The sequence below is a fragment of the Papaver somniferum genome, chromosome 1 (assembly GCF_003573695.1).
Source record: "Papaver somniferum cultivar HN1 chromosome 1, ASM357369v1, whole genome shotgun sequence".
Classification (NCBI taxonomy): Eukaryota; Viridiplantae; Streptophyta; class Magnoliopsida; order Ranunculales; family Papaveraceae; genus Papaver; species Papaver somniferum.
In genome coordinates this window covers 197110826-197230537 of record NC_039358.1, presented here as the reverse complement: position 1 = coordinate 197230537, position 119712 = coordinate 197110826, and the positions used below count along the sequence as shown (strand labels likewise).

The following is a 119712-nucleotide window of genomic DNA, read 5'->3' as shown; positions in this document are numbered from 1 at the left end:
CTTTCATAAATCAAAAGAGTATTTTAGGTACCATAATACTCTACTCAGTGCATCTGAATTCTCTTGCTCTGGACTACAATTATATCCACTTAACTTACTCACATATAGGCAATGTCTGGACTCTTACAGTTCATTAAATTCATCAGACATCCTATAACTTTTGAGTATTCAAGTTAAGATACTCCACTACCCTTATTTTTCTTGAGACTACAAGAATAATCGTACGAAGTACAAGCAGGTTTACAATCAGACTGATTGTATCTCTTAAGCACAACTCAACATAATGAGAACGACTAAGACTTATAAATGTTTGATTATCTTCTAATCCTCATCCCTAAGATTACATCAAAAGGGCCCAAGTCTTTCAAGTCAATGTTCTCATTCAGTGCATGTTTTTAGTGGAATTGATCACATCTATGTTTGTATCAAGCATATCATCAACATACAAGCATACAATTACACAGACATCCTTAACAAGTTACTTGTAGACATACTTGTCAGATTCATTAATTTAAATCCACTATCCATTATCACATGATTAAATTTTCCATGTCACTGTTTACGTGCTTATTTGAAAACCATACAAAGATTTTTCAAATTACAAACTTTGTATTCACAACCTTTCACTACAAAGTCTTCAGGTTGATCTATGTAAATTTCTTTACCTAATTCACGGTTTTAGAAAAAGCTGTCTTAACATCCATCTGATGTATCTCTACGTTCTTTATGGCAGCAATAACAATTAGTATCTCAACGGAAGTAATTTCCGTCACAATTGAATTAGAATCAAGGAAATCTACACCTTCTTTTAGTTTATAGCCTTTAGCTACCAACTTAGCTTAATATTTTTCCACAGTTTCATCTACCTATCGTTTCCTCTTAAAGACTCATTTACATCCCATGGTCTTACAACCTGGAGGTAAACTAGCAAGCTCCCAAGTCTGGTTCCAACGGACTGAGTCCATTTCACTAAATGAAGCTTCTTACCAGAATGGGGTTTCAGTAGATATTAAGGCTTCTTTACAAGTCTGTGGCTCAGACTAAGCTAGGCATGTTATGAAGTCGGTTTCATAAGAAGTCTCAAGTCTAATTATTTTACTTCTCTTAGGCTCAACATCAACTTCATCTTCCTTTAAAATAAGTTCTGACTATTTGAAGATAAATCTAGGGGATCAACAACACATCTCTAATGAGGTACAGGTTTAGAATAAACATGTTCAAAGAACTCAGCATCCCTAGATTCCGTAATAATATTCACACCAATGTCAGAAAAAATCAGAACACACAACCAAAAATCTATTTGTAGAAGTATACTCAATATACCCTATACGAAAACACAATCAACATTTTTGGTTTCAATCTAGTTCTTTTAGGAAGAGGAATTACAATCTTAGTCAAACGCCCCCACACTTTGACACATTCATAAGAAGGTCATCTACCGTTCCATAAACCATATGGAGTTTCATCTGATTCTTAAAAGGGTACTTTATTCAGGATATACTAGTTAAGAGGACTGCCTCCCCCCACAAGGCCGCAGGTAATCCTGAACTAATCAACATGGAAATTATCATCTCCTTAAGGATACGGTTGTTATGTTCAAGGCTTCTAATTGGTTTCCAACTTCAAGTTTATACATCTTAAGGCTTCTAAGGCGTCATCCTTATCCTAAGCAAGTATACAAGATAGTACCTCGTACAATCATCTACGGAAGTTATAACCATCTTTTACCACAGTGGTTTTGGGTTGAACTCATGTCAACTAGGCCTAACTGAATTAATTCTAAAGGCTTAGAATTACTCTGAACATTTGTGCTAAAAGATTTTATAGCATATTTTGATTCTTCACAGATTTCACTTTTGTGTTCAAAATCCAAACTAAATTTGGGTACGAAGCCTATGCTAGCCAGTTAAGCATTGACTTATAAGTTTACGGTTCCAAGTCTACCACGTAAAACAATCAATCACACAAAGATATCACAAGAATCAACTACGTTCACATCATCAGTTTTTCCGTTAAGCTTATATAGACCCAAAGTCCTATAACTCTTGCTTAAAAAATCACTGCCTAGTTACAACAAGTTTTCCAGATTCAATTAAGATCTTAAATATTTTTCCATCTACAACAGAACAAGATACAAGATTTTCGCATATGCTCGGAACATGAAAACTTCATTCAATGTGAGAATATTACAGATATGAGCTTCTGCTCGACCTTTTCCTTTTATGCAACCTCTATTGCATATGAGTTACTCAATAAGAGTTTCTCGACATCCCCTATCCTATGATAGGAGGTGAACATGTCTCTGTTTCAACAAACATTCTTGGTGGCTCCAGAGTCCACCTACTGGTCTCTCACATTGGTTATTAAAATAACTTCCGACATCATGCCACCAAACTCGTTCTAGTTTGTTTCAACTAAATTAGCATTAACTTTCTACTTATTAAGGTTTTTATGTTGTCTACAATTTACTGCCGCGTGGCCAGAAATTTTACAAACATAACACTCACCCTTAACTAAAGTAATTCCAGGTTCAGGTTTACGAAATATACCGTTATCATGAAGACCATGCTTAGAGTTGCGTTCAATGTTCTCACCTTTGCCATCTTTGGAAGATTTGTTTCCAACCACATGCGGCTATTAGCCATGTCCCTCGGAGATGACACCTTTATTCACAAATCACAATTCCAAATCAGAAAGTAAAATATGAGTTTTGAAGATAACATCTATATATACAAACTTCGTTTGAATCAGCGTTTCAAAAAACTCATGGTTACCCCACAAAAATTAATTTAGTTAACAAAAATTTTCTGCTCGTCAGAATTTTTCAGAAACATTTTTCTGTTTTTTAAAATATAAAAAAAATACTGTTACAACTCCAAAAATTCTGAAATTTTACGCGGGTAACTATCAGGATGTCTAATACGTTTTGTCAAAAGGGTTCATCGAAATTCCTTTTAGATTAAAAGATAAAATTGAAACTCTACAGCTGACCAGAAATTCGTTTTTGTTTTTTCACTCCACAATTAACATCCATGATTCACAAACCAATCAATCGTTTTCGATTATTACAAATGATAATGTCTTAAGATTGTTGGGTGCAATAATCAAAAACAAAGAAAAATCAAATAAGCAAAAGTTATTGATACTTAGCTCCTTTATAATGGAAATGATTGCTTTGACGAAACGAACAAGCTCCCCGTATCTCCGCAACAGCAACAAGGCAAAACTTTTGGAAAATAGAGTGAGTCACGTGTTCAACACGCTGTCCTTAAGACATTAGCGCCCGGCTACACTCAAGAGTGATGCTATATCCCTCACAGGACGGATATCTCCAGGATAAAACACCCTAATACACCTACTACAAGCATATGTAGTAGATGCTCAACTTGAGCTTGGCAACTCCGAAAAAACCGTTAAGGAAAATCGCGAATGCTTAAAAACCGCTATAAAATATTTTCCCTTAGGGGTCCCTCTAAAATATAGAGCAACCCCTTTCCCATAGATTTTACAAAAGTAGTGAATTTCTTTATATAATTGACAAATACAACTTAAGAAGAAAAACTCCCCTATGTGGGACTAAAAGGTTTATATAGTTTCTTAAAACTACTAAAAATTGGAAACTCCACGACGTGGGATTAAAAAGTTTCATTCACAAAATAAAACAATAAATTATAATTTTTTATTAAAACTTTAAAAAATTATTTTTTTATTAATCGTTTTTCCAACATCATATCCTTTAAAATTGGATATTTTGGTATACATAAGAAGCATATTAATTCCATATTGCATGAGAATAAGGTTCACATGTTGGCCCCATAAACCAAAGCACACAAAGTAAGAGCTTATTCTTTATCGGCTAACTCTGGTGCAGTAAACAATATCAATCATAACCACTTTCCTGTTGATACAAAATTACTCTAAAACTAACTAAAATCATCAATGTTTTTTAAATACAATATGAAAAAAATAGCTAACGGGATAGTATTTACCAAACAGAATCGGGCTGGAGTTTTTACTTAGCGTCTACATTGTTGGTTTTCCTCTCCAGACCACAAAAGAGTTAAACCCTCACTGCAAAAGCCAAAGATAAACCAAATCAGTACAAAAAATAGAACAGGATCAAACAAAGAAACATCCATGAGAAAATATCTATGTTGAAACCTTTATATTTTATCTTTGATTCAATCTCCATAATTTTATCCATGTTATGCTCATCTGTAATATCAGAATTTTTTATTTCATAATTGGGAATTCAAAAATCCTAACTGAAATTGAATTAAAGCTTCGCAAATAGGGATCACAATATTAAACAAAACAAATTGAACATATTATTTTTTTTGGTAACAGATCAATAATATCTATACCAAAATCTCAAACCTTAAAAGCTCTATATTTAACTTGAGCAAAAAGAACGATAAAAACAAAGAAGAAATACCGTAACACAGCACCATCACCAGTCAGTCGTTTTGAATCTTGGTACTCTGTTAGCTTTCGGTGCGTGGTGTTGAAGATGGAAACGTAAAAGAGGAGTTGAAAGTGGAGAACTGAGAAGAAAACTGAGGAGCTAGGACCGATCCAGTTAGTATTAGCTAGGATCAGTAACTTCCGTGTTGTATGCCTAACGGACGTGAATAACGTCGAGTTAAATATTGGGTGTAAACCAAGTGTAAATAATTAGTTAGCTGAAAATTAACACATAAGTGTTGTATACCCACGTTTTTCTAACAGAGTTATAAACGAACAGTTAAATATAAGGTGTAAACAGAGTGTTATTCAAATTATAAAGCCCCGACCAATAGAGTCCCGCCACCGTCACTTGTCCTCTCCAGAATTGCTCTAGTCCAAAGTTTTTATCTAATTTAATTTGAGAGGGGTGTCACACTCACCAAGTATAAATAATTAGTTAGCTGAAAATTTACACATAAGTGTTGTATACCCACGTTTTTTCTAACAGAGTTATAAACGAACAGTTAAATATAGGGTGTAAACAGAGTGTTATTCAAATTATAAAGCCCAGGCCAATAGAGTCCCGCCACTTGTCCTCTTCAGAATTGCTCTACTTCAAAGCTTTTATCTAATTTAATTTGAGAGGAGTGTCACACTCACCGTGCAACGTGGGAGCTCATATGACTTAGTGTTTTAAAGGAGGGGAGATACCTGTGAATTCTCAAATATTTATCCAAACATTGGTATTCTCTCATCACTGATTCATATTTCATGCAAAAACACTATGCGCTTAATAACAATAATATTTCAATATCTGGATTGTTTTTTCCCAAATACGATGAGAGACACTATGATATACTTTTGCTTGATCATAGAGCCAAAGTCAGTAACAATAATACAATATCAGTTTTGAAATCCAAGTCAATGAACAGCGACCAGTAGATTTGCATATTGAACAGTCTTGTAATGATCTTCTTTTGTGCTGCCGGCCTTACCCTAGTTCTCATACCGGAACTCGCTATATTTACAATCCTTCCACAAGACATTACAGAACCATTCCTCTACCACCTCAATACCAAAAAGAAATCCACTGGAGGGATTGTTTTTATTTCCAATTCTATTTAGCTTTCAGTCCACAAAAATCACCTAACTATGAAATTGTATATATGTATCTGGAGTACTGATCATACAACTCATATGTATAAGATAGCAATTTATTCTTCAGAAACATGTTCATGGAGACTTGTTTATCATATCTTTCATCTCCCTAGCTATCGTGGTTTTTATTGGAATGGCTGTCTGAATTGGATCAAGTCGAGCATCCATACTCTAGTTTACTTTGATATTGCTCAGCAAGTACTAAAAAGTTCTCCCTTTAGTGATGAAATGAATAGATATAGCTCTACCCGAGAGTATTATGGAGAGTGCATGGTCATTTGTATCTTATTTTACGTGACAAGGCCTCAACCTCCAATTGCTTCAATGTCTTTGAGATGGAGATAGATTACAGTGGGTGGAAACCTATATCTCGAGTCGAACTTGGAGAATTAGCAAATCAGTATGGGAGTGGTGTTTCCATTAATCTTTTATATTACCGTGTATTAAAGGTATTTGTTGAAGGAGATGGTGATGAAGATGAGTTGAAGGCGTTCATACTTTTACCTTACGAGATTATCTCTTACAATCTCAAGAAAGAGAGCTTCAACAAGATTTGTGATTATCCAGTGGATCAGTATGTTCACTATTCACAACATGATTATATTGGATCATTTGCTAATGTTTGATGATATTACTTCGCATTCAAATGTTCTTCTGCATTTTTTTTCTTTCAGGTTTATCTTAATCACTCCATGTTTTATCAGACACCTACGAAACATCATGTTGCTTGAGAGGGATACACCTAATGTTCTTCTGCATTCAAATGTTCTTGCGTTTTATTTACGCATCTATTTCTTAATCTTGGTTTGTTATGATCTTTATGTTGTCTAGCTAATTAATCTATGTGTTTCGAAATTTAACCAGGATTTTGTTTTGAAGATTTGGTATTCCTCTTTATAAATCCTGCAATATTGATCGCAATTTAGAATGGCGCAACACAATTCGGTTTAGCGTTTTAACGCAGAAGTTTCTTTCTATTCGGTCGGTTTTACCACTATATACCCAACAATTTGGTCGGTCATGATAAAATAGGAATTAGCTCGACTTCAACAATATTAGGATCAAAGACAAAATACAATTAAAAGTACAAATAGTAATCCATGAAGAGAAGTAACGTAATACCAACATGATGAAAGTATGGGTTTCGAATTATAATCCAACCATTCTGAATTTTTTTTTTCTTCCAGAAAATAGGATTTTATTTTTTCTTCTAGAAAATAGGATTTTATCATAAACAAGGAAGTAATATACCCAAAGTCTTGAATCTTGATAGCAATTAAAATTCCACCCAAAATTTCCATTAAAACCACTATAAAATGCCATGAGAGCACATTGAGAACTTCCATAAAGGATAAGACAAAAACAAAAAGGGCACAACACAAGCAAAAACATGAAAATTTCCTAAAAGGTCAGGGTTTCGAATCCCACTTATACCACGTCTGGCAGATGGGTTGGCAAATTCAAACATATCAAGAGAAATGGATTCATTTTAGTTCAATGAAATAATAATGTATTATTCATCACCAGAAAATTTGACGCTTAGTTCTTCTTCATATGGATCCAGGGACTGGTGTAATCGTAGTGTATAAATAATCTCAGTTCCACTTGGACAATAATTGCAACCGTTTCAAGTTTTCTATACCCAAGCATGCATGAAATTTGGGGATAAGGAGCATGACATCCACGCTCTGACTTTATTCGCCACCATGAGGGTTTTGCCATTGCATGTCTCATAATCATCTTCAACTTTTTATGAACACAAGGAAATTCTTCATCTTCTAAACCATTAAAACATTTTAGCATTTTCATCACTATGAGCAACTTAGTTGTGAAAACAGAGAAACATCCACATAAAAATATTTCAATAACACCATCAAAAGAAAAACTTTTGATATATTTCCTATGCATTTTTGTAGTCATTTTGATTGTTTTCCAAGTTCAACTTCTTGTAACTCCATCTTCAATTACTTCTTATTTCTCTTTATCCCATCAATGGGGTAAACTAGCTAACAGTGATTTGTACTTAAACTGTTCGGAAGAACTCAAATCAATGGCGTCTAGAATACGTCAATCCATAACGTTTCTTCCGTTGAAGGATTTGAGATATTCTCAAACAGCTCATCAAGGTCATACTTGGTTCATGTCTTCCATGTATGATACACATGAAGAAGGTGAAGTTCAGTACCAGAAATTCCCATCAAATGCATCAAAAGGAAAATTACTTTGTATAATGGGACGTGATGGTCACGACGGATCATGGAATTCTTACGCCTTAGCTTTTCCTGATGCGTTTCCAGAAAATGCTACATTTTTTAAGGGACTAACATTTGTTTCATATAATCATTATAATTATGGTAATATTTGGCATGGGTTATCAGCCCTTTTTCCATTTGTAGCTTGGCATAGAAGAGTCGGTGAGTGCTCGTTACCCGCACGATGGATTTTGTATCATTGGGGTGAACTTAGGAGGGATATGAGTGTTTGGTTAAAAACATTGCTGAAAGCTAGTTTTAATGGTGAAGTTCATATTGAGGCATTTGACGGGTTGAAGAATGACGAACCGGCTTGTTTCGAAGAAGCTGTTGTTATGAGACATAATGAAGGTGGAATGTCTAGGGAGAGAAGAATTGAAGTTTATGATTTGTTGAGGTGCAAAGCTAGGGTGCACTGTAATGTGAGTTTGGAACGAACGGATTCACAAATCCGGTTAACGATGTTTATGAGAACCGGAGCAAGATCGTTTAGAAATCAGTCTGTGGTTATTGAGATATTTGAAAGAGAATGTGCAAAGATTGAAGGTTGCAGAATAAAAGTTGCTCACTCCAATAACCTTACCTTTTGTGAGCAGGTAAATTTGCATCAGTACTAATTCCGTTTCGACTCTTCTGTTCATTCATTCCTTCGTACATTTGAATCCTGCCATATAATATTGCCTGTTTGAGGAATGCATGATTAATAGATTTTTGATGCAGGTAAGTTTGATGAGTTCCACGGATATCTTGGTATCTCCGCACGGTGCACAGCTAACAAACATGTTCTTCATGGACAAGAATAGCAGCGTAATGGAATTCTTCCCGAAGGGTTGGCTCAAACTAGCTGGTGTTGGGCAATACGTTTATCGCTGGATAGCTAGTTGGTCCGGAATGAAACATCAAGGTGCATGGAGAGATCCTTATCCGGACCCTGATCAGCCAAAATGTGAATTCCAAGAAGATGACCCCCGATGTATGAAGATCTACAAAGGTGCAAAGATCGGTTACAACGAGACATTTTTCGCTGAATGGGCTACGAATGTACTTAATGAAGTGAAGAAAAACAAACAAGATCATTCCTCAAATAAAATTCATTTGGGGATGGATAATAAGCTGCAACAACTTCATGCAAGCGGATGTGCATGTGGTTAAAATAACCCGGAGACGTTCTTTCATATATATATATATATATTCTAGATCTAGTTGCATGCAAATTAGTTGGGCCCTGCACGGAATTGTTTGTACCCATAAAATTTGCTTATATACCGAAAAGTTATGATAACTCAAAATTTTCAGCAAAACAGTTGACATTTTGATTACTGATAATTATGTCTAAATGCATCAAAGTTTAAGTCACGGCCAAGAACTTGACAGAAGCACTCAAAGAATCACAAAGCCGCGTGATATAATCCGAATATAAATTGACTAACACCATATGAAGTTATGTTGACTTGCAGTTGAAGCATTTTCCTTTTCCTTTTCATATGTGGTTCATTTCCACTATGGACTCCTGATTAGCAAACATTACAAAATTCTATCCGTGCACGCAATGTGCAAGCTTTTGTAGTGCTCAATGGCCTGGCCATGTTAAGAGAAGAGAAAACTGAAATTATACATTATTGTCGGTACATTCATCAGATATATTCTACGTAAAGTGGATTGTATAGCTAGATTTCTATTTAGAAACGTAAAGTGAATTTTGATTCACTATATATTAATCCAATTTTTGAAAAGAAAAAGATAATCCACAAATGGCACAAACACATAATATCTTGCCCAAACCATCAAAAAGATCTTCAACACCTACTCGTTATATGTTTCGCGAAAGACTTTTATTTTTTCTTCTTGGAATAGCTATTGCTGTGGTAATATTCGTTGCAATTGCTTCGTCTTCGTTGTCTTCCCGATTTACTCAAAGTTATGTGTTGATTCTCAAACAATCAAATTCATCAGAGCTTATCAGTTCAATGACTACTAAACTACGTCAATCCGTTTCGTTTCTTCCATTAAAAGATTTGAGATACTCTCAAACAAACCAAGACGGTCATACTTGGTTTATGTCTTCGATGTATGATACACATGAAGAAGGTGAAGTTCAGTACCAACAGTTCCCATCAAATGCATCAAAAGGAAGATTACTTTGTATAATGGGACGTGATGGTCATGACGGCTCATGGAATTCTTATGCCTTAGCATTTCCTGATGCACTGCCAGAAAATGCTACATTTTATCCAGGTTTAACATTTATTTCCAACAATCACTACAACTATGGTAATATTTGGCATGGGTTATCAGCCCTTTTTCCATTTGTAGCTTGGCATAGAAGAGTCGGTAAGTGCGCGTTACCTGCACGGTGGATTTTGTTTCACTGGGGTGAACTTAGGAGGGAAATGAGTGTTTGGTTAGAAACATTATTGAAAGCTAGCTTTAATGGTCAAGTTCATATTGAGACATTTGATGGGTTGAGAAATGATGAACCAGCTTGTTTCGAAGAAGCTGTTGTGATGAGACATAATGAAGGTGGAATGTCTAGGGAGAGAAGGATTGAAACTTATGATTTGTTAAGGTGCAAAGCTAGAGTTCACTGTAACGTGCCTTTGGAGCGAAACGACACGCAGATTGGGTTGACGATGTTCATGAGGACCGGAACAAGATCGTTTAAGAACCAGTCTGCGGTTACTCAGATATTTCAAAGAGAATGTGTGAAAGCCGGAGGTTGCAAGTTACAAGTTGCCGACTCCGGTAATCTTACCTTTTGTGAGCAGGTAAAGATAGCTTAATACTAATTTCATTTCCATTTTTTATTTTTATGCACCTCTGATCGTAAAAGGAATTTGTCATTAGCTGACTCAGGTGGAGTCAGATTTCAGCTCAGCTGTTCTTTTGACTCAAAGATTGTCCATTTTTTTACCGACTCAGACATCTTACATCTGACTCAGGTGGAGTCTGACTGAATCAGTCGGTCCCAGGTTATGAAAACCCAGGTCTAGGACTCTAGCTTTTTTCCGCTCATCTAAATAGGATAAATTCATGTTACAGATGTTAGGCTGTTCTTGTAATTTTCAGTAGTCTACACAAGCTCCAACGAGTCAGATTTTAAATTAGTCTGATTCAAGGTCCAACGAATCAGATTTTAATCGAGTCAGATATCAGATGAAAAGATGTGTCTGACTCGATGGGCATCAATCAGACAAAATGGTACAGTTTTTCAATCAGCAATACTGAAGTGCGGGGTTGATTGATTTTTGTTTTTGTTTTTTGCAGGTAAGTTTGATGAGTTCTACAGATATCTTAGTATCTCCACATGGGGCACAGCTAACAAATATGTTCTTCATGGACAAGAACAGCAGCGTAATGGAATTCTATCCTAAAGGATGGCTCAAATTAGCAGGTATAGGGCAATATGTTTATAAATGGATAGCTAGTTGGTCCGGAATGAAACATCAAGGTGCATGGAGAGATCCTAATCCGGATCCTGATCTGCGAAAATGCGAATTCCCAGAAGATGATCGTCGTTGTATGACAATTTACAAGGACGGAAAGATCGGTCACAATGAGACATATTTCACTGAATGGGCTAGAAGTGTACTTTCTGAGGTGAAGATAAACAAACAAGAGCAATCCTTGAATAGAATTCAGACTGGAAACAAAAATAAGCTTCAACAACTGCAAGCAAGTGGATGTGCCTGTGGTTAAATAATGAATATATAGCCGTAGGGAATAGTAGTAAACTTCAAAATAGCAAACAGAGATCCTTTAGATGCGTTACTCCTTCACATGCACAGTTAATACTTAATTTGGAAGTGAAGTTGAAAACTATTTCTCGGTAATAATCAATGTTTTTGTTCATTGCATTGGTGCATATAAAATTAGATATAGCATCCTCATAAAACTTGTTTATTAATCACTTGCTCAAAAATTAATTAAGAACGGCCCGGTTCCACGGGTTCTCTATCTTAAATCTCACATCAGAGTTCGTCAACCATCAACTCAATCTTGAAAGATTCACAGAAACCATTTATAAATACAAACGTGAACGTCGTGAAGTGGATTTGATTCGGTGAAGAGATATTTACAGAAAAAATAAATGTTACAATAATTGTACGCAAGCCTCATTGGATAATAAGAAACCCCCGCTTGAACCCACTGATATATTTATATATCAGTCCGTTTCCGTTTTGAGAAAAGAAAAAACCAAACAGAAATTGCTCAATCACATAACTACTTTCCCAAACCAGCAAAACGGTTTTCAAAAACAAGTAACCATTATAGTTATGCTAATATTTGGCATGGGTTATCTGCCATTTTTCCATTTGTAGCTTGGCATAGGAGAGTCGGTGAAAGCTAGTTTCAATGGTGATGTCCACATCGAAACATTTGACAGGTTGAAAGATGGCGAACCAGCTTGTTTCGAAAAAGCTATTGTTATGAGACACAACGAAGGCGGAATGGCTAGGGAGAAAAGGATTGAAACCTATGATTTATTGAGGTGCAAAGCTAGAGTTTACTGTAACGTGCCTTTGGAGCGAAACGATATGCAGATTGGGTTGACGATGTTCATGAGAACCGGAACAAGATCGTTTAAGAAACAGTCTGTGGTTACTCAGATATTTGAAAGAGAATGTGTGAAAGCTGGAGGTTGCTAGTTACAAGTTGCCGACTCCGTTAGTCTTACCTTCTGTGAGCAGGTAAATATTGTTTAATACTACTAATTTTCAGTTTTTAAGAAGGAATTTGTCATTTGCTGACTCAGGTGGAGTCAGATTTTCAGCTCAGCTATTCTTTCGATGAAATACCTCGTCTCTTCTGAATCTACTGACTCGACATCTAACATCCGACATAGGTCTGACTTTCATAGTCAGACTAGTATCTTCCCCGTGCGTTGCACGGGATTAAGTTAAATCAATCATTATTCATGCTGAAAATGTAGAGACGGGTCTCTCCTATAGTGTCAAAGTATAGTATCCAATCACATACAACATTTCTAAGAGAGGAAGAGTGCTCGCTAGTTTCCGTAAAACTGTACCATTTCTAGTGCTTATCTACTTAATTTTAGTTGGTATGGGCTTTTAAGTTCAACATTCCAGAGGATTAAATTATTGGAGGTAAATATGTGAAATTCTTTCTTAATCAAGCATTGTTAATAACATCTTCTCAGCTAAAATCATATGATTGGTATATGTTGAAGCTGTGAAAAAACATGATTCACATTCATTATGACCATTTTTATGTAATACCATTATATAGGTAAGAAAACTCATTTAAGAATCAAAGAAAACAGTAAAAAAAGCTTAATAATACTAAGCAGGAAAATATTCAGCCATTATCTTCACAATCATAGGGTCCTGTAAGAAAGTTTCCTCCATTTCTACACCGATTGCTTAATAGTAAATCTTGAATGAAATTCATGGTGTGTAAACAACATTTCCAACTTCTTCTCCATTTTGTATTTCTTTTTTAATTAGCTTATTAGAAAATGCTTTTACCAAAAGTGGGATTCTATTAGGCACATTGACAGTTATCCTTCTAACAACTACAATTGTGCGTTATCATTTTTAAACACTGCTGGATTAATTATCCCGAAAAGAATAACTACGAAAGTAGTGGAATGAGCCAAAGAGATCTCACTTAACTAAAGCAAATTTTTGAATACTTTCCCGTATACCACTTACTAAGTATATCCTTCGCACCATATCCTTTGTTTTCAATTGAAATTTTCAATCCACTTGGCGTTGTCGTCTCCGAGACTGCGACATAAAGCTGTCCATGAAAGAAAATTGGGTTCGGTAGATAGATTCCCAATATTATTGGTACTCTGACCCTGACTTTTGTTTATCGTCATTAAAAATCATACCTAAATACGAAACTGCATTCTTCTTAGGATAAAAGGTAAGTGTGTTTCTGTGATAAAAGGCAGCACAGCACAGCACTTGGATTTATTTTTCTGGTAAACATTATTGGTCCATGAAGCTTCAATCGTAGCACATGATTAGGTACTCCTGATACTTTTTGAGTATTTAGTATATTCTTTATTGTATAATAATGCCTCCGCATTCTCAAAGTCATAAAACCAAGGACTTATTGATCGCGAACTTAGAAAAATGTGTTTTTATTTCGAAGCATAGACACCAAGTAATCCCTTTATCTACTAAACAGTTCCCTTAGTTGGTGATAAGATGCATCTTTCCCTCGGGTAATTCTTAACCTTAAATATATGAATCAGTTCATGCTAAATGGCCCCAACCATCTTTTTGATGAGATTCTCATCACTCTTAATCAAGTCATCGGGTATCTTAATCCAATTTGCCCCTTCGTCTTCTCCCTGTATTGCTTTTGCTGGTAGTTCCCGTCTCCAAGATCCAAAATCCACCTGCTGAAGTCAGACATTGATTTTTTTTCTTCGGGAACGACGATTTCCACTCAACAACCTCATGCTCTCCGACAACTCAAATACATGGAAATGCTTCCATAGTTTTCGACATACTAATAAAAGCATCAATAATACTTTTACGGCTTCCACCTCGAATAACTGGTAATAATTACCCTAATATTTATCTAAAATCACCTCCTAACAGGAGAGCTTTTGCTCTTTCCTCTAAACAATTTTCTTTGCTTGGATTCAGGAGATCTCTCATTGTTCGCTCTAGAGATTCAAAAGCATGTATGTAAATCATCAGTGCTTCATCCAAAAATTCTTATTCCATCCTTGCATATCAACTCTTCCAACTGAGTTTCATGACTAACATTGCACGTGGAATTGCTTCAAAGTTATTGGAATTTTGAACCAAGAATATACATTCATTTCTCGGGGAAACAACAATGACGCTATACCGGATGATGCAACAGCCAAAAAAATCTTGGATCGCAGTTTTCTGCAGATAAGTTTTTCGAGTGCCACATATGCTAAACTCGCAACCGATACTTCTTGATCTTTTAGTCCAATCTATTGCACCTTATATTTTTTGAAGTCTTGTGCCGCAAATAGGAAAAGTACTAGAGGAATAATGAGTAACATATGCTATTCTTAAGTATACACCTAATGATTCATACAGGTTACATTATATTTCAGTTTAGTATACCTATATGAATTTGCGATATACCTAAGTTTCAATAATATATATATTGATGCAAGTGAGTATATGATCAAGTACAGGGAATATGAATATAAAAAATTGAATCAAATGAGAAAACTAAAGTTTGGATTCTTAACCACAATCTAGAAAGAAAGTCCATAAAAATCTACCACAACACAACGAAGAGAAAAAAATCCCAATTATAAATTGCCTTGAGAGCCTTGGGAGTTGGCTTTTGGTTCTGATTGTTTGTAAATAAGATTTTTCCTTTGTTAGTTATGGTGTAGGAGCAGGCCGTATATACCATTTTCTTGAGGGTTTCTGTAGATCTTTTCAGAGATATATAGGAGCGAAGAAAGAAAGGAAGGGATGAGAAGAAAATTAGGGTTAGATACTGTTTTGTTTCATACGTTTAGTGGTGATTAATCTCCTGCCCATGTACATCGGAAACTCTCTATTCTTATTGGTAGGGGGCCACGAGCTCTAGGTGCTTAGCCCGTGCGCTGCACGAGCCTGAGTTTATACTTTTGGGATATTAAGTGCTCTTTGGTGTACTATATTTACGGCTTTACATCTTAGTTCATGAATTTGTTGGCAAGGTCCTTCTGCCAATTAATATAACTTCCAAATGAAAAGCAATAATGATAGGCATAAAGTTAAAGATAAGTATGTTGTTGCTAAACAAATTCTACTGCACCTGTCACTTGTGCAAACGATGGGAATTACTATAACCTTTCAAGGATGCCACATAAAAGAATTTACTAATTAAGACTCAACATGTTCACGGAGAAGGATCTACAAACTAAAAATTTCATCGAGTAGTTTAATGTAGAAGTAAATTGAATTCTTACAGGAACTCTAGTTAATTGCATCTCAAATTACCGGAGTTTGAGATATGTGTGTATGATTTTAGTCGTAGCTTCTTCATCTTCACAGCTGGATCCTCCTCAAGTATGTTAACCGGAACACCTTCCATCTCACAACCTCCAGCTCCTTCTTCTAAGACAGTCTCTTTAACTCCTTTACTCAGAAGCATTATGTCCTGGTTGTTTATAGAGTTCATAGTCCATAACATATCAATCTTATTCCATATAAAATACCATAAGAGTCAGTTCCTAACATACAAATAACTGGTCGTGTCGTCTTTCTTCTTTCAACTGAAAATGGATTAGTATTAACATATCTTATCATAGATGCTTCAAAAAGCAGTAAATATTAGATGTCGAAACAGTAACCCAATTCAGTTAGGTGTCATAACTAATGTTGCATCAGAAGCCACCACTCCATTTATCTCTGCCATTTTCCTATAGAGTTTATTACATGAATCTAATTGTCAACCAAATAAATAATTCAGAAGAGATCATTATTTTTGTTCCACTTTCCAAAATACCAAAAAATAATCCGTGAACATTTCAGTATAGTTAATAATGTATATTCTCTGGACATTTCCAAGGATGATCAACTGGGAATAGGTCTAAACATACATTGAACTAAATTCTCTTTAACCCTGTACAAACATTGAAGTGGAAATAGAAATAAAGGGTTCGAGATGTATTTGGGGACTTAGATATTTGTAATTTTTCCTTGCATTAGGATGAGGTCTAACGACTATGGGTTTACATGTCGGGGAACATAAATTTCAATAACAACAATTATGTTGAACATGTAAGTCGGTTGGTATTGAGGAAATTTCAATTACAACCGTACCAAATTAGCAGGTCTGTGAGTTGAATACTTATATAATTTTTTTTATCTAATTGATATCTTGAAATTTAAAGCTGGTTCTCGTTAACAATGAGTCCATCATCAATATCTTGATGAGAAAAGCATCTTTTAAAGCTGATTCCTTATGTATTGCTGATTCCTTATGTTTTTTCCTAAATGACATGATCCCAAAATCGTGCAACCTATTTGCCGCTTCCAACACACCAATCAGAAAAACGTGTAAGAGTGCACAATTTTTTTAACGAATCCACGGATATACCATAGGTCAGCGATGCATGTTTGAAATGTTTACAAAAAATCACTATCCACTATCAAGGACACTAAAAGGCCTTGTCTTGTGCAGAACTCAAAGAATATAGTACTTGTAGTAACAATGGAAAACAACTACACTTATTTGTCATCATGACCAAGCTGCTAAGTGAAAAAATGCACAAAGAACGGAAAATTGCTTCACTCTCTTGAGATTTATTAGATGTAATTTGGTAGTTTAACATATCGTATTTGAAGTTTTCTTAAGGAATTAATAAGCATAGCACCAATATCATGGTAGTACCGAAGCTGCTAGGGAGACCCCGGCTCCATACCCCATCATCTTACCCCTCTATATGTCAATAATCTCCACCGTAGATTTCCACTTCACCCTACCCCACCCGAAAAAAACAGGGAGTCCGCTTTAAAAGTGAGCTAATAAGAAGTTGACACATAGTGGGATATATTTTTTGGGGTATGAATCTGGGGTCTCCCAAGCATTTTCGTGGTAGTACTATCTCCAAAAATATTTTACATGTGCAGACTTCTTAAGTCTGAAACTTGATCCATAGATCTAAAGCCTACATTGGTGAAGTTTAAGAAATGTTCCTATAACTTATCAAAGTAAAACCCAACCATTACTTAGATAGCTTCCACAATTTAGGAAATCTAAGTCTTCATAACAACCAGTACTTAGATTAGCTTCCTCAAGAAAATATTTAGATATAATTATATTTCCAGGGTATGTTCCATTCAGAGAAGAGAGCTACATCTTCCTGGCTACGGATCACATTTACCAAAATAAGACAACAAAGAAACCAATCAAAATAGATCCATGCCTTCCAAAACCCTGTAAACACTAACTAAGAAACCCATACTAAAAACCAGTACTTAGATTAGCTTCCTCAAGAAAATATTTAGATATAGCTATATTTCCAAGGTATGTTCCGTTCAGAGAAGAGAGCTACATCTTCCTGGCTACGGATCACATTTATTAAAATAAGACAACAAAGAAACCAATCAAATTAGATCCATGCCTCCCAAAAACCTGTAAACACTAACTAAGAAACCCATACTAAAAAAAAAATATGAAAACAACAACCCATAATCATGTTGTGGTTAGAGAGGCGTGTGGTGGACGAAAATCAAATTCTACATGCAGAAGTAAAAATTAAAAATTAGGTTTATGATAACTATAACTATTGTATATATAATAGAAACTTCAAGTGATCGATTCCAGAATCAATAATAACCTCAAAACGAACTGATATAATAAACTAAATTGTATAATAAACTAAATTGAACTGAGCGAAGAAACAAACCGTGTTTGCTATCAAGTACATATCTATTATGATGCGCTTCGTCTCTCGAAGTTTATTCATCATTGAGAGAAGAGAATAAAATTAGGGTTCGGAGCCACTTTTTTTTCCTTCAGTAAATGTAACGAAAGAGAAGAGAATTAGGGCTTGGTTATGTGTAGTGAGTGTTGTTCACCGTATGGGTTGATGTGTAGTTGAAATCGCTAAATATAAGGAAACCTAGGATTCCTATTGGTTGGGGGCCAGGAGCTCTAGAATTCAAGTTTTTGGCCTAACTTTCAATGTGAGACCAGCAATTCGTACTCAAATTATATATACAATGTTAGGCTTAGACTCATTTTTCATATGCTGTTTTTGCAGTATTTGCAATTTTCGATAGTCTGACTCGTCATGAGGTGAGTTCTGACTGAAGCTCAAACGAGTCAGATGTGTCTGACTCGCTGGGCATCCATCAGACAAAATACTAATGCGACAGTTGTTGAATCAGTAATAATGAATGCAGGTTGATTGATGTTTTTTGCAGGTAAGTTTGATGAGTTCAACAGGTAACAAATATGTTCCTCATGGACAAGAATAGCAGCGTACTGGAATTCTTCCCCAAAGGATGGCTCAAAATAGCTGGTGTAGGACAATTTGTTTATCACTGGTTAGCAAGTTGGTCAGCAATGAAACATCAAGGTGCATGGAGAGATCCTTTTCCAGATGTTGATCTGCGAAAATGCGAATTCCCAGAAGATGATCGTCGTTGTATGACTATTTACAAGGATGGAAAGATTGGTGAAAACGAGACATATTTCACCGAATGGGTTAGAAATGTACTTGCTGAAGTGAAGATAAACAAACAAGAACAATCCCGAAACAGAATCCTAACTGGAAACAAAATAAGCTACAACAACTTCAAGCGAGTGGATGTGCCTGTGGTTAAATCACATTCAGATTACTGTTCTATAAATGCATAATTCTCCTGCAATCAGAAACCAACCCCTTGAGATGGTTTATGTTCTGCAAATTTCCATGTGCACACACCACACAGAATTCTATCATTTCTTTCTTTTGTTTGTATAGAGTTGACTATGGCACAAAAATTAAGAACTGATGCGGACACTGGTGTAGATCCCGGTTCCGCGGTTCTCTATCTTAAATCACACAACAGAGTTCATAAATGCAACATAAAGAGAGGAAGCATTAAACAAATGAAAATGCTTTGAATTCCATATGTGCTGACAAACTATTTCCTCCAAACCATGAAAGAAAATATTTAACTAATCCAACAGATAAGAAAAGATAATTATGTTGATTAACAAAACCAAAAGGTCAACACTCATTTACGAGCACTCAGAAAAGTTGGGTTCAGTAATTGAAGTACATGATAAAGCATACAGTTTTCAAGATTTATACTAATATTATAGGGTCATCTTTCAGACTCCCAAGGAACCATTCACTCAACCTTGAAACATTCACAGAAACCATTTCATGATCATCTTCTTCTTATGGGTGTTCCTCAAAAACAAACAATGAATGAGATAGCAGTTGTGGAAATGGAGAGGCAAGAAAAGACCAATGACGTGCACAGCAAATCTAAGGGTTTCGATATCTATAGCAACACAACAATTATAATCTTTCTCGCTCTATCACTAGTTACACTTCTGATTCTTTTTGATTTTCAAGCTCTACATACACCAACCTCTTCTACTTCCCTCAAGTCATGGACATTCCAAAAGTGGGAGAAATTATGCAAGACTAACTATGATTCAGGCAACTACTCAAGCAAGCTCAATGAAATGACATCTAAGTTACGCGACTCGGTCACTTTTCTCCCTCTCAAGGACTGGAGGTTTAAACCCAGGGAAGGACACACCTGGTTCATGAGCACAATCGAAGATACAATAGAGGATGATGAAGTAGAGTACCTTTACTTCCCATCAGAGGTATCTAAAAGAAGGATACTCTGTTTATCAGCACGTGATCGCCGTGATGGAGGAAATAACTTCTATGGTTTAGCATGGCCGGAGAGTCTCCCTACCAATGCCACTTTCATGGAAGGGCTGACCTATGTATCAGATACATACTATGATTATAACAATCTGTTTCACGCAGTGACGGCCATGCTGCCTTTTGTGGGGTGGTATAAAAGGAAAGGCTGTGAAAAGCCTTCAAGATGGGTCCTTTTCCACTGGGGTGAACTCAGGACTGGGATGGTAACATGGCTTCAGAAACTCATGGAAGCGACTTATGAGGATGATTTAAAACTAGAAACATTTGAAAGAGGGAATGGATTGCTCTGTTTCGAGAAAGCTGTGGTGATGAGGCATAACATGGGGAGGATGGGGCAGGAGAAGAAGCGTGAAGCATATGATCTGATGAGGTGCAAGGCTAGGGCTTTCTGTAATGTAAGCCAACCAGAGAAGGTATTGAACATTAATGGAAATAGGATACCAGTTATTCGGCTGACACTGTTGATGAGGAAGGGTCCGAGGTCTTTCAAAAATGAATCAGTTGTGATCCAGATATTCCAAAGAGAATGTGAGAAGGTAGAAGGATGCAAGCTAACAGCAGTCCACTCAGAGGATCTCAGCTTTTGTGATCAGGTTGGTGGATCTAATTCTTGGCTTTTGAAACATATAAGTAGAATAAGTACATATCTAAAAACTTGAATGATCCTTCCTACAAATGACATGATCTATTATAGTTGTAAACTAAAAGGTTCGGAAACAAACACACAGACACACCCACAAAAGAATTTCACATTTAGCAAAAGCTATCAATCAGTTAAATATGCCCTAAAGGGTTCATGGGAAAAACATAGAAAACACTCGATGCTTCCAACAATCCAGTCCACTATTCTTTGCGTATCTAGTGAAAATTCTACAAGTCACAATCAATCAAATATCTGCTAGTTGAGAAGTTAAGATTATCTAAATTGTTTCTGCACAATAATTTGGTTATCATCTGTATATAAGTGATTATGAATTTCTGAATTTCCTTTCAACCTAATTCTTTCTTTTGTATGTGTGTTGTACATAATCAGGTCAGTTTAATGAGTTCTACTGATATCGTGGCGTCACCACATGGGGCTCAATTGACGAACCAGGTGCTAATGGATAGGGGTAGTAGTGTGATGGAATTCTTTCCCAGAGGATGGAAAGAACTCGCAGGTGTGGGCCAATTTGCTCATCACTGGGTAGCAAGTGCCTCTGGGATGAGACACGAAGGTGCTTGGTGGGACCAACAAGGTGACAACATATGCCCTCCTGCAGAAAGTGATCGATGTTTCAAATACTTCAAGGGTGCGCAGGTTGGCCACAATGAGACTTACTTTGCTGAATGGTCCAGAAGAGTTATTAACCAGGTGAAGACAGACAAGCTAGACCAAGGCTCTATAGAATCACCCATAAACTCAAATATCTGCTCATGTGGGTAACATACATCCAGCTCATGTATGTTTCAGTAATCTACAAGTAAATTTTCCAAGGGAAGACTACACAGCTTAGATATTGTAAGAGACAGGCTCTGATATGAAGTTCTATGGCTACCTCTAAGTGTCACAGGAGAGGGTATCACAAGCCAACTGAAAGTCATTAAATATTTTTAGCATTTTAATTTGATTTATACACATCGAAAACTCGTGATTGATTATAAGGCTTTAACAAGTGTAGTTCCCCTATGTAAAACTTTTCTGCATATTCTAAATAAAATTTGAAGGCACTACATTTCATTTCAGAGATAAAGCTATGTATTCATATATGTACAAATTCATCATATGTTTAGTCTATAAGACACCAAAAAAGAACTGTTGGATTCAAGTCTAGAAAAAAGAAAAAGATCACATAAAACATTTAGAGTTGCTGCAGTTAAAAAGAAAGGTTTCACAGTGGAACCTGTATTGACGTTGCTCGTTTTGCATCTGGATAATTTGAATGACCTTGAAAACTTCTTTGATCAGCTATTTCCTTGAGCCAAATACTCATCATCCTCTAGAAAATTTGGACAAGAAGTAGACCACGAAGAAACATAATAACACAAACAACAGTACATGGAATACGTGGTTCGAACCATTTTGAATAATCTTTTTATTTATCCACCTCATATTGTTCTTCACTCCTGCTTGCGCTTTAATCACCGTCATTTGCTGTTTTCTCAAAAAGCAAAAAGAGCGGACAAAACCAATCAGAGGGCAATCTATCACATAGTCACAATGTGTAACGAGTATTCATGTGCAGCATCTGCTAACACGCAGTATTCAATTTTAATATTTTATGAAAAATCAATGCAAGTTTGCGAAGGAATGAAACAAGTAGGGAATCAGTTTTCTCATTATCTACTGCAAATTCGGCAACTGTGTCCTTTATAGGCATCGTTTGTGCAAGGAATTATGTATTTAGCTGTATCTATCTACCTACCCAAAGCATACAACAATTGAGAATTGAGCTAACACTCTGGCTAATATAGAGCTCATCAAAATGATCTTAGAGTTTATCCACAAAACATGAATTTTTTTTGCTTCCACGATGTCCAGTCCCACATGAATTGGACAACGGCGGCAACTGGCGAAGCACGAATTATTGAAAATTACAAGCAATCGTCACGATCCAACAATATGTGATAAATTGCCATAAGACGTAGAAGCATTTTTTAGCAACATACAAGTCAAGGAACAACCAAATAAGATTTCCTAAACACTAAGAGTGCTATTCTAAGCCGGGCGAGTAGTGAAAATTCTGAAAGGTAAATCAAAAAACAGATAAACAAATTCTGAAAGGCAAGAAGATTATTACCAGTTGAGAAATCAAATCATTCTGATATCTAGCTTCATTCCCAATCTCTTGTGCTACCTGCAACATACACAACCACCTAATTAGATTAACCAAAAAAATACAACATCATCCTCGCCCAAAAATTCACAGACATAATCGAAGAAAATGTCTCATATCTCAAATTATCAATATCCATCACTATAAACCACATTCAAACGTTTCAAAATTTGCAGAAAAATTCCAGAAATCTGAAATAAAAATCAAAAAGTTAGACCTAGAATTGTTAAACTTACGTTTTTGAGCAGGGAAATTTTACTTCTGAGACCATTAACTTCTTCGTCTAAATCAGCATTCATCGGATCGATTCGAAGCTGAATTTCATCTGGATTGTTATTATACCCCGATCTTGCACTGCAACAACAACAACAACAAACAAATTATACAAAAAGAATTAGAAATCGAGATACTCTTCAAATTTCTAGGGTTTGTGGTTTTCTTCTTTGTGTAAAGGGATGAAATCAAGTGATGATACCTTGATCTGTGAGAAACAGCACCGTAGGATGGAAGTCCGCCTGAATTCGCCATTACAGAGAAAAAACGAGACCAGAATTTGGTAATAGTTTATGACTTTTCGACACCGGCGTGGTTTCTACTAATTCAACCCATTATTTATGGGTTCATCCGAAGTCCGAAAGAGTAAAAGAATGGTATTTTGTCGGTTACACATATCCGACCGTTGAAGTTTTGGTTGTTACTCAGAGCTGGCGATCATCGCACCTTCGAACGAATCACTTTTGGAGCATCTGCGGCCAAGAATCTATCTGGTGACGCGTACTGCTTACCCAAATTTTTTTCTTGGGATCCAAAAAAGAGGGATGCTAGACTCACCGAAATATCCATCGAAATTTCTCAGGAAAAAAATCGTGTGGCGGTTATCCTATGACTCACTGAGATTATTATAAAGGTGGAAAATGAGTCCTATCATTTGGTATACTGTAGTTTGTATTGTCATTCTAAATTTGACTTGTGGTAGGAATTTTATTTGTGACTATGTTATCTTCTTAACAAGAATCATAACAAATAGCACAGTTGATTTAATTTATAAGGGAAGTCAATCCTGTTTATAAGAAAATAATCCAAAAAAGAATAACTCTCAAATATAATATCTTCACTGATTAGTCTAAATGATTACAATACGACCTTTTTATAAGGTTTTATTCTTACAATAACTGACAAACAGTTTCAATAACCGATAATAATCTTAACTACATTATATGATAATCATAAACAACAATCGTACGTGCTACAACATCAGATACATAACATTACTCCCGTCCTAAAATCAACTTTGTCCTCAAGGTTGTAAGCACAAAACCTGGTCTACTAAAGCCTTTGTCGTATCTGCATTTTCTTTTTAGACTTGATAACTTCAATAAATAATGAAATGTTCTTAAATAATGAAAATTACACCATGTTCCAAGTATTGCAACAACATAGGCATATATGCAACGCTGAGATGTTACACACTTTGTTGTTATTGCTCGGACATAGTAATTTTCGTCAGAATTTTGTTGTTGTGAAACATCTGATTCACCTTTTGTTTCAACACATTCATCAAATATTGGAAAGAAATCACCAATTTCGAACAACGAGGTACTCTTAAACTTGGAAACGTGTTACTTCACTATTTTCTTGAAGATATCAAAGAAATCAGTTACATAACAACACCCTTGTCTTCCGAATCCACCATTAAACGATCATAAGCACGTCAGGCTCTTGTCAGGTCGGCTATATCATGAAGTTCCTCTTTGAGTTCTACCAAAATATCATAAACTTGCTACATAACATCTTTAGAAGTTGTTGATACATCACTTGTTCTTCTGGTTAGAGAAAGTAAAACGATAGTTTTATTTTTATAAACTCTTTAAAAAAGAACAAGATAAATCTCAATTTAAACCAAATCTTTGAACTCCAAATCTTTCCTTGATTTCCGAATAAAAATTTGACAATCCTGATTTCCTGAACGAACAAAATATGGGTAGTATAAATCTTATGAATATTCTCCTTTGTTAACCAGAAAGAAAATATTCCAAATTCTAGACTAAATCCATCCAATGTACTCAAAATTTTCCAGTCCAAATTCTTCTCATATTTTCCTATTTGAAATGATAACCGAGCAAATAAGAAAAAGAAAAAAAAAACAAGACCTTGTTATAACCTGCTCCTGATACAAAATATTATGTTCTTAACAAGAATCATACAAGTAACACAGTTGATTTGGTTTGTAGGGTAAACCAACCATGTTTATAAGAAAACAACACAAAAGAGAATAACTCTCAAATATAAGATCTTCACTGATTAATCTAAATGATTACAATACGAGCTTTTTATAAGATTTTATTCTTACAATAACCGACAAACAGTTTCAGTAACTGACAATGTAATCTTAACTACATTATATGATAATCCTAAACAACAATCATATGTGCTACAATATCAGATACATAACACACTGAGTCACTGACCATTTGTAGTCCCAATTGACTCAATTTAATTCGTAAGCTTCCTTCCTATGGGAGATCGGAGAACGAATCCCTTTAATATCTTAGGCTAATGTGTCTAGTATGCGCAAAATGTTTGACTTACACTATGTTTACATTTGGTCATTGTATTACGTTTTATAATATTATCTTTCTTTCTATTGGTCCACGTGTATGTCTAGGCATGGACACATGTTGTCCAGTGGTCCGCTTTTTCTTTTCTTTCTCTCTTTCTTTAGTCTCATAAATATAGACTTATCCCTATATTTCGGAAACTGATTAATTTTCACTAACTCAATCTGATATTCATTACAATTAAGGTATCAGACAACATTGTTTCCGCATATCATCACCATTAATGGTAAATTTTTCCAGATCCACATCCATTTTTCATCAAATTTTTCCTTTAATCTTCAGAATCATCTAGTGTTTTATCTCATATTCTTCTTTTTCTACATAATACTCAGTATATCATTTTTCAATCTTCAATCTAATGGCGGTATATGAATCAAGTTCCTCTTAATCAAATTTCTGGAATTGTCTTACAGACTCAAGGAAGACAATTTTCTTACTTTGAAATCTTTAGTTCTTCCCCCTCCTCAAGAAATACTAAGTTTTCTGATTTATTGATGGATCTCTACCTTGTCCATCGTATCTGCTACACAATGATGTGAATCCTGGTTATGGATCCTGTCATGATGATGATGATACAACCTTGATTCTATGGTTTCAATCCTCAATTTCAGATTCTATTACATCATATGTTGTCGGAGCTCATTTCTCAAAATATCTTTGCAAAGCAATTGAATACAGGTTTGCTCGAAATTCTACCTCTCATTCGATTTAATTGCATCTTAAGTTCTAATCTAAGACTTGGATCAGGTACGGTTTCTAATTTCATGAGTGAAATCAAGAAGGTAATAAATGAGCTACTTGTTGATGGATCTAGGATCTTAGATGATGAATTAGTTATTACCAGTGTCAATGTCTTAGGAACTGATTATATCTCTTTTTACACTTCAATAAGAATTTGAAGTCCTCCGGTCACCTCCTAAAGCCATAACATTCTTCTCAGCAAAGAAATAGTTGTAACTACAAAGCAGAAAGATCTTCTCCCTGAAGATAATAGTAAAGCATTTGCTGCTAGAGGCAGAGGTAGGGGTTATCCTCCATTTCCTCACTCATTACCTTTCAGATCATCATTTCCTTATTCACCTAGAGGCTCTACTCATTTTCATATGCATCATGTTCCAAATTTTTCTCATAATATCTTAGCATGACCAAATCCCACTATGCATCCTGCCTCTACCTCTACTTCTTTAATATCAAATAAGATCTATCAGAGTTTCCACAAAGGTGGTCATCTTGCTTATGAATGTCGTTACATGTTGAATTTTGCATATCAAAACTCTTATACTCCTCCTAATTTTAGTGTTATGCTTGCAACTGCTAACATCATGGGGGAGAATGCTTGGTATGCTGATTCAGGAATAAACAATCAAATTACTTATAATGAGAATAAATTACAACAAGCTACTCATTTTGAAGGTGTTTAGGATATTCAATCAACTAATAGTGAAGGTATGACTATTACACATGTTGGTTCTACTACTGAGCCTACCACTTATTCTGATGTTATGTTTGTACCTAAGTCATCACAAAAAAATTTATTTGTTCACAAGTGACAATAACTTCTCAATTACATTTGATATTCTAGGTTTTTCTGTTAAGGATCTCTCATGTTGGAGGACCATTTTACAAGGGCCACATAAAGATGGATTATATCCTATGAAGTTTCTCAAGTCTGGTTCTCCTCAAGCCTTATCAAGAATTTCTACGTCAGCATCCACTTGGCATAGAAGACTTGCACATCCTTCATTTCAGGTTCTTCAAAAAGTATCACTCTTTTTAAAATTTGTCTCATGTAGTCAAAAGTCATATTTTCTGTAATGAATGTCAGTTAAGAAAATGTCTTAAACCTCCTTTTATTTTGTCTAATCATAAAGCTAGCTCACTTCTGGAATTGCTACACATGGACTTATAAGGTCCAAGTCTTATAATATCTACTAGTGGTTTTAGGTATTTTTTGTGGGTTTTAATGATGGTGATGATGAAACTCAAAAGTTATATTTCGATTATCTCAAGAAGAAATCCATCTTTGATAGTTACATCATCAACTTCATGTACAAAATCAAAATCTCCGACAACAACTTAAATCTTAGGAAAAGTGGAAGCGGTAGTTGCAGATATTAAAATATCGATAACGAGACTCATTTACAGTTGCAGACCGATTTATACTTCTTCTCGCCGATTTCGATCGATCTAGGTTACCTGTGTTACTTTAGTTTAATCAATTTAGATAGTTACTTTTGGATTGAAAACTTTGAGAAATGGTTGGATCATTTAATGATCCATACACTTCTATGATTTGTAGTCATGTATCGTTTGTTTTTGTTCAGATAAAACAAGTAAGGCCATTTAACATGTTTAATGTTCTTGGGTTCCTAGAATGATAAAATTGGTAGAAAAAAATAGATTTGCATAATCAGTATTTATGGAGCAAATCATGTGATCACGTTGGTACCTTGATTTTTAATATTTTATTAGCTAAGGTGATCCATCATAACTCTGTAACAACAATCGTCTACTATATCAATATATATGGAATTTTTCTTTTATAAAAAAGAAAAGAAGAAGATAACATTGTTTCGTATTACAAGAACTTAACTACAAATACATAATGGGAAGTTACATGTGAATACCAATATTCTCGTGGGCACGCGTCACGTATCTGGCGGTCGTTTGCAAGTTAACAAAGTAGCCCTAGCGATACGCAGGTATCTGAAAAGTAGCAGATCCCTTCCTGATCTACTTTACCCTATCTCGAGGAAGGATACCTCGACGGCTTAGATGGTAAAGTCGATCCTCGCATAGGGAGGTGGCAGCTGTCGAAGGGACAGAGGTAGCAGACATATCTAATCAACATTTAATGTCGTAAGCCTTCTTTATACGTTTGTTCAAAGTGCATTGTCTGACTGGTGAAGGCATGCGCTGAACGAAGGAACAACCTGTACTAAGGTTGGGGAGTTCACGAGGGAACGTGGGTCAGCTGAGGTGGCAAAGATCGACTGGAGAAAGCGTGCGGCTAACGAAGGTACCATTTGTACGGAAGATACACCAGGATACGATGGACCCAAAGACAACGAATATGTTTCTGGAGCAGAAGAGACTATACATACCGAACTCCACCAACAAAAAAAAGCATTCAATACCGGAAGGAAATGAGATATAGTCTTAATCTTATACCTCTTTAATTTTTAAAACTTAAGTATTTACTATAGCTTGAGTTCTCTCTGTTACTTTGGGAAGCAGTTAAGATCTTTGTAACCACTATTACTTAATACAAATAAACACTCATTACCCCGTGGACGTAGACGACAGTCGAACCACGTAATCTCTTGTGTCTCTTGATAACTTAGTAGCATTTACGTTACCTCCGTATTTTTCTTTATTATTGTCTTTATCTTGAGTGCCTTTTATTACTTAACCATATCAGTTCAATTGAGATATCATTACTACTTAATATTGGATTCTCTGAGATGTATACATTATGTAGACTATGGAAAAAATAGTAGTCACATTACATAATTCCTTGCTCGGATTTTCTGTTCTAGCAAATTTCGATAAAACATCAACAACCTTGTTTCTTTATTTCAACACGTGATAACACCTCTAAGAATTGAACTAGCTAAATAATCTCGGCTAATTTGGGGCTTAGGCCAATTATTTGGGGCATGTTATTAAATGACAAAATAGGCATTTTGAAGTAAAATGAGATACCCCTTAACCAATTATTTTCTTCAATAACTAATTTACCCTTAATTAATTAGTGTTAATTCATTTTTTTAATAGATATTTAATCTTATTAATCTAGAAATCAACTAATGTTGATTCATCTCCAAAACACGATAATTTATGTATTTGTTTCGAAAACACTACCCAGAATCGTTTTACGTTCATGCACTCGTTAAACCGATTCTGGGTTGGTGTTCGCTATTTACGAAGGATATCTATAATCGGCTAAAGAATTCATAGATAAAATCTGATTCTAACAATCAGGTTTTTCTAGTCACATATGAACGGATTGATTCACATAATCGGTTTATGTGAACATACACATAATCCGATTCTAACAAAAAAAACATACAGAAAATCGTGTATCTCTTCCATACCATAATCGGTTTATGTGGGCATTAACTTTTAACGAATATGGTGAAATTTTTTCCGACTAGAAAACACATTCAGGACAATCGGTTGACGTGTTCATGAACATCGACCGATTGTCATAAGAATCGGTATGGACATGAACGTCGACCGATTATGTTAAACAAAATAACCCAAGATCATTTGTATTTTTCAATCTTGAATAGATAAATCAATCACAAGTATAATAAAGAGATATGAGTTGCAACCAATGATGTTTAGTTTGATTATTTTTTGTAATGGATGATGAATTATCTTTTAAATCGATCGATGTTGTTAGAATTAATGGATGAGTTTGAGTTTGAATTTTAATTTGTAAGAGAAATGATTTGAATAGGTTTTAGAATGATTGAATTTTAAAACAGAGGATATCTTAGTACTTTTACCTAGTTTTTTCACGTATCCCCAGATAACCCCTATATGCCCCAAACTAGCCAGGTAAATAATTAGCTAATATCCGAAATTTAATGATGATTTTTCCAAGTAGTGTTTTTTTTTTCCCGTGACTTCCACTAGTAGAAAGTTTGAAATCTAGCTCAAAGTTCACATTCTCTATTCTCAGTTTCCTATCCCATTCAACTGCTACTACCATAACTTGTAGTTCCGCATTCACTGTTGCATTTAAGAAGACCCATTTGACTCCTAGTGGAGTACCTGCATAATATTGAATGAATAATACAATGCCTCCTATTTGAGTAAAATCTTTGAAATAAGCATAATTTATAGCTAGTAAGAGATCCATGTTTAAGGGATGTAGATGATGGTCTTTCATGACAAGGAATAATGGTCATTTAAGATTCGATTCGAGATTTATCGCAAAATATAGACTCATAGGCTCAACCCAAGTCTCCGACTCATGAAAGAGACTAAGTTTTCATCCTTAATTTCAAGACTTAGTTCTTTGAATCTCTCGGCCTCTCGAGGCTCATCTTCCGAACTAAGGACGTCATAGATATGGTTTTTTGTACATCCACAAGATATATACTAGTCATGTCTGCTCGTTATCCTCATGAATGTCCATGACTGATTCTATGATCATGAGAGAGATTTAAATACCAGTAAGCACAACTCCTACATCTGTCTCACGATCACTACTCAAGTCTTACGAGACTATGAGTGACTCCTAGTACATCCCCGCCAAATACACTCGTCATGTATGCTCCTGAACCTCGTGACTGACTCCCATCATAATCTCACGAGGTATGTTGGTCATGTCAGCTGCAATGAACACAGTTTACAACTGATTTCTGTTAACGATCTTGTGAGATTCACTGGTGAAGTCAAGTTTTTCATAGTCTCATATACACGAAAGGTACTCTCAGGCACATGTATACAGACCTTTCTCATGTCCCAACTGACTCCACGAGGCATGATCCTCATAAGCATGTCCTAGCTGAATCCAGGAGCGTTGAGTAGGGCTGCACAGGAACCGTCCCGTCCTGTGGAACCGTACCGGTACTGTCCCGGAACCGCAGTCAGATGAGACAGGTACAAGTACCAAAAAATGGTACCATGCCTAGAGTAGGTACGAGTAACGGTTCTATGATATTCCCGTCCCGTAGTACCGATGATCTCTATCCGTTGAAATTAGGGTTAAATCCTAACCGTTGATAGTAGGGGTTATACCTTTATCTATCGTATTCTCCTCATTTCCTGTTCCCTCTCTCAGGTTTTCATTTTCCTCTCATAGAAGAGAAGAGAAGAGGCCATCGTCGACGCACCACCATCTTCTAAGTTCTAATCATCATCACCAGTTCTAAGTTCTAACACCATCTTCTGAGCCACTGCACCACCATCTTCGTTTTCTATTTACCGGTTCTTTTCAAGTGTTCGATTCTTATTGATGATATTGACAAGCTCGTTGGAAGGAGTTCCTGCAACAAGCGATAGATCGAATTAAGGTAAAAATACCCTTGAACAGAAACTAAGTGCGAAAACAACTTAATGATCTGGGATTTGAGGATGACCCGGTTCCAGCTACACATACAAAAACTGGAAGAAAAGAAAAGAAAAGAAACAACATAATAGAAATTACCATGGTGCTTGGCGGAAACCACTGCAGAAAAGTGCAAGTGAAGAATCAGGAACCATTTGCAGCAACTAATACTCTCCATCATAATCTGAAACTGTTGGGTGCAAAATACTTAAATTTCATTTGATGGGTTCTTCTCTTTTTCCAATCTCTTCTACTGATGGATGGACTAAACCGGAGTGAAACCAATTTCAAAAATTGAGTTCCTTTTTGCTTTAAATCTCAAATTATGTGTTTTATTCTCAAATTTTAGTTAAAAAGAAACTAGCAAATAGAGAATGAACATTAAATTATGTGTTTTCTTTTCATTTCCTTGACATTTTTTTTACATATACTACATGTATGGCTGCACAGGAATCGTCCCGTCCCATGGAATCGTCCCGGAACCGCAGGAACCGTACCAGTACCATCCCGGAACCGCGGTCAGATGGGACAGGTACAAGTACTAAAACTGGTACCGTGCCTAGAGTAGGTACGAGTAACGGTTCAATGTTATTCCCATCCCTTCCCGTCCCGTAGTACCGATGATCTATATCCGTTGAAATTAGGGTTAAATCCTAGCCGTTAATAGTAAGGGTTATACCATTTCTCTATCGTATTCTCCTCATTTCTTGTTTCCTCTTGCAGGTTTTCATTTTCCTCTCAGAGAAGAGGCGTGAAGAGGCCATCAACGCACCACCATGTTCTAAGTTCTAATCATCACCAACAGTTCTAAGTTCTAATCATCATCACCAGTTCTCAATTCTAACACTATCTTCTGAGCCACCACACCACCATCTTCGTTTTCTATTTACTGCAAGATTAACCCTATAAATCAAACCACCTCCTTCTCATTATCTTGGATCAAAATCATTTTCATTAAAGACAAAATATCATCCTGATACATCTTCTTCAGGTATAATTAAAAAACCCTAACATTTTCCATAATTTCATTTTGTTTTTATTCATGTATCCTGGTTGGATGTACTTAGTGTTGTTGTTTACTTGTCTAATGATTTAATTGAAAGGGTTCAAATCGTATAATTTGATGTATAGATTTGTGAAATTGCAAATAAGATATGGATAAACAGGGAATATCCGGGTGTGTTCATATCTCCCTACACTTTTTGTACTTTCATTGATGCATCCGTGTAACTGTTTTTTCCAAACAATTGTTTTATACTCGTCTTGCAAGGTTAGATTTCTCTATTTTGGGTTTGTAATTTTTAAGTTAATCTTGTCAAGTGTGGTAAAAAAGTGTTGGTCTGTGAGATTTTTTGCCTTTTGTTGAAATGGGGGTTTGTTGTTTGGCTGTGTGTAGTATATGAATGTTGATTGTTTTAATGTTCTAACTCTGGTGTTTAATGTAAATTGTGAGAGTGTAATTTGTTGAAGGTCAGTTATGGTATTATCCATGCCAGTGTCTTCAGTTGCATCCGAATCATCTTTAAGCACCGCAAAGCGTGTGCTTAGTCCATGGAGAAGTTCTTTATCTCCAAGAACAGTTGAGGCTTTGCTCTGTTGTCAAAGCTGGTTAAGAAAATCCATTAATCTTGATCTTTTAGCTGATTATGTACCAGATGATAACTCCAAGGATGAGGAAGGCAATATAAAATTTTCTTTGTTTGATTATTATTTCAGTATTCATATGTTTGTTCGATAATACATTGCTGATTACTCTCACTTCTTTCTGAACAAGAACATTACCATTGGGTTTTAAGTCTTACTCTCCATACCTTATGTTATTCACTGACAATCAAAGACCCACATTCCCACCTGATAATGCTTAGAATGTCAATGTATTTTTTTTTATTATTGTCCTTTAACAGAGATTGCTGGTTATCTGTGCCTGTTGTTAGATTTCGACTCATGCCTTTTATGCATAAACTGAAATATAAATTGTTGTTGCAGACATCTTGGGTGCGGTTCAACTGTCAGAGGTCTTGGATGCTTGATGCTTGGAGATGTAGTTCGTTTTTTGTCGCACCAAACTTATGAAAGTCGTCAATTGCCAAAGCCGAACTGCCGAAATGCTGTTTTTTGCTTTGCTTTCTGTTTTTTCTACTTGAACTCTTAAACAGTTGATGTTGTTGAACTTAGAAGTTTAAAGATTTTTCTTAAAGTATGTATGAATTCAGGTCTTAAGACTCTTAAGTCTTAACCGTTAAAGTTTTTAAACTTAGAACTTTCAAGATTTTTTGCTTTGCTTTCTTGTTTATTTGTTTTTTTTTCTTTTTTACATATGCAGTGTGCAGATATGCTACAGGTAAAGAACCGGTCCCGTCCCGTCCCATACCGAGTTAAAAAGGTACAGGTCCCGTACTGTACAGGTACAAGGTACCGTCCATAGGGAGGTACAGGTACTGAGCTAGGCAAAAACCCGTACCGTCCCGTCCCTTGTGTAGCCCTAACTACAGGTAAAGAACCGGTCCCATCCCGTCTCGTACCGAGTTAAACAGGTACAGGGCCCGTCCCGTCCCGTACTGCACAAAGTACAGATACCGACCATAAGGAGGTACAGGTACTGAGCTAGGCAAAAACCCGTACTGTCCCGTCGGATGTGCAGCCCTAGCCTAGGGCCCCACGTGCTCTTCCCAATCTCTTACGGACACGAAATTCATCCATGCTATGCCTCACACATAAGACTCGTCCTCCAAAACATTCCTCAAGCCTCACACTCAAAAGGGACTAATCATGTATTATTCCCAACTAAAAAAATTCTTTGTGACTCTATATTTGACCGGGGTATCATACCGGTCCATTGAACAAAATCATTAATTAATAAGAGAAACAAAATGCGTGATTTCTGCCAATCCCTAAATCAATGCACCGCCGGAATGGAAGGAAGCTTCCAAAATATACTTGTTTTTTTCATGTGCTGGACGCTCCTGGACCTACTGGTGGCTAGCGACCTATTCATAACCACGCACCCCAACTACACACACGCGTCTCGTCGTCAATCGTCATCAATGCTGTCAGCTCTAACAAAAAAAAAAACATGTGGTTACAGCCCGGTCCTGCTATTTATTCCAATTCCATTGGAGAGGAAAAACTTCACAAGTCAAAGAAAAACATGGGAAACCAGAAGAGAATCGAAGAGGAAAAGAAACCGAGGGTTTTGTGTCTACATGGGTTTAGAACAAGTGGTGAAATCATCAAGAAACAAGTCACTACGAAATGGCCGGAATCAGTGATTAACAAATTGGATCTTGTTTATCCTGATGCTCCGTTTCCGTCCGAAGGGAAATCTGAAGTTGAAGGGATTTTTGATTCTCCTTATTATGAATGGTTCCAATTTGATAAAGTAAGTTGAATTTAATCTCATTCTTTTGATTCTTAATCTGGGTTTTTAATTCTGATTGTATGATTTTGTTTTGGGATTTTAGGATTTTACAGAGTACAGGAATTTTGAAGAATGTCTTGAATATATTCAAGATATAATGTTAAAGCAAGGTCCTTTTGATGGATTACTTGGTTTTTCTCAAGGGGCTATTTTATCTGCTGCTTTGCCTGGTTTGCAATCTAAGGTGTGTTTGATATCAATTTTGTAATCCAATTTTGGGAAATTTGTTAGATTGATTTTGGTTTGACTAGTTGTTCTGGTTGAACAGGGATTGGCATTGACGAAAGTTCCCAAGATAAAGTTCATAATTATAATAGGAGGGGCAGTGTTCAGGTCACCGGCTGTAGCTGAGAATGCTTATAGTGCTTCTTCACCAGTTCAATGTCCATCTCTTCATTTCTTAGGTATTTTTCTTCTTTGTCTGTTGAATTCATTCAATTTTGGGTTCGGGTTCGGTACAGTGTGTGGTTAAATTTGAGGGTTTCTGATGTTGTACTGCATGTGAATGGTAGTTGTCCATGTGGTTGGCAATTTGGCATACATCTATCACATTTTACCTGTCTTGATGATACCGCTATGCAAAAGAGACTTGCATTACGCGTCTCAACTTGCTAAAACCCATACATTTCGAAAGAATGAGAAACAAACTATTACCCGGACCAGAAATTACAAGCTAAGATTGGAAATGTTAAGAATATTGGCATTCAAATTGCAGGTGCTTCATCATTAGTCTGGATACACCCTTGTTAAATTTGCAGTATGCTTCATCATTAATCTACATTCACGACTGTTAAATTGTTTATAGGAAGCTAATTGGAAGATGTTATCCTAATTGCATAACTTGACAAATTAAGACACCTGTGGCTGAGCTGCTACAAGACCCCATGACTTAAGAATCTACTACTACTACTAGTTTTTATCGAGCCTTAAAATTTGGTAATCTTTTTGCAAGCTGTGTGGGAGACATCTGAGGTCTCCTCCAGAGCAAGGTCCAAAATAGTGACATTGTAAGCTCAGTCATTGTTTGAACTTACAATTGACAGGTTTAATTAACTTGGTCATAATTTCTCATTGTTTTTACTTAAATTTCAGGAGAGACGGACTTTCTGAGGCCATATGGGGAGAAATTGTTGGAGTTATGTGTGGATCCTGTTGTCATTCATCACCCTAGAGGCCATACAATACCAAGATTTGGTAACAATTTTTATTTGTGTTAATCTATTTTGTTTCTTTTGTAAATTCCTTTGTATTGTTACTTAACTATATTTTTTTGTTATTATCAGATGAGAAGGGTTTGGAGATGATGTTCAAATTCATTGACAAGATTCATGGATTGGCGAATGATACATCTTCTGTCCATGAACAAGTAATAGAGGAAGAAGAAGCAGTATACATGTAGAAAGGTCAATTGCAACAACTTCTTCATATAAAGATTTCTATGATTAATTTGATGTTGTTACTGCAAATAACATTACTCATTTGGCATACTACCATCAAAGAAGAAATGGATGGCCACTTGATATCAAAATTAGTCGGATAAAATTTAGGAGAAAACCTTATTCAAATGTAGAATATCAGTTTTTATATCATCCAGGTGCAATTTGTAATGTTGACGAGTTTCTAATTCAGGTCGCAGATAAGAAACACAAACGATTTTATTGCTCGGTTTAGCATCTTTAAAACATGTGATTTGTTTTAAAATATTAGCACAGCCATAAAACATGTGATTTGTTTCAAAGTCTTAAACACATGAAATTTTGTGGGCTTCAACAGTATCTCAACAAGCAGAACAAAGCCATTTGAGACTTGAGAGCCTTGTGACTTGTGAGCTCCAAGTTTAGGGCCTCCTTTGAGATAAAGAATTTCACCTGAATTTAGAGCTCTAACTTATTTTCTTATACGCATTTCATTCATCTGCTGAGATAACATCTTCCTTTTCTTCTTCTTCGCCCTTCTGAATCTCTTCAAGGAACTTTTGCATTATCAGAACACCCTTGTCATCTGAATTGTTATTGGTATTAGAGTGAGTGCAAGGAGATAAAAGACAAATTAAAATCAAGTTACGTTTGTTTACCAAGTCTTGGGATAGTGTGGCCTCTGGGGTGATGAATAACGTACGGGTTAACAAAGGATTCCAAAACCTTAATCCCACGCTCTTTTAGAACGTCTGTCTCGCCCAAAAAGTGTAGAGAATTGCAAGAATTCTTTCCTGGTGGATGAGCTTTCTCAGCCATGATGGGGCATAAAAAGGTTGCTCCAATTATGATCACATTTTTTACTCGAGGAACTTTATTAAGTGCTAAACCCTGCAAAATTGTTTTACCGCCACAGATTATATAGATTGAGCTTTCGATACAATCACTAACAAGTATTTGCTCAATACAATGGCCATGGATATGTACCTTTTTTTTTGCAATGCTGGCAAAGTGGCTGAAAGAATAGCACCCTGCAAGTTTTAACTAGTCAGTAGCATAAACATTCTTTGGAAACGCCCAATGATCATTAATATCTAAAAATATAGAAGAAGTAGAAATTTAAAAGACTAGGTACTTGTGAAAATCCCATTAGACCATCAAAATGTCCTAGCTTAAGCATGCAATCTTGAATGTAGTCAATACACACATCCAAGTTCTTGTACTCCATGAATTCCTGTAATTAAAACCAAAAAACATGATTACAAGCACAGAATATTCATTGTTCATTACATCAATATCTATTATAATTTAATGAGATTTGATTATAATTTTGGGTTGGGAAGCTGCTGCCGGAAAACGAGTGCATCTGAATTATAATTCTAGCACTATATATAATAGTTGGTATGCCATTTTTGTGTAGTTAGTTTTCTTTATTTTTACTTTTCTCTACCTCTGGTAGTTCATTTGTAAATCCTTCTATTCTAATACATTTTGTCTTTCGATCAAAAAAAATGATAATTATGATCATCAACGCCGACAAACCCTTTGATGGTGGGTTTGTCAAGAGACGGAAATGGAGCATCTATGAAGACGAGATCAGTATTTTGAAGTATAGTATCTGGCCACCTTTTGAATATTTGTTCCTCGAAATTTTTTCCACTCGTTCTCATTCCATGAAGACACAGAAATCTTGGTTTCCTTTTCATTTTCTTGAGTTGAAAATGAAGAACAAGCAAATAACAAAACTAGAGACAGAATTGTTTGCTGGTTAAAATTGGTACTTCTTGTTGTATGTTTATAGATAAGTGGTTTTCTCTACGTCATTGTTTCATGATGCTATTCCAAGCTTCCCAGTGCATAACATGACAAATAAAGACTACCTAGCTACCATTTAGCAAGTCAATTCGTTCTATGGGTAGAACCTATCCATTCCACTTGTAACTTTGTTTTAGTTTAGTTTTATATATGAGTTCAAAATAATTTAGCAAGTCAAAAACAAAAATGAAATTGTTGGTACACATATTAATATCACGTATGATGTGACTCACTAACATCCATAATGAGATGATCATTAGATGGAAAATCTTACCTTTGTTACTGAAAATTTACTACAATTCCTTCGGATTAAAACCGAGTTTCACCGAATTTTCGGTCGCCCCAACTGTTGCGCTGGTCATCTGCATGTGTGGGTCAAATGCAGCTAAAGGACACACAGTTGTTGACTTGTTGGTCGGCTGGTGTGAGTGTGACGACCATTATTCTATCATTCAATTATTGAGATTTCTGAAGAAGCAGGAACAAAAAACTTAAAAACCAAAGAAGGAAAAGTAGTCTGTGAGGAAATCAAAAAGAAATGGAAACAATACCACTACTCAAACGTTACAGAATGGGCAAGCACGAACTCTCTCACAGGTATGTGATCAACCTCAATTTGTTCGGTTTTTCTATTTGTTTTGATTGAAATTCACATGTATACATAGAGTGCACTAGTTTGTGATTAACATTTAAAGTTCATGATCCACTACCATCACAAACTGGCCTGCTTATAAAATTGACTTTTTTTTTCCCTTAAGCTGAACCCTTTTTTTCCCCCTTAAAGTTCATGATCCTGCTGTACCTGTAGGTGGTTCCTCAGAAGTAAAAATATAACAAACTTTGTGATTTTGCTAGGGTTGTTTTGGCACCTCTAACAAGAAATAGGTCATATGGAAACGTACCCCAACCACATGCGGCCCTGTATTACTCGCAGCGAACCACTAATGGAGGTCTTCTTATTACTGAGGCTACTGGAGTTTCCGAAACAGCTCAGGGGTACAATTTCTCATATTTTCCAAACAGTTCGCAGTACATGGTCATTTTTTTGTTATTTATTTCTGGGGTAGACAAGATAATTTCACTCAACAAAAGTTTACAATATTAAACTTTTATGTTGTCAGGTATCCAGAAACACCAGGAATTTGGACCAAAGAGCATGTAGAAGCTTGGAAACCAATTGTACAAGCTGTTCATGACAAGGGTGGCCTGTTCTTCTGCCAGATTTGGCATGTAGGCAGAGTATCCAGTTCTGGTATTTTTTTTATCGCTCTTTTTAATATCTTTCCACAAAGAAAATTTCACATAGATAAATAGTCTTCGTAAAAAAACATAAAATTTTTGACTCTTAGACAAATATATCATTCTCGATTTTTGTTCCATTAGACTTGCAGCCTAATGGGAAAGCTCCAATCTCTTGCACTGATAAGGGATGCACACCTGGCCTTTACGGAGTGAATTGGACAGCTCCTCATCGGTTGAGCATCGATGAAATTGCACATATCATCAATGATTTTAAGCTTGCTGCAAGGAATGCGATCGAAGCAGGTAATTGTCTTTAATCATTTTCCTGGAGTGGGAAATATGGGAGTACCATAAAAAGTGAAACTTCGGTTGTTCCTTGTTATGCATCGCTAACTCTTTGTCAAGTGTGAACACTACTTAGGACCATTTGCCAGTGTTGTTGCAACTATTTATCTCTCTGTTTGACATTAGAGCTTCCAGAGTAAACTGTTAACCATATACACGACTATGTTATTCATATATGTTTAGGCTTTGATGGAGTTGAGGTGCATGGTGCAAATGGTTACCTTCTCGATCAATTTATGAAGGATACAGTGAACGATAGAACAGACGAGTACGGTGGAACCTTAGAAAAACGATGTCGCTTTGCTCTTGAAGTTGTTAAAGGCATTGTCGAAGAAGTTGGAGCAGATAAAGTCGGAGTGAGGCTCTCTCCTTTCGACGATTATATGGAAACAAGCGATTCAAACCCCCAAGCTCTTGGTGTTTTCATGGCTGAATCATTAAATAAATTCGGAATTTCATACCTCCATGTGATAGAGCCAAGGATGGACGTCCCCATGGCAGATTCTCAGCAAGAAACCCCTCATAGTAGTTTACCAATCAGGAAAGCTTTTAAGGGAACTTTCATTTCTGCTGGAGGTTATAGGAAAGACAACGGAAACAAAGTTATCAGTGAGGATCGTGCTGATCTCATTGCATATGGTCGTTTGTTTTTGGCTAACCCAGATTTGCCTAAACGGTTTGCCGTTGATGCGCCTCTAAATAAGTACAATCGTAATACTTTTCACAGACCTGACCCAACTGTTTTTTTTTTTTTTGAAGGAAAACCTGACCCAGTTGTTGGTTACACAGATTACCCATTTTTAGATCAAGGTAATTAGTTCAATTGTCACATACGTACAATAATTGATTTAGCTTGTTTTCTGTTTTGCCGTGATCTTGTTCGTGTATAACTTCCTGAAATGTAATTAATTATTAAGATCATTTGTGTGGAACTGCTGTTATCTTTTTACTTCGCTATTGCTATGTTCGTTATTTAGTTTGATGATGTAACCAGGTTTTAATTCGCATCTCTGTAAGAGTGCGCTGCATACGTGACTGTTCAGGCCAAGAAAAAAAATCGAAGAAAAATTACTGGCTGCAAAGTTTTGGATCACGACTCAAAAGTGGCCGGAGTTTTAGTACACTAAGGCCACCTTAGACCGGCCGAAGAGGCTTAGCCTCAATAAGATGCATCCCTATAAGTTTTGTGTAGAACAAAGATAGTTATTCGATTTGGCATTCTTAATACAAAACATGAGTGTTAAAACAAGTAGTTCTAAGGGCTTCGATCAACAATATCGACAAGTAGAACAAAGTTATTTGAAAGCCTTTTGAGCTCTAAATTTAGGACCTCCTTTCGAGTGAAAGAAGGTCACTTGAATTTAGAGCATTTCATTCATATGCAGAAATAATATGTTCCCTATGTTCTTTTTCTTTTTCTTCTTCTTCCTTCTGAATCTCTTGGAGGAACTTTTGCATTATCAGCAGACCGTGGTCATCTGAATTGATATCGGTATTAGAGTAAATGCAAGCGAAAAAAAAAAAAAAAGAACTAAAATGAAGGTTACATCTGTAGTTGAGTTGGTTTACCAAGTCTTGGGATAGTGTGGCCTCTGGGGTGATGAATAACGTATGGGTTAACAAAGGATTCCAAAAGCTTAATCCCACGCTCCTTTAGAATGTCCGTCTCACCCAAAAAGTGAAGCGACTTGCAGGAATTCTTGTTCCCTGGAGGGTGAGCTTTCTCAGCCATGACCGGGCATAAAAAGGTCGCTCCTCCAATTATTATCACATTTCTTATTTGAGGAACTTTATTAAGTGCTAAACCCTGCAAAATTGTTTTGCATGCGTGTACAGATTAGATTGAGCTTTCAAAAAACACTGTCACTAGTATTTGCTCAGTATATATAGTAGTCATGCATATGTACCTTTTTCTGTAGTGCTGGCAAAGTGGCCGAAAGAATTCCCCCATGCAAGTTTTTACTAGTCAATAACCACAAACAATCTTTGAAAAACGCCCAATGAGGCAATGATCATTAGTTTACAAAAATATATAAGAGCAAGTAGAAAATTTAAAGACTAATTACTTGTGAAAATCCCATTAGACCATCAAAATGTCCTAGCTTAAGCATGCAATCTTGGATGTAGTCAATACACTCATCCAAGTTCTTGTACTCCATGAATTCCTGTAATATTAAACCAAAAACATGATTAGAAGGGCCGAACATTCTACTTTCATAACTTCGAAGACTATTTTTTTTTGATGAGGATTAAGGCACACACTTGATCGAATTGGAACCAATCGTAGTATGGAGGATCGAAGTGATCATCAATGCCGACAAAACCTCTGATGGTGGGTTTATCATCAAGAGACGGAAATGGAGCATCAATGAAGACTAGATCAATGTTTTCAAGTATAGAATCTGGCCATCTTTTGAATATTTGTTCCCTAAAAATTTTTGCACTCGTTCTCATTCCATGAAGACACAGGAACCTTGGTTTCGTTTTCATTTTCCGGAACGCACTCACGCACAGGAACTCCAAAAATATTAAAAAGGAAAAACAAGCAAATTTAAACGAAACAACAAAACTAGAAATTAGAGACCGAATTGTTGCTAGATTTTGTTTACAGGAGCCTGCTTTTGAAGATGGTATTCCACCAAATTTCCCACTGCATATAACATGACAAATTAAGACAACAGTATGACTGACAGACTGATCCACCGTTTAACAAGCAACCAAGTTTAAGATAAAGATGAAAATGTGGGTAAAAACACGTGTGAAGAGAACGGGAACAAGTGGCCGATTAGAGGTCTCTAATTAATCAAGTGGAATCTGACAATGCAGCTAACATTAATTGTCAATCGAATCAAATATAAAATCATTAAGATAACAGCAAGATCATCCATAATGGGCCAAACATGAAAAGTAAAATTCATTTTTTTTCTTTTGAAAAGATTACAAAGGATCTAAAAATGAATTAACTGCAGGATTACTTAGAGGCATATCGTTAAATGTAACCTTACCTTTATAACCAATATCTGTTTTCTCTATCCATGAAAAACCGAAACATCCTTTGTACTCCAATGGATACAAGTCTTTGCTGTTATATTTTGAAACATATACATCGTCCCCTGGAAGTGTAATTGTTTGAAACTTTTCATCGTGGAAATCCAATGATAAGAGCATCTCCAACGGGTGGTGGTGTGCTTTCTACGTGGTTCATATATATCGTGTCATCTTCACATTGATTTAAGAAATTGGGGTTGGAGAAGAATTTTAGGAAAAATGAATGTCTATCCTATGTGGATTTAGACATTTATCTTCACATACATTCCATTGGAGAAGCTCTTAATGTAACTACCTTCCACATCACCTTCACATTTAGTGCTCACATTCCCGTTTGAGAAGGATTTTAATTAAAAAACATATAAATCCTATGTGGCCTCCTTAATAGGAAATTAAGGATGTCCCATTGGAGATGCTCTAACAAAGCTAAACATTTATATAATTCCTCTTCCGCTTTATCTTTTACCATTGTGTCAAAGAGAAGGGTCTTTCAGTGGCATATATAATATTATGCAGTGGAGGCTGTTTTCATAATAGGTTATCAATGGGAAACCGAGGATATGTCTCATTTTTACTAATTCGTTTGAGGATCTATCCCATAACCGAAAAATTAAGGAATCTATCCAAGAAAGAGAAAAGAACCGTTGAATACATGATGTCCCACATGTGTTGGCTTACACATGTGAATGATTGACATTTTTACCCTCAACCTCCTTGAGATTAACGACACGAGAAAAGTCTCAAGCAGCGCTATTCATTTGTCTTTCTAGTTTTTGACTGGGTTGGTACTAAATTAGTTCATGGCTGTAAACGATGGAGAGGTCAGCGAGAAGAACAAGGATGAATGGGTTCTCAAGTATGCGGATTTGGGGTCGAATTTGGTTGTGTACAAGGAGTTCTTGACGTGTCAGAATTTGGGAATTTATGCCATGAATTCGAATGGGGGTTATCATCTAATTTCTGCAGTGGGTTGTATCTTGATCAAATGTGGGCTGGATGAATCGGGAATGATGGCATCGATTGGTTCCAAGGAGATGTGGCTGGATAGACAGCTTAGGCGTGAATGGAGATTTTCATGGCTATAGTACTCGTGACAGTGGAATATGGGAGTTTGCCGTTCATTATATGGATGCATGACTTGGATTTCTATTGTTTTACAGTCCCGGTGGTATGAGAGAACTTGGGTTCTCGTTAGATGATAAAATTGCAGTTGAAACTTATTAAAGAAGGGAACCGGAGAAACAGCAGAGAGCCACCTCTAGAGAATGCATATAATGCACGCCTATTGTTTGAGAAATTGGCCGAGAGAAAGGGAATTGACGCTGTGGTCTGAGAATTGGGTTTACTTTAAAGCCTTCAGACAGCGGACATGATGGATGTATCAAGCAACTTTAGTGAGTTGTAAATGCAGCTCGTGGTATTTGATTGGTTATGGTGGCAGAATGGTTACTCGGATGAGGAAGATGTTGTTGATTGTTTCGATGATGGCAGGGAAGAATAATGTGCTGCGGAAGAAAATGAGTGCTGCCATTAGCATCCCATGGTGATGATTTCGTGGCGAGAGCCACCGTTCCAGTCTGGATCTTAAAACACTAAGTATAAGAATATGTGTAGAAGAATATGTAGGGTTGAGGGCAAAAATGTCTATCATCCATATGTATAAGCCCAAGCATGTTGGATATCATGTGTTTAACAGTTTTTTCTCTCTCTAAGATAGATTCCTTAATTTTTTCGTTCATGGGATAGATTCCCAAACGAGTTAGTGAAAATAGGACATATCCCCAATTTTATCTTTCTCCATGGATTACTATTCCCTAATGTAATGATGTAATATTCATGTTCATCCTTCTACACCATGACACACATGATCTTATACTCATTTATCATGAGGTCGCATCCAATTCGAAATGCAAAGATATATTCACCCGCCCTAGTCTTCATACGGGAGATAACGATAGCTTCTCAAACCAACCAGGGTTATAAACTACAAGTGAGAAATGAATCCATATATCACAATTATAAGATCTTTGTAACGTATTTCCGTTCCAATAATGTGGGTACAAAATACCGCACACCTATCAGATATGCGAAATTGGACTGAGCGAAGACGACCGCATACTTCATATCCAGAATGACGCATCAGATGATGTTACTCTAAGTCACGAGGAAAATGTGAAGACCTGCGCGGCAGTAAAGAAACCACGCGGCGATGGTAAAGTCTACGCGACATTGACGCACGTCAATTCTGAAATTAAGGGCTTTATTAGATGTCCTTCACTATGTAAACTCCTATATAAGGAGCCGAGCGACCTTGTGTAGAGGGGAGATCTTTTTGAGAGCTTGGACAAGATATTTAGGAGAGAGAAAGATTATTTGCTTCCCAAGTTAGAGTTTTCTCATAACTTTGTTTCTGATTTGAAGATTTTAATGAAAGTTCTTATGATTCTTATGATGATTATTTAGATTGTTCTATAGATTTTAATAAGGGTGTGGTTGTAGGATTTCCTGCAACTACATTTTGGCGCTAGAAATCAGCTGGGAATGAAATACACTGTTGATGAATTCCTTTAAACAGCAAGCTTAGAATCATTCATAGTTTTTCATCGCTTTATTAGGAATCTTTTGAAAATTTTAGAAGTTTAGACCTAGAAAGTTCAATCAAAAGTTTCGGTCTCAGAAAAACAACCTTCATTGTTTAAGTTTTCAGTTCGTTAAAGAGAAAATTTTCCTTTATTATTACAAGAAAGTAAAATTGGTAAGACAATCATCTACAGCAGAACAAGCAATAGCAACTGGAAGGAGCAGAAGGATCGCAGGAAGAAGAAGAAGCGAAATCGCTGAATCCACAAGGATGGGAGAAAGGAACAATAGACGAAATCAAACCCAAACTCGAATCCAACAAGAACTAGCGGAGAAAAATACCATCGACTATGATAGAGTGAGCGTTAATACGCCAAATACAGATTCAACAGAAGAAGAAGAGCAAAGAACTGGAGATGCAGGACTAATAGAAGGGAATGGAGAGAACATGACAATCGAGGAACTTTGACAAAGGTTGGCTTCAGAAAGAAGGTGAGAAGTACGAAGAACGTGCGAATTTGACGCGGCAAAATAATGAGCTAAGAGAAGAGAACATTGTGAGGGAAAAAGATGAGCTCGCTATGTGGCGCAAGATTAGAAGCCGAAGTATCCTACTAAAATGTAACCATATACACAATGTATACCCAACCACTTAATCTTATCCTATCTAGTCAGCCCTAAGGGCGTATTTTTAATTGATGTAACCACCTACCCTATAAAAGAGAAAGAGAAATAGGGAAGTGGGGGTCTGATCTTTAGATGGTCGCTCTAGCTAAGACTAGCCTCCTTCTTCTTCCTTAGAGCTTCATGAGAGCCTCTCCAATGGAGATCTTGTAAACACCTCACAACATAGTGAAATCCGTGGATGTAGGTCACAATTGACCGAACCACGTAAAAAGATCTGTCTCCTTTTACATTTCTGCACTTTATCTTCTATTATGTGTGTTAATGTATGTTTTGATGGTTAAGATCATCATGGGTGTAGGCATCAGAAAAGATGCAGCTACATTTTGGCGCTAGAATCAGGGACATTTGATGAATGTTGAATGAATGTGATATAAATATCTTCCTCTTGTCATATCTGTGTTTTCCTTCAGGGTAACTTAGTGTTCTTAATATGAAATTTTTCCATCACCGATAGTAATTGGGGCATGATCCCCATCCGAGAAAACATCTTCTCGAGATGGTAATTGGGGCACGATCCCCATCCGAGAAAACATCTTCTCGAGACCATTACGAATGGTATCTGGTTAAACCAAACCCTCGTGCGAGAAAATATCTTCTCCAAACCATCACGATGGTAATCGGGCCATAAGCCCCATACGAGAAAAACCTATTCTCAATGCCATATGATTTATTTCCATGTGATTGTTTTATTCATTATTTTGATATGTTGAATGCATGAATTATATATGTTGTTTGCAGGTTCACTCATTTAGTATTGTTCCATCACGAATGGTAACAGGGGCATGACCCCTATGCGAGGAAACATCTCCTCAAGACCATCACGAATGGTAAGGTGCTAGCCACACCATCCCATCCTCAAACAGGATGATGCGAACAATGCTCAAGCTACCCGAGACAGACACATTGACCTAGGGTAATGCCATCTCTACCACGAGTCAGATGGTGTCCTGTACTTCAGGAGATACCTTGTAGTTTACTCACTTTAGGCTGAAGTGTGAATCAACTATCAGAGGTATACCCCTCACTCTAGTTAGCGCCACGATCCGACTATGGGGCAGAATCCTTCCCAAAGAGAAGCATTGTACATAATTCATGAATATATGAAACATATTCGGGATCAGAAGGATCCTTGAAATCCTCTCGACTTGTATTTTAAGAGGTTATCTGGCCAAATGGGAAGCTGATCACTTCTCGGCCTTATAGCCCATAACTTGTTCAAGGACGAAAGGGATACCACTATGGTATGACCTCATATAACTGCAAAAAGCAAAATTGTATCAAGGTACAAGCTACAGGTAGTAACATTATAAATCAGAAAATGGATTTAGGGGCAAAAACCTTGACTTTTTCTTTCAAATGCTATAAGCTTTTAAGCTTTCAAAAACCAAAGGGGGGTAGCGCATACCCTCATTACCTTCAAGAAAGGTTTAGATCCTCGGATCACAAATTGAGGCAATCCGTAAGCCCTCAGAGAAGGACTTCGGATTACGATCCGAAGACATTTTGAGTCCCCACAGACACAAGCCTCCAACTGGAGCACGAAGTAAGACCTCGGTCTCCTCTCCGAAGGCATTCAACAAAAGCTTACGTCCACACGATTCAAGGCAAACAGTAAGTCCTCGGGGCAAGTCTTCGGACTACCATCCGAAGACATTTTGAGTCCCCACAGATATGAGCATCCGATATATCTCGGAACCAACACAAGACCTCGGACCACCATCCGAAGGCATCAGATAAATCTTATAGCAGCACGATTTGAGGCATTTAGTAAGCCCTCAAAGCATGACCTCGGAATGCAATCTCAAAGTCATTTGGCAAGACCCCACATCGATGTGTCACACATAAGACTTTTTACACCAGTAAAAAGATAAAAGATTCAAAGCTTATCTATCCTCAACTTATCTCAATTTATTTCATTTCATGGAGTTTATTTTGGATTTGTTCAAAAACTTATCCTCTCAAATGATAAAAAGAGCATATATATTGGAATAAGGAAAAACCCTCATCGCTCGGAGCAAGGAGCAAGCTAAAGTGCAAAGGAAATCAGCCAATTGCGAAGAAAGCTAAGTATCACCTTTATTAAGGAGCTTCTCACTGTGCATTCCACTAATTCTTCTAGCAATATGCTTAATAGCTTAATATATAGCTTAAATAGATTACATATGCATGGAAATCATTCATACCATAAGCATGCTTAATGATATCAAATATCTTATTTGTCTATGCCAATGCAAGACTTTAAACTGTTCTTACCTCTTACAACTGTAGTACTTGACTACTATAATGTTTATGCTTGTGAAGCAAAGTAAATCTTGAACTTATATTTCTGCAATATAGCAATTACTACTCTCGCTTGAGCAGCAGGTACCCATGATGGTCCCAAGAAGCACTACACGACAAGTCGTCAAGAACTGATGCTAACCAAGCTAAACGGAGATGGAGCACGAACCTCCAAGGAGCAGCCACAACGATCACGAACACAAGGACTTCCTCGGAACTTCACATAAGAACATGGGAAACTATTAATACTTTAAAAGATGGTTATATTCTTCTGCGAAGTTCCTTCAGCAACGAAGAGCCATGAAGCTCGGTACCACACACCACCAACTGAAGTCATGAACCAATTTCAACAAAGAATCAAAGACCAAGAATTGAGAGCGACCTCGCACTGTTACTCAGAACCGCAACTCGCACATCCACATCGTGTAGCACATATCAGGGATCGTGAAGCACAAGCATCGCAACAACCAACTCGGACGACCCCAACCAAACACTCTATAGAAGTGAAGCCTAACTACAAGCCAGATCGGAACCAAGCATGTTCAGATATCTCGCTCGGTCACTCTTCTCGTCCTCAAATCCATACCGATGATGATTTGCTTAAGGATTATTGTTCCAACAACCCTCAACCAAAGGAGCAAAATGTGAGGGCAAAAGATGAGCTCGCTAAGTGGCGCAAGATTAGAAGCCGAAGTATCCTACTAAAATGTAACCATATACACAATGTATACCCAACCACTTAGTCTTATCCTATCTAGTCATCCCTAAGGGCGTATTTGTAATTGATATAACCACCTACCCTATAAAAGAGAAAGAGAAATAGGGAAGTGGGGGTCTGATCTTTAGATGGTCGCTCTAGCTAAGGCTAGCCTCCTTCTTCTTCCATAGAGCTTCATGTGAGCCTCTCCAATGGAGATCTTGTAAACACCTCACAACATAGTGAAATCTGTGGATGTAGGTGACAATTGACCGAACCACGTAAAAAGATCTGTCTCCCTTTACATTTCTGCACTTTATCTTCTTTTATGTGTGTTACTGTATGTTTTGATGGTTAAGATCATCATGGGTGTAGGCATCAGAAAAGATGCAGCTACAAACATAAGATTACAGGATCAAAGATCAAGAATCACAACACGTGCAAGCTCAAGGTCAAGGACAAGAAGGAGTACGTCAAGACGTAGCCAATCTAGTCGAAGAGATTCCAGACAAGAACAACCTTTAGATAACATTGTTGAAATTTTTTAAGAAGATGATAACATACAGGGCCAACGCGGTAGATATCGCGTAGAGCAACAACCAGCTGGTGATCGGTACGTACAACAGGGCGATAATTACCGCATGCAAGAGGGTTACAGAGGCAATAGACGTAAACAAAAAGGCGAACGTTATCCCACACATCATGACCAGGATGATGAAGATGATGAAAAACAGGGAAGAATTAAATTGCAAGGAAGAGAAATGTTAAGAAATCAACATGACCGCGCAGAGGAAGATGAAAGGAATAATGCCGCACAGATGCATGCAAGGGATGAAAGAGAAAGACGCAGACGAAGAAGAGATGATGCTGAAGCGAGAGAGATACAAGAGGCTGTGCGTCAAAATAGACATGATAACAGAGCAAGGAAAGCAGGGTTGAAAAGACCCATGCAACAAGATGCAAACCAAATCATGAGTGAAGAAATCCTTAGAGAATTAGCAGAAATGAGAGAAATGATGACGGCGCGAAGAGATGGCGGTAGGCGACAATTAGATGAAGCAATAGAGGAAGCGGGAAAAACACCATTCGCAAGACATATACAACTCGTAGTAGTACCGCCTAAATGCAGCCTACCTGTATTTACTAACATCTTTGATGGAACCACATGTGCAGTGCAGCATATAAGGGCATATAGCCGATCCCTATTACAGTGGGAGGAAAATGACGCGGTGTTATGTAAATATTTTTCGGAGAGCCTGACAGGGGAAGCCTTGCAATGGTTTGAAGGATTTCCAATAGGACCATTCGATCATTTCATCACTTACAAAATATCTTCTTAGGACAATGCATCAGCAATAACGTGCTAAGACCAGGTATCGAAAAGGTGTTCAGCTTATACAGAAGAATCAATGAGAGCTTGCGCAACTTAACCACGTGTTGGAGGAGCATGTGTAGTGAAATGGCCGGACGAGTAGATGAGAGAAACCTTATACTAGCCTTCATTAATTCACTTTTTCCTACAGATCTATTGTATACGCAGATCTTTAGGACAAAAGATTTAATAACCATGGCGGAGTTACGCGAGTTCCAGGAAGAATACATCGCTCTTAAAGAAAAACAAAGAGAAATGGAGTACTACCCAGTTGCGGTAACGAACGCAAGAGAAGGGAATGCCAGTCTACTTCCAAGAACAACAAATGCCGTTGCAAGTACATCCCAAGGGAGTCAAGGAAAGAAGGTAATGGAAGAAGAGCAAAAGCTAGTAGCCATGGGCAGTAGACATCAAGAAGAGTTTGAAAGAGAGTATAGAGAAAAACAATTCAATGATCGTTGAGGAAATAACAAGATTCAAAGGCTTGATAACCAACCAGAAGGTTATGGAGGGGAAAAGCAATATTATAACCAAGGCCCAGGAGGTAATAAAGTGGTCTGGGAACAAATAAAGATGCCGCATCTAAACACCGTCATAGAAAAAATCTGGGAAGCGGTAACTTTAATGGAAGACATACCAGAGCCGCCAAATATGGGAAATGAACCACCACCAGGGAGGAGAAGTAGAGAATTCTGTGCTTATCATCGTTTCCACGGTCACACCACTAGCGACTGCAGAAATATAAAGAAAATTATACTCAGAATGATTGATCAGGGGAAACTAAACCACTTTCTAGTGCAACCGCAACATAATCTACCACCACCACTAGAAGGGCATGCACCAGGTATGGAGACAGGAAAGAATACGTATATGATGGAAGTAGGAGCGAAGGCGAAGAATTTATATTGCAATTCGATAATACATTCTTTCAGAAGCATAGAAGATTTCCACGATAATGTCCTAAGAAGAGTTTATGCAAGATATAGTGATGGAAGAGAGATAATCAACCTGGCAAAGGTATCACCACTGAAAGATTGGAAAAAACAACCTATTTCTTTTACCGCAGAAGAAGTACCAGGAGGTGGAGAACCGCACGAGAGCCCATTAGTGGTCAAGTTGGAAATCAACCCAAAAGCAAAAGCCGATGAAGATGTAGAGGATGATGCAAACACATGGGCTATAAATAGAATACTGATAGATCCTGGTAGTTCAGTCGATATACTTATACCATCAACTTACAAAATTTATGGTTTCAAAGGTTCGGCAAATAAACCAAAAGGGGAGATAACGATGTGAATCCCACTTAAGAGCATAACCACGGAAATAGTATTCTACGTGGTTGATGTGGAATCTCCGTATAATGCCTTGATAGGAAGACCATGGTTACACAACATTCAGGATGTGGCTTCAACCTTCCATCAATGCATCAAGTTTCCTTTGCCTCAAGGTGTAGGAGTAATAAGAGGGGATCTGATCGAGGAAAAGAGTTGCCATGAGATTGATGTCGATAAAAGTGAAGAGCGTGCAAACAAGTGAAGAGATTGAAAAAAGGAAATACGAGAAGGCGAAAGAGGTGAAAGGCTAATGGTTGATGTTGTGTCCAAAAGTGGACAAGTTAACAAGATCAATGCTGAAGCGGTAATTTCCGCGCATGAATGCAACAAGAGAATCAGAAAGACTGAATTTCAGGAAGGTGAATTGGTGTTGAGGCAAAAACCGCCCTACCAGAGAAATAGTAAAGGAAGCTTGGAGAACACATGGGATGGACCATACAGGATCAAGAAAGTTGTGGGAGATGAAATGTATGAATTAACAGATAACAAGGAAGGAAATCCATCTGGTCAACTTTGGAACCAAGTGTATTTGAAGAAATATGGTCCATGCGGCAGTCATAGCACGCCACAAGAAATAGAATGTATGTGAATAAAGATATTGGAAAGCATACGCGAACTCAATGAAGCATAGAAGGCGAAAGAAATAAACAAGTTATCTCAAATATAAAGTTCTTTAAGAGGTAGCTATTATGTAAGAGAATAAATAAAGATAGAAGACATCAGAATTATACTAATCAAGAGTATAAATGCAAATGAAAAAGTTCTTCTTTTTTATGCACATCAGTTATATCATATCAGAAAAAGGCAAAAATAAGACCTTATAATAAGACCTTAATAGAAGGCCACAGAAAAAAAAAGAATTTAACTAGGGAGCCTAGGCATCCAATTGTGGTGTGCACCCTAGTTCGTATATACAACAAGAGGCAAAAATAAGACCTAACACACGTCATAATTGGGGAAAATCTAGTAAGCATGACTTGGGGGAAAGCTACACCGACCCTGAAACCCGAGTCATGGAGATTTGGGGTGAAATGAAAGCCCATCTAGGAGAGGCGCCTTAGTCGAAAGATTAAGGTGACAAGGTCTCTCCTAAGGAGTGCAAAAACTCGATTAGGGCGCCGGGTACACGGTTGAGTCAAGAGTACCTGGGGCATCTGGGGCGTACCTTGCCGCTCTTGACAACTCTTGACTATGATGCACTTGCTCCTCAAGAAACCCCATTTAGAGTGCGGTCTCGTAACCACAAGCCATATCGGCGGAGGGATAAGAGGCCGGAAAAACAACTGATTGTTGCATCACTGGATGGAAGAGCCCACCCTAACCTGGTAGAGGTAAGCTTCCTTGAAGGGGCAGCCAGGGGGAATATAAGGACGACACCCTCCATTAGGGAGCTGAGTTGTGTCAAAAGACGCAAATATCATGCGGCTTTTTACTCATGGGGGGTAATAAGACTTGTCGTATTTGCTCGTCAATATATCCTGTAGAGGCAATAATACGAGAAGATGATAAGGCGAGATCAATGGGTCATTGCATGAAAATGTAAAGACCGCCTGGGATTTCGCCGAACAAAAGAAAAGAATACCTTAGGCAAAATAAGACCTCTAATTAGGGAGGAAAATAAGACCTCACAATAAAATCGAAGATTAACATTACTTTGCAGGAAACAAAGGAGCTCAAAGATAATCCACTTATACAATCCAAAGACAAGAAATAGGAGGATGTATAGACGCGAAATAATAAAACAGAATATAGCTGAGGCAGAAAACAAAGACACATTCGTAGGGAAAGGTAAAGAAAAGGTAATTCAGACATGAAATTAAATTATTTAGTTGTATAAACGAAGTATGTGAATAAATAAATGATAGATTACCGCATAATGAAATACGCACAAGGCAGATACACACATACATGATAACTTTACATATATCAATTTCCATGAATAAATGAAAATTCACACATTGTACTACATAATATCTGCATAACTCAATCATCTTGTGGCGAATAACAGAGGCAAGAATGGGAATGCAAGCATATAAAAGAGTGTTACTCGCCCCCATATGGTAGATTCACGCATGTGTTATATATTATTATTAATGAATATGCAACAAACTATTACCACAACAATACGTTATTACCACATGATTAACTCCAACTTTTGAAAAGAACGGTACTTTGCTTTTCATTTTTTAATAAGAGCAGGTGTAACAAGAGGAGAATTTACACTAAAGAAGCATCAAATTCTTAGAAATTCACATTGAAGAAAAAGTCTCAGAGACTAGGAAATATCCGATATACAAAGAACTGACAAAGAATTTACAAGTGTGAAAAGAGAGAAAAGATCTTCAGAAAGAATAACTATTTCCCACCTATGTCATCTTCATTACCCTCCTCAGCCTCAGAACCACTGCCCTCCTCATCAGTCTCTTCATATTCCTCATATTCTCCCTCACTAGCAGAGATGTCAGAACCTTCTTCATTAGGAGAAACTTCAGTGAAATTATAATTTGACAGAGGAATGTTATTATCGATGCAGACTTTCTTAACAGCCGCGTCACGAACGCGAACAACATCCTTGCTCAAATTGGAAACAGTGACACTCATCTTTTTCTGCGGTACTTAGAGTCACGAGCGAAACATCTCGCCTCTAGATTCTCAATTTTCTCAAGATACTTCTTCTCATCATCTGCGACAGAAAATCAGAAGGTTAAAGCCACATAAAAATGTCATTCAGGAAATAAAAAATGGATAAGAATAATAAACAACCTTCTTTTTTAGTAAGAATAGCCTCAACCAATTCAACATGATCAGACTCGAGGCTAACGGTTACAACTAAATCATTCCTAGAATTATCAATAACTCTAGCATCCCGCTATAATTCAACATCGTTTTCTATAAGAAGTCGAGAGTGAATCATATTATCTCGCTCTATCAGCGTGTTCTTTTCGCTTATAGCCCGATCTCTTTCCATTTGAACTTGGATATTAACATCATGAAACTCCTTTAAAGCCTTCGCACCGTTGAGGGTGATATTATCCTTCTCAGTTACAAGATTTTTATTTTTCGCTTCCAAAACTTTAATCAATCCTTTGGATTCACGATAACGACGCCTAAATCTATTGCAAGCGGATAACATGCTCCTATGTTCAGCTTTAAGAATTTCATATTTATACTTCAATTCCACTGGGTTAAAAGCTTCTATGTCAACGTCAACAATGTTATTTAAAGAAGAATTAAGATGTTCTAGAAGGATTTCATCATCAACGGGGTAGTGAATGGCCTCGAGATAAGTTGTAAATTTCTGCAAGAACGGACAATTAAAAGAAGAACGAAAATGACAAAGAATAAAGAATGAGGAAAAGATACATACCAATTAATTGATCATTTTTATTGAGGAGTTCTTCCACGCGGCTGGATCTAGAAGAGTAATCTCCCTTGAGCTTGGTATTTTCTGCTTTCAGAGTGCGAATATTCCTTTGAAGATCAGAAGTGACAGCATGAGACATACGGGCGTACTGCATTAATAAAAGGAAAGCGAAAGAATCAATAAAAGATATAGAATCATATTAAATTAGTAGCGAAGAATGACGCACAGGAAGAATACTAACCAAAGATCCAATTGCAAATTGAAAATTTGGATTCAATGCAGAGGCAACTCCCCGAAGAGATTCGCGACATAAAGAATGGGCGTCACATATCTTAACCACCGCTTCACAAGCACGGCCCAGTGAGGTATTATCAACACCACATAATGTGTCATAGAAAACACTTGACAACTGTCCCATAGAGGACTCAGACTCAGGGTTATTAGGGAGAAGGAGAGTATCATCTTCAGAATAAGAAGGAGAGGGAGAAGGAGCCTTTCGCTTTTTGGGTTGAAAGAAGATTTAGAGGTGGTTTTTTTGGACCTAATTTTATTCTTACCCTTAGTGCCTCCAGCTACCACCTACGCGAATAATGAGAGATAAGAAACAGAGGCAACAATATTGTTAAAATGAAACAAAGAGTATTTCTTACTTCATTATCATGCGAAGGTGACACATGAGGCAAATTTTTATTAGCTTTCTTTGTCTTCTTGCCAAAAACCAAAAGAAGTGATAAGAGAAACGAAAGATAAAAGGAAGGAGGTAAATAGATAAACAAAGTCAAAGGTAGCATACCACATTAGCTTCCTCGGGCCATTTAAACTCCCAAGGATTTTAAGCGAGAAAACCCGCATGTAGGGGAAGAGTTGAACCATCTTCGCTTCTGCCAGTTATGTAAGGACCCGCCAAAACAATAGGATACTCCACCCAACGAGTATCTTTTGATTTACGAGCAGAATTATTAGTAGAGTCATGAAAATCGACATCACGCATGATCCTTTCGTATTCCGCGACACCGTCCCTTCTTGTCAAGCGAATGCCCCATCGAAATGATTCATTCTTCATAATGGAAACATCATAGTGATTGAAGAAATTCCAACTGTATAATCCGTATGGTTGATCTCCTTATGGGCGTATTCTGGATTTCTTACTTCTATTGGATAAATGGATTCTAATCCTGCCGCACGACGAGCGTATTCTATAACTATCCTGATACAGTCACAACTCAACCGAAATATGCCGCGCGAAAATATCGCATCGGAAAGAATATCATAAAACAGAGGAGTTTGATGATTATAGAGGGGAATAGGAAGACCAGCAAGAAGTTGTCCCACTGAAATAATGATCTTCTGATCGTTCTACTGATCAAGCGAAAACCATTCAAGACCAAGCGTAGAAGAAGGTTCTGATCCAGGAGGGATGGATAGTGAGAAGCCTCTTTGACCAAATTCGACCTTTAATCTTTTGAATTCTCTATCATTCTTCCAACCAGCTTTAAGAGGCATTTTCAGTATGTGAATGCAAGATAATGAAAGATTACTCAAAATGATCAAATCAATCAAAATCAGGATGATCAAGATGCCGATAATGAGAAAAAGAGTATGAGAATGAAGAAAGTAAAGGAAAAAGAACGATAAAAATGATGAAAATAGAAAGCGAAGTAAAAGGTAATAATCAGGTCAAAGCTTTATTGAAAACGGAAGAAACTCAGCAGAAGAAGATAAAGGTTGCAGAGAAAGAAAAGAAAGTAAAAAGAAGAAGGAGGAAGACGTTTGGCAGTAAATAAGAGATTTACTCCCGATTCCCAAGAGATCCTTTCTCACTAATATGTCGATTAAGAATAGCGGTTATTAGAGACGTGTCAGATAGTAAGTGGTTGAAAAGACACGCGTAAGTTGTCACGTCAAAATCACGGGAATGTGTCGGAAGATAAGAATACGAAAAGATGAATGGGTGCGGCAGCATAATTTAAGATTTCTCATACCACTCTCTTTACCAAAAGAGCAACATGAGAAGAGGCAAAATGTGGGTACAAAATACCTGAACACCTATCAGATATGCGAAATTGGACTGAGCAAAGACGACCGCATACTTCATATCCAGAATGACTCACCAGATGACGCCACTCTAAGTCACGAAGAAAATGTGAAGACCTGTGTGGCAGTAAAGAAACCACGCGGCGATGGTGAAGTCTACGCGACATTGACGCACGTCAGATCCGAAATTAGGGGCTTTATTAGCTGTCCTCCACTATGTAAACTCTTATATAAGGAGCCAAGCGACCTTGTGTAGAGGGGAGATCTTTTTGAGAGCTTAGACAAGATATTTAGGAGAGAGAAATATTATTTGCTTCCCAAGTTAGGGTTTTCTCATAACTTTGTATCTGATTTGAAGATTTTAATGAAAGTTCTTATGATTCTTATGATGATTATTTAGATTGTTCTATAGATTTTACTAAGGGCGTGGTTGTAGGATTTCCCGCAACTACAGATAATAAGTTAAACCATTTTCATACCCAATCCAATAGTCGAGACCTTTATCACTGTTTATATTTTGATAAGGAATAAGCACCTTGTGGTTATGGATATTACCACCATGTACTTCTTCTTATCCACAAAGTACCGTCTGATACAGTAAGAAAATCTGTAAGCGAACATGAGAATTGGTTTCTTTCGAGATTCAACCAAGTGATGTTTGTAAAATTGTTGATCTTTATTAATTAAGTTAAACCATACCTTAGAAGCACAGGTGAACTTGATCAAAGACTTGACAGGTAATTTGCAGAAGTATGTCTTCATGAATATCATCAAAAACAACACTACTAAGTTTCACCTTCTTCCTCGTCTTATTGCTTCTTCTTTGTTTTCTTCAAGTTATCTAAAATTAAGGGGGAAAAAAATCAGTAAAAAATAAAATTTAAAATAAATAAATTAACAAAATCAATAATTAAAATCAACCAGTAATAAAATAAAAAAGGATTTGTAAGCTACTTTGCTTACCTCAGTTTCAATTCTTTGCCGATAAAAAAAAAAAGTAAGACCCTAAGGAGGTTCCGAAAATATATTATACTCCTACTTTTTAGGAATTCTTTGCGGTTTTTTACGGGTTCACTCATGTTCTATCAGATGAAGAGAGGATAACCGGATAAGAATCTGCCACAAGATTCTAATACGTGTACCCGATTCATGAAGTGTCACGTACTTACAATACTTCAAAAGATGATGAAACTCATGATGATCAAGATATGATGGGCGTAAAGACGTAAAGTTGTTCCCGATACACGTGGATTCGGGATGGTAATTAGGGACGGTAAATATGATGCCATAAGAGCATTTCCAACGGGAACTTGGTGTGAATTCACAGGTAATCTTTTTTCACGGGATGTGAAACCAAAATTCCCTTAACTTAAGGGGTGAAAATTATTCATCTCCAACCATAAAATTTTTAACTTATTTTGGTTGAAAATAATTAAGTAGTTAATCCTAATCTTAGATATTGATGATTAGGATATTCACATCCTCTAAGACAACCTCCAAAACTAGAGGATGACTGAGGATGTCTAGATAATTACCATCCATGTAATCTTCACATTCTCTTTTAACATTGCCGTTGGAGTAGCAATTTTGTCAAAAAATCACATAAATCCTATGTGGCCTAATTAATAGGAAGTTGAGGATGTGCCGTTGGAGATGCTCTAAGAAATTTGACAAAGTTTGAATCGGACTGGTTGAGTCTACCCAACCAGCTTTATAAAAAAGACTAGTGATTCCACTAGGAATATTTTCGACCTCCATCAGTATAACATTAAGAGGAAGTGAGAAATTGGTGGAAAGAATAAACTGGCTAAACAAACAAAAACAAGGGTCTGTAATTTATGTTGCAAGGGAAGGAAACGGAACCTAGTCAAGAACAAGTGAACGAGTTGGTTATTGGGTCAAAATCGTCCGATTTTGACGAGGGGAAATTGAACGATGCCTATGGAAATGCCTTTGCTCAGTATTATTAAAGAACACAAAAATTAGTAACTGTGCTATTTTTAGTTCTTCTGGTAAAGTTACACTTTTTTTTTTTTTTTAAATTTACTATATTTCCTTCAAGTCCTTCAAACATTTAGTAAATTCTGGGTTGCCCCAACTGGTGCGCGGGTCATCTGGTATAAAGTAGGATATTTTTTATTGCCTGCTGGGTTAAACCCAGCTAAAGCCACGCAGTTCACGTTTTGGTGGTGTGAGTGAGACAACCACTCTTCCTCTGGATCCAATTATTGAAATATCTGAAGAAGCCGAGAACAAAAAGCTTTAAAAGATTACCAATGGAGGAATAGTAAAAAGTAATGGAAACCACACCACTACTCCCTCCCAGGTATGTAATCAACCTCAATTCGATCGATTGAGATATACATGTAAACAGTGTACTTGTTTGTGATTAAACGTCTAAGTTCACGATACAAGAATTATGTCCCAATAATAGACTCCCAAGTGTCCATTAAGTAACCCCATTTACGCCCCCATATATCAATCAATCATTTTTTTTTTTGATGGGAAAATGAAACCTTTTATCAATCATGATTCTAGTAGTTTAAATCACTTCAAACCAGGGGCAGAGCTAGAAATCTAGCTATGGGGAGCCAAAACTTTTTCAAGGTTGACAAGATTGCAAAAATGGCTTTGGATCCCATGTTATCAAAAAAATGCTTGGGAGACAGCCCAGCAGGGAACACAACCCCTGCAATGAGCTAGCTCCGCCCTGCTTCAAAACACCCATGACGGGCTATAAGGCGAACATGCCACCGGATAGTCTGTAGTGTACAACCCCAAATCAATGTTGGAAACCCCCTCTAGCAATCTTGAACCCGCTTAAACCTGTGAAACATTTCCAGTGGGTTTCCTAATGTGGTGTACATGGAATTGAAGAAATCAGAGATTATCCCACTTTGGGCAGGCATGAAATTCCCATAATAAATACCAGATGCGATTCACAGAAGTTTGAACCGAAAGAAGTTAACCATTGTGGTATGTCATTCCAGTTTCTTTTGTTTTTAGAGTTCTATTAGAATCCAATTTCATTATGGCTTTAGAATTTGTGCTCTTCAAGTGTTAGATGAAATTCCTCAACCAAACTTAGGTTTTTTTGTTGCCCCAAAACACGGAAAAAATCCCACAAAACACGGCTTAGATAAATTTTCCAAAATATCTATCTACATATCTGCCCTCTGCAGCTCCAGCCCATCATCGTGTGCAACAATGGAGGAAATCCAAGAAACTGCTTCCGGGAAAGAATCTGATCAACCAAGGAGTTATTGGAGATGGAGCAAAACTGATTTCTTTCCTGAACAATCTTTTCAGAACTGGGGCACATACAAAACGGCAATCACTGAATCCGGGTCAAGATTCAAAGATCGTTTCCTCAACCGTTCAACCGATTCTTTCGAGCTCAATGTGCTGCAGAAGCAAAGTGAAAACACCTTGCACAGATGCCTTACATGGTGGGATCTTATGTGGCTCAGCTTTGGTTCTGTTGTTGGTACTGGCATTTTTGTGCTTACTGGACAAGAAGCACATAACCATGCAGGTTCTGCTATTGTTATATCATATGCGATTTCAGGTCTCTCAGCTTTGTTATCTGTTTTCTGTTATACAGAATTCGCAGTGGAAGTTCCGGTTGCTGGTGGTTCTTTTTCTTATTTGAGGATTGAATTAGGAGATTTTGTAGCTTTTATTGCTGCAGGTAATATACTCTTGGAAGCTGTAGTTGGTGCTGCTGGATTAGCTAGATCCTGGACATCGTACTTTGCTACAATTATCAATCGTAATCCTGATTCTTTGCGAATACATATTAGTAGCTTTGCTGAAGGTTATAATATGTTAGACCCAATTGCTGTTGTAGTGTTATTAATAACCAACACTATTGCGATGCTCGGTACAAGAGGTGCTTCGAAACTGAACTGGATTGCATCTCTTGTTAGTGTTGCATTGATTGTTTTTATAGTAATAGCTGGTTGCGTGAAAGGAAGTGTTGATAATTTAACTCCCTTTGCTCCATATGGAGCAGGAGGTATTTTTCAAGCTGCAGCAGTTCTGTTTTGGGCATACACAGGATTTGATATGGTTGCAACTATGGCAGAAGAGACTAAGAAACCTGAAAAGGATATACCGATAGGGTTAATCGGTTCCATGTCAATGATCACTATAGTTTATTGTTTGATGGCTTTGTCACTAAGTATGATGCAGAAATATAATGAGATAGATGTGAATGCAGCTTATTCAGTTGCATTTCAAAGTGTGGGCCTGAAATGGGCAAAGTATTTAGTTGCAGCTGGTGCTCTTAAGGGAATGACTACTGGATTAATTGTAGGTGGGTTAGGGCAAGCACGTTACACCACACAGATTGCTCGATCCCATATGATCCCACCTTGGTTTGCTTTGGTGCATCCAAAAACAGGAACACCCATTTATGCAGCCTTATTAGTAACCATATGTTCCGCCTGTGTGGCTTTGTTCTCAAGTTTGGATGTACTATCTAGTGTTTCTTCGCTCAGCACTCTATTCATCTTCATGTTAATGGCTGTTGCATTGATTGTTAGGCGATATAACGGGAGGAATGTCTCTTCTACTCTTGATCGCTGCAAATTGGGTTTGTTTCTATTCATGATAATCGGTTCATCTATTGGAACATCAGTTTATTATAGCCGTAATGCTAATGGATGGATTGGACATATGATAACCATACCCATTTGGGTTCTTGGGAATTTTGGAATTATGATTTTTCTTCCTCAGCAGCATTTTCCAAAGGTCTGGGGTGTTCCATTGGTTCCATGGCTGCCATCTTTGTCAATTGGATTAAACTTGTTTCTAATTGGATCACTTGGTACTGAAGCTTTTGTGAGATTCGGAATCTGTACACTGGTGATGCTTGTGTACTATCTATTTTGTGGTCTTCATGCGACATATGACGTTGCACACCAGAGGCAAGATGTTCCAGGAAACGTACAGGTAAACAGAAACGGAACAATGTGATGTTCTTATTGATTCTAACACTAATCTCTCTAAATATTGACACTGTTGAACATCATTAACTGGGAGTTGATAATTTTCTGGTGATCAAGGATGCTAACAATAAGGGGAAAACAACAGATGAAGCAGAGAGTGGAGCAGCGGCAGAAAGGAGTTAAAGCTGCAAAAGGTGGAACTTGAAGGAGATGGGTGCAATGCATCATAATCACGCGTCTCTCCTTAGTTCATAGTTCATAGTAAGATTGGCATTGATACCTATATTTTGTGAAGTCTATTTTTTTTTCTCCTGCATCCCTTGTCTTGTTTACCAAACTCTAAGTTTAAATTCAATTTTTTGTGTACAAGATATCTTTGTTTTGTTGAAGCATTTTGTGACTTTCCCCTATCTAAATAAATTTCTTTGATCATAAATAAACATAAGTATTTATCAACGAGGATACAATTCAGAAACAGATGCCTGATTCACGCTCCATGCCTCTTCCACTGCTTGATTAGACGCAAAATATGCAGGTCGTGTAGGTAATGGGAGAGTCATTGTGTTGCAAGTAAGCATTAAGATGACTGAGCCAATGGTAGGTCTATCAGCAATACTGTCTTGAACACATAATAGGGCAATGTGGATACACCTCATTACTTCGTCTTTCGGACAACTATCTTTGAAACTGGAATCAAGCACTTCTAAAGCTGATCCTCTCTGCCAATGAATCCATGTCTGCAACAACACATTTGTTATTTAATTTTTTTTTTCTTATACTTGATAAAATTTATTCTAGGTAGAGAACCCAAACAATTAAAATCACTCACATAAGTCAGAAGATTTTGTGCATCTCCTGAATCCGTCATATAAAGATAGGTAATTTTCTTCCCGCTAAGAATCTCAAGAACTAGAACACCGAAACTAAAAACATCTGATTTCACACAAAAATGTCCGTTTCGTGCATACTCTGGAGCCATATATCCACTGTAATATCCATTTATGAAATGAATAAGTATTTCATAGTCTGATAGTCCAAATTCATTACGTAATCTGAAGAATTTCCATATATGTACTTACTATGTTCCTGCAATTCTACTTGTATTAGCTTGAGTTTGATCTACCTCAAAAAGCTTTGCCATTCCAAAGTCTGAAATCTTTGGAATCATATCTTCGTCTAATAATATATTGCTAGTTTTGAGATCTAGGTGAATTATCCTGAGTCGAGAATCCTCATGAAGATAAAGAAGACCTCTAGCAATTTCTCCAACGATCTTGTATCGTTTTCCCCAATCTAACAGGTTTCGTTTCACAGTATCTACAGACATTTATATTAATTTGTAAAAAGTTACAGTGCACCCATATTTCTCAAGCAATGCACATATATTTTCACCAATAAAAAGAAAAACGCACACATACATACCGAATATGAATTGGTTGAGACTGGCATGCATCAACTCATACACAAGTAGTTTCTCTTGTCCATGTAAACAAAAACCAATTAATCTTACAAGATTCCTGTGTTGAATTTTAGCTAACAACAACACTTCATTCTTAAACTCCGGATCACCTTGACCTGAGTTCTTACAAAGTCTTTTCACAGCTATTTCTTGTCCATCAGATAATACACCCTCAAGACGCTAATAGCAAGTTAGAATTCAGCTCTTAAATCAGAATCTTTGCAAGTATTAAAATATATGCACCTTATAAACAGGGCCAAATCCACCTTCTCCCAACTTATTATCCTCGGAGAAGTTATTTGTTGCTGCACTTAAAATATTGAAGTTGAATAGTAATAATTCTGCACTTTGAATATCTGGATTCTTATCTGTCAGAAACCATGACAAGTAAGGATTTGATATAGATCATGCATATAGAAAGTGATAGAGATTATAAATAATATATCAAGTGTTTGGGTAAAAGTGATATTAACTCTTTTCCAGAAACAGAGGGAGTATTTTATTTTAAGTTCATTATGACGATATTAGCAATGGGGGACAATAATCCTTTTACACTACTTACCAAAATAGTTGTTATTTATCTTCTTTCTCTTATGGAAACAAAACCACCAAACAGCAATGTAGGATAGTAGTACTGCAGCTACCAATGGAACGGTGATGCTAGTAACAAGCTTTGTTGAATCCTTCCTATTCGCTACATATGCAATTACGAAGTAAATTATCAATTTGAAAATATTTTCTTCCGAGAACAACATGGAAAACAAGCTAATACTTGGCTTAAAGTACTTACAATTAGTTTTACTCCATGACGCTTGAAGAGTTGGAGGTGATGCTTGAAGAGGTTGAATAGATACTTGAGTTATATGCATATAATTCCCATAGAAAGGCTTATACTCAAATCTGAAATTACAACTTGGAAATAGAACTCTTGCCCCTTGTGCATCATAAGGTAATCTCTGAAGAGCTGATCTTAGACATTTACAACAGAGCCTTGGTGTCAAATCTGGTGTACACCGAACCGTTGCATAAACTTGATTAAATCTTGTGTAATTTGCTGAACCAGTAGCATATAAAGGACTATTGGAAGAAGTATTGCTACCAGCTTCAATTACTAATTCATCTAGTAATCTAGTTACGGTGTCCATATACTGAACTTGGTTTGCGATGATGCTATTGTTTAAATACTTTATAACAGATGATGGTTCTTCATTCAAGATTGAGAAGTAATTCTCATCTGAATACCTTAAAATACATCCGTTGTAGAACCCGATAGCTGTTTTTGTATTTGGACACTCTCGCATTACTCTTTCAGTTGCAGTCTGAACGTATACTGAACATATCGCTGGTTCAATATCCTCTTGACAGTGTAACGATCCATAAGCAGTATTTGGGTTTCTTCCGATTGTAATGTTACGGTAACCATATTGAGAAATTGTGTTGTTTGTGAATGTAGTTGAGAGAGATGAGAGTAAGAGATTGAGATTGGTTTGATATGTACTATTGGCTGTGTAATTCCTACCTAAACAAAATGTCGAAGATAAGTACACTGGAGTACGTTGCTGAAGAGCGTGTGCAGTTATTATTTGATCATAGTAAGATATGAAAATGAAATTGAATAAGATAATTTGGTGGGTACTAGAGAAACAACCCTTTGCTTGTTTTTGTGATGACATATCATAAACAACTCAAAATTTTGTATATTTGTTTTGGTATATAAATGAAATCTATAAAGCGTGGGGTGTGAACTAAAATGTAGATTTTTAAGCACATTTTTGTGGTGATCAAATGTTTCTGCGCTGGAATTATTAGAAGTGAGCCAACAATACAAGTCAGTGCAGTCAAATGCACAGTACACTAAAAATGTACCGGCCATGCAGCATGACAGGTTATACATCACGCGGTCAAGTGCACGATTGTCACCGCATTATCGCTATAATAACATCTCTGATGTTTTTGCTTTTTGGTTATACATTAGATCTAGCTATACTAAGACACTTTTATTTTTTTTCTTTAATGAATCTTACTCGGCAACCTTACATTCAAATCAGAAAATGAAAGACGCAAGTGTCACAACTCCTTCCAAAAAAGTATTGTGTGTACACATATATCTCACTATCAGACACGTGTATATAAAAAGATACGTGGAAAGCATGCAGGCCAAAACATCAAAACATGATGCGCTACGAAACACCAAATAAACCCCGAGGAGTTACTTTATCTCATCCCCAAAAGAGAAGCTAAGATCAACGGTGGAGAGAAAGTTAGCTGACACGGACGTGACAGGGGCAGAAGACACTTGTCTGACACGAGCAGACCCCTCAACTACCCACATTAAACACTCTGAGCAGTGTACGTGTCGATCAACCTGTGGAACGAGCGAGGATGCCTCTGCGGGATCAAGGGGCAAACACAGACCTCTGCGTGATAGACGCAAGGACACAAGAAGATAAGGTTCCAACGGCCTTCAGAGCTGGGTCCCACATTCTAACCTTATAAATACCCCGTCTCCACCAAGAGGAAAGGGGATCGGAAAAATCAGGAAGGGAAGGAGAGAGAGAGAGATTGAAAGTGTAAGTTAATCATTTAGAAGAGAGAAACATGTAAACTCAAAAGTCATTCGACTATTCGTGTAACCGTGAAGAATATAGTAAAACAACAAACCTCGTGGACGTAGGCCTTAGTGCTGAACCACGTAAACCCTGGTCTTGTTTACATTTCAGCACTTTATATTTATTTAGCCCCATGGATCTTTACTTATACGTTTTGCTTTCTTTGTTTGTACTTATATCCCGTGCGCAAACGCCTCGCATGGAGTTGTTAGATGAGGCTATGATAAACCCGAAGGTTTTGAACCAAGGAATCAACACTAGGATATCATCATCACAAATATCTTTAGATGATGATGAATGATTGTGAGCATTCGGATCCCTTCGTGGTTTGTGTGTTCACAATTTGGCGCTAGAAACAGGGACTTCGTCCCGGTAAAAGGTTTATCTTGTCCTGTGATTTCATTTTAAATTGGCATATGATTGCTCTGATTTATCAGCTCAGACCGTATAGATCATTTGTTAACTGTATTGTATTCAAAAACCCACCTTTTATCTTCGATAAGATTTATTGTTCTAATCTGCGGATTTACGATTTTCTTTAGATCTCGTGCGAACCCGTCTCTCTGGGGGTTTTTTCGTAGTTTTTATACTAAGGATCTCCTTTAATAAAACTTTAACCCGTGTATTGTAACTTGCGTGTATTAATCCTCTCCTGGAAGAATGTATTTCGCCAACTAACCCTCTTCACGCGGATATTCCCGTTTTTTGTTTGAAATGCCTTATGCAGAAAGAACGTATTGTGAGTAAAGAAGGCGAGTTTCGGCGAGATTTCATTGTCAACAAAAGGAAACGTGATGGAAAAGACGCAGGAAGCAGGAAAATCCAAAGCTTTGTCAAAATAAACACCCAGGACAACCCCAGTCATCACCCGAAACAAGCAGAAAGGAGATAAAGCTAAAATGACCAGTCAAAGGCAAGATACTGCGGAAATCACTTCACCTATGAACTCTAATTCAGTTGCAGCGGCGGCTCTCAGAGCAGTAGCGACAAAGTACGGTGCGGCTGCGGTAGTCCCGAAGGCTGCAGAGGCTAGCAATACTTGCGCCATGAATCAACTTAATCAACCAAGAGAAAGGGTGGATGAATCCAGAACATTCCAACCCGTGCACCTTCTAACTTTTGGAATGCCACCAACAAATGATCAAAATCAAACCATACCGGCGGCTCTAGCACCGCAGAGGGGCACTCACCCCAATTTGGAAATTCCAGCAACCGAAGCTGAACCCCTGCCACCTTTAGTGCAGACCGTGGAGGAGGGCGGCACCATGGCTGTAGTAGCACGCGCTGGGACTCCCAATCAGGGGTCCAACCAATCACATCGACTGATGGCTGAGCTTGAGGAACTGAAGAAGAGCCAGCAGGTTTACGCAGATGCTGTAGCCCTGTTGGCCAGAGAAAATCAAGATTTAAAGGAGCGGATTGCTCTAAGCACGAAGACCAGCCAACAACTTGATGAAGCAAACTCCAAAGCACCAGAGCCAAACCGAAACTGTAGAGTCGTCATAGCGGCTAATGAAGACGCGAAAAGGGGAAGTAGCGTATCCGACCCGGATTATGACGATGGAGAGTCAGACGGTAACGAGCAGAAGAATTTAGGGCACCACCTCGCAATGGAAGAACTACGAGATGAGATGATGGCCGAGATCAGGCAATTAAAAAATAAACAAGGCGGGGGGAGGTTAGAAGAGGTCATGAGAGAAGCTAACTCCACGCCCTTAACTCATCGCTTGGCCAACACCCCTATTCCACTGAAATGCCCTGTCCCAACGTTCGAATGCTATGATGGATCCAGTGACCCTGCTGCACATATTCGGTACTACAACCGTGTCTTAGCTAGATGGGGTCAGAACGACGCCGTACTCTGCAGATACTTCCCGTCAAGCCTGAAGGGATCGGCGTTATCATGGTTCGATAATCTGCCACCAAACTCCATCCACTCATACGACCAACTCGCAGAGAAATTCTTAAGAACGTACATGTACAACAAGACTGTAAACACCGGAATGGATAAGCTCTTTTCACTAGCGATTGGCTACAAGGAAACCACGAGGGAGTACACTAACAGATGGCACAAGATCTGCCAAGCCATAGGGAGCGTGGACCCAGTGGTAAGCATCAATTGCTACAAATGGGGCTTAGACCGAATGAGTCCCCTATTTGTTGAAATTCATGGGAGCGTGCCTAAGACAGAGGCGGATCTTCGAATAATTATCGAAGAGAACGCTCGACTTGAAGAAATTCAACGGGAAAACCCGAGGGCATATCCGCAGAGGTATAACCGCACCAATTCAGCGGAACAAACCAATGGGGCCAAAAGGAGTTGCTCAGGGGAGAGACCTCACGAAGATAGGAAGGAACGAAGGGATGAACGAAGAGCAGGTGACCGAAAATTCTAAGATCAAGTTTACACGAAACTCAACGCTAGCTATGCTCGTATCCTACGAGAGATCAAAGGGAGGGAAAACTTGGAGTGGCCATGGTCTAAGGGAAAGCAGCCCCCGAGATCCGAGAAGTCTAAAGATTACTGTGAATATCATTGTTTCAACGGACATCAGACCGAAAAGTGCAAGAACCTTAAAATAATGATCCAAAAATTAATTGATGCGGGAGAGCTCAAACATTACGTACGAAAGGATGTTACCGAGGACAGATCCAAGCGAACCAAACCAGTCCAACTTCCGGAAGGAAACCGAACAATCAACACCATCTCGTGTTCTGAAGCCACAGGACCCTCACTTACAACGCAGATAGGAAAGAGGTTACGGAAGCAATTCGAAGACCGCTGCGAATTATATAAGGTCGATGGGATAATGGTGGACGAACACGAAGAATGGATGGAATCTCCTATCATCTTCGATGCCGAGGATATCGAAGAAGATATGGAAGACCATAACGATCCCTTGGTCCTAACACTACCAGTAGCTGGATGTAACCTCAAAAAGATCCTCATAGACGGGGGAAGCTCCGTAAACGTCCTATTTTACGATGCATTCAAACGGATGAAGCTCCATGATGAACAATTAATGACCTCTTATCACACCATCTACGGATTCAATGGAGCAGCCACGAAGCCCTTGGGAGACATCGTGTTGCAGGTTAACGCAGGGCCCATGAAACTGGAAACCCGATTCAGTGTGGTGGACACCCCTTCCCCCTACAACGCTATTATTGGACGAAAATGGATACATAAGCTCAAAGGAGTTGCGGCAACATACCACCAATATCTCAGATTTCCAACACCTGAGGGAGTAATGGAAATCAAGGGAGATCGGATCACTATGCGAGAGTGCCAGGACACTCAGGATCATATCAACAACGAGCAAGAAGAGCAGCGAAAAATCCGAAGAGTAAAAAATCAGGAAACCGCGAAAGAGAAGGCCATAGACCTGTTCCTCAAGGAAACTACAGGGAAGGGCTTGACGAAAGATGATAATGTCCTAAGCACAGAAACAAGTACTTCAACAACCAGCGAAGAACAGAAACACGCTAAATAGCAATTAAAGAACGTCCCAGTCCTCGGAAACCCGAAGCCTGTGTTCACACCAGTGGAGCCCGTAAAAGAAATCAACATAGGAACGGAAGAAAACCCGAAGATGATCAAAATCGGGACCATAATGGACGAAGGAAGGGAACATTCCTTAACCAAATTACTTAAGGAATACGCGGATGTGTTCGCCTGGAAGCTAGGAGATATGCCGGGGATTGACCCAAAAGTAATCCAACATGAGCTACGCATCAAACCGGGCACGCCCCCGTTCAGGCAGAAAATACAAAAAGTAGCTCCAGAGTATCATGAGGCAGTAGAAACAGAACTTCGGAAACTACTAGACGCAGGATTTATCAAGGAAGTCAAGTATCCTACCTGGATCTCCAACATGGTCATTGTTCCTAAGAAAAATGGAGGGGTTAGAATATGCATCGACTTTACTAATCTCAACAAGGCATGTCCAAAGGACAGCTATCCCATGCCAAGCATTGACCAGCTGGTAGAAGCAGTAGAAGGATATGAAGAACTGTCATTCATGGATGGACATTCTGGCTACAACCAAGTAGCCCTGGCAGAAGAAGATCAGCCACACACAGCGTTCTACACCCCACATGGCCTTTATTGCTATACTAGAATGCCTTTCGGACTTCGAAACGCAGGGGCAACATACCAAAGGATGGTCGATGCTATCTTCAAGCCATGGATTGGAGGAACCCTAGAAGTCTACGTTGACGACATGCTCGTCAAAAGCAAGCTGCGTAAAGATCACCACCAGGACTTGAGGAATATCTTCGAAGCAATGAGACAACATCACATGAAAGTGAATCCGGAGAAATGTACTTTCGGTGTCACCTCGGGGAAGTTCCTCGGGTATCTGGTAACAAAAAGGGGCATCGAGGTAGACCCAGCTAAGATTCAAGCCATAGTAGAGATGCCGTCCCCAAAAAATTTAAAGGAAGTACAGAAGCTCAATGGATCTATAGCAGCGTTGGGCAGATTTATTGCCCGGTCTTCGGACAAATGCAAACATTTCTTCAATATTCTCAAAAAAGGGAGCAGGTTCGAATAGACCGTTGAATGCGAGGAAGCATTCCAAAAAATCAAAGAACACCTAGCCTCAATCCCGATCCTGCAGAAGCCAGACCCTGACGAGGTTTTGGCACTGTACATAACAGCAACAGAGGACGCAGTCAGCGCGGTATTAGTCAAAACCAATACAAAAATAGAACAACCTATCTACTACGTCAGCAAGACCCTCAATTCTGCAGAAAGAAACTATACTAAGATTGAAAAACTCATCCTCGCATTGGTATGGGCTACCCAAAAACTGAGAACCTACTTCCTAACTCACCTCGTCAGGGTCCCATGCAAAGCACCATTGGAAGCAGTCCTCAAAAGCACGGGAAAAGTGGGCCGAATAGCCAAATGGAACATCCATCTGGACTAATTCAACATCATTCATGAAATTCAACATTCTCGGAAGTCCCAAGTTCTGGCGGATTTCTTAGCAGACCTCCCCCTTGACAACGACGAAGAGATTAAGGGAATACCAGAATCCGAGGAAGAAAACAAGGATCCAATGGATATCCTCGAACCTGCGAGTCAAAGACAATGGGAAGTGTTCGTCGACGGATCCAAAAATAAGGAAGGAGCAGGAATAGGCATTGTCATTATCACCCCAACTGGAGAAAGGATTATACATGCACTTAGATTGGAATTCAAAGAGCATACCAACAACATTGTTGAATACGAAGATGTCGTACATGCCCTCCGTATCATAATAGAGATGGGGGTAACCGATGTAAGGCTGACAAGTGATTCGCAGCTTGTCATACGGCAAATAGGGCTCGAGTATAATGTGTACGATGACACCCTCTCAGCTTACATGGCCTTGGTCCAAACATTGGCATCACAAATCCCGAACATTAAGTTCCGGCATTTATGCAGAAGGGACCTCAGGCACGCGGATGCCCTAGCATATATATCATCCATGCTGAGGGATAAAAATGTCGAAGATATTAAAATAGCAAGGGTATACGAGCCTTCGATTGCATCTCAATTCTCCTTCGCTACCAATCAAGATACAGTGGAAGAAAATATCGAAGACCAGGTAGGAGAAGACATCCATAATGACTTTGACGAAGAGGATATCCTGTCAAGAGAAAATCAAGACGAAGACTTCAGCAACGAAGATGACTGGAGAGTGACAATCCATGCCTTTCTCGAAAAAGGAAGCTTACCTGCGGATCAGAAACAAGCTAGGAAGATACTCTCCAAAGTGGGAAGATATGATCTTCGGGATGGGGTCCTGTACAAGAAATCCTTCCTTGGACCATTACTACGTTGCTTGTCCCGGAAAGAGGGGCATCGAATTCTAAATGATATCCATTATGGTGACGCGGGGAATCATAGCGGCATGAGATCACTAGCTGACAAAGAAAAAACGCAAGGATATTACTGGACGACAATGATACAGGATGCCGCGAGGATGTCCCGACGATGTGAAGAATGTCAGCGCTTCTCAAAAAAGATCCACGCGCCGGTGACAATGTTAAACTCCGTCGATAGCCCGTGGTCATTTGCAAAATGGGGCGTAGACATCGTCGGGCCTTTCATCGAAGGATCAGGGAAAAGACGATTTTTGATAGTAGCCACGGACTACTTCAGTAAATGGGTGGAGGCTAAGGCCTTGGCCAGGATCATAGACGCGGATGTGTTTACTTTCATATTCCAGAACATCATTTGCAGATTTGGTATACCCGCTGAAATTGTATCTGATAATGGCAAGCAATTACAGGGGAAAAATATATACATGCTCTTCGATACTTTCAAAATAAGAAAGAACAAGTCCACCCCCATATACCCTCAAAGCAACGGACAAGCGGAAGCTACCAACAATACCCTCGCCCTTATACTCAAAAAACAATTAGACGAGCATAAGGGAAGATGGTGCGAACAACTGCACAATGTGTTATGGGCATACAGGACAACACGAAGATCCGCCACCGGGGAATCCCCGTTTCTTCTAACTTATGGAGCTGAAGCAGTCATACCTACGGAAATCCTCATGCCAACCACGAAGACCGAAGCTTGGGAGAAAAACCTCACAACAGATATGATGTTAGAAAGGTTGGACGACTTGGAAGGAAGAAGGGAAGTAGCATTACAAAAGATGGAAAATTATCAACAAAGACTAGCAAGGGAGTACAACAAAAAGGTAAAGCTTCGGAATTTTGTAGAGGGGCAGTATGTGTTGAGAACAATCCCACGGTATCAGCAAGAAAAGAAATGGGGAAAATTAGCACCTACGTGGGGAGGACCTTTCATAATACACGACGTTGCGGGTAACGGTTCCTACTACCTTCGTAATCTAAAAGGCGAGGTCCTCCGGCATCCTTGGAATGCTAAGTGGCTCAAACCATACTTCCCATAGGAGCAACGCAGACTTGAATCTGCTTGGAGTGTAACAGAAGAAGAAGGGAGCCTGACCGCTCCACATGTTTCTATCTCTGGAAGAGGAATTGCAGGCCTCAACCTATCAATCAAACAAGCTTTCAAATTATCAAGTCAGCGGAATCTATCGACAATATTGGGGAAAGTAGTTAATCTACAATCTCTCAGGGCTCCCCCATCAGTGTCCATAAGTGTAAGACCAGGGGGAAGGCACCCAGCAGAAAGAGATACCCAACCAATCTTAAGGCAACGGGTCGACGGAATGGGTGTGTAAATATTTTAATCCCATATCCTAGAACGTTGCCCCGGCCCCCACCGTCTGGGAATCCTCTGGCCCAGGATTCGCCAGCGGGGTGACAGATCGCAAGACGATCACGAAGGTACCTTCCTTCAGTATCGCACCCAAACACTTTAAAACTTTTGTTTTGTTTTTTCACAAATGCTTAAAATAAAAACAAACCAACATTGCAGGTATATCAAGAAAAGGATCAATTTCATAAAGGATGATTACAAAAAGTGAAAAGACAATTCAAGGATACACATCAAAAAATATTCCTTTTACAGGATATTAGCAAAAAATATTCTTGTTACATGATTACAAAAAGGGAAGGATAATGATGCCGCGGTCTCTACAAAATGCTGCGGTCTCTGCCTAGATTGCTGCCCCATCGGCAGGATTATCCCAAAGACTTGAAGGGACGCTCCCACCAGAAGAGGGTCCCGAGGAGCCAGGCAAGGCAGAAGGAACTGGACGACGAGGATAGTTCTTCACGAGACCATGCTCGTTCTTTAGGCCAAGTTCTATCCTCTCCAGCATCTTGTTCGTCTCCTCAGCCAATTGACAACGAGCCTTGTGCTTAATAACTGTTGTCCGCTGTTGGGCTTGGGATAATAACGAAGATAGCCGATTCACTTCTCTAGAAGCAGCACCAACGGCCTCCTCGCGGGTTACCGCTAAATTCTTGAAATGATTGGTCTGTTCTTCCTGCTGCGCTAAGGAAGATTGAGCCTTTTCAAGTTTTTCATTTGTGACGCGAAGGTGTCCCTCGAGCTCTGAAAAAGACAACACCACGGAGTTAGCGCAGAAAAAACACGGTCACACTCGATGAAATAGGATTATACCTTCGACACAAGCCGAAGCCTCTTCATACTCATTAACAACCGCATCTCGCGCTTCATCAAGATGGTCATATTCCGCGGATAATTTCTTATAGTCTAGTTGAAGGTTGGTGAGAGTAAATTGACAGGCATCTAATTCTACCTGCTTCATCGAGTCCATGTGACGAAGGTGGTCGACCTCTTTATTTATCTCTGAGACCCCTTTGCTAAGTCTGTACATACACACTTCAAGATTCCTCTCAGACTCAGCCTGACGAGCTACGTCGGCACGGGACGCGGCAAGAGCATTGCTGAGAGCGTAGACTTCGGCATGGGCATCATCTCTTTCTCTGACAAGACAGAGCATACTATCCTTAACCCCTGAAAGAGGAATGGATCGAGCCTTTTGTAATTCTTCTTCCAGCAGCTGAATCCTAGACTCCAGCAAGGAAGTACGCTCACGGGCTTCCCGCAGACTATCACGTGTCCACAAAAGTGTGCCATTAAATAAAGCACGATCATGGTTGTACAGATTTTGCATGTCGACCATCTGAACATGGCTCGCGTGCCATACCTCAGCCCGCGCATCCCATTTCTTGGCTTCATTCTTAATTTTCTCAACAAGATCTCTAATACGAGATTTTTGCCAAGCTCTTTCGTTTCGAAGCCATATCATCTCGGGGACGCCACCCACTGGAGATAGGGTGGGGAGACTCAGACAGAACAACTAAGAAATAGAGGAATGACGACATACTTCGAGGGAAAAAGAACCAAACCTGTGAAAGTTGAAATTTGGCTGCGAGTTTGCTCTAACTCAGCGCGAACAACAACAAGCTCGGAACGAAGACCGGCCTCTGCTTCACCCAGCTTCTCTTTCTCCTTGAGGCTTTTCTTCAGCTCTTCTATTTCCACCTCAGCCGCAGATAATTCCTTTCTCTGTGACGAAGCTTAGCCTCGAGCTTCAGAGATTTCGCTTTGAAGAAATGATACAACACGTGGTTACAATGCTCACTCCTCATCATCTACACATCAAGACGACAAACATTATTTCACCGAAGCACTCGATCGTCACGAAGAAGTATGTACGAAAATTTACCTCCAAGACACGCTGCTGCGGAAAGCCATATTGATACCCGTCGGCGATGGCCATCATATCTGCAACGGAAGTAGGAGGCTCCGGCACAAGGGTAGCTTCGGGAACAATCAAATTTTTTCCCCAGGCTTCAGACACCCGCGCCTTAGAAGACATCTCCATCATGCGACGGGTATACGCAGTAGATTCTTTTTCCCCAGCAACAACAGGGGCGGGATGAGAGACAAATAGAAGATTCTTTTCCTTGAACCAATCCATTATGGTGTCCTCACCCTCAGACGTCGGCGACTGTGGAAGATTACCAGCAGGCGTATCAATGACCGATTTCCCCTTCTCTAACACGGCCCCCTCAGCACAAATGTCGGCATGCTCCTCCGCGCCTACATGCGCAGCATGCTCCTCCGCGCCACCATCTTCAACAGTAGCGTCTCCATTATCATCACCACCAAGAACATCCCAATTATCATTGGGGGAAAGTAAAGAGAAGTCCTCGGGAAAATCGAGGGCATCGTCAAAGAACTCCCCTGTGGAGTACATCCGATCAAAAGAAAATTCTTGAGAGGCGGGAAGGGTATCCACGACATCACCAGCAGGGACAGAAATGTCCCCAATAACAACGTCATCAGCCACCACGGCTTTGTTCCTCCCTTCATCACCAACATGACCCACGAAGACCTCTTCTTCGACATTGATAGGGGAAGTACCAGTTCGTTCCTCCCCATATGTAATCTCCTCATCCTCATCAAACTCTTCGTTCACTGGACTAGTAACTTCTTCTTGGGCCTCAGCCTCGCCCATCACAATGGTAGAAGACTGCTTCGGCTTAATCTTTTTCTTCTTCAACACCTGAAAACCAACACCACAAAAAGAATTATTTTTACCGACAGTTGAATTTCTAAAAGAGGAGAAGCGCATCTAGAATCCGCGTACCTGAGCAGTTGAGGTATTCTTCGGTGGAAGTATAGCACCAGAACCTTCCTCCTCGTCTCCCTCTACGACGTCAAGGGCATAAGGAAAATTCATACCCGCAAAGTTCAAACGCCAGGGACAGAAATCTCCATAACGAGCAGGAGGAGACTCGCGTGGCTTGCTACTCTCGGTAGGCCGCCAACCGCGGGGACCAGGAATCCAACCGTAAGCCCATGGACCAACTATTTCGATAACGGTGGCGTGCCACTCGTAGTCATGGTCGCGCTTGATCCTCTCGCGCGCTGGGAAGAGTTTCCGATGACTAGACCCCTCCATGCCAGGAACATACTTCAGCTTGGCATCGCTGACCTCATTTAACAGACGAATTTCGCCCCGAGGAGCAGCGAGATTCCGAAGGCTGACACTCCACGGCTTGCGGTTCCTACTATTGATGTAATCACCGAAGGAGTTATTGAAATTCTCAGGAGTATACCATTCCTTCTCCGCGGGATTGGGGACGTAGCAAGTCATCGACGTCTCCCCCTTACTCCGCAGATAGTACTCCTTCAGGGCGCGGAGATAATTCCCCGATAGTTGGGATACGGAACGGCTGTGAGTATTGGTGGAAGAGCCTTCACGACTAGCGAGCACGTCATAGTAGAAGGAATCACCTGATTTGTACAATGGCAGCATAAGACCAGCTTCGAACGCTCCAACCGTCGTTAACAAATGAAATTCATCGAACTCATACTTTGAGATAAGCTCATAAGTAATATCATCCTCAGGGGCATAGAAAAGAACCCCGAAGGCTTGAAGCTCATGCTTTTCCTTGAATATTTCGAGATCAATATGCTTGAAGGTTACTTTTTTCTTACTAACCGAGACACTGCGTATCAAGGGGGCATCCTCATCCTCCTCGGCGGGGCCGGATGAACTAATGAACGCTTCGGAAGCTTTTCTCTTCACAGGAGGATTCTTTGAAGATTCAGCCCTCGGAACTACACCCTTCGTATTCTTCCCTTTAAAAGTTGGAGGGGACCGCAGATGATGCTCGGGCACTAACGAACGTAGAGGAGGAACATCAAAAGCAACAGCATGAGGCGGAGCCTGCGTACTCCTAATATCATCACGAGGACGAGACGCTGCGCGATCGAAGACTCTTCGGGACCCAGAAGGATTTGTCGGAGGAATCTCTTCCCTAGAAGACGAGGCCTTCTCTTCAGAAGAAACTCGACTCCGACGAACATCATCTTGAGACTCTCTACGCGGAGGAGATCTCGATAGGCCAGAACCAGTAGTCTGATAAGTAAGCCGCGGACGGTCAGACATGGTTGCGAAAAGATTAAAATCAAGAACAAGTTACACACATTCAAAAACATTACCAAAGATCAAAAAACCACATCAATAGCAATACACACACGATAACGCAGAAACCCTAAAATTAGTGTACATGCTCAAAATTCCATAAAATTCACACCCTCAAAAACTCAAATACAAGCAAAACAGTGGCTTCCTTGATTTAAGATGAAGAACAGGGGAAAACTAGTATGCAAGCATCAAAAGAAGTTCTTCATCACAAACAAGGAACAACAGTAGCAGAGAATTTACAAATCAACACAGCATAAAACAGTGGAAACAAAGAAAAGAAAAACTTACCGGCAAAAACAGCAGCAGAAGAAACAAACAGTGGAAGCGGGCGTGATTAATGCTAAGGTGGAGAGAATTTAAGGTCACAGGTTCAATGAAGACTGACAGAGAATTTAAGGTCACAGGTTCAATGAAGACAGACAGAGAATTTAAGGGCTGAAAAACAAAGAATAAAAACTGAGAGAATGTTTAGGAAGAATGAAATTAATTTTCTTTCTCTCCTTAATATACCCGAAAGAAAGAGAAGGAAATTAATGGAGGAATGGGAAACGTGCCCGTTACATAAGCAGTTAATGCACGAATAAAAGACGTGCCCAAGTATCTAGGAGAAGTTATTAGGAGTGAGAAGAATATGCGACGATAGTTTTTCTTCAAGACACCCATTAGACATTCAAGCCCGAAGAAAAGGGGCAAATTGTGTACACATATATCTCACTATCAGACACGTGTATATAAAAAGATACGTGGAAAGCATGCAGGCCAAAACATCAAAACATGATGCGCTACGAAACACCAAATAAACCCCGAGGAGTTACTTTATCTCATCCCCAAAAGAGAAGCTAAGATCAACGGTGGAGAGAAAGTTAGCTGACACGGACGTGACAGGGGCAGAAGACACTTGTCTGACACGAGCAGACCCCTCAACTACCCACATTAAACACTCTGAGCAGTGTACGTGTCGATCAACCTGTGGAACGAGCGAGGATGCCTCTGCGGGATCAAGGGGCAAACGCAGACCTCTGCGTGATAGACGCAAGGACACAAGAAGATAAGGTTCCAACGGCTTTCAGAGATGGGTCCCACATTCTAACCTTATAAATACCCCGTCTCCACCAAGAGGAAAGGGGATCGGAAAAATCAGGAAGGGAAGGAGAGAGAGAGAGAGATTGCAAGTGTAAGTTAATCATTTAGAAGAGAGAAACATGTAAACCCAAAAGTCATTCGACTATTCGTGTAACCGTGAAGAATATAGTAAAACAACAAACCCCGTGGACGTAGTCCTTAGTGCTGAACCACGTAAACCTTGGTCTTGTTTACATTTCAGCACTTTATATTTATTTAGCCCCATGGATCTTTACTTATACGTTTTGCATTCTTTGTTTGTACTTATATCCCGTGCGCAAACGCCTCGCATGGAGTTGTTAGATGAGGCTATGATAAACCCGAAGGTTTTGAGCCAAGGAATCAACACTAGGATACCATCATCACAAATCTCTTTAGATGATGATGATTGATTGTGAGCATTCGGATCCCTTCGTGGTTTGTGTGTTCACATCTTGTTTGATTTTCCGCCCAATATCTGGCATCGTTTGGTAACAGTCGTTCAGTATACCAAACATCATCGGTACTATCACGTGATGTTATATTCCCAAGTTCATAATTGTTTGTTTTGTTTCATGCTCCAATTATTCCTAGAATATCATCACTATTACACACTTTCGTATGGTCCATTTGTCGTAAAACACTTTAGATATCCATGTTCTCTACAGCTCATTGGGACACTCTCGTGTACTGAGTATCACCAACAACAAACAAACATCATGACCTTAGGATAATAATGAACTTGATACACTTTTTCAACTCCAATTGTCTAATCAAAGAAAATTATTAAGTATGCACATACCGAAATAAAAAGCTGCAGAAGTGGCACACTATGAAATCCAAGTTCATATTTTTCAACAAGAATCTTGATAGAAAAATCCCAGATGATAGCTAAAACTCAACAAACGTTATTGACAACATGGATAATGGGATGCGTGTGCACCGTTTTATTACCCCAAATGGAAGAATCGGTTTTGGAAATGTTATGGAATTGTAAGGATAGATAACATTCTTGTCAGAGTAATTTCAATTGATGCATGGTAGAAACTGACTTCATAATTTTCTTTTTAAGTTTTTTGGAAGAGTATGGCAAAAGAAAATGTTAGCCCAAGAATATAGATTTTCTTGTTCATTTTTCCAAATTCCAAACAACATAAATCTAGCACCATTTTTTTGGGACCAGTCTTTTTTTGAGGACACCATTGTTTTATTAGACCACCTTCCCTATACTTATAAGGGTTGTCTTAAAGATAGAAAAATACACATTTACCTTTTATTCTAATTTAAATTAAAACTAACTTAATAACTATATAAATCTAATCATATATATATATATATATATATATATATATATTCATTGTCTAATCTAAATGATTCATTAATCAAAATCAAAAACAAAAACACCGAAAATCTTTTATTTTTGAAAAAGAAGAACTCTTCTCTTCTTCTTCTCTCTTTCCTTGAAGTGCCTTGTTTAATTCGTTTTTGATTGAGAAAATTGATCAAAAATCATTAAAAAATGGCTAGAAATTTTTTAAAAGAAACCTAGTATGCTAAACGAACATTCTGAAACCAAGAACACGAAGAACACTTCGGTTATCACGAATTTTTTGGTTCGCAAAAATTTTTTTTCTAACCGAACCCTTCTCTGAAAATCAATATGTTGAGTTCGGTTGGTTCACAAAAAAATTTTGCTAAACGAACTCTACAATGAATATATATATATGTATATGATTAGATTTATATAGTTATTAGGTTAGTTTTAATTTAAATTAGAATAAAAGGTAAATGTGTATTTTTCTATCTTTAGGACACCCCTTTCAATGCAATGCTAACCATCTGGGGTTAGCCCAGTTGGCCAAGAGCCTGAATCTCAAGGAGGAGGTCAGGAGTTCGAGTCTTCGCTCAAACATTGGAGTACTCATGTAATTATACTAACTTTACTATGGGGTTCATGGGGCCGAGTTTGCTCAGTGGGGAGTAAGCCGGTGGCTACGCTGCCAGGGGGCAGGACGGGCCTATGCCTAGTTTCAAAAAAAAGAACTCTACAATGCAAACACATATGTTGATCAGTTCGGTTTATTTGAGAATTTTTTCTCCTAACCGAACTTCACTCTGATATTGAGTTCGGTTAGATATGTTGTTGGGTAAAAGTTTGCGAACCAACCGAACTTCTTATAGTTGGTATAATTTATTTTTTTGACGTAAAATTCGGTTAGATAGTTGGTTGGTATGAAGTTTGCGAACCAACCGAACTATGTACACTTGGTAAAATCTTATTTTCAGGTGAAGTTCGGTTATATATTGTTTGCGAACCAACCGAACTTCTAGACCCTAAAGTTCGGTAACGTTGCGGGCAAACCGAACATTACTTTGTATATCCTATAAACAAAGTTCGGTAACACGTCTGTTAACCGAACGACTAAAAACCTCCATTAACGAGCGAGTTCAGTAACCTTCGTGTTTGGAAAAAGTAACCGAACTACACTTTCAGATGTGTTCGGTTCCATGTTCTTCGCATAAGGTAACCGAACAAAACCAAATCTACTTCAAAAACATTTTTGAAAATTTTTGGACCAATTCAACCAACATTATCAGATGTGTTCGGTCACATGATTCAGATGAGCTATCATCAATTGAATCATCACTCGAATACTCAAGTTTAGTGAACTCCAAAAAAAGTTTATTTTCCATATTTTTCTTCTTCATCTTCTCTAACTTTACTCTCTCAACAATTCTACCTTTTGTTGAAAAAACCCATCTGATTTTTTATCTAACGAATTATCTTTAACTTAATCATTTCACTAATCACTACACTAACTAATCATCACCCAAAATTAATTAGAAGGGTAATTTAGGTATTAATATAAATATTTAGATAAGTGGTGACCTAGATTTGCTTCTAATGTCTTACCCAAAATAAAACCATGGTCCCAAAAAACGGTTCTAAATCTAGATATTCTTGGGCTTGACATTTTCTTTTTCTAATAAAATTTTAGCCCACGAATGGAATTTGGAAAAAGGAGCAAATGCGGAAATCCAATAGGTGATGTCATGCGTGACGATATTTAACAGTGTGTACAGTTGTGAACGGACCGAGAACGTGATCGAAGTATATAGATGTGGGCATGTTGTGGTGCTCAAATCTGTGAAGTTCTTAGCCAACTTAATGATGGACGGATGATCGGTTCTTTTTATAACTATCTGACAGAACAAAGAAAATCCCTTCGAGGAAGTATGCAAGCATCTTCATCTGGTCTATTATTATTTTTCATGAAGTGCAGCTCACTTACATATGAACACGCCGGAAAACTCATCTAACCGAGTAGACAGGGCCGTCTTTGGCACTAGGCAGTATAGGCGGCCGCCTAGAGCCCCAAAATATTGGGGGCCCAAAATCTTTTCCTTTCTGTTGATATAGGTAATATGTGACAGTCATAAGTGTTACGAAATAGTTTTGTAACGGTTATTTAAATTAGAAATGTTGTGGCAATTATATTGTTATTAAATGTTTTGAGACATCCCCACAACCGTTACTAAGTTTGGTTTATGAATCAAAATTCCATTTTAGGCGTATTTTATGCTAATTTACAAGCTTAAAACCCCAAAATGGCCGAAAATTTTTAGGCGGCCTTCGGCCACATAGCCGGTTCATTAGCGCTTTAAATATATTGATGTGTACATATCTCCCCCTAAACTAAAAGTATAACTTTGTCTCTCATTTGGTAACATATAAAAAGACCCCATATTTTAAGTTCGCCTAGAACACCCCAAAATGGTAAGACGGCCCTGCGAGTAAATTGATGAGTTGTTGTACAAAATTGTGCGTCAGGGTCAAATGGTTACCAAAATATCTAATCTTTTTGTTTTTAAACAAGCGGAAGGTATATTATAATGTAATCTGGAAATAACCCGAGAATAATACAGTTCCACTCTGGAGGGAGTTCAAGATCATGTTGTATGAATACATAGATGAAATAGAGAGACTTATACATTCGGATCAAGGAAAGAATCAATAACATCACTGATATATCACGGAAGATGAGCCTATTAACTAATCCCTTAATCATAAATTACGTGCTGGCACAACCGCATCTTAGGTTTTAGGTGGAACATGCATAACGCTATCAATGTGAGATTGCATAATTTCCTCTTCTTATATAAGAACATCCAATTCCAAATGACTCTATTTGTATACTTCTCATAGCTCTTTTCAGCAGTTTTTTTATAAAAAGTTAATGTAGCCAAAATTGATAGTCTTTATATGTCATCATGAGGAAACTATAGGCTCTCCCCATGGCCCAAGCTACGTAATACAATCAGGTAATTAAACTGTTGCAACTATTTTATTTACACATAACTGCTCTTACCAACCTGTTTATAACTGACTTGTTTTGGTTTCAAATCTCTACTTCAGGAGTTGTAGTTGCAGGAAAACCTACAACCACACCTCAATGTATCTAAACAATTACCTAAGTGCTCATAATGAATTCTTTTATTAATTATCAAGGATTATAATTGGATACAAAGGATTACAATGACTTTACTTGTTCTTCAAATAAACTTTCTCTCTCCTAGTTTTTTGTCTAACTCACACTAAAAGATCTCTCCTCTATGTGATGACTTCTTTCCTTTGTATAGGATTCCTCATAGTGGATTTCAGGTAAGAGACCCATTATTTTCGGAATCACTGTGCGTTATATTCGCTCATGTATACTCACTCATTCTCGCACAGCTTATACTTCGCATAGATCATCACACTTTACTCGTGATTTTGCTGACATCATCCAATACGTCACTTCAACTTTGTCGTGTGCGATAGTCCTCGCTTACATCAGATAATCCTTACTTCGCATACTTATTGATATGTGCAATATTTCATTCCTACATTTTGCCTCTTCTCATTTCGCTTACATTGTCAAGTGAGCGACATGAGAAATTTCCATCCTATAATATCGCACGTATATATATTTTCATATTCTATCTTGCCGACATTCCTCCGGAATTCCATTTTTCCTAAATTACGCATGTGTTTTTAACCACGTATTATCTGACACGTCCTTTTAACCGCCTGTTTTTATCCGTTCATTCCTCGCATTAATGAAATGGAATCTTGAAAAATGGGACTAACTTTTTCTTATATATCTTCTTTTGTCTTCTTGTTTCTTCTTTTTACTTCCTACTTTCTTCCTCTCTGCTACTGCTTTCACTGATCTTGAGTTTATCAAAGCTAAAACTTATTTCATCAAATAACTTACTTCTTTTACTCATCTTCATTCCCATTCTAAAAATGGCTCCTGCTGGTAAGAAGATGGAGACAAAATTCAACAGGTTAAAGGACGATCTCCATTCGAGAGGTTACTCACTTTCTCTTCCTTCATCATCTGACTATTCATCCAAACCCAATCTTGATTTGATCAACTCCGAACAATGGAACAATCAAAGAGTTATTGTTTCATTGGGACAACTTTATATTCTTCCAATTCCCTTGTTCAACCCAAAAATTTTTCCTATTCTATGAAATTCTTGCTGATGATCGATTCTCACGGGGAATATTTCAACTACGTGGTGATGCGATCAGAATAGCATTGGAATATTCTCGTCACGCAGCTGGTTTAAAGACTTATTATCCTTATGAGGTGCGAAACGAATCTCATCGTGATAAGGTCATCGACTCTACGGAATATACTCTTGATAACTTCTTCAAAAATAACTATTTGCAATTATGAAAAGTAATTCAACTAAATGGGACGTTCGCTCAAGAAGAAAAGATGGTATCGCTGAAGATAATAAGATCATGCGAGATGTTGATTGGAATGACAAATCTAACAGTTCTGCTCGCAAATCTAATGACTCAAGATGGCTTAATTTCCCTGTCATTTTAGAGGGTCCTTATATTTTTGGTAAAGCTGAGGATGTCTCTAATATTCCTCTTCCCGAAAAGTTTTTTTCTTACCAACCTTGGAAATTTGTACTTTCCGAAGCTGAGACAAAGAAAGTGGTATGGGGGCTTCGCATAAATGTTCTCAATATCACATAATTTCCTTCCAATTTATTATTTTCCTATTCTTTTTTTTTGCAGGCTTCTAAGAGGGCCAAGACTTCACACAATGCATCAGCTTCGTAGAATAATAAAGTAAGAAACATTTTTTTTTAACTTTAACAATATTATTGCCTCAGTTTCTTATCTTGATTATTCGTGTAGGTGAAATCTTTGTGTGATAAGACTTCAGGCAAAGGTAAGAATATTCCTAAAAGGCCTACATCTAAGTCTTCGTCAAAAACGACATCTTCAATGGATGATCTCTCTATGAGGCGTAAAAGATGCGATCCTTCTACAAGTTTGGAGTCTAGTGAGGACGACATTCTTGCTCCTGAGGGTTCATCAGTTCCCTCTTCTTTGAAAGAGTTATCCAATCTTTTTGCTGGAGATCTTTTGACTGCTGTTGAAAATGAAGAATTTAATCGTGCCTTTGAAATGGTTTCTAAAATATGCGATGCTCCTACTTTAGATGATCCATCTCTTCGTGGAGCTGCCTCTGCGATAAATCCAAACCTACAATTCACAATCGGCTGTTTGGTAATATTTGCAACTTTACCTTTTGTCTTTTCTTTAGTCTTGCTTTATTCCTAACTGTAATACTTCCTTTCGTTCTCGCAGGGATTCTGTTTATCTTATGTAATCTCCTCAGACTACGAAAGGAGACTTATTAAGCTTGAGAAAGAAAATGCTAAGCTTAAAACTGAGAATTCGACCAATTCTGAGTTGATTCGCAGAGTCCGAGAAAGAAATGATGAACTCATTGGTATTTAGCCTTTACTTTCCTTGTTCTTCTATTTTTATGCGATAATTCAGATTTCTTATTTTTTTATATTCGCTGACCTATATAACCTTTCGGATGAGGCTTCCAATCTCCCTGATGATGAAACCCTTTTAGAACACCTTAATTCTTCTTTAAATAACTATCCCAACCAAGGATTTCAAATCTGAGTTCGGAAGAATTAAGACTGAAATATGCTGCTCTTAGAAAAAGCCATAGATCTTTATTGACTTCATTTAATAACTTTAAACATCGTCTTCATGAGAGCCAAGAAAAAATTCAAGTTTTGGAAATGAAGAAGAATAAGCTTATTAATGAGAAAGATGAGATTGCTCTTAAGGGTGCGAAAGCACTAGACAAATTCCAAGAATCCATTATTGAGGTTCAAAAAGAACGTGATTTAGCTTTGAGCGAAAAGAACATACTTGTCGAAGAAAGAAATTTAATTCGCTCTCAGCTTCTGATAGAAAGCGAAGCTGAATTTAGTTGGGTTGCTAGGGTTCTGAATGATGCTAGAAAGGATTTAGCTATAAACGTAAGTATTCAAGCTGAACATTCCGCACTGTTTAAAGACGTCGTTTCCAATTATGAAGGTCAAATGTTGCTCTTTTAATACTTGTCTTTTCTTTGAGAATAACATCTTTTTTTATATATATATATATATATCATAACCTGCTTATTCATATTTCGCAGACAAGGAGAAGGATTATCTTCAGAATTTTGGAGAATTAGAAACTCGCTTAGATTCTGAAGAAAAAGATTTATCTGCTCGCAACTCTAAGTATCGACAATTGAAGAAGAATTTCACCATCATGGTTTCAAACAATAGTTGAGAATAAAGTCTGCGTTGAGAATAACATTCCTCTTACAAAGTATAAATTTCCAGAAATCCTTGAAAATGAACATATTTCTGATATTTCGGACAGTGAGGGAGAAGATGGAGAATCTGAAGAAGAAATAAGCGGTTCTGAGGCTAAGAGAGACGAAGAAAATGAAGATTAGTCATTTTCGCTTGTTGTATTTATTTATTTTATTCTTTTTTGCCTTCTGAATATTTTCATGTAATCTTAAAAAAATGCACTTTTTGAGCATTAATTTTCATTCCTTTAATATAAATTCCCTTTGCTCGCATTCGCGTCCAAAATATCATTCTTTCACATGTATATGAGTCTATCAAATGGGGCAAAAAAATATTCCCTTTGCATTCCCATTCTTGCCTCTGTTAATTGAAACATCTTGATAGACTTAATATGATTATTGTTATTTTATAGTTCTTCATGCATTTGGTGCGAATGCGTTCGCAGTACTCTTTTTTCCCTGTGAATTCCTGCAAAACAAAATTAGTTTAAAATTTTATTTTTCTCACAAGGTCTTATTTTGCCTTCATATGTAAAGGTCTTATCTTGCCTTAATTTTGTGCGACGAGATCGTAGGAGGTTTTTACACTGTAGTGTATCGACCCATTGATCCCGTCTTATATTTTTTCTTGTATTATTACCTCTTTAGGTTTTTATCGCATAAATATGACAAGTTAATACTCCCTTGAGTAAAAAGCCTCATGACATTTACGTCTTTTGACACAATTCATCTCCCTAATGGAGGGTGCCGTCCTTATCTTCCCCCTGGTTTCCCCCTCAAAGAAGCTTACCTCTACCGGGTTAAGGTTATGGCTCTTCCCATCTGGTAATCCAACAACCAGTTGATTTCGCAGTCTCACATCCCACTACCGATGAGGTTTATGGTTGCGAGACCGCACCCTAAGTTGGGTATCTTCGGACCGAGTGCATCATAGTCAGTACTTGTCAAGAGCGGCAAGGTACAATCCAGACGCCCCGGACACTCTTGACTCAACCGTGTACCTCGGCGCCCTGATCGAGTTTCTGCACTCCTTAGGAGAGACTTTCTCACCTTAGTCTCTTAATCAAAGATCATTATCTTAGACTAAAAATTTAAGATACCTCTCCTGGATGAGCATTTTCGTTTATTCTCACCCCAAATATCCATGACTCAAGTTCCAGGGTCGGTATAAATTTCCCTTGAGTCATGCTTTCTAGGTTTCTCCGACTATGACGTGCGATAAGTCTTACTTTTTTCCTCTTGCATGTATGCGAACTAGGTTGCACGCCACATTCGGATTCCTAGTCTATCTTGATAAAAATTATCATTTCTGGTACCTTTTATTAAGGTCTTATTATAAAGATTTTAATTTTTATTTTCTTGACATAGTATCACTTCATGAAATTAGAATTTGTCATTCCATTTTCAATTTTTGAGTTTATACAACTCTAAAGAAATACATGTGCATTCCCCATATTACTCACTTATCCCCTTCAGTTTTTGTATCTGCTTAAGCTCGTAGATGCTTTTCAGAATATTAGTTCGCATAACCCTTTCAATCTCCTCTGTGCGATGACCGTCACACTCTTCATTTTTGTCTTGAGAACACAACTCCTGCCTCTGCATTCTTCCTCCTTCTGTAGAAGTAATACTTATGGTTCACTTAGTATCGTTATTCGCAGAAAACCCTGCTTCAGTATTCTGCTTATCTGTTTGTCCAACATTATATAATGCGTCCACCATTATCCTCTCAGCTCTTTGACTATCTGCAGCATGCTTTTTCCAATTCCTTCGCTTACACTCTCTTTCTTCGCACTTAACAATGTCAATTTCTTGACAATTTCTACTTTCAATTGTATCTCCTCTTATAATACCAATACCCTGAGGTAAAGGAAATTTTCTGCACTGGTGAAATGTCGAAGCCACACCCAAGATACTGTGCAGCCATGGTCTTCCAATTAGAGCGTTATAGGGTGATTAGACATCCACAACACAAAATACAATTTCTGTTGGCATATTCTGAAGAAGAATCCTCATTGTCACCTCGCCTTTTGGCTTGTTCGCAGTTCCATTGAAGCCATAAATTTTATACGTTTAAGGAATCAATTCGTCGTCCCTTCCACCCATGGTTTTGTATGGTTATTCTATTTATTCCCCAAGTGTTTGCTTCATCTTCCTCATCATCTTCTACCTTTGCTTTCAGATTAATTCCTAATCTCACTACTAATGGACATTCATGCGATTCCCCTCCTCCTGGTGTTTCTTCCGCACTAAATGAGATAATCTGTTTTTTCCAATCCTGCAATGGTGATACTTTCGCAAGGTTGAGAATTTCTCTTCCATCAGCATCTCTCGCATACACCCTACTTAAGACATTGTCATTGAAAAGGTGGGGGTCTAACAACACCACCCAATATTTCGCTTAGCAATCTGTATGGACTAACTCCGAAATACTTTGCTAGAGAATCAACTAGACAGTCAGACTCAATCTAGATAAAAAGTATCTCAAGGAGTTATTATCTCAATCTCTCGATTTGATCTTTACTCAAGCAAATAGAAATCTACGAGTCTTTACCAAAGAGAGATAACTTGGACGGTACCAAAGACCAATGTCCAAGGATCAATCAATATCAATCAACAATCAAAGGTTGGATTTCCAATTGATGATCACGAACGCACAACCTGTATTATTTCTATTATATAAAATATAATGCGGAAAAGAAATAACACAGACAACAAAAGTTTTGTTAACTAGGAAACCGCAAATGCAGAAAAACCCCGGGACCTAGTCCAGATTGAATACACATTGTATTAAGCCGCTACAGACACTAGCCTACTGTAAACTAACTTCAGACTGATCAATAGTTGAACCCCTACCAATATCCCACTAATACAAGGTACAGTTGTACTCCTACGCCTCTGATCCCAGCATGACACTGTGTACTTGATTCCCTTAGCTGATCTCACCCACAACTAAGAGTTGCTGCAACCCAAAATCACAGACTTGATAATAAACGAATCTGTCTCACACAAAAAAGTCTATCAAAAGTATAAATCTGTCTCCCACAGAAAAACCCTAGGTTTTGTTGTGTCTTTAGATATAAAATCAAGGTAACAAGAACCAATTGATAATCCAGACTTATATTCCCGAAAAACAGCCTAGATTAATCAATCACCACACTACAATCCTTCCTGACTACACAGGCGGTTTGTCGAGGAATCACAAACAGTGAGATGAATATGTTTGTGACTTCTTTATCTTGCCTATCGGAGAACTCTCACGATCTCAAGCCAATCACATATTGTACTCGTACGATAAAAGATGCAAGATCAGTCTGGATTCACAATCCCAATGAAGTTTTTAAGTCGTTAACCCCAAGGTTTAATGGAGATTGACTCTAGCGAGCGCACTAGTATCACACATACGTGTGGGGATTAGGTTTGCTCAATGCTAGATATCTCATATATATAGCCTTTCAAATCAGGGTTTTTGCTTAGGTACAAAGCAAACTCTATCCACCGTTAGATGAAAACCTGATTTAGATTCAACTCAATATCTCTCAACCGTTAGATCGAAAGACATAGATTGTCATACACACTTGGGTACACGTTTACTGGGTTTGAGAAAACCATGCCCAAATGAGTACATGTATGTTGGTTCAACATGATAACCCAAAAGGTCAACCATATGAGCATCTCATATTAATCATGTTCTTCTTCACCATAACTAGTTCAATTGACTCAAATGAACTAGTTAAGAGTTGTTCAATTGATATGAGATCTTATGTAACAACACAAGACACAATTGAAACAAACATGATTCGATTCGATTAGAATCGGCTCATGAATATTATAGCCACGGTCTGCGTAAAGCATTCCTTAATAATTAATGTTTCATGTTCAGAGCAATCTTTAGATCATAACCTCTTAAGTTCACAAACGAGTTCGCGGACTTAAATTAATCGATTGAGTTTTCCAAACTCAGCAGAAATTCTCGGGTCGAGAAATTTCGCCAGTTCGCTGACTGGGTTCGTGGACTGAGTTCGCGGACTTAGCACACAAACGAGTTTTGGAAATCCCAACATAAATTCTCGGTCGAGAACTTCCGTCAGTTCGCGGACTGAATCTGAGGACTAGGTTCGCGGACTTGGCAAGCCAATTCCACAATCCTACTGATTTCTCTTGATCAACAAAGTTCGAAAACTTCGGTTCAAGAAATACATGGTTATATAATATAAACTCTCATTTATATCATTGAAACATTCTCAGAGGGCGATATTCAGTCGTGAAGAACAACAAACCTTTCTCGTCAGAGAAATTTCCAAAGTGATTGAAACTTTCATGACTTTCGTCACTAGGTGAAGATAAACCTGATCAAAGCGAAACGCTTTACCAACACATGATTTCTAGTAAAAGATAAGCAATAAATACTCAGCTCGAAATATCAAGTGTATATGATCTAGTCTATATAGCATACGACTTTTGTCTCACAAGAAGTAGGAGAAGAATAGATAAACTTTCGAGTGATAGATAAGTTCAATTCTTCACATACCTTTTTGTTGATGAAGTTCCACGGTTCCTTGGTGTAGATCTTCGTCATTGTAGTTGAATCACCATGAAGTCCTTGAGATCAACTACACTTTTCTTATCCTAGTCCGAGACTTAGCTAATAGGCTAGAAATCAAGACTTTATATTTTTGATCACTAACATTGACAAACATGCTTGATATAGCAACGCATGCGAGGTTGACCGAGCTATGCTCTAACAATCTCCCCCTTTGTCAATTTTAGTGACAAAATTATTAATACATATGGAATACAAAAAAGATAAACTTTAGTGGCTCCTATTCCATAGTCCAATCTTCAACGTTCCTTGAAATCTTCATCCTTCCAAGTACTCCAATGATCCCAAAGGTTGTAAGTTTAGTATCACCGTTGTTGAAGATCCGTAGCTATAACAATGAGAGAAATCGAGATTCTCGATCATTATTATACAGTGTCATAGTATTATTATGAAAATCAAAGTCCAATTGCATCACGACTTTAACAATAATACTATGGTGATATGTATCACTCCCCCTTAGTCAATACTCCATCTCGATCATGGAAACCACTCCCCCTTACACAATGATCTGAAAACCATATGTATTTGTAGTGTGACCTACAATATTTCTCCCCCTTTTTGTCAATAAAATTGGCAAAGGTACAAGAATGGGTTCATAATGAAATTTCCACAGGAGACATTTCATGACCAACAGAAAGACAACATATCATCTTAATTTAGATGCAATCTTATAGCCGAAGCTAACAACATTCATCAAGGAGTTTTAAGACGCAAGATAACCCCTATAAAATTCCACAGCCGCACTCCCCACAAGATATTACCATTAAGCACAAGTTCAAAAGAACTCTCCCCCATTTGATGTCATTCCCAAAGGAACAACAAGACCGACCTTAATTTCGAAAGAAAAGAAGGATTTTTATTTGGACACCAAAACCCATGTGAATGATTTTTTATATTCAAAACTCAACCAAAATACTCACAAGTAAACCCATGAATATTCTAATTAGAATACGCAATTAAATCAAAACCACAAAAGTGATCAATTTAATTGAAAGTGCTCAACATAAGTAAACTCACGGAGCAACAGGCTACGACTAAGTTAATCATATGGAGGTGACTAACTTAACCGTTCAAGTACTCAACATAAGGAAAACCTTACGGAATACGTGACTACATTAACCAATAGAACATGATAGTGTAGCCGTTCATATACTCAACACAAGGGCTTGTGGAATATATGAAAACACAACTAGATTAATTACAAGAGAACCTGTAATTAATCTAATTGAAAAGCAAACAACCAAACTAATCACCGAAGTAATCAATTTAATTATTTTGGACTCAACATAAAAGAGATTATGGAACCCTGACTAAGATTATCATGGACCATGACCATCTTAACCGTATATGTACTCGACATAAGAAAGAAACTTATGGAGTACAAACCAAATAACCAAGGATTATTAATTTAATTCATAATTCTCAACATATAGCATCTTACGAAACAACTAACAAAGCCAAGGTTAATCGACTTAGTTCTAAGGTGCTCAACATAAGACACACAATGGAGCCTTCACGGTAAAACATAGCAAGATGGATCAATGAAGATCAATATTGTGGTTAACATACAAGGATATATTCTATCTTTGCATCATCATATGCATAACAACATAATAGACTTTATCCTTTTCACAAAAGATTTAATCCTATTTTCCATCAAATATATGACTGCATAGGCATAACTTTTGTATATGTCAAAAGTCCATTCGTCCTTTCATCAATACGAATACCGATTCATGAACGACTTTACTTTTGAAAAAATATGGGACCTTCAAATTCACGGACGCAAACAATACATATCCCATAAAAATATTGCAATATAACAAACCAAGAAAATACTGCAATAATCATCATCCTCCAAATATTTTTAGAATTTAAAACAATAAACCTAAAAAATAAACACAAGAAGATGAAAAAAAAATAGATATGTGTAGTCACAATCTTCGCTATTCAAAACACTAGTTATTCTTCTAACTAATCTAAAAAGAAGATATACTAGGTATCTAAAATAGATGACAAGCTTAAACGGATTTCGGTGTATCCTCAACAGCAAATAGGAACACGGGAGGTTCAGGATCCTAACGAGACATGAAATCAACGAGCTTGTGATCTACATCCTTATCAGCATCAACGGAGAGAAGATTCTCTTTTCAAAGATCCTTGATTTGAGATTTTATGAGACCAAGGTCAGACAAAACATTTTCCAACTCAGATTTCACCTTATCAAGACCTTTAAGAGTATCAACAAGCTATAGTTTTGCTTCCCCAAAGTACTTAAGAAAGTCATGAGAAACTTCAACAGAGATCATATCATCCTTTTCAGCATCTTCATGAGAATAAGCAAAGAAGCATGAGGCATTGGGATGATCTTCATCTACAAGAGTTATCTTCTTCTTGGAATCAATCTCAAGACCTTTGTCAAGGAATCTTTTTCCAAAACCACCATAGCAAGAAGAGGAGGAGGACATTCTCAAAAATACAAAACTACCCGGAGTACACGTTTAGCTATGGACTTAACCAATACTTGATCTTAGCGGATCTGTCAACACAAGTTTAGCTATGGACGATAAGAAAATAGCTTAACTCAACAGATGCAAGCAACAAGTATACCTGTTATTTAACACAACTTACTCAACATGATTTTATATGAGTAAGTTCTCGAACCTTGTGATTAGTTAGCATAAGTACGAGCCGTAGGCTCATTACGAGGTTTCTGTCTTTGGTTAAGTTTGTTTTTCCTCTTAGTCTTAGAGAGGAATCCTGTATGACAAGAGAAATTATCGTAAAATTTACTGTCATCAAAATAAGAGACATAGTTAGACTCCTTACCAGAAGCGCCTTGACATGAGGAAGGGGATATTCTGTCGACAAGCTCTTTGTACCTCATAACTATCTCCTTAATATCGTTTCTTATCTCATCGACTTTCTTTTCTTCTGGGATGACTTTCTCAAAAGGAACATTGTTGCATTTAGAGACACGGCGTTGAACATCCTTTGAACGATGTTTATTTAGACGTCTATTCTTCCTTTGAACATTGGAAGAACTCACTATACTGACTTTCCTGGTAGCATACACAAGATAGGTACGAAAGCCAATAGGCTCAATCATACATATGTCAGTCACACCTTTGAGAATCAAATATAGGGTGTGTTGTAGTTGAACTAAGGAATCTTTATTCAACTTAGAGTTTCTCTTTTGTTTAATAGAACTTTTAGTCTCACAAACAAGACAAACCTTTTGATCAGAAGATTTATCTCTTTTACATAATGTCTCGAGTTTGGTGGAGACATTAGGGACACCTGAATTTACTTCTGAAGGAAAAACATCAGAAATTCTTGATATATTAGATTGCTTTGAACAACCTTGAACAGAGAGTTTATTCAAATGGCGTTCAATATCCAAGGCATCTTTTTCGAGGATGCTCTCAAGGGATTGATTATCACAGTTGTCATGGAATTTGCAATCTTTTACACTACCAAGAAGATCATTGACATGGAGTTTTAACTGCTTCAGTCTAATAGCTTGAATTCTAATCAGATGTAGAATCAATCTACTCTCTTCAGCTGTATCCCATTCATTAGAAGAACTGGCCTCTTTCAAGGGAAGAAAAAAAGCATCCATGCCATAGTTTGTCTCTCTCGTTGAACCATCAGGTTTCTCTATATTCGAGATGAAATAGCTTTTCTCTTTAATATACTTAGAAGAGAGATAATCTTTATTACTGGTGATGCGTTTATCAGAGATAGTACTCTTGTCCATAGAGTCAGATCGCTACTGATGAGGTCTTTAATGTGTTTACCTGCTCTGATACCAATTGAAAAAGCGGGGGTCTAATAACACCACCCAATATTTCTCTTAGCAATCTATATGGACTAACTCCAAAATACTTTGCTAGAGAATCAACTACACAGTCAGACTCAATCTAGATAAAAAGTATCTCAAGGAGTTATTATCTCAATCTCTCGATTTGATCTTTACTCAAGCAAATAGAAATATGCGAGTCTTTATCAAAGACAGATAACTTGGACGGTACCAAAGACCAATGTCCAAGGATCAATCAATATCAATCAACAACCAAAGGTTGGATTTCCAATTGATGATCACGAAAGCACAACCTGTATTATTTTTATTATATAAAATATAATGCGGAAAAGAAATAACACAGACACCAGAAGTTTTGTTAATGAGGAAACCGCAAATGCAGAAAAACACCGGGACCTAGTACAGATTGAATACACACTGTATTAAGCCGCTACAGACACTAGCCTACTGCAAACTAACTTCGGACTGATCTATCGTTGAACCCCTACCAATCTACCACTGATACAAGGTACAGTTGTACTCCTACGCCTCTGATCCTAGCAGGACACTGTGTACTTGATTCCCTTAGCTGATCTCACCCACAACTAAGAGTTGCTGCAACCCAAAATCACATACTTGATAATAAACGAATATGTGTCACACAGAAAAGTCTATCAAAAGGATAAATTTGTCTCCCGCAGAAAAACCCTAGATTTTGTTCCGTCTTTAGATATAAAATCAAGGTAACTGGAACCAATTGATAATCCAGACTTATATTCTCGAAGAACAACCTATATTAATCAATCACCTCTCTACAATCCTTCCTGACTACACAGGCGGTTTGTCGAGGAATCACAAACAGTGAGAAGAAGATGTTTGTGACTTCTTTATCTTGCCTATCGGAGAACTCCCACGATCTCAAGCCAATCAAAGATTGTACTCGTAAGATAGAAGATAAAAGATCAGATCACACAATTACGATAAATGTAGTATCGGTCTGGCTTCACAATCCCAATGAAGTCTTTAAGTCGTTAACCCGATTTTAGAGAAGCAAATCAAGGGTTAATGGAAATCGACTATAGAGAGCGCACTAGTATCACACAGACGTGTGGGGATTAGGTTTGCTCAATGCTAGATGTCTTCTATATATAGCCTTTCAAATCAGGGTTTTGCCTTAGGTACAACGAAAACTCTATCCACCGTTAGATAAAAACCTGATTTAGATTCAAGCCAATATCTCTCAACCGTTAGATCGAAAGACATAGCTTGTCACACACACTTGGGTACACGTTTACTGGGTTTGGGAAAACCATACCCAAATGAGTACACGTACGTTGGTTCAACATGATAACCCAAAAGGTCAACCATATGAGCATCTCATATTAATCATGTTCTTCTTCACCATAACTAGTTCAATTGACTCAAATGAACTAGTTAAGAGTTGTTCAATTTCTATGAGATCTTATGTAACAACACAAGATACAATTGAAACAAAGATGATTCGATTCGATTAAAATCGGCTCATGAACATTATAGCCATGGTTTGCATAAAGCATTCCTTAATAATTAATGTTTCATGTTCAGAGCACATCTTTAGATCATAACCTCTTAACTTCACAAAAAAGTTCGCTGACTTAAGTTAATCGGTTGAGTTTTCCAAACTCAGCAGAAATTCTCGGGTCGAGAACTTCCGCCATTTCGCGGACTTAGCACACAAACGAGTTTTGGAAATCCCAATAGAAATTCTCGGTCGAGAACTTCCGTCAGTTCGCGGACTTCGCAAGCCAATTCCACAATCCTACCGATTTCTCTTGATCAACAAAGTTCGAAAACTTCGGTTCAAGGAATACATGGTTATATAATCTAAACTCTCATTTCAATCATTGAAACATTCTCAGAGGGAGATATTTAATCGTGAAGAACAACATACCTTTCTCATCAGAGCAATTTCCAAAGTGATAGAAACTTTCATGACTTTCGTCACTAGGTGAAGATAAACCTGATCAAAGCGAAACGCTTTACCAACACATGATTTCGAGTAAAAGATAAGCAATGAATACTCTGCTCGAAATATCAAGTGTTTATGATGTAGTCTATATAGCATACGACTTTTGTCTCATAAGAAGTAGGAAAAGAATAGATAGACTTTCGAGTGATGGATAAGTTCAAGTCTTCACATACCTTTTTGTTGATGAAGTTCCACGGTTCCTTGGTGTAGATCTTCTTCATTGCCTTTGAATCACCATGAAGTCCTTGAACTCAACTACACTTTTCTTATCCTAGTCCGAGACTTAGCTAATAGGCTAGAAATCAAGACTTTATAGTTTTGATCACTAACAATGACAAACATGCTTGATATGGCAACACATGCGAGGTTGACCATGATATGCTCTAACAGTCATGGAAGTCTTCTATGTTTTTGAATGGATGCACAATTGAATTACAATATAGGTTCTTCTCTTTCGCGCCTATTTCAGTTACAAATGTATTCTTTCCTTTTTCCTTTGCATATACATTTCCTCATGTTGGTGGTAGTGGTAAATTCTTTGGTTGTTGTGTGACCATGAAAGCGACGATATACACAAAATTCTCTGCTCCTCCTCCCTGGCGGTGGTTAATCTCCTATATTATGTGGTTCTGGGATTTCTTCCATTAGAATGACAGCTTCCCATAATTTATCTACTGTAGTGTTCAGCTTCGGCAAGTTTATCTGTTCCCATACTATCCTTTCAGTTCCTTTTCGTTTATTATGATATGGTTGTTGACCTCCTGAACTTTCTGGTGGTTTATCCATTATTTGAATCTCATTACTACCTCCATGAATTTGAATTTTTTTGTCTCTATACGCTTTGTCAAATTCTGCTTGATCTGCACTACCCGTGGCTATTAGATTTTGTTCCATTTCTGCAATGTTCCTTCCTTGATTTCCCTGCGACGTACTCGCAAAAACATTTGTCAGTCTTGGGAGTAAACTTGCATTTCCACCTTTCTCATCAGGTACTGCAACTGGGTATGACTCCATATCTCTTTGCTTCTCCTCAAGTGCTATGTACTCCTCTTGAAATTCGTGCAACTCTGACATTGTTATTGTATCCTTTATCCTAAATATTTGTGTATATAATAAATCTGTAGGGAAAAGAGCATTGATAAATGCAAAATAAGGTGTCGCTCATCCACTCTTCTTCCCATTTCGCTTCAATGGTTCTCCGGCGTGTTGTTAGATGTCGCAAACTCTTATTTGTTCTTCTGCGAAGTCCGAATGCCGTCTCAATCCCTGGTCTTGACATATTATTGCTGATATATTGTCCTAAAAAGACGTTTTGTAAATGGTGAAATGATCCAATGGATTCTATTGGTAGTCCTTCAAACCATTTCAGAGCTTCCCCTGCCAGGCTCGCAGCAAAATATTTACACATTACTGCATCATTGTTTTCCCATTGCAATAGAGATCGGGTGTAAGCTTTCACGTGTTATATTGCACAGGCGCTTCCATCAAATATGCTAGTGAACGCTGGTAAATTGCACTTGGACGGTATCACTGCCCTTTGAATCTGTCTTGTAAAGGGAGTTTTCCCAGCTTCCTCCACTGCTTCCTCTAGTTGTCTCCTTCTACCATTTCTTTTCGAAGTCATCATTTCTCTTAATTCCGCCATTTCTTTAATAATTTCTTCACTGAAGCTTTGATCTATATCTTCGCGCATAGGTCTTTTTAATATTGCTTTACTAAGTCTATTATCATGATTATTCTGACGTACTGCCTCTTGTATCTCATATTCTTCAGCTTATTTTCTTCTTCTCCTACGCCTTTCAATGTTCGTTTCAATCTGTGCTCTATCATGTCGTTCCTCTTCACCTGTGCGATCATGTCGATGTCTTGACATTTATCTTTCTTGTGGTGCAACCCGTCCTTGTTCTATATCATCCATCCGATGACGTTCGCGCCGTCTTACTCGATTATCATGATTATTTTGACATAATGCTTCTTGAAATTCTCTCTGTTCAATTTCTTCCCTTCTTCTTTGTCTGTCTCTTTCATTCCTCGCACGCGTAACTTCCCTTTCGCGCTCGTTCTCTTATCTCAACATTTCTCTTCCATGCAATATCATCTGTCCTTGCCTGGGATCCTCTTCTTCTCTTTCAAAATTATTATGTGTGCGACGTAGAAGTTCACGAGGATGCTCATATCGATTAGTTCCCAAATCTTGAACTACATTTCTTCTCCTTTGTTGGTCCTGTTGATTATCATCTACTTATAGGCTTTCTTTAATGGCTTCCATGCGTTGTCTTCGCCTAGTATCTTCTTGATTAGATCGACTTTGTCTTGATGAACTCCTGCTTGATCTCGACCTTGATCGTGTAGTGCTTCTTGATCTCTGTTCTTGCAATCTAAGATTCTCTTCTCTTAAGTCATCATCCTGACGTATTAAATGCGCACGCTCTTCACCTTATCTTTGTCGTTCTGCAATCAATCTTTGTCTAAGTTATGCAATTGTCATATTCTCATCATTCCCCTCAATCCTTTCTGCATTCCCAGTTCTTTGTCTTTCCTCTTCAGTTGAACTTTTTTGCGAAGTATGAACGCTCACTCTATCATAATCAATATCATTGTTCCTCTCTTGTTCATGCTGAGGTCCAATCGGATTTTCGTTTCCTTGATTTTCTCTTACTCTTTCTTCTTGTTGGTCAAGATTTGGAATTCTTCTTCTTTCAGCAATTCTATTGCTCCTTCTGGTTGTTGTTCCCTGTTCAATAGTAGATCCAAGTCTCACCATCTTCAATTTCCAGATCTTACTTTTTTCCAGATTCTATGAATTTACTACCAGGATTTATGACACAAAGTTGTTTCTGGCGCCAAAAATGTAGTTGCAGGAAAACCTACAACCACACCTCAATGTATCTGAACATTAACCTAAGTAATCATAATGAATTCTTTTATTAATTATGAAGGATTATAATTGGATACAAAGGATTACAATGATTTTACTTGCTCTCTAAATAAACTTTCTCTCTCCTAGTTTCTTGTCTAACTCACACTAAAAGATCTCTCCTCTATGTGATGACTTCTTTCCTTTATATAGGATTCCTCGTAGTGGATGATAGCTAAGAGACCCATTATTTTCGGAATCACCGTGTGTTACATTCGCTCATGTATACTCACTCATTCTCGCACAGCTTATACTTCGCATAGATCATCACACTTTACTCGTGATTTTGCTGACATCATCCAATACGTCACTTCAACTTTGTCGTGTGTGATAGTCCTCGCTTACATCAGATAATCCTTACTTCGCATATACTTATTGATATATGCGATATTTCATTCCTACATGAGTTGCTGATTTGAGACATTGGCGAAAACTAAAGAAGGTTAAAAGCACAACAAAACAATTATCAAGTTCAAATACGATATCGACTGTGCAGTTTACAATTTTAGTACCAGATAGCAAAGCAATTGACCCAATGCGTATTTAAATTTCTTGGAACACGAATGGAATGCTCGTGGGTATATTTCAGGCTTGTAATCATTTAGAGATCTAGTCTTTTTTTAAAACAAAAAGAAGAGTTTAATGTAATCATTTAGAGATGTAATCGTAAATCTTTATGTATATTAAGAAAAAAAGAATTTCTGGTTTTGGGGATCACTGAGTTATGTATATATAAGCAGTTAACTATAACAACCGTTTCTGCTGACCATTCAGTTGACAAAGGCATTTCAACAACTCAAAGAATCTACCAACGATTTATCACAAGATTTCGCACTCTAATAATACAACTCCCTCCCAAATCCCGATATTTACAACTGACAAATATTATATATTGCCATACATACGAGAAAATACAAAGCTCATTCACAAGAAAAATATGAGTATCATCAGCTCCTAGATGCAGTGAGATCATGATCTACAAATAGGTGTGACACTCAACATGGAAGTGGCACAGGTGTATCAGATTCTTTTCCACATCCTGGACAAGTTGCCGTGTAGATGGGTTCTTAAAGTTGTAGTTGTAAGATTTCTTACAACTACACTTCACTTAATCTGGTTATCTCTCTATGTAATCATCATGGACAATTGTTTTATTGATTGGATATTCAAATTACTTACAAGATAAATGGAAATCTGTAACAACACTTCTTGTAACCTAAATTCACTTTCTCTCTCTTTCAATCTCTCTTACAAGACTTGTCCTAGAATACTCTACAAAACTACGGCCCTCTCCTTTATATAGGATTTTACGTAGTGGATGACAGCTAAGAATCCCTTTATTTTCGGGATCTCTGTGCGACATGTTCGCTCATATATAATCGTTCATCTTCGTATATATTACATCTTCGCATAACTCCTCACACTTTACCCGTGACTTTGCTGACATCATTTGATGTGTCATCTCAATTTGCTCTGTGCGATGCTCCTCGCTTAAGTTGTATTCTTCACTTCGCGTAATTATTAACTTGTGCGATATTTAAATCCTACATTTTCCTCTTCTCATGTCACTTGATTCTTCAAAACGAGCGATATGAGAAATTCTTTCTTTTCAAATCGCACATGTTTACCTTTTATTTTGTCGACAATTATCCGGATTTCAAGCTCTTCTCTACACGTGTTGATTTTCTTCGTTTTTTACCGGCTTGAACCGTCTTCAACCGGTAACTTCTTTTCACCTATTTAAGGGTTTTGTCCACAAGATTTGTTTTCTTCATCATTCATCTTCTCTCTCTTGTTGCTATCCATCTTCGTCTGCTACTTCCTATTTTTGTTGTTGTTGTATTGATTTCTTCTGCTACTACTCTTCCATGAGCTCTGAATCATTCTTTTCTTCATTATCGATTTTAACCATTACTTATTATTATTATTATATGGTCTGATTCCCATACTTTTACAGAAAAAGTTCTTCCGTTAGTGCTCTTCGAATTATGCAAAGACCCAATTCTTCTTCGAGTGAAAATAAAGAATCGCAAAAGAATAAACCAAGTATCGATAATGAACCTCAAAACAAGGAATATCACAAGAGGAAGACTTCGCACAATAAAGAAGTAAGAAATACTCAACTGTCTTTAAACAATATTATTGCCTCTATTTCTTATCTTCTTTATTTTCGCAGGCTTCTGATACTGAGATAGTTGATGGTAAGAAACAGAAAGTTAAAAAGTCTCGCAAACCCGTACCTCTCTCTTCAAATCTTTCTATTTTAGATTTTAGCGCTATAGATGTTATTCCTGTATCCACAGTTCTACCTTCGCACACTAATCCTCCTATCACTCCAATAATAAGTCAAACTCTTGAAAAAGATGTTTCCATTACCCATATATCTCCCCATGGTTCTGAGAAGAATGTTCCTACTACTCCTTCTCCAACAAATCCTTCTATGGATGAGAATGCTTATGTTACATTCGAATAACTTTTTAAAGATTCTACTGCGGGTAAGGAGTTTTCTCTTAGCCAAACCCTGAAAAGTACTCCTCCTGTTGCCTCTGCGAATCCATTGCATGCAAATCAAAATTTTCCTTCACCCATTAGCTCCAGTTCTCATCCGATCCTTCCTCAAAACAAATCCACCATCCAAACAATTTCTACTACTCCTCCTTCTCTTTCCTTACTGGATTATTTTCCTTTGAATAAAAAGGCTTTGGATAGCGTAAAATTGGCTACTCAAACTCTATCTGATGTTATCAACTCTGCCCAATCTTTAACCGATGATCCTTCCAAACTTCACTCCTGTTCTGCCTTAAGTCAGCTTCTTCTGGAATTTCTTGTTGACAAGACTTCACGAGATGATGTCCTTTCTCAAATTGACCCGACTTTCCACGTCGCTCTATATGTTTTGGTAATTATCTTTCACACCTTAACTTTTATCTTCTTTAGTGACATTTCCAAGTACTAATCCTTATCTTTTTCTTTTAGGAATCTCATCGTCGTATGGTGCTGGCTGAAAAGCATTTTGAATCTAGTTGTTCTCAATTGGAACTTTCGCAGAAAAATATTTCTTTGGAGAAGGAAATACAAAGATTGAGAGGGGAACTTCAGATTTCAAATTTTGAGGCTGAAAATCTTCGCAGGGAAAATCAAAAACTTAGAGGTACTTATTTTTATCTTTGAGTCACTTATCGTATTTTTTATTTCTCGCATGTGTTCCTTTTTGTAAATTTCTCCGTGCATTTGTTAAGATTTAAACCAGAAGCGAACGAATGAGAGATATGAATTTCAATTCCTTGCTGAAGATACCCAAGCGAATAACGTGAAGTTGCAGTCTCAACTAAATCAATTAAATAATCAATATTCGTACGCACATGATCAGATTGACCATCTTTCCCATGAAAATGACCGTCTTACTCAAAAAATCGATTTTCTTAGCGATCAAATATCTTATTTTTCTAAGTTATCACGCGACGCTGACTTACTTCATCAAACCTTATCAGAAGAGAACCATACCCTTATTAGGGAAAAACTGTCTTTCTCAAAGAAAGAAGCAATGTTTTCACAGCAGTATTCAATCCTTCATGAAATAAATGAAAACCAAGCGCGAACTCTTCGCGTACTGAAGGAGAAGTACGAGATTTCGCTTAAAGATCTAAGTTCCCGAAATAAGAAATTAATTCAGTATAATATAAATCTTTCTGTGAAGAAGAACCAATTTCAAGAACAATACAGTCAGCTGAAGAATTCTTACGACGTTCTTAAGAAAAAGAACAAATCTCTTTCTTCTGAAGAAAAGAAAATTCGCTCTCTTCTCAGTGGTTCAGTTGGTGATGGATTTGATAAGGCTATGGAAAGTATGAAGGACAATACCCTTGCTTTTTCCAAAATCTTCCAAGGTAGTCAGATAGGATTGACTGCCTCATGATGATTTCTCAGCATTTTTCGCATAATATTAATTTTTATTTCTACTTATGGCTATTTATCAATTTTTGTAGATTCTGAAAAATCGCACCAGTCTGCCGTCGCTCAACTGAATTCTGAATTATCCAAAGTTCGCAAAGAATATGCTAATCTGGAATTATCTCGTGGTAATCTTGAGCTTTCTCTTTCTGCATCTCGAAACAGAGCACGAAGAAGGTTTGCATTCCAGAAGAATTTTCTAGAGATAAATGCTAGAAATATTGAAAGAGATGCTATTCGCAAAGGCCACTCTAGTGCTCAATCTGTTATTGATGGGATTCTTTCAAGCAATTCTCTTCCAGTAGTAAAACTCCCCATATGCAATGTGGGTGCAGATGAAGAATATCCTGAACCAGATAGTGATTTTGACTTTTTAAGCGACGATGAAAAGGATCAAGGTGATGAAGAAATTCAGCAAGAAGAAGAGAAATCCACTAATGATGCCGGTATTGAGATTGAAAATCCTTAGTCCAACGCTAAAGTCTGATATTACTGTTTGATCATTCTTGATTTCCTTTCTTTATTTTGATGTCTTTTGGTCATTCACACCCCATTTTTTTAGACTTGTTTGTTGCAAGTAAGATAATACATTGTTATTTTAATTCCCATACTTGCCTCTTATTATATTTCTTATAAGAAACAATTTTGCGAATTTATCAGTAGTTTATTTAGTTTATTTGGGAGGTCTTATGCTGCCTTCCTATGTAAAGGTCTTATCTTGCCCCATTTTTCGTGCGATGAGATCGCAGGAGGTCTTTGTATTTTAGTACATCGACCCATTGATATCGTCTTATCTTTTTTGCTTGTATTATTTCCTCTTCAGGTATTTCGCATAAATGTCACAAGTCTTAATACTCCCATGAGTAAAATCCTTGCGACATTTACATCTTTTGACACAATTCAGCTCCCTAATGGAGGGTGCCGTCCTTATCTTCCCCCATGGTGCCCCTTCAAGGAATCTTACCTCTATCTGGTTAAGATTATGGCTCTTCCCATCCGGCTTTTCAACAACCAGTTGATTTAGCAATCTCGCATACATTACCTATAGGGTTTATGGCAGCAAGATCGCACCCTAAGTGGGGTATCTTCGGACCGAGTGCATCATAGTCATGACTTGTCAAGAGTGGCAAGGTACGCTCAAGACGTCCCGGGCATTCTTGACTCAACCGTGTACCTCGGCGCCCTGATCGAGTTTCTGCACTCCTTAGGAGAGCCTTTCTCACCTTAGGCTCTCAATCTAAGATTAGTATCTTAGACTGAAAATTTAAGGTATCTCTCCCGGATGGGCATTATCGTTTAATTCTCGCCCCAAATCTCCACAACTCAAGTTTCAGGGTCGGTGTAGCCTTCCCTTGAGTCATGTCTTCTAGGTCTTTCCAATTATGACGTGCGTTAGGTCTTACTATTTTGCCTCTTGCATATGAGCGAACTAGGGTGCACGCCATATTTGGATTCCTGGCCAATATGATAATAAATTTCATTTGTTGTAGCCTTTTATAAAGGTCTTATTTCTCTTTTTATTAACTTTTTAGCGAAACATTCGCGCTACATTTCTGTTCAAAAAATATGAACTTTTAAAATTTCAACTGTTTGTACATGCGAATTGATTTGCAAGTAACTATGAATAATATTTCTTCAAGAAATGTCTATTCCAAGGGCGATCCAATTTACGACCTGTATCTCGTCCTTCAGGATCCATTAGTTCATAGGCTCCCTCTCCAACTATTCGTTTTATTATATAAGTTTCATCCCAGCTTTTCTCCAATTTTCCATCTTTTCCTTTTTGATAAAATGGAATTTCGCGTAGCACTAATTCGCCTGGTTGGAATTCTCTTATTTTAACCCGCTTGTTGTATTCTCGAGCTAGTCTTTTTTTATAATGTTCCATATGCTGCAAAGCGACTTCTCGTACTTCTTCTAAATCATCCAACTTTGTTAAAATCAAGTCCGCACTTAAATTCTTTTCCCAAGTTTGTCTGTTTGTGGTAGGGATGATCACTTCTGTTGGTAGCACTGCCTCTACTCCATATGTCAGACAAAAGGGCGACATTCCTGTTGCTTCTCTCCTTGTTGTTCTGTAAGCCCATGCTACATTATGTACTTGTTCGCACCATCTTTTATTGTTCCCTTCTAATTTTTCTTCAGGTTGTCTGCGATTGTTTTGTTCGTAGCTTCTACCTGTCTGTTACTTTGAGGATACAAAGGAGTAGATTGTCCACTTTGAATTTTGAACGCATTGAGCAACATTGTTATATTCTCGCCTTCAAATTGCTTCCCATTACCAGACACCAATTGTGCAGGAATACCAAATCTGCATATGATATTTTCTAAAATGAATATAAATATGTCTTTATCGCGAATATGTTGACTGATTTTACTCCTGCCCATTTAGTGAAATAATCAGTTGCGACAATTAAGAATCTTTTTTGTCCCGTCCCTGGTATAAATGAACCAACAATATCTATTCCCCATTTCCAAAAGGGACACACATTTTTTGATGTATTAAGCATAGCCCCAGGTGCATGTATCTTCTTGCCATGACGTTGACATTCTTCGCATCTCCTTGAAACTTGTTTTGCATCTTCATGCATATATGGCCAGTAATAGCCATGTATTTTTTCTCTATATCCAAGTGATCTTCCTCCACTATGGTTGCCAGCATCGCCATAGTGTAATTCCTTTTGAATTTCGATTCCCTCCGTTCGCGTAAGACATCTGAGTGAAGGTCCAAGAAATGATCTCCTATAAAGAACTCCATCCCTTAATTCATAATTTGTCGCACGGCTCTTTAATTTGTGTGCTTTTAATCTTTTCCTCGACAATTCTCCCTTCTCTATATAAGAGTGTATCTCAGTTCTCCAATCCTTCTCTTCGCTCACATTTTCTTCTTGTGTATCGTCTATGAGCATCACATCTGTTTGCACTTCTTCACTCTTTTCTATAGATGGTAACAAGGGTTTGTATTTTTATACCCCTTTCAACTGGATCTACTAACATTGATGGTATGAACTCCAATGCATCTGCAAGCCTGTTATCTTTTCTCCCTATGTGTCTCCAACTTATTTTTGGAATTTGTATTACTAAATCCATAACCAATATCCTATATTTTTGCAAAAATGGTTCATTAGTACTATATGTGCCTTTTATATGACGAATTACCAGTTGGGAATCACTAGTTATTCGCGCATCCTCAATTTTCATTTCAATTGCTAATCTTAGTGCATGAACAACCGCTTCATATTCCGTTTCATTATTTGTGGATGCGAAAACTAATCTAAAAGAATAAGCCATTTTCGTCCCCGTTGGTGAAATGAATACAATACCAATCCCACTGCCTTCTCCATTGGAGGATCCATCCACCAAAATCTCCCATCTATTTAAATCATTAGGATTTCCATGTTCGTCATCCACCTCCATCATTTCTTCTACATATTCATCTTCTTTTATTGGAAATTCTGCGAGAAACTCTGCGATAACTTGAGACTTTGGCGAAGATAAAATTTCATAACCGATCTCATAATTTCCTAACTGTGCATTCCACCTTTCTATTCTTCCCGACCTCTTCGAATTCTTCATTGCATTTTCAATTGGTACTCTTGTTAATACTTTAATTTTGTGGGCTTGAAAATAAATGCGTAGCTTGAATGATGCATATACCAGTGCGAGAATTATTTTTTCGATTTTTGAATAATTTTTCTCTACACAGTTATAGGTTTTGCTTATATAATATATTGGTTTCTCCACACCTTCCTCCGATCGTAATAATACTGCACTTAATGCATGAGATGTTGATGCTAAGTACAATAATAGTTCTTCTCCTTGTTTCGCCTTTTGCATAATGGATAGGTTCACCAAATAATCTTTTATGCTTTGAAATGCTTTATCACATTCCATTGTCCATTCAAATTTGGTTCCCTTTTTTAATATATTGAAAAAGTGTTTACATTTGTCCGAAGATCTCGCAATAAATCTTCCCAACGATGCTATCAATCCATTCAATTTTTGAACATCCTTGACTATTGCAGGTGGTGGCATATCTCTGATCGCTTGGACTTTTTCCGGATCAACTTGTATTCCCTCTTTAGATATAATATAGTCTAGGAATTTTCCTGATGATACTCTAATTATACATTTTTCTGGATTTACCTTAACATTGAATGTTCGCAGTTGCTCAAATATTTCTCGTAAATCATCAACATGATCTTTCGCCTCTTTGATTTTAATCAGCATATCGTCTACATAAACTTCCGAAAATTCGAAGATCAAGTTTACACGAAACTCAACGCTAGCTATGCTCGTATCCTACGAGAGATCAAAGGGAGGGAAAACTTGGAGTGGCCATGGTCTAAGGGAAAGCAGCCCCCGAGATCCGAGAAGTCTAAAGATTACTGTGAATATCATTGTTTCAACGGACATCAGACCGAAAAGTGCAAGAACCTTAAAATAATGATCCAAAAATTAATTGATGCGGGAGAGCTCAAACATTACGTACGAAAGGATGTTACCGAGGACAGATCCAAGCGAACCAAACCAGTCCAACTTCCGGAAGGAAACCGAACAATCAACACCATCTCGTGTTCTGAAGCCACGGGACCCTCACTTACAACGCACATAGGAAAGAGGTTACGGAAGCAATTCGAAGACCGCTGCGAATTATATAAGGTCGATGGGATAGTGGTGGACGAACACGAAGAATGGATGGAATCTCCTATCATCTTCGATGCCGAGGATATCGAAGAAGATATGGAAGACCATAACGATCCCTTGGTCCTAACACTACCAGTAGCTGGATGTAACCTCAAAAAGATCCTCATAGACGGGGGAAGCTCCGTAAACGTCCTATTTTACGATGCATTCAAACGGATGAAGCTCCATGATGAACAATTAATGACCTCTTATCACACCATCTACGGATTCAATGGAGCAGCCACGAAGCCCTTGGGAGACATCGTGTTGCAGGTTAACGCAGGGCCCATGAAACTGGAAACCCGATTCAGTGTGGTGGACACCCCTTCCCCCTACAACGCTATTATTGGACGAAAATGGATACATAAGCTCAAAGGAGTTGCGGCAACATACCACCAATATCTCAGATTTCCAACACCTGAGGGAGTAATGGAAATCAAGGGAGATCGGATCACTACGCGAGAGTGCCAGGACACTCAGGATCATATCAACAACGAGCAAGAAGAGCAGCGAAAAATCCGAAGAGTAAAAAATCAGGAAACCGCGAAAGAGAAGGCCATAGACCTGTTCCTCAAGGAAACTACAGGGAAGGGCTTGACGAAAGATGATAATGTCCTAAGCACAGAAACAAGTACTTCAACAACCAGCGAAGAACAGAAACACGCTAAATAGCAATTAAAGAACGTCTCAGTCCTCGGAAACCCGAAGCCTGTGTTCACACCAGTGGAGCCCGTAAAAGAAATCAACATAGGAACGGAAGAAAACCCGAAGATGATCAAAATCGGGACCATAATGGACGAAGGAAGGGAACATTCCTTAACCAAATTACTTAAGGAATACGCGGATGTGTTCGCCTGGAAGCTAGGAGATATGCCGGGGATTGACCCAAAAGTAATCCAACATGAGCTACGCATCAAACCGGGCACGCCCCCGTTCAGGCAGAAAATACGAAAAGTAGCTCCAGAGTATCATGAGGCAGTAGAAACAGAACTTCGGAAACTACTAGACGCAGGATTTATCAAGGAAGTCAAGTATCCTACCTGGATCTCCAACATGGTCATTGTTCCTAAGAAAAATGGAGGGGTTAGAATATGCATCGACTTTACTAATCTCAACAAGGCATGTCCAAAGGACAGCTATCCCATGCCAAGCATTGACCAGCTGGTAGAAGCAGTAGAAGGATATGAAGAACTGTCATTCATGGATGGACATTCTGGCTACAACCAAGTAGCCCTGGCAGAAGAAGATCAGCCACACACAGCGTTCTACACCCCACATGGCCTTTATTGCTATACTAGAATGCCTTTCGGACTTCGAAACGCAGGGGAAACATACCAAAGGATGGTCGATGCTATCTTCAAGCCATGGATTGGAGGAACCCTAGAAGTCTACGTTGACGACATGCTCGTCAAAAGCAAGCTGCGTAAAGATCACCACCAGGACTTGAGGAATATCTTCGAAGCAATGAGACAACATCACATGAAAATGAATCCGGAGAAATGTACTTTCGGTGTCACCTCGGGGAAGTTCCTCGGGTATCTGGTAACAAAAAGGGGCATCGAGGTAGACCCAGCAAAGATTCAAGCCATAGTAGAGATGCCGTCCCCAAAGAATTTAAAGGAAGTACAAAAGCTCAATGGATCTATAGCAGCGTTGGGCAGATTTATTGCCCGGTCTTCGGACAAATGCAAACATTTCTTCAATATTCTCAAAAAAGGGAGCAGGTTCGAATAGACCGTTGAATGCGAGGAAGCATTCCAAAAAATCAAAGAACACCTAGCCTCAATCCCGATCCTGCAGAAACCAGACCCTGACGAGGTTTTGGCACTGTACATAACAGCAACAGAGGACGCAGTCAGCGCGGTATTAGTCAAAACCAATACAAAAATAGAACAACCTATCTACTACGTCAGCAAGACCCTCAATTCTGCGGAAAGAAACTATACTAATATTGAATAACTCATCCTCGCATTGGTATGGGCTACCCAAAAACTGAGAACCTACTTCCTAACTCACCTCGTCAGGGTCCCATGCAAAGCACCATTGGAAGCAGTCCTCAAAAGCACGAGAAAAGTGGGCCGAATAGCCAAATGGAACACCCATCTGGACCAATTCAACATCATTCATGAAATTCAACATTCTCGGAAGTCCCAAGTTCTGGCGGATTTCTTAGCAGACCTCCCCCTTGACAACGACGAAGAGATTAAGGGAATACCAGAAGCCGAGGAAGCAAACAAGGATCCAATGGATATCCTCGAACCTGCGAGTCAAAGACAATGGGAAGTCTTCGTCGACGGATCCAAAAATAAGGAAGGAGCAGGAATAGGCATTGTCATTATCACCCCAACTGGAGAAAGGATTATACAGGCACTTAGATTGGAATTCAAAGAGCATACCAACAACATTGTTGAATACGAAGATGTCGTACATGCCCTCCGTATCATAATAGAGATGGGGGTAACCGATGTAAGGCTGACAAGTGATTCGCAGCTTGTCATACGGCAAATAGGGCTCGAGTATAATGTGTACGATGACACCCTCTCAGCTTACATGGCCTTGGTCCAAACATTGGCATCAAAAATCCCGAACATTAAGTTCCGGCACTTATGCAGAAGGGACCTCAGGCACGCGGATGCCCTAGCATATATATCATCCATGCTGAGGGATAAAAATGTCGAAGCTATTAAAATATCAATGGTATACGAGCCTTCGATTGCATCTCAATTCTCCTTCGCTACCAATCAAGATACAGTGGAAGAAAATATCGAAGACCAGGTAGGAGAAGACATCCATAATGACTTTGACGAAGAGGATATCCTGTCAAGAGAAAATCAAGACGAAGACTTCAACAACGAAGATGACTGGAGAGTGACAATCCATGCCTTTCTCGAAAAAGGAAGCTTACCTGCGGATCAGAAACAAGCTAGGAAGATACTCTCCAAAGTGGGAAGATATGATCTTCGGGATGGGGTCCTGTACAAGAAATCCTTCCTTGGACCATTACTACGTTGCTTGTCCCGGAAGGAGGGGCATCGAATTCTAAATGATATCCATTATGGTGATGCGGGGAATCATAGCGGCATGAGATCACTAGCTGACAAAGAAAAAACGCAAGGATATTACTGGCCGACAATGATACAGGATGCCGCGAGGATGTCCCGACGATGTGAAGAATGTCAGCGCTTCTCAAAAAAGATCCACGCGCCGGCGACAATGTTAAACTCCGTCGATAGCCCGTGGTCATTTGCAAAATGGGGCGTAGACATCGTCGGGCCTTTCATCGAAGGATCAGGGAAAAGACGATTTTTGATAGTAGCCACGAACTACTTCAGTAAATGGGTGGAGGCTAAGGCCTTGGACAGGATCATAGACGCGGATGTGTTTACTTTCATATTCCAGAACATCATTTGCAGATTTGGTATACCCGCTGAAATTGTATCTGATAATGGCAAGCAATTACAGGGGAAAAATATATACATGCTCTTCGATACTTTCAAAATAAGAAAGAACAAGTCCACCCCCATATACCATCAAAGCAACGGACAAGCGGAAGCTACCAACAAGACCCTCGCCCTTATACTCAAAAAACAATTAGACGAGCATAAGGGAAGATGGTGCGAACAACTGCACAATGTGTTATGGGCATACAGGACAACACGAAGATCCGCCACCGGGGAATCCCCGTTTCTTCTAACTTATGGAGCTGAAGCAGTCATACCTACGGAAATCCTCATGCCAACCACGAAGACCGAAGCTTGGGAGAAAAACCTCACAACAGATATGATGTTAGAAAGGTTGGACGACTTGGAAGGAAGAAGGGAAGTAGCATTACAAAAGATGGAAAATTATCAACGAAGACTAGCAAGGGATTACAACAAAAAGGTAAAGCTTCGGAATTTTGTAGAGGGGCAGTATGTGTTGAGAACAATCCCACAGTATCAGCAAGAAAATAAATGGGGAAAATTAGCACTTACGTGGGGAGGACCTTTTATAATACACGACGTTGCGGGTAACGGTTCCTACTACCTTCGTAATCTAAAAGGCGAGGTCCTACGGCATCCTTGGAATGATAAGTGGCTCAAACCATACTTCCCATAGGAGCAACGCAGACTTGAATCTGCTTGGAGTGTACCAGAAGAAGAAAGGAGCCTGACCGCTCCACATGTTTCTATCTCTGGAAGAGGAATTGCAGGCCTCAACCTATCAATCAAACAAGCTTTCAAATTATCAAGTCAGCGGAATCTATCGACAATATTGGGGAAAGTAGTTAATCTACAATCTCTCAGGGCTCCCCCATCAGTGTCCATAAGTGTAAGACCAGGGGGAAGGCACCCAGCAGAAAGAGATACCCAACCAATCTTAAGGCAACGGGTCGACGGAATGGGTGTGTAAATATTTTAATCCCATATCCTAGAACGTTGCCCCGGCCCCCACCGTCTGGGAATCCTCTGGCCCAGGATTCGCCAGCGGGGTGACAGATCGCAAGACGATCACGAAGGTACCTTCCTTCAGTATCGCACCCAAACACTTTAAAACTTTTGTTTTGTTTTTTCACAAATGCTTAAAATAAAAACAAACCAACATTGCAGGTATATCAAGAAAAGGATCAATTTCATAAAGGATGATTACAAAAAGTGAAAAGACAATTCAAGGATACACATCAAAAAATATTCCTTTTACAGGATATTAGCAAAAAATATTCTTGTTACATGATTACAAAAAGGGAAGGATAATGATGCCGCGGTCTCTACAAAATGCTGCGGTCTCTGCCTAGATTGCTGCCCCATCGGCAGGATTATCCCAAATACTTGAAGGGACGCTCCCACCAGAAGAGGGTCCCGAGGAGCCAGGCAAGGCAGAAGGAACTGGACGACGAGGATAGTTCTTCACGAGACCATGCTCGTTCTTTAGGCCAAGTTCTATCCTCTCCAGCATCTTGTTCGTCTCCTCAGCCAATTGACAACGAGCCTTGTGCTTAATAACTGTTGTCCGCTGTTGGGCTTGGGATAATAACGAAGATAGCCGATTCACTTCTCTAGAAGCAGCACCAACGGCCTCCTCGCAGGTTGCCGCTAAATTCTTGAAATGATTGGTCTGTTCTTCCTGCTGCGCTAAGGAAGATTGAGCCTTTTCAAGTTTTTCATTTGTGACGCGAAGGTGTCCCTCGAGCTCTGAAAAAGACAACACCACGGAGTTAGCGCAGAAAAAACACGGTCACACTCGATGAAATAGGATTATACCTTCGACACAAGCCGAAGCCTCTTCATACTCATTAACAACCGCATCTCGCGCTTCATCAAGATGGTCATATTCCACGGATAATTTCTTATAGTCTAGTTGAAGGTTGGTGAGAGTAAATTGACAGGCATCCAATTCTATCTGCTTCATCGAGTCCATGTGACGAAGGTGGTCGACCTCTTTATTTATCTCTGAGACCCCTTTGCTAAGTCTGTACATACACACTTCAAGATTCCTCTCAGACTCAGCCTGACGAGCTACGTCGGCACGGGACACGGCAAGAGCATTGCTGAGAGCGCAGACTTTGGCACGGGCATCATCTCTTTCTCTGACAAGACAGAGCATACTATCCTTAACCCCTGAAAGAGGAATGGATCGAGCCTTTTGTAATTCTTCTTCCAGCAGCTGAATCCTAGACTCCAGCAAGGAAGTACGCTCACGGGCTTCCCGCAGACTATCACGTGTCCACAGCAGTGTGCCATTAAATAAAGCACGATCATGGTTATACATATTTTGCATGTCGACCATCTGAACATGCCTCGCGCGCCATACCTCAGCCCGCGCATCCCATTTCTTGGCTTCATTCTTAATTTTCTCAACAAGATCTCTAATACGAGATTTTTGCCAAGCTCTTTCGTTTCGAAGCCATATCAGCTCGGGGACGCCACCCACTGGAGATAGGGTGGGGAGACTCAGACAGAACAACTAAGAAATAGAGGAATGACGACATACTTCGAGGGAAAAAGAACCAAACCTGTGAAAGTTGAAATTTGGCTGCGAGTTTGCTCTAACTCAGCGCGAACAACAACAAGCTCGGAACGAAGACCGGCCTCTGCTTCACCCAGCTTCTCTTTCTCCTTGAGGCTTTTCTTCAGCTCTTCTATTTCCACCTCAGCCGCAGATAATTCCTTTCTCTGTGACGAAGCTTAGCCTCGAGCTTCAGAGATTTCACTTTGACGAAATGATACAACACGTGGTTACAATGCTCACTCCTCATCATCTACACATCAAGACGACAAACATTATTTCACCGAAGCACTCGATCGTCACGAAGAAGTATGTACGAAAATTTACCTCCAAGACACGCTGCTGCGGAAAGCCATATTGATACCCGTCGGCGATGGCCATCATATCTGCAACGGAAGTAGGAGGCTCCGGCACAAGGGTAGCTTCGGGAACAATCAAATTTTTTCCCCAGGCTTCAGACACCCGCGCCTTAGAAGACATCTCCATCATGCGACGGGTATACGCAGTAGATTCTTTTTCCCCAGCAACAACAGGGGCGGGATGAGAGACAAATAGAAGATTCTTTTCCTTGAACCAATCCATTATGGTGTCCTCACCCTCAGACGTCGGCGACTGTGGAAGATTACCAGCAGGCGTATCAATGACCGATTTCCCCTTCTCTGACACGGCCCCCTCAGCACAAATGTCGGCATGCTCCTCCGCGCCTACATGCGCAACATGCTCCTCCGCGCCACCATCTTCAACAGTAGCGTCTCCATTATCATCACCACCAAGAACATCCCAATTATCATTGGGGGATAGTAAAGAGAAGTCCTCGGGAAAATCGAGGGCATCGTCAAAGAACTCCCATGTGGAGTACATCCGATCAAAAGAAAATTCTTGAGAGGCGGGAAGGGTATCCGCGACATCACCAGCAGGGACAGAAATGTCCCCAATAACAACGTCATCAGCCACCACGGCTTTGTTCCTCCCTTCATCACCAACATGACCCACGAAGACCTCTTCTTCGACATTGATAGGGGAAGTACCAGTTCGTTCCTCCCCATATGTAATCTCCTCATCCTCAGCAAACTATTCGTTTACTGGACTAGTAACTTCTTCTTGGGCCTCAGCCTCGCCCATCACAATGGTAGAAGACTGCTTCGGCTTAATCTTTTTCTTCTTCAACACCTGAAAACCAACACCACAAAAAGAATTATTTTTACCGACAGTTGAATTTCTAAAAGAGGAGAAGCGCATCTAGAATCCGCGTACCTGAGCAGTTGAGGTATTCTTCGGTGGAAGTATAGCACCAGAACCTTCCTCCTCGTCTCCCTCTACGACGTCAAGGGCATAAGGAAAATTCATACCCGCAAAGTTCAAACGCCAGGGACAGAAATCTCCATAACGAGCAGGAGGAGACTCGCGTGGCTTGCTACTCTCGGTAGGCCGCCAACCGCGGGGACCAGGAATCCAACCGTAAGCCCATGGACCAACTATTTCGATAACGGTGGCGTGCCACTCGTAGTCATGGTCGCGCTTGATCCTCTCGCGTGCTGGGAAGAGTTTCCGATGACTAGACCCCTCCATGCCAGGAACATACTTCAGCTTGGCATCGCTGACCTCATTTAACAGACGAATTTCGCCCCGAGGAGCAGCGAGATTCCGAAGGCTGACACTCCACGGCTTGCGGTTCCTACTATTGACGTAATCACCGAAGGAGTTATTGAAATTCTCAGGAGTATACCATTCCTTCTCCGCGGGATTGTGGACGTAGCAAGTCATCGACGTCTCCCCCTTACTCCGCAGATAGTACTCCTTCAGGGCGCGGAGATAATTCCCCGATAGTTGGGATACGGAACGGCTGTGAGTATTGGTGGAAGAGCCTTCACGACTAGCGAGCACGTCATAGTAGAAGGAATCACCTGATTTGTACAACGGCAGCATAAGACCAGCTTCGAACGCTCCAACCGTCGTTAACAAATGAAATTCATCGAACTCATACTTTGAGATAAGCTCATAAGTAATATCATCCTCAGGGGCATAGAAACGAACCCCGAAGGCTTGAAGCTCATGCTTTTCCTTGAATATTTCGAGATCAATATGCTTGAAGGTTACTTTTTTCTTACTAACCGAGACACTGCGTATCAAGGGGGCATCCTCATCCTCCTCGGCGGGGCCGGATGAACTAATGAACGCTTCGGAAGCTTTTCTCTTCACAGGAGGATTCTTTGAAGATTCAGCCCTCGGAACTACACCCTTCGTATTCTTCCCTTTAAAAGTTGGAGGGGACCGCAGATGATGCTCGGGCACTAACGAACGTAGAGGAGGAACATCAAAAGCAACAGCATGAGGCGGAGCCTGCGTACTCCTAATATCATCACGAGGACGAGACGCTGCGCGATCGAAGACTCTTCGGGACCCAGAAGGATTTGTCGGAGGAATCTCTTCCCTAGAAGACGAGGCCTTCGCTCCAGAAGAAACTCGACTCCGACGAACATCATCTTGAGACTCTCTACGCGGAGGAGATCTCGATAGGCCAGAACCAGGAGTCTGATAAGTAAGCCGCGGACGGTCAGACATGGCTGCGAAAAGATTAAAATCAAGAACAAGTTACACACATTCAAAAACATTACCAAAGATCAAAAAACCACATCAATAGCAATACACACACGATAACGCAGAAACCCTAAAATTAGTGTACATGCTCAAAATTCCATAAAATTCACACCCTCAAAAACTCAAATACAAGCAAAACAGTGGCTTCCTTGATTTAAGATGAAGAACAGGGGCAAACTAGTATGCAAGCATCAAAAGAAGTTCTTCATCACAAACAAGGAACAACAGTAGCAGAGAATTTACAAATCAACACAGCGTAAAACAGTGGAAACAAAGAAAAGAAAAACTTACCGGCAAAAACAGCAGCAGAAGAAACAAACAGTGGAAGCGGGCGTGATTAATGCTAAGGTGGAGAGAATTTAAGGTCACAGGTTCAATGAAGACTGACAGAGAATTTAAGGTCACAGGTTCAATGAAGACAGACAGAGAATTTAAGGGCTGAAAAACAAAGAATGAAAACTGAGAGAATGTTTAGGAAGAATGAAATTAATTTTCTTTCTCTCCTTAATATACCCGAAAGAAAGAGAAGGAAATTAATGGAGGAATGGGAAACGTGCCCGTTACATAAGCAGTTAATGCACGAATAAAAGACGTGCCCAAGTATCTAGGAGAAGTTATTAGGAGTGAGAAGAATATGCGACGATAGTTTTTCTTCAAGGCACCCATTAGACATTCAAGCCCGAAGAAAAGGGGCAAATTGTGTACACATATATCTCACTATCAGACACGTGTATATAAAAAGATACGTGGAAAGCATGCAGGCCAAAACATCAAAACATGATGCGCTACGAAACACCAAATAAACCCCGAGGAGTTACTTTATCTCATCCCCAAAAGAGAAGCTAAGATCAACGGTGGAGAGAAAGTTAGCTGACACGGACGTGACAGGGGCAGAAGACACTTGTCTGACACGAGCAGACCCCTCAACTACCCACATTAAACACTCTGAGCAGTGTACGTGTCGATCAACCTGTGGAACGAGCGAGGATGCCTCTGCGGGATCAAGGGGCAAACGCAGACCTCTGCGTGATAGACGCAAGGACACAAGAAGATAAGGTTCCAACGGCTTTCAGATATGGGTCCCACATTCTAACCTTATAAATACCCCGTCTCCACCAAGAGGAAAGGGGATCGGAAAAATCAGGAAGGGAAGGAGAGAGAGAGATTGCAAGTGTAAGTTAATCATTTAGAAGAGAGAAACATGTAAACCCAAAAGTCATTCGACTATTCGTGTAACCGTGAAGAATATAGTAAAACAACAAACCCCGTGGACGTAGGCCTTAGTGCTGAACCACGTAAACCTTGGTCTTGTTTACATTTCAGCACTTTATATTTATTTAGCCCCATGGATCTTTACTTATACGTTTTGCATTCTTTGTTTGTACTTATATCCCGTGCGCAAACGCCTCGCATGGAGTTGTTAGATGAGGCTATGATAAACCTGAAGGTTTTGAGCCAAGGAATCAACACTAGGATACCATCATCACAAATCTCTTTAGATGATGATGATTGATTGTGAGCATTCGGATCCCTTCGTGGTTTGTGTGTTCACATCTTGTTTGATTTTCCGCCCAATATCTGGCATCGTTTGGTAACAGTCGTTCAGTATACCAAACATCATCGGTAGTATCACGTGATGTTATATTCCTAAGTTCATAATTGTTTGTTTTGTTTCATGCTCCAATTATTCCTAGAATATCATCACTATTACACACTTTCGTATGGTCCATTTGTCGTAAAACACTTTAGATATCCATGTTCTCTACAGCTCATTGGGACACTCTCGTGTACTGAGTATCACCAACAACAAACAAACATCATGACCTTAGGATAATAATGAACTTGATACACTTTTTCAACTCCAATTGTCTAATCAAAGAAAATTATTAAGTATGCACATACCGAAATAAAAAGCTGCAGAAGTGGCACACTATGAAATCCAAGTTCATATTTTTCAACAAGAATCTTGATAGAAAAATCCCAGATGATAGCTAAAACTCAACAAACGTTATTGACAACATGGATAATGGGATGCGTGTGCACCGTTTTATTACCCCAAATGGAAGAATCGGTTTTGGAAATGTTATGGAATTGTAAGGATAGCTAACATTCTTGTCAGAGTAATTTCAATTGATGCATGGTAGAAACTGACTTCATAATTTTCTTTTTAAGTTTTTTGGAAGAGTATGGCAAAAGAAAATGTTAGCCCAAGAATATAGATTTTCTTGTTCATTTTTCCAAATTCCAAACAACATAAATCTAGCACCATTTTTTTGGGACCAGCCTTTTTTTGAGGACACCATTGTTTTATTAGGCCACCTTCCCTATACTTATAAGGGTTGTCTTAAAGATAGAAAAATACACATTTACCTTTTATTCTAATTTAAATTAAAATTAACTTAATAACTATATAAATCTAATCATATATATATATATATATATATATATATATATATATATATATATATATATATATATATTCATTGTCTAATCTAAATGAATCATTAATCAAAATCAAAAACAAAAACACCGAAAATCTTTTATTTTTGAAAAAGAAGAACTCTTCTCTTCTTCTTCTCTCTTTCCTTGAAGTGCCTTGTTTAATTCG

General features: G+C 38.4%; 13 protein-coding genes across 14 annotated transcripts; 8 read left to right on the top strand and 5 right to left on the bottom strand.

Moving 5' to 3' along the window:
* Nucleotides 1–6833: 6833 nt before the first annotated feature.
* LOC113334859 lies at nt 6834–8986 on the top strand. The gene has a single exon (XM_026581088.1). It carries the CDS (start codon nt 7418–7420, stop codon nt 8471–8473), a length of 1056 nt encoding a protein of 351 aa, XP_026436873.1. The 5' UTR covers nt 6834–7417; the 3' UTR covers nt 8474–8986.
* A 631-nt stretch (nt 8987–9617) lies between these two features.
* LOC113334852 lies at nt 9618–11705 on the top strand. Its single transcript, XM_026581077.1, has 2 exons — nt 9618–10621; nt 11121–11705. The coding sequence occupies exons 1-2, from the start codon at nt 9671–9673 to the stop codon at nt 11550–11552; spliced, it is 1383 nt and encodes a 460-aa protein (XP_026436862.1). The 5' UTR covers nt 9618–9670; the 3' UTR covers nt 11553–11705.
* A 599-nt stretch (nt 11706–12304) lies between these two features.
* LOC113357097 lies at nt 12305–19181 on the top strand. Its single transcript, XM_026600373.1, has 3 exons — nt 12305–12494; nt 18583–18617; nt 18768–19181. The coding sequence occupies exons 1-3, from the start codon at nt 12305–12307 to the stop codon at nt 19179–19181; spliced, it is 639 nt and encodes a 212-aa protein (XP_026456158.1).
* A 479-nt stretch (nt 19182–19660) lies between these two features.
* LOC113311264 lies at nt 19661–21784 on the top strand. Its single transcript, XM_026560107.1, has 2 exons — nt 19661–20810; nt 21251–21784. Exons 1-2 carry the CDS (start codon nt 19713–19715, stop codon nt 21641–21643), a joined length of 1491 nt encoding a protein of 496 aa, XP_026415892.1. The 5' UTR covers nt 19661–19712; the 3' UTR covers nt 21644–21784.
* A 128-nt stretch (nt 21785–21912) lies between these two features.
* Nucleotides 21913–23638, bottom strand: LOC113311271 (bet1-like protein At4g14600). The gene is made up of 4 exons (XM_026560114.1): nt 23509–23638; nt 23270–23387; nt 22998–23054; nt 21913–22351 (listed from the first exon to the last, which is right to left on the bottom strand). Exons 1-4 carry the CDS (start codon nt 23559–23561, stop codon nt 22190–22192), a joined length of 390 nt encoding a protein of 129 aa, XP_026415899.1. The 5' UTR covers nt 23562–23638; the 3' UTR covers nt 21913–22189.
* Nucleotides 23639–34784: 11146 nt separating this feature from the next.
* LOC113311247 (dihydrofolate reductase-like) lies at nt 34785–36817 on the top strand. Its single transcript, XM_026560091.1, has 5 exons — nt 34785–35094; nt 35177–35317; nt 35402–35537; nt 36226–36327; nt 36417–36817. Exons 1-5 carry the CDS (start codon nt 34789–34791, stop codon nt 36530–36532), a joined length of 801 nt encoding a protein of 266 aa, XP_026415876.1. The 5' UTR covers nt 34785–34788; the 3' UTR covers nt 36533–36817.
* Nucleotides 36818–37039: 222 nt separating this feature from the next.
* Nucleotides 37040–37788, bottom strand: LOC113311257 (esterase OVCA2-like; the record flags this gene model as incomplete). The annotated part of the gene is made up of 4 exons (XM_026560100.1): nt 37040–37134; nt 37208–37439; nt 37517–37579; nt 37684–37788. Coding segments are annotated over 4 exons (495 nt in total), but the record flags the coding sequence as incomplete, so codon positions are not given.
* A 1059-nt stretch (nt 37789–38847) lies between these two features.
* Nucleotides 38848–40843, top strand: LOC113311240 (putative 12-oxophytodienoate reductase 11). The gene is made up of 5 exons (XM_026560085.1): nt 38848–38960; nt 39219–39359; nt 39485–39615; nt 39747–39908; nt 40134–40843. Exons 1-5 carry the CDS (start codon nt 38902–38904, stop codon nt 40766–40768), a joined length of 1128 nt encoding a protein of 375 aa, XP_026415870.1. The 5' UTR covers nt 38848–38901; the 3' UTR covers nt 40769–40843.
* A 292-nt stretch (nt 40844–41135) lies between these two features.
* Nucleotides 41136–43118, bottom strand: LOC113357093 (esterase OVCA2-like). The gene is made up of 6 exons (XM_026600367.1): nt 42892–43118; nt 42213–42600; nt 42017–42115; nt 41858–41899; nt 41520–41757; nt 41136–41428 (listed from the first exon to the last, which is right to left on the bottom strand). The coding sequence occupies exons 1-6, from the start codon at nt 43116–43118 to the stop codon at nt 41322–41324; spliced, it is 1101 nt and encodes a 366-aa protein (XP_026456152.1). The 3' UTR covers nt 41136–41321.
* Nucleotides 43119–51187: 8069 nt separating this feature from the next.
* LOC113357086 lies at nt 51188–52150 on the top strand. Its single transcript, XM_026600355.1, has 2 exons — nt 51188–51872; nt 51987–52150. The coding sequence occupies exons 1-2, from the start codon at nt 51188–51190 to the stop codon at nt 52148–52150; spliced, it is 849 nt and encodes a 282-aa protein (XP_026456140.1).
* Nucleotides 52151–54177: 2027 nt separating this feature from the next.
* On the bottom strand, nt 54178–56121 carry LOC113334845. Its single transcript, XM_026581064.1, has 5 exons — nt 56106–56121; nt 55963–56016; nt 55554–55891; nt 55316–55460; nt 54178–54631 (listed from the first exon to the last, which is right to left on the bottom strand). The coding sequence occupies exons 3-5, from the start codon at nt 55728–55730 to the stop codon at nt 54546–54548; spliced, it is 408 nt and encodes a 135-aa protein (XP_026436849.1). The 5' UTR covers nt 55731–55891; nt 55963–56016; nt 56106–56121; the 3' UTR covers nt 54178–54545.
* Nucleotides 56122–59518: 3397 nt separating this feature from the next.
* Nucleotides 59519–62664, top strand: LOC113311228 (cationic amino acid transporter 5-like). 2 transcript variants are annotated; one of them, XM_026560074.1, is made up of 3 exons: nt 59519–59672; nt 60529–62302; nt 62416–62664. In XM_026560074.1, the coding sequence occupies exons 1-3, from the start codon at nt 59644–59646 to the stop codon at nt 62479–62481; spliced, it is 1869 nt and encodes a 622-aa protein (XP_026415859.1). In that variant the 5' UTR covers nt 59519–59643; the 3' UTR covers nt 62482–62664. The 2 variants fall into 2 exon arrangements, with proteins under 2 accessions (XP_026415859.1, XP_026415864.1); XM_026560079.1 differs by having other exon boundaries at nt 59534–60322.
* On the bottom strand, nt 62627–65430 carry LOC113357079 (cysteine-rich receptor-like protein kinase 15). The gene is made up of 7 exons (XM_026600350.1): nt 64548–65430; nt 64320–64451; nt 64001–64125; nt 63721–63937; nt 63378–63615; nt 63128–63284; nt 62627–63035 (listed from the first exon to the last, which is right to left on the bottom strand). The coding sequence occupies exons 1-7, from the start codon at nt 65428–65430 to the stop codon at nt 62751–62753; spliced, it is 2037 nt and encodes a 678-aa protein (XP_026456135.1). The 3' UTR covers nt 62627–62750.
* Nucleotides 65431–119712: the final 54282 nt, after the last annotated feature.

Excerpts from the sequence above, each read along its gene's own strand:
- LOC113311271 (XM_026560114.1), bottom strand. The coding sequence starts at position 23,561 with ATGGCGAATTCAGGCGGACTTCCATCCTACGGTGCTGTTTCTCACAGA. Across the intron at positions 23,388-23,508 it reads GCTGTTTCTCACAGATCAAG|TGCAAGATCGGGGTATAATA; the intron begins GTATCATCACTT and ends TTGTTGTTGCAG. Across the intron at positions 22,352-22,997 it reads ATGATTTGATTTCTCAACTG|CAAATGACGGTGATTAAAGC; the intron begins GTAATAATCTTC and ends TTGAGAAAACAG.
- LOC113334845 (XM_026581064.1), bottom strand. The coding sequence starts at position 55,730 with ATGGGACAGTTGTCAAGTGTTTTCTATGACACATTATGTGGTGTTGAT. Across the intron at positions 55,461-55,553 it reads AATTTGCAATTGGATCTTTG|TACGCCCGTATGTCTCATGC; the intron begins GTTAGTATTCTT and ends TTATTAATGCAG. Across the intron at positions 54,632-55,315 it reads TAAAAATGATCAATTAATTG|ATGATGAGAAGAAGTATCTT; the intron begins GTATGTATCTTT and ends TTTCTGTCGCAG.
- LOC113311240 (XM_026560085.1), top strand. The coding sequence starts at position 38,902 with ATGGAAACAATACCACTACTCAAACGTTACAGAATGGGCAAGCACGAA. Across the intron at positions 39,360-39,484 it reads GTTTCCGAAACAGCTCAGGG|GTATCCAGAAACACCAGGAA; the intron begins GTACAATTTCTC and ends TTATGTTGTCAG. Across the intron at positions 39,909-40,133 it reads AAGGAATGCGATCGAAGCAG|GCTTTGATGGAGTTGAGGTG; the intron begins GTAATTGTCTTT and ends ATATATGTTTAG.
- LOC113357097 (XM_026600373.1), top strand. The coding sequence starts at position 12,305 with ATGGCTAGGGAGAAAAGGATTGAAACCTATGATTTATTGAGGTGCAAA. Across the intron at positions 12,495-18,582 it reads AGAATGTGTGAAAGCTGGAG|TATTTGCAATTTTCGATAGT; the intron begins GTTGCTAGTTAC and ends CTGTTTTTGCAG. Across the intron at positions 18,618-18,767 it reads ATAGTCTGACTCGTCATGAG|GTAACAAATATGTTCCTCAT; the intron begins GTGAGTTCTGAC and ends TGAGTTCAACAG.
- LOC113334859 (XM_026581088.1), top strand. The coding sequence starts at position 7,418 with ATGAGCAACTTAGTTGTGAAAACAGAGAAACATCCACATAAAAATATT.
- LOC113311247 (XM_026560091.1), top strand. The coding sequence starts at position 34,789 with ATGTGGTTACAGCCCGGTCCTGCTATTTATTCCAATTCCATTGGAGAG. Across the intron at positions 35,318-35,401 it reads TGCCTGGTTTGCAATCTAAG|GGATTGGCATTGACGAAAGT; the intron begins GTGTGTTTGATA and ends CTGGTTGAACAG. Across the intron at positions 36,328-36,416 it reads CCATACAATACCAAGATTTG|ATGAGAAGGGTTTGGAGATG; the intron begins GTAACAATTTTT and ends TGTTATTATCAG.
- LOC113357086 (XM_026600355.1), top strand. The coding sequence starts at position 51,188 with ATGCCGCATCTAAACACCGTCATAGAAAAAATCTGGGAAGCGGTAACT. Across the intron at positions 51,873-51,986 it reads CAAAATTTATGGTTTCAAAG|GAAGACCATGGTTACACAAC; the intron begins GTTCGGCAAATA and ends ATGCCTTGATAG.
- LOC113311228 (XM_026560074.1), top strand. The coding sequence starts at position 59,644 with ATGGAAACCACACCACTACTCCCTCCCAG. Across the intron at positions 59,673-60,528 it reads ACACCACTACTCCCTCCCAG|CTCCAGCCCATCATCGTGTG; the intron begins GTATGTAATCAA and ends TGCCCTCTGCAG. Across the intron at positions 62,303-62,415 it reads ATGTTCCAGGAAACGTACAG|GATGCTAACAATAAGGGGAA; the intron begins GTAAACAGAAAC and ends CTGGTGATCAAG.
- LOC113357093 (XM_026600367.1), bottom strand. The coding sequence starts at position 43,118 with ATGCTCTTATCATTGGATTTCCACGATGAAAAGTTTCAAACAATTACA. Across the intron at positions 42,601-42,891 it reads AATTCATTTTTAGATCCTTT|TGGGAAATTTGGTGGAATAC; the intron begins GTAATCTTTTCA and ends TGTTATATGCAG. Across the intron at positions 41,429-41,519 it reads CCACACTATCCCAAGACTTG|ATGACCACGGTCTGCTGATA; the intron begins GTAAACCAACTC and ends ATATCAATTCAG.
- LOC113357079 (XM_026600350.1), bottom strand. The coding sequence starts at position 65,430 with ATGTCATCACAAAAACAAGCAAAGGGTTGTTTCTCTAGTACCCACCAA. Across the intron at positions 64,452-64,547 it reads GTCATGGAGTAAAACTAATT|CGAATAGGAAGGATTCAACA; the intron begins GTAAGTACTTTA and ends TTGCATATGTAG. Across the intron at positions 63,285-63,377 it reads AGTAGAATTGCAGGAACATA|TGGATATATGGCTCCAGAGT; the intron begins GTAAGTACATAT and ends TGGATATTACAG.
- LOC113334852 (XM_026581077.1), top strand. The coding sequence starts at position 9,671 with ATGTTTCGCGAAAGACTTTTATTTTTTCTTCTTGGAATAGCTATTGCT. Across the intron at positions 10,622-11,120 it reads ATCTTACCTTTTGTGAGCAG|GTAAGTTTGATGAGTTCTAC; the intron begins GTAAAGATAGCT and ends TGTTTTTTGCAG.
- LOC113311264 (XM_026560107.1), top strand. The coding sequence starts at position 19,713 with ATGGGTGTTCCTCAAAAACAAACAATGAATGAGATAGCAGTTGTGGAA. Across the intron at positions 20,811-21,250 it reads ATCTCAGCTTTTGTGATCAG|GTCAGTTTAATGAGTTCTAC; the intron begins GTTGGTGGATCT and ends GTACATAATCAG.